General features: G+C 42.2%; 1 protein-coding gene across 1 annotated transcript; it reads left to right on the top strand.

Annotated features, from left to right (window-relative positions):
- The first annotated feature begins 68,776 nt into the window (after nt 1-68,776).
- On the top strand, nt 68,777-123,876 carry KIT (KIT proto-oncogene, receptor tyrosine kinase). Its single transcript, XM_065633738.1, has 21 exons — nt 68,777-68,843; nt 88,882-89,121; nt 92,863-93,141; nt 96,264-96,400; nt 99,084-99,243; nt 102,086-102,275; nt 103,006-103,121; nt 108,389-108,503; nt 110,077-110,270; nt 111,401-111,507; nt 111,600-111,726; nt 111,983-112,087; nt 112,175-112,285; nt 113,906-114,056; nt 115,838-115,926; nt 116,273-116,400; nt 118,576-118,698; nt 121,369-121,480; nt 121,578-121,677; nt 122,333-122,438; nt 123,576-123,876. The coding sequence occupies exons 1-21, from the start codon at nt 68,777-68,779 to the stop codon at nt 123,699-123,701; spliced, it is 2,883 nt and encodes a 960-aa protein (XP_065489810.1). The 3' UTR covers nt 123,702-123,876.
- The last annotated feature ends 491 nt before the right edge of the window (nt 123,877-124,367 follow it).

Genomic DNA, 124,367 nt, shown 5'->3' with positions numbered 1-124,367 from the left:
GGCAGTTCTCAGAGTCTATTTCTGTTCACAAGGAACAAAAAGGCATGCATCAGAACCAAAAATTCTGCAAATCCATTTCCTTTTATTTTACCACTGCAAGGTTCATGAACTGAAAGAAGAGTTTGAGAAATGTGACTCAGTTTCCAAGTGGAATTATACTCTTTATACTCAGACCTATTGTTTTTTCAATTGATTTTTCCCTCTATGCAACAATAGTTAAACCTTATACTCAGTTGCTTGGCTAAGACACTAATAGGATTAAAATCTACAAATACAAAAGATACAAACCAGATTGTGTTATCTAAAATATACATCCTCTCCTGTCATGCTAGCAACTTAAGTTCACACAGTGTAAACAGAGAACTAACAAGCTCTGGTATTGTCGTTTGGGCTATTTTTTTTTTTTTTAACATAAACTAGCTCCAAGCAGCTCACAGAGTTCTCTGAGAGAATCAGGTACATAGATTTCAACACGACTTCAGTCCACAAGCATTTGATTGATATAGTACAGTACTCCTGTTCATATAAATATTTGAAGTAGGAAAAACCTTCTGGTTTTAGTTCTGTTAAAAAAAGCCAGTTTAAGCTAACTTCCCATAGCAGAACAGTTCTCTCTCTCACACACGAATATCTGTGTGCAGCTCTGCTTCTCATACGTAGAACCTCCCCAGAAATGATGGGGTTTGTGTAGCCACTTGGCCCTTCTTGTTTCTTACAACCCAGCAGGAAGGTAGCAGGGACCTGATCCAAAGCCAAGTGATTTTGCAAAGCCCCAATTGACTTTGGAGGACACTGGATAAACAGGTTGTAGAACCACTCACTTTCTGTGTTTCACGTTTTTCTAGAGAATTCAGTCATTCTCCGCATCCATCAAGCGATTTGCAGATGCAGTGCAGCTGTACTGCCATCACGCTGAAGGGCTTGGAGACCTCATGGGGTCTATCAGCCTGTATGATCAATTCATATGGAAGCCTTTTTGTTGCATCCATTGCTTTCTGAAAGCATAATGCTACATTTTTGTCTTGTTGTTCTGAAAAAATATTGTTTCCAACTAGAGAGACTCTTCATAAACAAATATCTGAGAGAATGGATCTGGAGAGACTGCAGATTCCTGTCATCCTGAGTAAGGAAACCTAGAAGAGAATTGCCAGCAAAGTAGGAATTGCAGCTGACATTAAAAAAGATTTCTGGGATGCTTGGCTTGACAAATTCAGAACTGGAAACCATGTGTAAGAAGCTGCAGACAAAGAAAACAAAATCTAAATGTCAGAAAAATCAAGAGGCTGATTCTGTAATCAGCGACGGCAGAAGATGCAGTAAAGTCGAAGGCATGAGACAAAAAAAGGCTCTCCTGCTTTGGGATATGCCTCTTCTCAGGTTTTTATTTTCTCTTCTAACCTCTCAGGTTCTCTTATAGAACTTTTCCTTGCCTCCAGTTTAAGCAATGAAAATACCACCTTCCTGGTTACCAGCAGCACCGACCACGGTGCTGATGAGCTCAGTTATCACAGATGGGGAGGAGACGTCTGAGGGACTCCAGTCTCAGTCATTTAAAGACCTTCAATTCAAGACTAATAAATCCAAGCACCAGCAGAAGTCAGAAGTGATTTATCAGATGCAGCTCATGTGCCAGCAGTAACAGGATGTCTGCAGGAGCCAATGACAAGTCTGACTCACCAACCATGATGCTGGTCCCAGCGTGGTAGGGAAAGGCTCGGAGATGCCACCACCACTGATACATGTGTTGGGAGTCACAGCCCGGCTCCCAGTGAGGAGGAAGTTTCAAGGGCTTTGCCACTTTGCCAGCCTAGTTCATCCATGGGTTGATGTATCAGAGCATCATAGAATGTCCTGAGTTGGAAGGGACCCACAAGGATCAACGAGTCCAACTCCTGTCTTTGGATATGACAACCCCACAGTTCACACCATGTGTCTGAGGGTGTTGTCCAGTCTCTTCTTGAGCACTGTCAGGCTTGGGGCTGTGACACCTCCCTGGGGAGCCTGTTCCAGTGCTCCAGCACCCTCTGGGTAAAGAACCTTTTCCTAATGTCCAACCTAAATCTCTGCTGGCACATCTTCCTGCCATGCCCTCAGGTTCTGTCATTGGTCACCAGAGAGAAGAGATCAGCACCTGCCCCTCCTCCTCCCCTTGTGAGGAAGCCATAGACCACGATGAGGTCTCCTCTCAGTCTCCTCTTCTCCAGGCTGAACAAACCAAGTGACTTCAGTCGCTCCTCATACGGCTTCCTCTCCAAACCCTTCACCAACTTCGTAGCTCTCTTCTGGACACTTTCTAGTAGCTTTATATCTTTTTTATCCTGTGGCGCCCAGGACTGCACACAGGGTCCTGGTGAGGCCGCACCAGTGCAGAGCAGAGCGGGACAATCACCTCCCTGCCCGGCTGGCAATGCTGGGCTTGATGCACCCAGGACACGGTTGGCCCTCTTGGCTGCCAGGGACACTGTTGGCTCATGTTCAACGTGTCATCGACCAGAACCCCCAGATCCCTCTCTGTGGAACTGCTTTCCAGCATCTCATCCCCCAGTCTGTATGTACAGCCAGGGTTGCCGTGTCCCAGGTGCAAAATCCGGCACTTGCTCTTGTTGAACTTCATGTGGTTGGTGATTGCCCTGTTCTCCAGTTTGTCCAGATCCCTCTGCAGGGCCTCTCTGCCCTCGAGAGTGTCGACAGCTCCCCCCAATTTTGTGTCGTTAGCAGACTTACAAAGTAATCCCTCAAGTCCTGAGTCTAAGTCATTTATAAAGACATTGAAGAGTCCTGGCCCTAAGATGGATCCCTGTGGCAGCCCGCTAGTGACTGGTCACCAGCCCAACATAACCCCATTTACTAGAACCCTTTGAGACCGGCCCGTCAGCCAATTGCTCACCCACTGCATTGTGTGTTTACCCAGCTGAATGCTGGACGTCTTGTCCAGGAGGATACTGTGAGAGACAGTACTGAAGGCTTTACTGAAATACAAAAAGATCGCGTCAACAGGCTTCCCTTGGTCAACTAGGTGGGTAACTTTGTTGTAGAACGAAATTAAGTTGGTCAGGCAAGGCTTTCCCCTCATGAACCCGTGTTGGCTGTGACCAATGACTGTGTTGTCATTCAGATAATTTGCAATAACTCCCAGAACAATCTTCTCCATGATTTTGCCAGGAACAGAAGTGAGGCTGATAGGCCTGTAGTTGCCAGGGTGGCTTTGTCCACAGCTTTTCCAGAAATTGCTTCAAAGTGGCAGTAATTTCTTTACTTTTTCTTTCAGGCAGGATTGTTAACGTTTTTTGCACTATCTACCCAGCTGGGAGGAAGGAGCCTCCCAGCACAGCCAGGATGGTGAGAGCCATCTCCACTGATTTCACTGGCAGAGTTGACCTTGTCCTTCATCCTGCAAAGAACCACAGAAACATAGAATGGTTTGCATTGGAAAGGACTGCCAATCATCCTCTGGTCCAACCCCCAGCCATGGGCAGGGACATCTTTCACCAGACCAGGCTGCTCAAAGCCCTGCCCAGCTTGCCCTTGAACCCTTCCAGGGATGGGGCATCCACAGCTTCTCTGGGCAGCCTGTTCCAGTGCCTCACCACCCTCATAGTAAAAATTTTCTTCCTTACATCTGAACTAAACTTTTAGTTTAGTTTAAAGCTGTTGCCCCTTTTCCTGTCGGTACAGACCCCAGTAAAAAATCTTTGTTGCCTGTCCCTGCCCACACAAAACTGGTGATGCACAGTGGAGGTCACAAATGCGCACCAGCAATGGAAGAGGCAAAGCCACCTTCCTGTGTGAGCTGAAGTGAAGCAAAGGCACTTGCAGTGTTCATTCAAAGCTGGCAAGACCAGGTTGGTCCTATATCCCTGCGTGTTTCTTCCCCGGAGCAGCCATTTGGTACAACATGATTTGCAGCTTCCCTTGGTCCCACACCCTGTGCCAGACGTTTCTTTTCCATGAATCACAGAATCATAAGATTGGAAGGTACCTCAAGGATTACCTGGTCCAATCTTTCTTGGCAAAAGTACGAAATTATTTCAGGGTCAGGAAACCTGTGGCTACTTCTAGCGAGGAGTGAACTTGAAAGCCTACAGAGTGTATGGTTTTGTGCTTCCTGACACATGGAAGTTAATATAACGTCAAAGTTTAAGAAGGGAGACTGTCTGCTTTTACTTCACGTTTATGATTTTTTCTTTGTTTGCTGTTGTTTTTTTAAATTCTGGCTTATACAGGTGGAGCCAGCCTATGCATTAGCTTCTTCCTGTCTGCCTGTGGCTTAGCTTTATATTTTAAGATCATTTTCATTTACAGGAAATGGGAAGCCGTGGAATGCAAAATATCATTTTAGTAAAAATAATACTGCCTAACAAATCCCAAATGATTTAGTGTATATGTAAAGAAGCAGATACACCAGAGAGACTCACTTGGAAACAGCATTTGGTGAATAACTTTTTTTCCACACTGCATTATTTAAAGTTAGGTGGATACATCCAGAGAGGCTGACTTGAGTAGACGGTTTGTCACTTATTTCTCAGCCATTGGTCCAAGCATATACAAAATACAAATTCATTCTGCCCCAGTGTCCCCAGCAACCCTTCTGCTTCTGAAAGAGTCAGCCTGAAGCCATTAGTCTATATAATAAAGGATTGTCATGGACAGCATGAAGTCCAAGAAAAGTATGCAGCTACTTATCCTTTGGAGCAGGTTACAGGTAATCAGAAAGGAAATCTAATATATCAGATGTTCCTTATTCACTGGTGAGAGATCTTTCTTCTTAAAATGGTAGGAAGCTACTTCTTTTAGTAACATACCGAGGACCAAGAACCTAATAGAGAAAGTGATACAGAGTGTTTCTAATTACCTAGAAAGCGGGTTAGTGCTGAGGCAGGCGCTGCCCTGCAGTACATGACCGTGATCTCCCCATGGCAGCACAGAGTTTTGCAGGGACCCATTTGCTCTCATTTAGTTTTACCCCCTCAGTGATCTGCCTGCTGTCCCTTCCCTCCCTGCATCCCCTCACAAGCACAGGAGAAGCAGCACAGCTAATCTAATAGAAAATGAGCCAATTTATGAATATTTTCCATGGGCAGAGGTGAAAATCGCCACACTACGATGTTTGGAGAGCAGACCCTTCAGTTTGGGTTGGGCGTGTGACACGGTTACGACCCCTGAATGCAAGTGCTGGAGGTGGATGATGATGAGACCGGTTTGCTGTTTGCAGGTTTCACATCAGCTTGACTCCCTCATCCCATCAGGTCCCAGGATAAGAAGTGCTGGTGACTTGGCACAGCTGATGGGGTGGTGGAAGGTGCCCACCAGCCCAGCAGCTGCCTCCAGCAAATCCTTAAGTGGCGTGAAAAGTTCAAGAAAAGCAGGCAGTTTCTTTGCAAACTATTTGTTCATTTAAGTTGGAATGAATTGCTCACGGCAAATCTATTTTTACTGAATAATCCCACCCTCAGCAGTGAATAGTTAGTTTTGTTTGTGTGTGGACCGCAGGAATTAATAAAGAATTTCCAGTATCTGTGACTGAGTTTTGGCCATGCAGAGTAATTAGACGAAGTGTATTAAATAAAGTACACTTCAGTTGGTGTCTTCCAGAGCCTTCCCTGGCAGATACAATTACTTCCAAATGGAGTGGTAAGGTGAGATTATTCTGGCAGAAACTCTCCACAGTAACATTATCAGAGTGACTTTAAGCCAGCATAGAGGGGCAAGAAAGTCAGCCCAGGTTCCATAGGGCTGGGACCATCCCTATGAGACCTAAAGTCCTGTTTTGCTTGCCAGGGAAATGAAAGGACATGCATGGTGCCGCAGCAGAAAAGGAATTAAAAAGAAGTAGTGAATCCACTGACAAGAAAGGTAACCATACCGAGCATATCTCTGTGATGCAGCTGTGTCAGTTTGGGGGAAATATTTACATACAATCCATGTCAAAAATATAAAGCACACTTCTGTGTTTTTATTAGAAAAAGAGAATATTTTTAATAGTATAGGTAAGAGATACAACCCCTTGTTTTATTAAAAATTTATCTACAAATGTTTTTCTTCTTTTATATGACTGTCTATGATAAAATATCAGTGGGAAAAATATAGGTCATTATTATAGCAAATCACCTGTCATGCTGACCACAGCATCAGACAAGTACGGCTTCCTGAGAGAGCGTTTGGCATCACGATTTTGTTTTGCCTGGACATCATCTTTATGTTTTGAAAGAAGGGAAAAAACCCAAACCATTTGCCTGCTGTTGTCTCATGGATGCCTCATGCCTATTCATTTCATTTTGTTGTTTTTCATATTCCAAAGCGAATGCTTTCTTCCTGACAGTGCTTGGTCCTTGTCGTGCGCTGCAAAAAAATTACTGCTGGCTGGTACCTTGTCTTCTGTTGAAAAGGAGCCCAAAACAGCAAAGCTTTGCACCTGTGATTAGTACTTTCTCAAATAAATTGGACACTGCACAGAAATTACTAACTTGAGTAAAGATTTGAAAGCTGGTTTTGCCCTTATGAAAACACTTTTGTGCCTGAACAGGAAAACGCAAAAATGCAAGTTGAAAGAAGAAAAGACTAGGAAAGAGAAAAATCTGACTGCCAGATTTTCATATCCTAGAATCTACCTCCCGCACAGAATTTGCAGGTAAGCCAATTGCAGGCATAAATGTTATGCCACAACTAAGTGGTGGAGAGCTAATTCCATTTAGTTACTTAGATGCTTGATATATGGGTACCACAAGACGACTGATGGTTACTTTATATCAATCACACCTGGTCAGAAACACTGTCTGTGAAAATTACACTTCAGTGCTTAAATACAAAAAGCAAAAGAGGTGCTGACATCAGGGTGTCCCCAATAGCATGTCACAGTTATTTCAGAGTTACAAGTAAAAAACACCCCATCAGTGCCAGTTTCTTGCTTCAGTGGACTTGGGTCAAACTGTCGCCAAGTAGAGGACACCCAAGTATGAGCAGGACTTTCAAAGTGATATCTGCTGCCAGAAGCGTCATATAGAGCCTGCTGCTTCCACTGACATATGGTTAAAACTCACAATATGTTCACTAAGGGAAGGATGGGATTCAAAAATCATGGTCACAGGTAAAGATAGCAATTTGAATGTTGTAAGAGTCAGCTCTTACATCTAGGGATGGTTTCCAGATCCCTAAAGTGCTCCTCACTCGGAGCTGCGAGTGCTACCCTTGTTCAGACAGAGCTACCTCTGATCTTTCTAAATGATTATCAGATATGCTTCTGTTCATCTACTGGACTAGCCACACTTTCATAAGAGTGCCTATGGAATACCAGTTTGGATAACCAGCCTTTTCATTTTACTCACAACAAAATGAGGCTTCTTTAAAACCAAAACCACAAGTGTAGATATAGGCTTTCCAGTAGCCTGCATTTAGTACTGCCAAACTGTTCAGATTTGCTTTCCATCCATTTGCAATGTCCTTTCAACTATTAAATGCAAAGCCTTTGTTTAAGGCAAAGTGAGAAAACAAAAATTGGCTTTTGCCCCCGGCTAATGGAAATGATGGAGGATCCCGCAGGGGTTTTTTGTTTGGGATCTCTTCTCTTCTCTTCTCTTCTCTTCTCTTCTCTTCTCTTCTCTTCTCTTCTCTTCTCTTCTCTTCTCTTCTCTTCTCTTCTCTTCTCTTCTCTTCTCTTCTCTTCCCTTCCCTTCCCTTCCCTTCCCTTCCCTTCCCTTCCCTTCCCTTCCCTTCCCTTCCCTTCCCTTCCCTTCCCTTCCCTTCCCTTCCTTTCCCCTAGTGCCGCTGCTTGAAGGCCACAGTTAAAAACAGGAAAATCACCACAATCCCACTTTGACCTGATGTTCCTCAGCTATTAGGCTAAGGTACCGCTTTGGAAGTTCAGTATGAATACCCCAAGGGTGGAAATGAGGTCATTCCCAGAGTAAGTCTGACTCCCCTCCACCCCCTGCTACCATGGTGAGAGGCTGGTAAAAAGCCTTTTGCTAAGTTGCCTTGGGTCCGGCAGCTGAAACCCTGCATTAAGATGTATTTCTGAGTTGTGGTCTTGGGTCCAGCTGTCTCCAGGACACAGAGAACTGAGAATGCTTTTTTTTGAATGTAGAAAAGGCAAACTGAAATTTTATTCAGTGTAAATCAATTTCCCAGAAAAAAAAGCTTTGACACACTAATTGCAGTGACTTTTTATCACAAAATGTATTTCTTTCATATGAATTTTCATACTTGCAGTTGGTGTTTCCTATTCTTACTCTTAAAGGGACATATTTGTTGCTCCATTTGTGCAATTCAATTGTGACAACGTAGTACTAAGATTATAGTGCAAGGGTATAGAATTTTTCCTCATCCGTGTTCAGTTTTGCTTCTTGATATGGAAGTCTCTACACCTAATATGTATGTATGAAAAGCGCTGCTATGGAAGATTCAATTTGTTGAAAAGCGTAGCCATTGATTTGTGACTCTTTTCTTCTGCCGTAGTCTCATCCATTGTATTAATGCAAATCAAATCACTTTCTTTGTGAAACAATAGCTTTTATACACGTGTACGGCATTTTTATTATAGCTCCGTTTCATAAAAGGTATAGATTTACTTTAGAAATCCAATTTCCACACCTGTTTTTTTGAGTAATGAAGAGTTTAGCCCCAAACAAATATTTTTCAGATTAACTTTTTTTAACCCTGAATAGTCCTGCCTGCTTTGTGTTAGATTATACAAAATTTCAGTTAATGGGAGCACTTTTACTGACACTGGTAACATGTGGTCCAGGTCTCCATCGCCCCAAAACTCTGAGGGAAGATGTCAGTATATGAACATGTAAGCTGGGCATTGCTTAAGAGAGGTTTGTTTCTGTATCTTCATGTAAGTCCTAAATTTCAAGACCTTTATTTTCAGAAAATATGCTGCTTGCTATTTAATAACTACCAGCCTCTGAATTGCTTTCCTTTCAGCTGACTCCAAAGTTTCCATGACACCAGATTATGGTACCATAAGAAGTACGTCTTGCAGACTCAATTACAGCCCAAGAGAAGAAAGGTGAATAAGACAGAAACTTGCAGCCGTGGAGAGAAAAGCTTCTGTGTTTAAAGAGAATCCAGATTAATATACTTAGAAAAGGAGGAATTTTACCTTAAATACTGTGAAAAAAATAGAACAGCAGTTGCCTGAAAATAAAATGAGGCTGCTGTGTATTCCCTTGTGTGTGTCATTTTTATAGAATGTATCTTTTTCAGAGGCTGGTTAGAGCTGAGATGATAATTTGCATGTCAAGCAAATTGCCTTAATTTCGTTGTTCTTGCTTCCTTCCAAGGATGTCTCTGCCTGGTATGTGTTCTAACAAACATGTTTGTCAACAAAGAAATCACATCAAACGCTCAAGTTACTGACAGTGTTAGCTGTTTGGCATCCTGCTCTGACTGCATTGGCAGATCTGTCTGTAAAGATAGCCAGCAACATGCGAACTACGAACACATAGGCAGGCTCAGGGAATCCATGTGGTACGCTGTGGTGCAATATTCCTCCTCACAGTAAAATTAAATTTGAATTTAAAGTGTTTTAATACTAGCAGTTCTGATGGGGGCTCTGTACCTGCATGCACTCCTGGTCTGAAATGCATACAAAACCCAGTCACATAGCTCTAATTTAAACCAACTTTGTCCTTTGTAGCATTAGCCATAATTCTGTGAAATCTTAAATGCGTTGTAATTATAATCAATCCATTGGGTTTTCTAGCCCATTAAAAATACAAAAGAGAAAAAAGAAATTCCTCCCTTCTCTCTCCCCAGAGGGCAAAGTTTTTGAACTGGGAGATAAATGGATATTTCAGGAAGTCCAGGTGGTTATGTTAAGGTCTTTATCACTTCTGCTCAAAAGCACCCTATCATAGCAAGTATAAAAATATTAATGAAGACTGATTTATAATCAATAATACCACATTGATAAGAAAATACATTTGCAATGAACAGTTTTAATTACTGACAGAATGTAATTGTTTAAATGAGGAAAACCTGAGGGGTTAAAAGAAGAAAAAAACAAAATTCAAAAAGAGAGGGGAAGAGTTACAAGGGAAAATCACACTACTGTCTCAGAAAGAGGTTGTAAACTAGGTAATATCTTCTCATTTCAGGGTTCACTGGAGTTAATAATCTTCAATGTTCTGCTCATTCCTGTATCTTCATGGTCAAGTAGCAAACACCTAACCAAGGCTCTTTGATGTGAAGCAACATTAAAAGGTACTCTGCACGCCATCATTAACACCTCTTCTCACTTATGGCTCCAAAGTCTCAGTCACGTTTTCATGCTGGACACTGTATAAGAGTCTTTGTCCAACAAGAGGCCAGAAGACTGGCTGATCTTCTTCTCTCTTTCTGCACAAAGCTCCTAGCTGTATCAGGAGACGCCCCTCACAGATGGGCTTTCAGTTTAATTAAAACAGATGCAGCAGATTCTTTGTGAATTTTGAGTGTTTGTCCTGACAATGTCAGTCTTCTGATGTGCCTCTGTGTCAACATAACTCAGATTTGAAAAAGTAGCAAGGGTGAGAGTACACCCTTGGGTACAACTCCAGCTCCATTTGTTTCCAGCCTTAAACTTTTCTGGGTTATGGAAACTTGGTTTTTATAGAGCATGATGCTTGCATCAACAAAGGTAGGTTTTTCAAGATGATATATATGAGCTGTTTCCAGTAAGACTTCACCAAATTGGACTAAAACAACCGAAGCCCATCTTGGCCACCTGCAGCCCAAATGAGAATCTGGCTCTCTGTGTACATTTTGTAGGCTTCCTTGGGCTTATAGAAGTATGGAAGTCTTTAAGAGCTTATTCGGAAATCTGCTTGATCTATATAACTTTGTCTTTTCTGCACAAAATTCAGATACTTCTTGAATCCTACTTTGAAGTACATCTAGCTCACCTTAAGTAGCATCCCTCGGACACCACCCTGACTTGGAGCTTGAGGCAGTATCTGTACTCTTGGGGAGAGAAGCTTTCATTCACTTCCACTCAGCTTAAAAGTTAGGAGTGTATTGCAGCAGGCTTATTGCAGCCAAGAAATTTTGGTTTGTTTTGTTTTGTGTGGGGGCTTTGTTTTTGTTTTGTTTTGGTTATTTCCAGTTTCAGAAGACAGCCACATGATTTATGGCAAATGCTTCTGCTTTTAGATTGTCTGAGCTGCTTCTCCACCTCCCATCCAACTATGTGAGTTCTTACCACTAACTTTCCACTGACTCGATACAGGTAGCAACGAGAGGCAAGGAGGGCTGGTGGTGGCCACAGCTCAGCGGTGGGATGTCCCTTTTATTGGTTGCAAACCTCTCTCCTGTGTCCCTGGGCAGGAAAAACACCAGGTCCTTGCAGAGCCCCAGGGACTGTGAGGGCAAGAGGGCCAGGGCTGCTGCTTTGCAGTGGCTTGACGGGGCTGGGGAAGCACCACGAGAAATGATTCAGTAGCAGTGTGCCATCTCCCTTCTGAGCTGCACCAGGAGGCACCTCTCTGCAGGCTTACACCATAGGGCAAGGTCTACCATAAAGCTGTTGACAGTGACATCCCTGATGACTCACACAGAAACCCCCTCCTGACAAAGCTTTCCCTTTGGGAGCGGAAGCCAATGGATTTTGGATGTTGTGCCATGTTGCACATGGTAAATGTCCCAATGTAACCACTGACCCTGTTACATGGGGTCCTAGCTTCATTAAGCATCTACTAGAATATACCAAATACTCAATTAAGAGTCAATGACATTGAAAAGATGGGTGTACCTCCAGTGGCTTTTGAGGCAGAGTTTGAAAAGACCAAACTTCTATAGAAAAAAAGGCAAAAGGCTGGCCTTCAAATATAGATAGCCTACACATGTAGTTTCAAGTAATTCTTGTACTTGTTAATCTAATCCCTGCTTCCATGAAAATCCCCCTGCTAAACTAAACATCTAGTTCTTCTACAGATGATGCTTCTCAAAACTGAAATGCACTGGAGGAATTCATTATAGATGAAAAGGATGTATCTCATCTATAAAAGTATTGGGTGTTAAGCAAACAGGCCACATTTTTATTTATTTAAAATAGCAAGATCCTATGTCCCTGAGTATGATGATAAATATTTTACCGCACAGACTTTAGGTAAAATTGAAATGCTGTAATTGAAAGTCACTGAGGACACACATACTGAAAATTCACCTTCCAAGAGCGTAGCATGGCTTTTCATGGCATCAAAGTGCAATTTTCTAATTTCCTAATCCCAAATGATACCTATAAACAAAAACCTGTCCTGTAGTCAGCCACCACTTCAACCTTTCTTTCAAAACCTTAATTTGCTACAGAACTGTGTTGGTGCAGAGGTACATTAGCAATTATAGTCGCTTGCAGATGTGTGTTTTATAGTGTGTTGTAAAGACTTTTTTCCTAAACATCCTTTTGCTCTGCAACATGTGTCAACTGAACGGAATGAATTTCTCCGTGTCTTACTGGGCTCAGCCATTGAAAGTAAAGGCTCTTCCTCTGTCTTTGCTGATGCTTGTGCATTGAGTATTGTTGCCGCATTTCTTTCACAGATGGATTTCTAGGAAATGTGTGAAACTGCCTTGGGCACCAAGAAAACAGGGGCATCAAGCCAGGATGTTAAAAGACTACTTCCAACAACTGCAGCTGCAACGTGCCTTTTTCCACACTGAGCTCCACTCTCCTACCCTGACTGGCTCGCTTCTCCTTTATATAAGAAAGAAGGCATGTTTCAAGTACAAGCAAGTTGGGAAATTACAGGAAAAATGCAAAATGCAGTCTCCTTTAAAGCATATGCAGATTCTTTGCTCAGCACTGAAAATCTATGTATTCCCACACGTGAGATGAGCCATGAAAGTGTTTAGACCTGAGCACCTTTCATCAGATCACTCCCTGTTCATGCAGAAGTGCAGAGAAGGCAAAGACCAGTACATAAATACCAAAATTGAACAGTGACTGGATTTCTAATTTTTTTTAAACACTAGTTTTCATTTTTTACTTCTCATAATTTGACTGGAGTGATGGTCTTCAAAACAATTTGAGAGGAGAAATCAGGAGAAGGAGAGCAGATGAGCCAGCTCAGCACCAAGCTGTAAGGAAAAGACAGGAATTACCATGTCATCTCAATGCCCAGCAGACCCGAGGCACCTCACTTGTAGAAGCAAGCAGTCCAAATTTGGCTGTAAATGAGAAGTATGGGAGGCTGCAAAACTAGCTAATTACAGGCTCTAAGACGTGTGCCTGTCCCTGGAGAAACACAGAATGAGGGCTTAAAAGAAATCTTTCAAAATTGCAGATAAATGACAAAATTGCAAATACTACTTGAGCTTTTAAGGAATTCTTCAGAAAACAATAAAGGAAATATCTGATGCCAATAGAAATGGCCTAAATGCAAGCTGTATCAGCGTAAATTATACTGTAGCAAGTCCAGGGCATCATTTGTCTGTCTTATAGCATCATCATCACTGTATTCTCTGCATACAGCAATTCATGTGATCATTCTGCATCTGGAATGCAAAAATCAAGGATACCAAAAACCAGATGGTATTCTCTCCACCTAGATTAATATTTACATTTCTACCCACTTAATCTCAAAGAAGCACAGCAGAAACAGAATGGCCATAGAGAAGTGACAAAAATGAGAAGTGTATAGGGAAAACTGCCCTGGTAAGAAATCTCGGTTGTAAAGGAGAGAAAAAATATGGAAAATAAACTGGTAAATCCTGTTTCATATTACAAGGACAAGAGAGGGAGCCAATGGAACTGAAAATCAGTAATCAGAAAACTAATTAAATCACGATGCTTTGTCTTTACACAATGCATAATTAATCTATGTCACAGATGTTCTAGAGTCAAGAGAGATTAGGCGATTATATACATAATAGGAACATCTGCAGCCATGTGATATAGGATGGAATCTCTCGTGTTGTACAATATCAGCCAGGTACTCACTGCTGGAGTTTTGGACCAAACTTCTCTTAGTAACAGGTTATTTTCTATCTACTCTGCACTGAGTTTGCAGTATCTTTAAAGCAGCTGGCAGACAGCTGTCATACCGAGTTCCTGATGTGCTAAAATATTTGGCCTTTTCTGACCTGTGTAATTTATTCCACCTTGATTTAAAGACAAATATATATATATATCTAAACGTTGCATAATAAAATAGTCCCCTGAAAGAAAAATAACTGTGACTTATTTCTTTGCATGGCTTAAAGCAAAGATTGCATCTTAAAGACTTTGATTAAAAAATATATATTAATTCGGCAGATATTATACAGAATTAATCATACGGATGCAGATTGCTTCCCTCAGAAGGCTGGTTGCCTTTAAGCAGCTTTTCACTTTGAAAACCCTGAACTCTGGATGTGACAAAATAATTAGTTTGTATTTTAAAAGAATTACAATGAATGCTAAAGGGACACCCCCACTTCCCACATAAAAACTTTCTAGTGATAAAGAGCCTTTTCAGACTGTATAATCCCATTTACTGTTCCTAATTGCAGAGCTGTGTGTGTCAAAAAGTACAGAAGTCTTCAGTTGTTTGGAAGTGAGTCTGGCTCATCAGCTCCCAAGGGAAGAAAAGAACTATTTATTTTAACCGTTAAGCCTAAATGCAAACTGCACAATAAATCTGTCTATCCAAATACTGACCTATTTCATGTAATGTCAGGATGAGGCTACCCTTGCTGTATAGGGCTATTGTTGCTAATATAAAAAAAAGCAAACCCTATTACGGAGCCCTGGAACCAGCTTCTAGGAGGTGGCCGGGTGAACGACCGCCAGCCCCACCGACTCCCTGAGCATCTCTGCGACCCACAGCCTGCAGGGAGGCTGGAAATGAACCTCAATTACCCAGCTCCACCTAGTGTTTGGGAAACAAATCACTCTGCAAAAAACACCCTGCCTGTTGATATTAAATGCCACCTGTTTTCCTTTTTCATGAGGAAAAAGAGATTTGCAGCGTGGGTCGCAAATTGTGGTGTGGAGATGGGTACAGGTGCCCACGCATGGGTGAGTGTGGCCAAAATCACAGTCTCTCCTGTCTGGTAAATCCAAACTGACTGCATTTCTCTGCTGAGGAGCTTACTCTGTGGCAGTGGAGCTTTGCTCCAGCCTGTGGACCCCTGGGTATCAGAAAAATCTTTCCAAGGTGAGTAACCAAAGCCAGGTCATCCAAGGAACTTATCCATCTGGACATGCTTGGGTTGTTAAGGGCTATGCATTTCCACAGGAAAATTTACCGGGGTCAGCAACAGAAAATCACTGTTTCACATCTAAAGATAGTGGTCACGAGGTTTTAAAGCTCCTTGGAAATGCCCTAAAGTATGGTCTCCAAGAGGAAAATACCTCTGGATTTCTAGACAAAAGACAAAAAGGTCCAGCCCAGTCTTATCTCCCTTTAATTTCACAAACCCAAGGCTGACATGTAGAAAGCAGAATACAAAGAAATCACAAGAGAAAAATGCCTTCTTAGGGTTCTCCTAAGCCCAAAGATTTCATTCTGAAACTGCTGGTAGTTCCCCTCTGCCCCTTTCCCTGGCTCACAGGTGATTTCACTTTGACAGCCACTAACAGAGCTCCCAGAACATGTACAACAGCTGAGCTGCCAGTCACATTTCTCTCTTTTGACATGTTTTAACTGTATTTCTTTAAGAAGAGACAACTTAGGGAAAAGAAAATCATTGTACAACCCTGTCAGCTCTCCAGTCTGAGCATTTTGAACAGTGCTGGGATAGAGCAGTTTAAATAAACAACACAACACCGTTTCCAAGATAGAACCAATGGTAAGGAGTTTCCAGCAAATACTTGTAAAACGTCATTAAAAATCTCAATTTGAAGCCAGGTCATTTTCTTTCTGGTCAGCTCAGAAATAATTTTGTTGCTTTTTTCTCTGCTTTTTTTTTCTTTTTTTCTTATTTTGGCAATGCACTCCTGCCAGATCTCCTGGAGGATCCACAGTATGGTCCAGTGGAAGCAGGACTATCCCTGCTCCACCTCTCCAAACCTGCTGGGCATCAAGCTGACCTTTTTCTGTATCAGATGCGAATGCTTCCATCAAATCTTGCCTTCGTACTGCACTGGGGTTACTTCGTTGGATGCAGGGGTGGCTTTTTTCCTGAGTCATAACTCCACAACAGCAGTTGCGTACTCTTTGCTTCAGGGTATCCAATTTGTATAATAACTAGAGAGAGGGTTATTGTGGAAAAAAAAATGGGCTGTATGCAAATCCTCATACTATGGGAGGCCAGCAGCCTTGGGAACCAATTACAGAGGAGGGATTTGAGTAACTGCTGCACATATTTTTTTTAGAGGTGTGTTACCTATGAGTTGTTTTAAGGTGGCACAGCTGCAGGCCACCAGCTCTCTAGCCTTCTTCTGCCTTCCCAGGCTCTCTTCCCAGCCCTAGCCCTCATGTTGTTTAGGAAAGCCCAAGGAAGCCCGGGTTGCTCCCCAAGGCACAGCTGTCTCATGCTCTGAGCCCAGGTGCCTCCTTGCTGCACGGACTAGCCTCTTAGCTCCAATTCTCAAACCCTAATAGTTGTCGAGCCCCCCAAACCCACCTCTGGGTCTTCCAGGCAGTATTGCACAAGCCTTTTGCCACAGCAATGTGTTGCTCAGATCTCCTGAAGCTCGGCTGGATCTGCAGCACCTCCTCCTTTACCCCACACTGTTCCCTGTAGCCTCCTTCTCTATAGTCTCCTTTAATCAGCCTGCAGCTAATCCCATCCATGCCTAAATAAACGTAAGGTAGTATAAGCTGCTTAGGTTTACTTAATAGCCCATACCTCCTCACACCGCCTTCCTTCAAACTCTATTAGCTAAAAGATAATTCTCTTCAGAGTGATCCATAAAACATTCATAGTTCTTTAGTAGTCCATTTTTGCAGATTTACAGAGTTCACATTTTGTCTCTAAAAAATGAAAATCAAAAGGGAAGGTTCTTTAAAACTGTGATTTTTCACTCATTTTCTGCTTCTCTCTAGGATTAAGCTAGCAGACAATATTTAGTCTGGTGAGACAGTAGCATGGGACATTTCAGAAAGGATTTTCTTGGCAGAGAATATAGAATGAATTGCAGATACTGGCAGCTGGACTTGCATTTAGCTTTAAACTGACCTGCCATAAGCTTAAGCAATGCACAACTGAGGGACAGTCAGCATTACTAAGCTTTTGTAACTATTATATCTTTCTGCAGAGATAAGCATCAATACATTTCTTTATCTAACAAGCTACTGTAGGTATCATGAGACCTATTGACTCATGATCATTAATAAAGTCACAAACCCACGGTCACATTTATCTACAGTAAAACATTTTGCCATCTGTGCTATCAAAACATAGCAGAAGTCAAAAGAAAATATGTAAATCATCACCAGAATCTAAAATGTGTGGTAGTAATTACTGTTCAGTGAAAACCAGATTGGAAAAAGTCTCACACATCCTTAGGTTGTTGGAAGCTTCTTACACAGAAGATGTCAGAGCATCATTTTAACAATTAATATGATTTCAAGTCTAAGTTTTCTTCAGAATAAGGTTCCGCAGATTTATAAATGATAGCAAAAACTGAAATGAAGGAATATGTCTGAACCTTTGACCACAACGTACACGAATAATTTCACTTTTCACTGTCCCCACACTGCAATTTTCTCATTTCTACACTTCCCAGTTTTGACTAGCAATTGCAAAGGCATACTGAGAGGGAAGAGAAGTGGCTTTGCTGGTATTTTGCTCAGAACAGACCAGGAAGTGTCAGAAATCTAGATAAAAAATAAAGTCTGAATGTAAGAGATTTCCAGACAGATTTCTCAAGCTCAAAGTTTCAGATCAGTGTGGCTAACCTTAAGATAAGTATTTCATCTTGCTATAGAAGATAAGGTCTCTAACCTGTACTCATTAAAGCTGAATGGAGTGTTTTAGTGTGCTTTGGACTGGGCTCTAGACTGGAGAATAACCGCTGGAAAAAATCTCTTCATTGTATTAATCAGCATGAAGGGTATGTTTGTTGCTATTTTAATAACGTTTCACACAGAATCACAGAATCACAGAATGTTAGGGATTGGAAGGGACCTCAAAAGATCATCTAGTCCAATCCCCCTGCCAGAGCAGGAAAACTTAGGTGAGGTTACACAGGAAGGCGTCCAGGCGGGTTTTGAATGTCTCCAGAGAAGGAGAATCCACAACCCCCCTGGGCAGCCTGTTCCAGTGTTCTGTCACCCTCACTGAGAAGAAGTTTCTTCTCACATTTAAGTGGAACCTCTTGTGTTCCAGCTTGGACCCATTACCCCTTGTCTTACTGTTGGTTGTCACCGAGAAGAGCCTAGCTCCATCCTCGTGACACCCACCCTTTATATATTTATAAACATTAATGAGGTCACCCCTCAGTCTCCTCTTCTCCAAGCTAAAGAGACCCAGCTCCCTCAGCCTTTCCTCATAAGGGAGATGCTCCACTCCCTTAATCATCTTTGTGGCCCTGCGCTGGACTCTCTCCAGCAGTTCCCTGTCCTTCTTGAACTGAGGGGCCCAGAACTGGACACAATATTCCAGATGAGGTCTCACCAGGGCAGAGTAGAGGGGAAGGAGAACCTCTCTGGACCTACTAACCACCCCCCTTCTAATACACCCCAGGATGCCATTGGCCTTCTTGGCCACAAGGGCACAGTGCTGGCTCATGGTCATCCTGCTGTCCACCAGGACCCCCAGGTCTCTTTCCCCTACACTGCTCTCTAATAGGTCATTCCCCAACCTGTACTGGAACCTGGGGTTGTTCCTGCCCAGATGCAAGACTCTACATTTCCCCTTGTTATATTTCATTAAATTTTTCCCCGCCCAACTCTCTAGCCTGTCCAGGTCTCGCTGGATGGCAGCACAGCCTTCTGGCGTGTCAGCCACTCCTCCCAGCTTGGTGTCATCAGCAAACTTGCTGATAGTACACTCAATTCCCTCATCCAAGTCATTGATGAATATATTGAACAGTATTGGTCCCAGAATTGGTCCCAGTATTGGTCCCAGTATTGGTCCCCCGTCTGCATAACAGAGTGTTGAGATAATGCATCAACTGTAATTCTTAAACAGAACATAATATTAGCCTGTTAATGGGAAAAGTGAGGTACTATGGCGGCTGCCCGCACATCAGGGCTGTCTGGGAGGGCTGCTGGCTCTCCTGGGTGTCCATGCCATCCTCTGAGCTGGGGGCACAACATCGCTGCTGGAGCCTCAACCCCGGGGCTACCTGTGAGCCCCAAGCACAGTACTCAACGTACAGAAGCTTTTGCAACATTTAAAAGAAAATCAGGGTGTTTCTAGACACCCTGAGGGGCTTAGTCACACTCCCAGCATGCTCCAGGCAAATCCTTCGAATTGTGACATATGGCCCCATTTCCCAGGATGTTTCTCTAAGCAGAAAGGAGGGGAGTGCTTGGCTCTGCTTCTCTCCTTGGCAAGAAGGCTCATAGCTGGAGATGAGGAAAAGCATCTCCAAGGCAGTGAACCATCTCCGAGGCAGTAAACCAGTAACATCTGGGGAGCACCACCTTGAAGGAAAGAGCAGTTGAACTCACGCAAGAAGTAAGGGGCAACCACTGGATGGTATTTTACTTCTGATGACCAAAAACTCTGGCTGTAGGTCGTATGACTGACTTTCCCTGGGTTGAGTACCAGAACCAGTTGATGGAGTGAAGTTTTCTGCCATGTCAGTGGGAAGGATCAGTGGCTGATGCCAGAAGGCAGGAAGAGATTTTACCAGATTTCCAGAGTGCTCAGCCCCTGACTTTGTGGTGTTGTACCCTCCTTCCCCCATTCTCTTGTCTACTCAAGGAAATTATTGAAGCAGCACATGGCTCGGAAGTCACTGGTGAGTGCTATGTTGGCATCATGCAGCAGCAAAAGCATGGGAGCTTCAACTGCCACCACTACTAAGCTCTGTCAGAATGAAACTCTCAGTGACAACTGCAGGTAGACTCAGAGTTTCTGCATCACCAGCAAGTCTAGGAGTATATGGGCAAGAAAAAGATACTATTTGGCACATTCCAGACTTCCTAATGCAAAGCTGAATTCCATTGAAAGGCTGAACTGCACTGACCATGATAAGATGTTTTTCTATTAACAATCCTTCCAACTCTTGCAGGGCTCCTGTGATTTCTCCTCTGATGCAGATGCCAAAGGATCGAAATAAACACTCGTGCACTTGAGGATCAGCAGAAGTTGTCCATTGTGGTATCATAGCATGATAGCATTTGTCCTGGTTCATTGTACCCACACCAAGATGCTGACTCCACAAAATACTCGAGGTTCAGAATGGCAGCAGAATGTGACTTTGGGAGGCTACAAGGAAATTAGAGGTGTCTGCTCAGTGACTAATGTGTTGATTATGATATCTGCCTGCTGAATTTTGCATAATACATGGGAGAGAACTGCAGAAAAGGAAGTCAACAGACTTGGATCAATTTGTATGCAAACAGCTAGGTGATCTGTTGCTGTCGAACTTACACAGATTTGGACAAGAAGAGGCCATCATGGTGCTAAGCTGGGCTTGTTCCCTACATGTATTTTCAGATCAGTGCCAAGAAACTGGAGATATAGGAGTGAAATTAATGTTACATTTGGTTTAAATGTGAAAAAAAAAAAGATAAGAACTAATTATATGTTGCTGGCTTGATCTGTGCTTTACAAATTTGCGTTTATGAATTTTTTTCTTACGATTAGCAATTTCTATTTGAAAGGGTGAGGAAGTACTTGGAAGACTGAATTACTGCTCACCACTGCTGCCAAGTCTCATATTTTAATTTCAAGTTTCATGATTTTTGATGCATTTCTTTAAACTTACATTCTTGGAATAAAGATTCTATAACATTTCCAGCTTTTTAAAAACATAAAATATGAAGCAATTTCACTTAGCACATCAGATCAGATCTAAAAGACAAATAAAAAGAATGCAAAATGTGTGATTTTAAGCATACTTCATGATTTTAGGTCATTCTGGAGGGATTTGGGAGGCCTGATTCCTGAGGGTTTAAGGAAATTCTAAGCTTTATTCATATGAAAAATAATACGCCAATTATACTGGTAATTTTCAAAACCACTTGCAGTAGCCAAATGAAGAAAAACATTTGCAATGACATGTACAACAGAGATGTTGTTTGTTTTATATTTTCATACAATGCGTTTTAGTCGGCTCTCAATTTTCTTCCTCTTTCATATGGGCGCCTGTCAGAAGGAAAGGACCTGAGATGGTTAGAGACCAGCTGTTTGAGAAGCACAGTTCTGTACCTGTTTTAGCCTTGGGCAGGTGATGTAGCACCAGTTGGGCAGACAAGATTTATTTTCCATTTGAGAAATCTTTGGAAATCTCAAAGTTTTCATTCTGGAAGCATTTCTCAGCTGGTTCCTTCTTTTCTGTCTCAAGCTCTGTGTTCCTGCAAAAGTGGCTTATTCAGAGAAATGCTTTTGATCCAAGCTCAGGTCCATCCTGTCAATGCATAGATAGGAATTAGGCTATTTTCCTTGGATTTGAGATTTCTTTTCTCCTTCTGCTGCAGATCCAATTTACCTTCTCAAACCAAGTCTATTTGTCAGTGATTACTACAATGCATCAGCTGTTACCGTGTAACGGAAGAAATTAATGCAGATTAAAGACTACACTGATGTAGGAATATTCCATTCAGACCATGAAAGACTAAATGAGTGTAATATTATAGAAACAGCACCCTCAGGCCAGTCTCAGTTTTTTGCAGCTCCCTTTCCCGTTTCATTAAAAGTATTATAGAAGTGCATTTAGTGTGGAATACACAAGAATCCTAGAGAGGTTTGCAAAAAGTAAGATGAAAGGAATGAATTAAAGGGAAGAAATAAGACTGGGGAGATTTTCCTCTCATCTGGGCCAATTGTGTGCACACAGTGTGGTGCGTTAAGACTGTTGGTGTTGCAAATTGCTCCACTGTGTGTCAGACTGAGGTCAAACCCTCAGTTCCTAACACAAGATTTGCTCTAGATTGGTGTTGATTCTTCATGCAAACAAACTCAGATATTTTTTTCTTCTTTTTTTATTCTTAAAAGTCAAATACAGATAATGTAAGCTTTACTTCCCTATGTCCTAAGTATAAAAATAGGCTCTTCTGCAAGCTTTTCCTCTTAACTTCCTAACACTTTTTTTTTCTATAAGCAATAGTGTTAGCCCTCAAGCTGGATGCAGTGCAAGCATATGATATAACATGTTCCTTGTTCCCAAGAGCTTACAGTGTAGGTAAAGCAGAATTATGATACAATAAACACAGTTGGAGAGCAGTTATATAAAAGCAAAGTTCAAGTTCTCCTTCAGTGAGGGATGACTGAAGTAAAAAAGATGGTATGTGGGCAGATTTGACCCCTGAAATATGTCTGTCACTTTTTGCTGGTTCTGTTCTGAAGGCACTAAAGGGAGGTCGCTTACTGTTAACAGGGATGTATTTTGCCGTGTGACCAGGCATGACCTGGAGGCTACAGGTTTCAAGATTTTCTTAAGAAAAAATAGCTGTGATCTTTAAAATTTGGGACTTGAAAGAAAGGAGATATAGGTGTGGTAACAAAACGTGATCAAATATTGTAGATATTTAGGTTAGGAAACGTAAGGTTCATGATCACACAAAGAGAAAGATGGCTCCACTCGAACCACACACAACAGTTTCTGCCCTTTTTACAGTGAGTCACCAAATCCAAGCTTTTGGAACAAAAAAGTCACGGAGCCTATGGTTATATTAAGACCTATGTCATGAAAGCAGTAGGGAGATTAAAACAAACCGATTTTAAGCTTGTTGGCTTCTCGCCTCCTTTTGAACTCCTCAAATTATGAGGCTCGGCTTTTTCCTCTCTTTAAAGCCTTTTTTCAGCTCCTTTTTTGTTGTGTAAAAGACCCACACAGAGCAACAGGGGGAAAGCACACCAGATAACGGATATACAAATAACACTATCTGATGTAGATATAAAAAATTATCTTTTTATGTCTTTTCTCAGAATAACCTAAGTTGCATGCAGCAGAGTGAGGGTTCTTAGAAGTTGCAGGAGGTCCTGTGAGGGTGGCCAGAGCAGAGCTGTTTCTCCTGACGTCCTCCCACCATCTGGAGTAGGAACAAGGCTGATGGGGCTCCTAAGTTTTTCCCCTGATTTCTGAGCTCCAGCAGCAACCCTACAATGACAGTCAAGGGAAGGAGAACTAACATGGTTTGATATTCTTAATGAAGAGCTTATACAACTAGTGTAAAAACATATCATGGAACAAAGGGATAAAAAGGAATTAAATCTTCCCACCTATGTCTTTGGGCACTGTGTTCTGTGACCTTGGGATGCTGTCTTTTTCATCTGCAGCATAACTTTGCAGACTATAACTTACCTTGTTAAGTGTATAATTACCATGGCAACGACAAAAAATTTTAATGGAACTAGTTTAGAACGGAGCATTTTTTTCTTTTTCAGCCTACGTATGCTGGGGTATACATTGTACTTTTGAGACATGGAAGAGATCACAGTTCCTACACAGAAGGCTTGCCTGTTGTGTTTACACTGCTGATATTCTTGTCTGTGGTTTGCTTTATGTGGGGACGTAATAGTAACGACTAAACTTAAAGGTCACCCTGCACAAAAAAAAACCACAAGAGAAGATCGATCCTACTTGGAGGATCCCATGGTTTAAATGCCAGCCACGACATGGGAGGAAGAAAACATCATCGTTACTCACAACATGTAAGCATATTTATAGAAAACATATTTTTAAAGCAGTGAACTGTCAGAATGTGGTAATTCTTGCTCTAAGATATACTTGACCCATATTTCACCAAGTGGTTGGAAGCGTGGGGTGTCTCTCCTTTGCAGTATCCACACAGAGAGACCTTAAAAAAACCTGATTTTCACAACGTAGCGATAGTGAGAGTAGCTTCATCATGTCTCCAGGTAAGCATCTAGAATAGCTCAGCTTGTCTTACCACCTTTCTGATGTCTACCCACAGCGAAAACATTTCTCTCATACCTGTTGCTACTGATGGTATTCACACTTTACTGAGCTGAGCAAAGTTCACCTCGTTTGGTCTAAGTTACACTTACAAGCTGTTGTGTTCATGGATATCAGGTAGCAATGTGGGAAAAAAATCATATGGTAATATAAGAATAGCACTGAAAACTTTACTGTAAATATAAGCCCACAATTGCTAGTGCAATTTATTCTGATTGGTGAAATAACATGCCCTGGACTGACACAAAGCCTTTTCTGAAGATAAACTCACCCACAGCAAGGAAAATGTACTGCTCTTATGAAACAATATTAAACATTTTCTAATATAAACAAGGTCTGAAGGCCAAATGCAGAAAGATGTCCGGGTACTTAAATCCTTTTAAATTAGGTGGGAAAAATTGTTTAGCATAGCTTCTGTTTGAAAAATCTCACGTTAGCTAAAGAAGGCACGTCAAAGTTTATTTCTGCAACAAAAAATACTGTTAAAATAGAGATTGCAGAACACATACAAGCTTCAGCAAATTCATTAGGAGATCTTCAGTCTTCTGACAATATGTATTTTTTGAGGTTGCAATACTCTTGCAGTATCCTTATAAGCTTCTTCACACCCTATTGAAGCCAGCATCACAGACTGGATTTGCCAGATGGGAATAATATCACAGGTACCTGAGTGACCTTGGCATAGTCCTGTCATCTCTGCTGCCTGTTCCCATTCCTGCTCTAAGACTGCAGAAACACTTTCCCTTCTCTATCACTGCAATAACTTGCATAACTGCCTCCATCAGGGATGAATTTCTGGCAAAACCCCCCGATCTCCAAACCAGCATGAGCCAGCAAACAGCGTGACAAGAGGCAGCACTTGCTTACTTATAACTTTAACCCCCTGCCACAGGAGGCTTAGTGGGCTGAGTGGAAATGCCACGTCTGCCGGTTTCTGCACGCAGACAAGCATTTCCTCGGACTGCGCTTCTGCAGCCGCTTCTGATTTGTCAGCCATTTCGCCAAAATTGCCTGGAGACCCTGAGAGGCACTAAACTCAAAACTAAACTGGAATGACTGAAACAGAGAAATGCGACTAATCATGCACTGTGGCTAGGAAATCCTGGCTGAAGTTATATCTGAGTTTATCCGATGACTCTCTGTTTTCAGTGATCAAATGTAATTTAATGGGGAAATTCAGGTACCTAAACATAATGCTTTTGGAGATGTCGGCAGTTGCTGGAGTCATCTAAATGTGTTGGCAGCTTTGACACAGGATTTATGGCAGGATTTGTGCCCTGCTGGAGCAGCAGCTGCAAGCCAGATGGGCTTCTCAGAGCATCTAAAATGACATTAGACAGCTCTTCTTATATTTAGGCACCTGGATCTCTCTAAATGTTCCTTTCTTGGAAATAAGTGGCTTTGAATCCATTCAAGGCTACTTCTAAGTTACAGGAACAGTGAAGTTGTGTAATCAAATACAGAACAGAAAATGACTGAAAGACGGTGCCCCAGGCAGTCTCAACATTTCTTCTTGCAAGTATGCATCTTGACACAGACCTTAAGATATGAGATAGTTTTTCCTGTGAAACCCATATTGCATTCAGTCTTAAAAACATAGATACTTATTCAAACCTTTCCATCTTTTAATTACCGTGTACCTTCCAGACTCTGCAGTGAATATGAAATTAGTAATTTCCTCATGGAAAATTATTAATGAATACTAATGAACACAACTTTACCGTGCCTCTCCCTAAAAAAAAAAAAATACCTCAATTCCCAATTTACTGTGGTAGTTGTGATGTCAAAATCTTTAAAGTGAAAACAGGCACAGGTAGCATGGACAAAACACCTTGATGCTACACCTGTGTTGTGTCCATATGGGTCTAGCTGAGAAAACACTGGAGTTCATAGATTAACAGAAGGCTTGTCCAGTTAATATGTTTCACAGTTGCATGCTGCATGTTATCGCAACTTAATAAAGGTTTCAAACGGTGTGTTATGTCACCTTATCCTGGAGAGATGTACTAATAAAAGGGGATGATAAAGTTCAAGTCATTAAGTTTACATTTGCAGTGTAAGCAAATCAGGAGCAAGAAGACAAAATAGTGTAATATAAGAGCTAGGACAGAGATAAATGATTTGGGCAAGAGGAGATGGGTAGGGAGAGGGGAGGACAGGAGATGGATGGCTGTGGGAACACTCACTTCCCATCTCTGCAATCTGGACACACTGGAGGACGTAGCAGTGAGACACACCAAACTGGCAGTGTTTTTAAGTGCAGAACAGTACTGTGTTTTACCTCTGACTTGATCCTGGAATCTCTGTTTCTAATATTGAAATGATTAGTCCTAAAAAGCCTAGCCTCAGGTCCAAAATGTGTGTTATACTGAAACATCAGGGTGAACCTGAGGGGTGCAGTGTCTCAGCACCAGCAATGAATCAGCAGAGAGGTGGAAGCTGGAGTGCCTGCTTCTGGTAAAGCAGGAGATCCTGCCTAAGATGATGACCCTGTGTTGTCTCTGCTGCCACCAGTATGGGGCACTGAGATGTTCTGCAAGGCTCTGAGAGAACCCTGAGGTGCCACAAACTTCAGGTCCAGGGGGGATGGACAGGGTTAGTATGCAAAAGGCTTGAGTCCTTTGCAGACTCAGTCCCTGGTTCTCTAGGGTGACATTCAACTGCCTCAACTATGAGCCTGTCCTTTTTGCCTGTAAACTACTATCTTCTTCAAAATATCTCTTTCCAGTGTCTTCAATGAATGAAATGGGTCCCATGGGGTGAAAAGAAAGTGTTGTAGAGACCAAGCTATAAAGCATGTGCATAAGGGGAGTCATATAAAGGATGTAAGGAACTCTTAATTTTCCCATTTCCTAATTTCTTCACTTAAAATGTTTGTATTGTGGTATTTGAAAGAAAAAAGCCATTTCCTAATTTTGCTCAAAAAAAATCCAGACAAACCACAGAAAATAATTCCATTATGTGACTCTGTCTTGACACTTACCAGTGGGGTTGGAACCTCTTTAGATCCATAGCTAATCCTCTATCCTCTTTCTGTTTCTACATTAAGGTGAAGGATTTTGTCTGCCATCTGTACACCTCTGAGGCAGGAACATATTCAGTTCCATCTTCAGGAGGGCAATATGGTCCGATGGCTACAGGATCCCTGTATCTTTCCTCGTCCCCCGTCTCCTCTACCATTCCTGCACATCTTGCACAGTTCTGGCCAGTGTATGCCCACTCTCTTGCTGTTTTGATTAAATTGCTCGAATAATTTTTATTGGATATGTGAAGAAAGATTTTTTGACACATGTTGAGAAAAGACTATTTGTTAGTTTTGTGTTTTCTTCTATGCTGTCGGCTTGGTGAAAGGCAGGCAGTGTTTGCTCCAGAAGCACTTTTTTCCTGTGGCAAATTTAATATTGAATTAACAGTGGGCTAAATCCATACAGAGACTGAAGCTTCCCAATGCTCAGTGTTGTAATGACTGACCAAATCCCAGCCTTTTCCCGAGACCCAAAACAAGGGTCCAAACTGTTTCCACAGCCCATCTTGTTCTTAGACTCCGATGGCAGCCCTGCAGTGGTCCCCCAGACCCTTGCAAGGAAGGGCCTTCTTTTCTGCCTGATGTTAGTACACTGGGGTGTGGGAGGGCTGGAGGCTTTGCAGAGTGTCAGGGCCATTTACGCCACCTGCAAGCGTGCATTAACAAGAAGCAGACAGATGTGTCACAGACTGATCCTGGGAAAGTTCATGCTGCTTCTTGCTTTTAAAACATGACAGTGCTGGAGATATATTTCCTTGTGGCTTTTATCAGACTCCCTTTTAGGAGCTTAAAGAGGAACTCAGCTCTTTAAAGCTACTGTACATGGGTGTTTGGTACCTTCCTTTTGTTCTTCTGCCTTAGCAATTTTTCACTTGGTCATGTATTTCAGTGGTTGCTGGGGCCCTCCAGGACTACTGCCGAGAGGACGTATGAGCTAAACCACCTCTCAGTGCTTGTCTCAGTGTCACAATCTGTGCTAAATGATGGCTGCAGCTGCAAGGTTTGGCATGCATGTGCCTGGGCTGTTGCAGGAACTGCACTTATTGCATCCTTGAGGTTAGGACCTGAGCCAGCTTCCTGGCCAGGGGTTGCACCCTCACCACAGGGCTGCATGTCCCTCTGGGTCAAATCACAGTCTTTTCAATGGACAAAGTTGAGCAAAGCCTGCTCCAGCTGCCTTTTGCTTGTGGTTAGTGTGGGAGGTGTGGACAGGTGTCTCTCACCCAAACCAGAGTGGGATTTGAAGCTGTTGTCTCACTGCCTCAGTGCTGCAGATAAATTTATGTTCCTTGTTGTCATTTATGAGTCACTTAAACCTATCAAGACAAGGCAGGAGAGGTTCTGCAGAAAGTCTTGTTGGGACTTCGCTGTGACCTAGAGCCGATTCTGGGCAATTTGTACATGGCAACTGGGAAACATGGCATTAGCAAAATCTGAATATGGCTTTCAACATACATCAGCAGGCTTCAAACTACTAGATAAGTACATATTATATTAAGAACCGGTGGCACGAAATCAATGGTCAACTTGATAAGTCTTGAAATATGCAGATTTTTAAAGGCAAAAGTGATTAACCACTAGAAAACCTTGTCAGAGGATCTGGTGAAACCAATCATGAGTTTTTTATTTTTAATCAAGTGAACCTATTTTCTGAAAGGGATGCTCTAGTTCAAACAAGAACTGACTTGAAAATGTCTGGTAATTTGGTCTGGTAGGTTCCACAAGACACCAGGCCAGATGATCACAACTGATCCTTGTTACTCTATGATCATTTGAGAAAAAGGCACTGGATACTTAGATATCTCTGGTGGGTTAGTCTAGTTCTTCTTTGCAACTTAAATGCTGTTGTGTGAACTGAGAGAGTGATTTGAATGTAAGTACGTAATGTTGTGCTTGTATCTTCCTAGAAATTCTTCAGCACTTCCTTTTGAATGTCCTTCCCTTAAGGCAGATGGCTATCAGCTACCACCAGTTACATCTAAAATTTATTCAGTTCTTGCTAGTTGAAGTCCATCTCAATTAAGAACGATACACAAGAATTTCTCCTCTTGCCCCAACTCATTTGGCTTGTTTCCTCAAGTCCATTTCTGGCTTACTCAAACTCTGTTCTATAACACCCTTCTTCCTCCAAAAGGAAGTCACAAAAATTAATATTGAAGAGCTCATGACTTTTCTTCAGGCAAAAAAATGCAGACAGATTTCTAAATCTGATATACTGCCCACCTTTGTATTTCTTCCCTTAGACTGTAAAACTGAAATATCTCTGTGAGTAGAGGTGAATGTGTTACAGACCAACTGATCAGGCATCCATGTGCCATCATGCAAACCCATGAGGAATTTCCTGAGTATGAAAGATACCATATCAACCCACATTTATTATATTGGTGAAATATAAGAGCGATATTTTTAGATGCCTCTTTTCAGTGATACAGGCCAGAAGTTTATTACATGAAATGTCATTTTTATTTGCAAGTGGATAGGCAAAATATGTTTTATTTTCCTTTTCTCTTTCTCCTTCAGTTTAAGTAATCTGTTATTTCACGTGCACAATTTGTGCTACTTAGCAAAATTATACTGTATAATATTTGCAGTTCCATCTATAGAGTTAAAACAAAAAAACCTGAGATCTTTGTGAGACCTTTTTCATGGCACTTATGGATAGCTGAGACATATTTGTTAAACTCCTGTTAAATTCCACAGACAACACCCTACCTCACATTAGAAACTGTCCTACCTGGTTTTGACATCAGTCAGCCAGTTTTTCTTATCTACATGCAGTACAGTTCCAGGACATTGGATAATTTCGGTAGAGACCTATGCAACACCTTTTCTCCATAGGAATGCTATTTTCTTGAACCAAATAGTTAAAAACCAAATTATAGCACATGTTAAAGCACAGTTTAGGAACTAGATTAAACCTGCTGTCCATCTAGTCCAATCCACTGGCTTAATAAATGGTCATCATGTCTTCTTTAAAAACAGTGAAAATCTCCAGCAGGAAGCAATGGTGTAATCACCTGCTCACAGTAGTTCTCACTATTTGGTGTTGGTATATATCGCAATGCAGGACATGGAACAGGAAGGAATGCCTGAACCATTTAATTAGTTTTCTTGCAATCATGCAATCACATTCAGAAATGTACAAAGTTCCATCTCAAAACCAGTTTCCTCTTTCCCATCAATGCGGTTGCTGATGGAGGTTGTTGGAGAACCTCTCTCTGCCAAGGATCAGCTTTCCTCACCTCTTTCAGCACCTCCACTGGCCATGTCTGCCTTAGTGAGTCGGTCTGAAATGATAGTACAGTTTGACATGAATACTCTGACTGTTCTCATTTACTTTGTGTTACTTTGGTTCCTAAAGGGAACCAAAAGCATAAGAAAGAAGTGATGCATGAGAAGGAACTTAAATGACAAACTCTGTTACAAATGTATTCTAACACCTTTGCATCATTGCTCCGAGGCACACATACTAACTACAACATCATGAGATCATCTAGGAGGTAAGTCCTTGAGAGTTCCTGTGACAGCTGATGGCATGTGCTACAGCACAAGGACCAAAAGACCCACGTGCTTTACTTGCTGCTGACTGCCAGAAATCAACTCTTTATTGCCTTTGGGCTTTCTCTGACACATATTCCAACCAGACACTGAACCTAAGAGAATATCTAGTCCACATCATGCCATATTGCTACGTGGGGTAAATTGGCATGTAGGCACGCTTTAAATCAACACACTCCTGTTGGTTGTCCAGTGATGGGGCAGGCTGGAGAGGCAGCCAGTTGTGTACAGTGCGACACGGCATGGATGAGATGCACAGCAAACACTAGTAGGATGTCCCTGCTGTGCTCAGAGGCTCCATTCACCACCTTGCAGCACTGGAAGAAACAGGGGATTCTTGACTTCTTCATCAGTGCAGACTGTAAATAAAAGGCATTTCTCTGACCTCGTTATGTAGACCCAGATCTCCACCTCCTCTGCTTCCCTGGACAACTTCAAACAACCCTTCCCTCCATGTCCCACCCTGATTTCCCTGCCATGCAGAAGATGTTGCAGAAGACAGTTTTGTCAGCCGTGGCATAGAAGGAACATACCAGTCCCTGGAGTGTTGCCCTCTTCAGAGTTGGGCCTTCCCTCACTCCTCACAAGAAATGGTTTTATCCAAATAACCCATAGAAAACTTCGTCCTTGATCACCTGGGACTGCACTGGGAGTAGCCACTGGCAAGAGCACTGTGCCAAGTATCCTCGCAGGACTGGTGGGTTTGTGCCTCTCTCCTCTATGATGAAGAGAAGGCTGCAAAAAATCTTCTCCTACCTTTCTGTGCCCGGTCCCCATACTGAAGAGGGCACGAGGCAGATACAACTGGGAGTCCATCCTGAAGGGAGCACTGCTGGAGCAGGAGGTGTTTCAGGGGAGGAGAGAGGGAGGCTAGAGAAACCAAGGTGGAAAAGGAGCTGGTTCCTGCAGGGCTGGCAGCAGCTCCTGCCTGCTTGGTGACAGACCAGCAAAAGCCTGGAGAGAAGGTGCAAGGGGCAGCTCTTCCCTGCTTCTCAGTTTATAGCCTACATCGCCCTTCCAGATCCCCTCCGTGACCTCAGGAGCTGTGGGCTACCGTGGCATTCAGGAAATCGAGGTTTTCTCTCTGAGCATTTATATTTGACTCTATGAATTTTCCAATTCAGATTTTCAGGCTTTGCTAAAAGCTGTGTGCTCTCCTTGCTTGTGCATCGTGGCAGGGGTGACCACAGGGAGCCAGGGCAGGTCGTGTGGCCCAGGGGCTGTGTCTGCCAAGAGATGGGAAGGCCGCCCTCACTCCCTGACCATCTTCTATCTTCGCATGTGGGATGTGCACGCAGAGTGTGGTTCATGCAAATTTGGGCAGCTTGTTCTTGATCTTTGCTTTACTGTTACAGTTTTCTTCCTTACCCGTTCCTCTTTTTTTCACGCAGCTGGAGAACCTTTTGCTGTGTCTTTTAATACCCTTCGCAGGCCTGACTCAGCTTGACTTTTGGCAATGCTCCTTTTATTGAACACAGATTTTTTTGCTGATCAAATCCTTTTGCAATACTTCTGAGCTCTCTGCTACTCTTGATATGACTTCTGAGATGCTGACTCAGTTTACTTAGTCTGGAGCCCTTCCTGAGAGATTTTCTTCTGCTTGGGATAAAAGTTGAAGATACTATGGCATCTCTGGCTCAAATGCATTTCTTTTCATTCATGTCTTCTGTTTCTTCAGTTGTTAGAATTCATTTCATTACACAAAAGTATCCTTCAGAAATTAAAAAACTTTTAAGTCTTTCACTGAATTTAAGTTGAATCAGGTTGTAATCATGAATCATTTTATAATCGGAGAATACAGAGGATACTCTAAATTTTCTGACATCTCTATTATCTAAGCACCTTTCCTAAGCAAAACATGAGGATCTCCCTATATTTCCTTTCCTCCCTTCCTTGCCCAATTGCAACTAAGAGGTCCAGGCTCCCCCATTTCAGTCCCCAGAAATGTCCTGTGAGTTCTCTTTGCTTTTCCCAGAAAATCCTGCCCATACACCTGACCATGAAACCTAATGAAAAATCCACTGTCCTTCCCTCTGGCTGTAAACTGGAAGCGTTTGATCTCTCATCTGTACATAGGAAATTAGTGTCTCTCCGTAACATGTTTCCCATTTGCAAGGCACAGCTGCACATACTTGCACACTGACCTGAGCCTGGTCTTGGAGCAATGAGCTACATGAACCATCTTTTTCCTCCCCGCAGGTCTCCAACTCAAACATACACATATGCAGGCTTTTCCTGCTTATTTCCTGAGGTCCAGAATGGCAAGGCATGGCCCTGCCCACCCCCAGGTAGGACTGGAGCTGGGGCTGGGGGTGAGCACTCCAACTGTAAAACAATGCCAAGGGGGGCATGACATTTTAATCTTATTTCCTGATGCATTTACTAAGTCCCGACGGAAGATTGTGATTCTGAGGATGATGTCTCATCATTAGCAAATTAGATGCTGTAATCTGCTTCTAAATGAATCTTCTTAGGGGGCATTACTCAGGGTCAGATTAAAATTAAGTGAGGGGAAGACTGATTAAAATGTAAGGTGAGCTTCCGTTTGCTGCTTCTGGAGGGTGCGACACAAACCCTTTAAAAGGCAGAGGTATTTTTAAACCACTTTTTTTGTGACCTGCCTTGGAACTGCCTCTAAATTACAATGCCTCACAGATACCATGATGTGCATCTCCTCCTCTCCTCTGGGTCCTAGTTCTCAGGTCTGTAGGAGTCCAGATCTAGCCAAGATCATGCCTAGAGCAGGAAAATATCTTCACTGCTGAAGGGGCACTTTAATGGCTGCTGTAGACATTAGTCCTGGGGCTACAATGAGCAGCAAGAGTCCTTCACATGCTTTTCTAGCCATCCTAGCATTATCAAGCAGGGTTGTGGGAACTTGGACTGGTCAAGGATTTTGGCTACACTAGTGGTGTTTCCTTTAAAATACAGGACCCCAAGTTAGATGATACATTGCTGAGGAGGAAAAAAAATAATTCAAGGTCTTCTTGACCTAGTTGTTCATTTGTTCAGTCTTTCTCTGATTTCTGAGAGGGAAATAACCCAAACCAGTAAACAAGAGGCTGTGAGAGGCCAGTTGCACTCTACCAGGGACCCAGCTTACCCAGGGGTGCCTCATGGCCTCTTTTGTGCTCTTCGACCTAGATCAACCTTTATTTACCTTTTGCAATCTCAGATTAATTCTGACTGGATTCAGATGACTGGGATGCCAGATTGATGCCATTAGGGTAATATGGAGCTCTGCACACGGGCCAATAAAAAAATATTTGCTTTTAATTTTGACTGAAATAAACGACTTGGTGAGCCACTGTATTTCAAAGATTTGCTACGGCAGATCAAAACTGCCCTGTTAATTAACTGCCATGTTAATTAATTAGACATGTGTGAGCTAATGCTTAGCTGCAATTGAATAGCAGTGTATTTATTTTTCTCATGCTTTACAAAGGGCATTAGCATTTCTAGTCTCTTGTCTCCTATCTGCTGCCTCACTTCAGGACCGAACACGAAGGGTGTTTGTGACAAATAGTGCTTTAAACTGTTCTGATATGCGCTCCTTTCTGCTCCTTCCCTGTCCACAGGCACCAGGCTTGTGGGCTTCTTCTGCTCCATGGCCACAGTTCATGTTCTGCTCCAGTGCCACCGGGACAGTCTTACTGTGTGTGCCAAGGAGAGCTTCCCCAAATGCCTGAGTACAGCCTTCTTTACCCAGGTTCATGCCCCCAAGGCACCAGTTCCCAAACTCTGCACTTTGGCTTTTGCTTTGCCCATCCCAGCCGCTAAAGCTCCTTGTAGACTTGGCAATGGCAGGAGGAGCTGCCTTTCCTCACGCCGGCCAGCCCGCACGGGGCTCTCCCAGCCGATTACTACTGCCCTACTTAAAGCCCTCCTAATCTAATTAGGTGTCTCTCTTGAACATACTAACAACAAAGGGCGCGCATCCGGAACTATTATTTGACGCACAGAACAAAGCCTGCTTTGTGATTTTTCTGTTCAGGCCTTCTAATAGCCGAGCTCTGCGTTTGCTGGGTGATACATTAGGTTTTCATGCCAGGGAGGCATGATCCAATTCCTCCTACCAGAGCCCATAAAAAGGCCCCTGCTGACATCTGGCTGGGGCTCAAGGCCTACATCTCTATCAGAAAGCTTTGTTCTCTGCCAGGTTTTTTGAGCCTAATGCACAAATTCAAGAAAATGCAGGGAACTGTGAGAAGTGCACTAACAAAATCAGGCAGGTATATCAACAATCCAGCTTCAGTCTTTTTACCTGAATATTTGAGACAACAGGTTTTAGCTTTTTCTCTGAAATCTTTGAAGAAGAGGTTTAAAATCCAGTTAGTTTTCTAGACATCATGATGGTGTAATTATATATCTCCAGTCTAGAGGATGTTTTTGCATTTAAGTAAAGACAAATACTTGAAAAATTCCTGTGTCATCACTTGGTCTGGTAATGAAATGAGGTGTTAGAAAACAAAAGCAAGATATTACCAAGAAACACTTATAGTCGTTCAAGATGCAGTGCTTTCTTCTCAGTTTGCTGGAAGTATAGAATTCCATTGGGAGTGCCCAATAGCTTCTGATTTTTCTGTTGTTTTTCCTTGGAGTGTGGATTCAAAATATACTAAAAGTTTACTGTATCAGAATCATGTCCATATATACATAAAGTACATATTATAAGATGGGATCCAATATATAATTAGTAGATGTAAATGTCATAAATCTCTTTCTAAGTCAATTTGAAGTGGAAAAAAAAAAGCAGGGATATCAACTATCAGGATAGGATGAGGACAGGTTCAAATGAACCTATGCTCACGGAAGTGAGGAATAAACGGAGAGGGACAAAACTGGCTGAACACAATAATTTTAATGGCAAATCAAATGGGCTGCAAACCTGTCCTGCCAGCTATATGGAAAATGGCTACAGCTTTAACAAAAGCCCATTTTGGATTTTTTTTTATCATATGTTTTCGTGGGTATATGGAGGAAGGCAATTGGAGAAAACATGCAGAAAGCTTTCATGATCACTTAATAAATAGTTCAGGATGAATTAATTAACTCTGATAAATGATTGGAAGAAGTTACAGGTTGGTTTGCCTCTGATTTCCACTGATATGAATTAGGAATAACTCCATGAATGTCAGTGGGCTAAACTAGTGATAATGGGAGAAGAATTAATGCATTATTGTTAAAGAAACAATAATGTTTCTCAGTTTCAAAGAAGTCCTACTACATTTCAGCAGTGCTTTGGGATCCAGTGAGATAACATATTCTGTACAAATGTAAATGTGTCTTCTTATTGTCTGCTAATTTTATTCAGGGAAATAACCCTTGCTGGTCTGAGTTCAGCAGCAATTTGCATAATCTCAGGTAAGTGAATTGGAAATGTCTTTTAAGAAGGAGCGTAAACCCTGAAGAATTTAAAACTAGAAAGGACATTAAACTGTTCAAGCCCATCTGAATTGCCAGGTTTTTTCTTTATATTTCATCTTTCCAGGAGCATCTTACTCCAGCTGAGTGAAAGGAATGGAGGAGAGGGGAAGACAGAAAACATAAACAAAACCCAAGCAGAACATTTGAAGGAGAAATGGTATAAATGAAGATTGAAGAACTACAAAGCAAAAAAACACCTCTGAGAAAAAGCATTTCTCACTGAGCATTTCAGTATGTCACAGGGAAATTACGTTTACAGTGTCATGGATAGATGGATAAATTTTTTAAGGTCCCCAAAAAATCCTTGAGATTCATTCTAATGCCATCATTTTTGTTTTGCCATATTTTCTGGTTTTTAGGGCATAAACGCCCCTCGATCATCCTACTGAGTTCTGCCTCTTTCTCTGAGATGTGGTAACTAACAGCAAGCATGAGTGTGTGAGTGTCAGAAACACTGCGGGAAAAAAAAAAAAAAAGCTTTAAATCAAGGACAGTACTCACCTTGACTTCACTGTAGCCAGGATTTCATCCAGGGAGGTTACTGAACACAGCATAACTTTGCATGTACCCTGGCTCCTCCTGCCACCAACTAATTGCTTTAGATTGTTTCCTGCAAATTTTACAAATGGTGGAGTATTTATGAGAAGCCAGAAAGGAACTGCCTGGCTTCAAGTTGTTCTTCAATGGTCTTTGAGAAAACAAACAAACAAACAAACAAACATGTGTGCAGTCTAGGTCAAGAAGGGTGTCACTGTCTCGAGGCTCTAAATATGCATGGCTTCTGTTTTGCCTTACTTTTTCTATTATTAACAAAGACCTTCTTGTCAACAAAATGTTGAGCTTTCCTTTTTGCTTGTATTATTTTAAAAAGCAAATGCAGCATACACTAGGAAACTGTCTACTGTCACTTAGTCACAATAGGCCTATTGTAAAAACCTTAGAAATCTTGCTTCCTTACTGCAACGGGAAATATGTTCTAGGGCATCTGAGGATGAGCTTTTTAATTCCCACTCAAAATTATCCATTGTCATTTCCCTCTCATTTATCCTTGTACCAGTGTTGCCATCTTACTTTAATAATTCTTAATTCTCTAATGACTACCTGGTGATAAGCCATTTAACAGATATATACAGAGCAACTGTAGCTCGATTTTCTAGTCTAAGCCACCCACGCTCTTTTATTCTGTTCTTGTGGGATGATTTGCTCCACCTCTCTCTCCTTTTTAATGACCCTTCTTTGCCCTTCTCCCACCTGGAATTCACATTTTTGACTATGAACTTGTACAGAGTAGTGTATATTGGATTGTATCAGTCACTTGTATAACAGGATGATCACATCTCCAACTGCAAGAAATACTGAGCTGAAGCATCCCACAATTACATCTGTATTTTTCTGGCTGCATCACACAAATTGATCACGTTCATCCTGTGATTGCCTAAATACCCAGGACTTTATTTTCCTCAGTCTCTTCACCCAGACAGTTTTTGTTTTCTGTGCTCCCACATTTCATCAGGGATAACATGAAGTGTGCAATCGTTGACTTACTTCCTGTCATGCAAGTCACGTACCAGTAATCTGGATCTTGAAGGCTGAATCCAGCCTAAGGAGAGGCTGACTGTAATATGGCTTGTTGTTGTTGTTGTTGTGCTGTACCACTCAGAAAGAGTTCCCATTTCCATAGAGAAATCACACACCAGAAGAAAGTATCTGTGCTGGCCACTCCAGTCCTCCAGCCAGCCAGCACAGAGGTCTCTCCCAATGCTTTTCCCGGGTTTGCACAGCAAGTGCTGCCCACAGGGCTTCTTTGCGATTCTTCCTTGATTATTTTGGCTCCTGCTGTGTTAGACATGTAGCTCCACCAGAATAATATCCACCTCCAGTGCTCCCATGCATCCTTCTGAAATGAAAACCTCCTGTAGTAGTCTTATCTGAGTAGTCTTGTTCCTGGCCTGTGTTTGTGGCCTTGGGTCTTCATGTAATTCAAAGAGAAGGTTTGTTATTCTGACTGAAAAGGTCTGTTATGGGAAACCATGGAGGCTTCATTTAACTTCCACAAGGGCAAGCTTGCAAACTTGGAGGGAGAACTGCAGTCCCTTTACTCAAAATGCTACTACCGAGCCACATGTACCTGGAGAGGAACTCATGCAAGACCATGAAGAACTCAGTGCATTACAGCATCAGGCTCTATTGATTGTTTGAGAAGTTGTACTGGCATTCAAGCTGCCAATGTAGAAGTCTGGGACTCCAAGGATAAGAGTTGTCTATAGACTAAGACATAGGAAGAGGTCCTTGACTGTAAGACACTAGCAATGAGAAGTTTGCTTGTACAGCTGTGTCTAAATCCTGCTGCCTGATATAATTCTCACAAAGATTGGCAAATGCCTCATTTACGTTGCCAGTGTTCACATGGTTAAAAACTCTGTGCATGCAGAGGCTGCACGCTAACCCTGTTAAAATTGCAAGGCAGTGTGCCCCTGGAACTGCAAGTGATAGATACCTGGTAGTTCAAATATGTTTGAGAAGATTTCCTGTTATCATCCTCGCTTGGTCCTGTGGTTCTGCTACCAAGATTTTACAACACAAGAGGTTTGGGTTCTTAAAAAATAAGGAGACAGTTATTATACTTTGGAAAATGTCCAGCATTACTTCTAGGAGTGTTATTTAGAGTGAGCCTTAGGAGTCTAGTCCGATGCTAGTGGCAGTCAAGGGAAAGTCAGATCTAGCTGATGTACCAATGCAAAATCAGGTTGGTAACTTGCAGTTACCACACAATCTGAAATTTTCATGAAGAAGATAAGCTTAAGTTTCTTCAGCATAAATCACAGCAAATGATAGCCTAAGCAGGCCACAGCCACAGTCCAAAGTGCAAATCTCAAAGGAATAGCTGCTATTTGTTTTGTATAATGCCTTATTTACCCAGTCATTATAAAGTCAGTAATGATAAAACGGAAATGACAATGCCTTCCATCTGAAGCAATGCCAAGTAGGAGTTTTAGGGAAGATAAAGAGCTTGATGGCAAAGATTCTTTGAAAGTAGCTTAGGGATGGAAAGGCCCATCTGTGGGGTCTAAAGCACCTTCTGGGTCAGAAGTGAGTCCACCAGTGTGAACTTTATCTGATAAAATGTAGGCGGCTATAGTGAAAACTTTTGTATCTGAGCTGGTTGTTAAGCACACTGGAAGAAAAGAAGCACTTGGGATCTGTGATACATTTACTCCTAAACCAGATGTCTATAATGCTTCTGATTAATTACTCCCTAAAAATCTCTGCTTTTCCCTATTGATTCTTAGGAGTTCCTAAACTGGTATCCAGGAGGAACACAACTGTATTACAGACATAAAGATACATGAGGTGAGCTTACTCTGGTGCCTGCAGCTCATCAACAGTTCAGGAAACCTGGAATAGCTATTGCTGTTCAACAGATGATCTCCTGCACTATCTACTTTGTGAATAATACGACCATAGGGCTTGAGTGGGATCTTTCTGCTGTTTCTGCATCTCCTGTGAAGGAATAGATGTGCTACAAGTCATCATGTACCACGACCTAATTTATTAGGGCATTCTACCCAACACACTTTCCTACCCTTCACCCAGATAGTGTAAATTTTACATTGGATCAAAGAAACAGACAATATGGCAACAGCAAAAAGGAGTTTATGCTGCTTAAAATCAAACCAGATCAAATGTATTTTGCTCATAAGACATCATATGCACTCTTTCAAAGGATCTCACGCTTCTTTAAAACAGCAAATTAAGTGTAATTTCAGGTAGGGAAACTGAAGTTAAAGACGTGACATCCATACCAAGTTGTCAGCATGAGTACTGCATAGGGTCACAAAAGCATAACCCTCAGTTGTTGTGCCAGTGTGAACCTACCATAAACTTCCAGGAAAAGATCAAGTTACTTTCCTGCAGCAGAAATCACAGGAAGAGTTATGCCCTTCATCAGACCACAGTCAAACTATTACACTGCAGTCCAAAACCCCATCTTTCACAAGTATTGCAACTGCTTGGGATTTGCAGTGCCCCTCTGTGCAGGAAATAGCAAAGGGGAAAAAATACACATCTCCAGCAAAGAACAATGTCATTGAGGCATCACGGGAAAGGTAACCCACTGCAAGAGAAATCTGTACTGAAGAATACTGCCTATAGCTGAATGAGGGACCAAATGGTGTATACACATGCTTTTATCATGGGGAAAAGGAAGCTGCTACTGTGAAAAAAGCAGAGCTTAAGGGAAAACAAAATGGTATGTTTTCCTGTCTTCCATTTCTTATGGATGCAGCAGGTAATGAAAGACATTTGTCTTTGAGCAAGAATGTTGTTTCCTTTCCTTCCTGCCTACTTTTCCTTTCCCTTGGATTTCCATCGCATTTTAGGGTATTTTTCTTCAAAACATACTGTTACTGGGGAATTGCTTATTGAATCTCTAAGTGTAGAAATGGAAGTGCTTGTTGTTTTGTTTTATTTTGTTTTGGTTTATTTTGTTTTTCTACAGGTAAAATGGCACCACCTGAAAGCAATGCCACCAACTAACAGCGAGATGATGCCCTTGCAAGAATAAAATTGCAAGGGAGTCTTGATATAACAGCTTCACCTCAGAGGAGATGTGGTGAGCAAACAGCTCTCCTATCAGCTGAACACCACTTAGCTGTCAGGGGTGGACCACCAGCAGAAGCAGGTGCTTGCAGACAGTGTGTACGGTGCCAAATATTACCACAAAAAATAATCCACACCCAGAGGGCCAGAGAGAAAAAAAATTACTCTAAGGAAAAAGATGTATCGAGAGGATGTTAGTGCCGAGTCCCTTGTACCAGCAAAGCAGTGGCATATGCTCATTACTAACAGTGTGCTAGATTGCATGGGAACAAAATTTGCCTTTCCCAAGCACTGAGAAGTGAAGAGCCAAACCGATTCCATCAGCCTCAGCCTCAGGAGAAGGGGTCCATACCCACAAGTCTAAAGGCAGGACCAAGATCCCACCATGGAGATCTCTCCAACTCCTCCGTCAGCCCCAGATGGTGAGAACGGCTGTGTCGTCTATGCTGTACATAGTGAGAAAGCAACCCCCAAAACGGAGGCTTCACAAATAATCAACTAAAAATGGACTAATAAGCACTGATCTACCAGCAGCTATAAAAACACAGGGTTCCTGTTATTTGTTATCCTCGTTTTTCTCTGCTCTTTGAGGCTTACAGTATATGCATGGCACATATTTCAGCTTTTATCTCTGGCCATTAAGACTGGGACTTTTCTTTTTTAAATGAATGCTGAGATTCTCACATAATGACAAGAGCTGGGGAAAACATCAAATATCATGAGACATGCGAAAAACATCATAAATTGGCAGCACTGCACATAAAAAGAGACAGCACTTGCCTTGAAGAGCTACAGTCCAAACATGAGACAGAGAGTGGTAGAAAGTAGCATTACCACAATATTACAGGTACAGCAAGATTAAGGAAAAACTTGTCAAAGGTGAAACCAAGCACAAATCTGCTGCAGTTGTTTAGAGCCCTAGCTATAGGGATACATTTCTTCTTCATTATACAGCCTTAATTGTCATAGGGAAAATAAAGTACTCTGCATGTTGCCAGAGGATTATGTTTTCCTTCCTAAAACAGGCAAATTAGGCTATTGTTCTGACAAATCATACTAACATATTGCTCCAGTGGGCCATAAGCTTCACAAATAGAATTTGTTGTGTTATGTGATATTAGTATTTTTCAGTGAAACCAGCAAAAACGATGGTATAGCACCCAGCAAAAGTAATTTTGAAATAGATTCAATGAGTATTTCTCAGGTTATTTTTGTCGGTGTATGTATATGTGCAAAACCAAACAAAATCCCATGACATGCAATTCCTCAAAGCATCGGGAAGGTGAGACTGTGACCCTTTTTCTTGCATTGCTCTGTGGAGTTTTATCTAAGCGCTGACCAGGACATCGCACACAATAAGCCACTTTGACCTGTTGAAATGACTGCATCATTTTCGCTATGGGGTTAATTTGCTCCAGTTTTCCAGATTATTTTAATCAGAAACCTAGCCAGTTCTGTAGCTTATTTTGACAGTCAATGACAACAGAGTGTTCCTTCAAGTTGTGGGAACATTGATTATGGTAGTTACAGAGATGAGATAAAGCTATATGTACTTGTTCTCTATTATTTAATGAGTCATTGAAATTAATAACTGTCATGTTCTTATCTTGCATTACAGTTGAGAAACACATTGGTTGTAGCCAACAGTAAGTTGAAAAGCTGGTTGTTTTGTTAAAGGATCTGTTGCACTTGCGAGCTGTACAGTCATCACTCAGTCCCCAGAATTTTCCTGTCTTTGTGTTCTTTAAAAAATCTCCCAATACCCAGAGGCTATTTTTTAATTACTTGATTATACTCTGTTTCAAGTTAATGGAAGTGCATGCATCTGTGTTAGTATTAACATAATTCAATTAATTATATTTAAATTTATTTGCTGGTATTTTCATGGAATAATGAATTGATTAGCCTGGCAGCATATGTCAATGATTGGCTTAAAAAATAAACCCAATACTGAAGTGAGACTTTGAAGCTTTAGTTCACATAAAATCTCTGAACGGTTTCTTGATCAACATTACAATAAAACTACTGAATTGAATACAACCTAACACTAATTATACTGTAGCCCTTCACAGCACTTATCACTGTGGCTTTTGTTGCAGCCTGACCCTCTTCCATTTAAGCTTTTATTTTAAGCATCAGATGATGAGTGTGTGAAGCAAAACTACGTAATAATTCCTTCTTGCTGCTTTTTCTTTGTTAATGTTGAAAAATTGCTTCTGAGAGTTTGGGGCTGACTGTGCAACAGCTTGTGCTGGTAAGACACGATGTGTGAAGAGCAGAGGACCTCCACTCCAACAGAAGCTTCCTCCGCTTGACACTGAGTCTGCTTTGCTGGCTCCGTTCAGGGGAATTCAATCTTTTGAAACACACCATTACCATATCTTGCCTCCACGCACCGTCTTGCATGAGCAGGACTCACGGCTCCATGCTAGAGTCCCTGATAAAAGCAAGTGGGGAAAGACTTTTCAAGATGCTGGAGCACTTTTCAATCTTTTCTGAGGTTGGGTTTATCTTTCTTTTTAGACTAAGTACACCTGAAAATTGTTTCTTCATTTGCCACAGAAAAGTACCACAACAAATCCCCCATAGGTAAATAGATATTTTCACATCAGTGATCAGTTGGCCTCCTAATTGGCACAGCCCAAAGCTATTCCTGCCTGCTCGTCCCCTGCACACAGAGCAATACTTTGGTCAGTCAGGAAATCTCATTGCTACCAAGTAGGCTAAAGAATCTGCTTCCCTCAAGAAGTCAATCTGATTGATTTTTCTTTCTCTGCTTATTGATTACAAACCTTAAAGAACATTGCTATTGTCATGGTTGCCTCAATAAGCAAAGATGGAAGGGAGACATAACAGTCTTCTGACGTGTAAGAAGTAGCTGAAAGCAGGACAGAGCAAGTTCTTCCTCTCATCCCTGGTGGACAGGGCAAGATGTTTAGGGGCTTAAACTGCAGCAAGAATGATTTACATTAGGCAATAAGAAAATGGCTCTCAGTGATGAAACGTGAGTAGACATTGCTAAACAAGCCAAGGGATCCCTAGCAATGTGCCGGAACAACCTTCTGTGATTAATTGTTCAGGGAAAGCTAGAAGTGCCTTAGGACAGTGGGGTGGTGTAAATGACCTCTCAGGTTTCTTTCCAAGCCCTGGTGTCCAGTGGGAGTCAGGCTCTGTCCCTGAACTCTTCTGAGGTTCCACTACAAGCTAATGTCAAAATGGACATGGCTTTCTTTCATCACCTGTGGCCAGATTTATTTCATTAAGGTGTCACTACGGGTGGCTACAGCAAGCAGCAGCACTGGCAGCAGCCAGGCAGCACAGCTCACAGGCAAGGGGGTGGCTGCAAGAATTTCTACCCTTCCTTTTCCCTTCCCAGGGACAAACTGCTCCTTCCACAGCACCCATCCTTTCACTGTGTATTCTACCTCCCACAAACTCAAACCCAAGTTTGTGGCTCCTGCCATCCCTCTAGAGTGGCAGTCACAGAATAGAATCATAGAATCATTTTGGTTGGAAGAGACCCTCAAGATCATCAAGTCCAATCACTAATGGCCCTGCCTAGCTTCCCGTCACTGCGGGCACCCTGCCACACTCTCATACCCCTGCACATATGCATCCTGCCACATCCCTCACTGCTGGGGGCCCCTGACTTTTTGATATACTAGTACCAAGCATGCTACAGTAGCAGGAAACTGTACCGCACCAGTCAATATTACAGGTTAAGAAAAAAGTAACACCACTAGACAATTCAGTGTACTCCAGATGAATACTATGGGTTAATGAAGCAATAAAAATTAATTAAGTAGTACTAGTCAGCACAACTTTTTGCAAAAGAGAGTTCTGCCCCCAGCGTAAAACTCTAAAGATCATCCTACCATGTGGCATTTTGTCATCGACTTGCATGATGCAGAACAAGGAATCTAGTGGAAGTCATTACCTCTGTGGTCTGAGGGACAGAGAAACCTTGCTTTCCACACTGGACCATCCTGGCCTTTTGAGGTAGTATGTGCTGTATCAGAACCCTCTCTGAATTTTTCACTCCACATCACAGCTGAGAAGACCTTGGGACCTACACGCTTGGTGGCATCGGTGCAGTTTCATGGACAATGTTATCTGTCAGCCAAGTGCCTGCTCCTTTGCTGACCGAGTGTGGTGCTTTCCCACACCTGCGGCATCTGGACTAATATTTTTCTGTGTTAGACCATGGGTTGGATGTTTTCATATTCAAGGTGTCCTGGTTCTGGCAGCAAAAGTAACTCAAACTGGGACGGTGTAGTGGCTGTTGTTAGACATCTCAATGCTGTGTGTTGAAGTGACAGCTCGTCATCACATGCAGACAGGAAGCAGCAAGTAGGCGAGAGAGAAAATATAACAAAAAGGATTTATCTGTCTGCCAAGTGAACAGTCCATGCACAAAATCCTGGCTGCTAAAAAGGTAGACAGCAGTGTCAGAAACGACAGCTTTGGATTTTTAGTGCTGTTTTCTTACCTAAATGTTCATTACATATCTATTAACTAATAACGTGTAGCTGAATGAAAACATCACTTGAATATTTTAATAGATTTCCACCAATTAGCTTTTTCTAAATAGTATAGTATTTCTACATCTGCTGCTGCATTTATGCATCTAATTTTTAGTTACCTGTGTCACACTGGAAGCGCATAATATTTTCTCTCTGTTTTTCAGTGGTTAAGTTTTTGAAAAACTAGGTATGTTAAAAATGTGAATTAAAATCACTCCTTTTTTACTTTACAAGTGGAATAAAAATTGCCGACATGCTCCTCCATTTCCGTTTCACCTCTGGATCAAAATTCACACATTTCTCTTTTGCTCTAAAAAAAATTCCATAAATTTACTTTGTGGCAGTTGTAGTAAACTGTAGCACTTTAGAGAAGACCGTCTGTGTTTTCTTTGAACACAGATCCTGTTCCCAGTAAGATTTATGCATAAGCAAAAAAGAAAATCGCACTAGGTTTTTTAGTTAAAATTTCCCGCAGATTTTAAGCACTAAACTGATCCCAGCCCGAAAACTTCTGAAAAATGAAAATCTCATGAGTCTTATCCAACTTACAGCCTTCCAAAAAATGTTGGCATTTCTTGAAGGAGTCACTTTTGCAAAAAAAAAAAAAATCCTATGTAAAACTCCATTTACCTGATGAAAAAAGATTTGGACGCTGTGCTTGTCACCTGCTTCCTCAGTTCCTCAGGCACATTAGAAAACTGTTCCCTTTAGTCAGACATACTGAGGGTTTTGGAGAGGAAAAAGCAAGCCCATTGCAGAAAACATTCCATGGGCTGGGACTCAAGATTTGTTTCTGAGGAAGGCTTTCTGGTGTTCTGTTGCTCTCTTCTGTATCTCTACTCTGTACCTCCTTCATTTTATTTTAAGATTTGTTTGCAGAGTGGTTTCTGTCCCAGTCAAAGACTTTTTCCATACAGAATTGTTTGTGTGGGTACACAGCTCTTTCGGTTACAGCTGGAAGATAGAAACTGTAAATTTTTTTTCACAGAGACAGCCAGACACGATGAACACACCAGGCTGGTGTGGGGCCATGGACAATATCTGCAGCAGTATCAGTGCAGTGCACTAAAGGTGAACTGCGAAGTAAATCAGTTCTGGTGCAGAGGACCTGATGTTCGTGGTGTCACAGAATCACAGAATCACAGAACTTTAGGGATTGGAAGCGACCTTAAAAGATCATCTAGTCCAATCCCCCCACTGGAGCAGGAACACCTAGATGTTTTACTTCAGACTAGCTCTAGTCTGGTCCATCACCCATTTTGTATGGTAGGACCTCATGGGCATGTTCCTGATCTGCACTGTTTGGTTTAGGTTGATCCCAGAAGAACCCAGCTTGTGCTTTCTAACACTGCTTCACAAAGTATGTTAAACAGTTCAAAAGCACCCTCACCCTTCTGATCTGAGTGGAAACACTAGTGTGGCTACACCTGAGTTGCCTTGAGGTACACCTCAACACATGAGTAACAGTGCCACCAGAAAAGTCCATTGGCGAGTACAGGTTATTTCATTCATTTAAGCTATCCTGGCAGAAGTTCTCTTTCTTCCAAAACAAGCAGTGATTCTGTTACTACTGTTCACTAGTACATCTGTCCTGGATATTATAGTACAGCTGTGTTAGTGACCCCTTTCTTACATAGGTAAGGAGAACCACTCAGTGAAGTCTGGTTCGACTCCATCTCCAGTCTCCAGAGACACCCGTGGGCAGTGGATATGAGGTAGGTGCCCAAGTACCTTTGTAGATCTCACACATGGACCGTTTGGCTGGTATTAGGTGGTGGCAGGCAGTGGTTAGATAATTGGAGATGCGACCACCCTAAATCTGGGCTTCCAGACCAATGAAAAGTGAAATAAACTCCATCAGCTCCCATGTTCGTGGTGGCAACTGTCAGCCAAGGGGCAGCAAGTTTTTACATTGTGATTGGACTAGATGATCTTTCGAGGTCCCTTCCAATCCCTAACATTCTGTGATTCTGTGATTACTTGATCTATCATGTTCATTGGACTGTGGCTGCATTTCATGGGGTCATCCACAATGGGAAACATTGGCATCAGCTAGTGAAAACACCCAGCTGAGATGGAGGGGCGATTGTTCCATACACCAGTGAATTAAATCAAAACACAGTAAGACCATTTTCATTCCACATGAGAATGTCTACAAGGGATTCTTACAAGGATTCATTCTCCTTTTCTCAATTTAAAGGTCTGGTGAGTTTGACCAACATAAACCAAACACCCCTATGAATCTAGACACACAGGCTTGTTCCCATCCTCTTCTGTAAGAGTGTAACTGTACTAATTTCCTCCACTTGCTCCAGCAGCAGGGCAATGCAGCCATTCTGCCACAAATTAAATGAATCCTTCATAGATAAGGCAGTCATTGCAGCTTCCTGCACAAAGCCCAAATTTTTCATCCTATTTAATAATCAGACACTGTAAAATGGCATTTTAAATGTACTCACAGCTTTCAAACATCTGGTGCATACTGCCGATGTGCAGCAGATGACTAACTTGTATTTATTTTGGTGCATAATGCCACAATCTGACTATTTAAGAGAGAATATATGAGAAAGAACATCCCAAACAAAGGCTTATTGGCGAACTTACCTGCCACTGCCCTTTACTCGTCTGTTGAAACAGTATGTGTATATTTACATAACTTGATCTGCTCGGCAGCAGTCAAAGCCATCACTACCCTGCTATCATTAGGTTTTGCCTCATTTATGCAAAAATCCATTTACATGGGTGAGCAATATGGGTCTTACCTTCTCCTGTGTTTCAAAAGGAGAGAAGGTTTTGTCAGAAGTGTTTAGTCATTTTGGAACACAACATCTATTTCTATAAGTTTTGGCTACGCCATTTAAATATTTCATTATCTTTTTCAGCCTCAGCCTAAACATGAAATTTCTGATGCTTTAGAGTTTCTGCAAAAACAGTAGTACCATGATTTTCCCCTTTATTTGAATGACTTTTGTAACTGATTGTTTGAATGTGTATTTTAAATACATACTTCAGTCTGAACAGGAATCTTAGGAAGCAGGTACCAGGTTTGTGGAAGTTTGCATTTGGGGGTTAACAAGAAATGGTCTGCTCCTATCAGTGAAATGCAATCCTTGCATTCCTGCCATACACAATGGTGAACACAGTTTCCATGACAATAAGAAACCTGGAACTTATCATTCACACCTTCACTGTTAACAAGAAGCTCAAGAAAAACCCCCCAAACACCCAAAAAGTGGTTCTGTGGTAACTGAGTTCATAAGAACAATCATAGAGTTTGAGACCAAAAATCTTGTCTCCAGTAATGGTCAGTCTCATTACAAAATATATTATTTTAGTTTGACAAGATTTGTTTTCCATAAAGCAATTTTGATTTGAAACAGTTTTATTCCTGTCCTTAAAATCAAGTCCTATATTCACAATTCAACATTTTGTTTTGCTTCCAAATAGTTGTGATACGCTCGTAATATCCAAGCTTCCTGCTACACGTTTTTAAAATACTGACATGCCATTGACTTGCTTCCAGTCTTCTGGAAACTGCTGGAAGTTTTCCAGTATGCTGAAAATCACTATTTCTGCTCCTCAGTTCTCTTCAGTTAGCTGTCTTAAAAATCACAGGTGCAGGTTATCCAGACCTGCTGGTTTTAAATGTTTAATCTTTGTAGCTGCTGTTTAATATCTTCTGGCTCCATGCTTGGAATGACAATGTGCACAGAGAGATGTGATATCACCAGATTTAAAGTAGCACAAATTTGCACGCACACTGGACCAAAATGCTTTATCAGACGTAGCCCAGTTTCGAGACACAAGGCTTAGCACTATTTCTGAGAGCTTAGACTGGGCTGGTACACTGATCTACAGTGTATACACACATCTCAAGATCTAGCTTGTCTTTCATTTCTGTAAATAAATAAGCCTTTTACTGTGAGAGCTGAAAGAAAATCATGTGAATGTGAGATGGATGTGTTGCCTGAAGCTGAAAGAAACCTTGGACAACTGCTTGGACAAGCCAGAGGTGTTTTGGTCTGTCGCAGTAAGATGTGAACTGTGATGGTGAGGGACACTAATCTTTATCTTGGCGCGAATAATTAACTTGCTCTGGAAGAGGAGAACCCACTTGATTTTCGCCAGAGTGTCAGTTTAAGTATCCTGGTAGTACTCTCCACGAAGATAAGCCATATAAGAGTTAAGTCCCCAACATATCTGATGCAAAGGATTGTGACCCAAATACTTTCTCCTCTGGCACCATCTCCAGCCACCTACTACCAGAGCTCTAACTTTGGGCAGACATAGCTGGACAATTTCAAATGTCTCGATCCGGAGAGGCTATCTCACTGTCATATACCCTTTTTGATGGTGGTGTTCTTCCACATTCTCTTCCTGCTTGCCTTGGCAGGTATATTTTCCTCTAAGACATGGTGATGCCACGGGTAACATTGCACATGGCCATCTTTACTTCCCAAGTCAGAGTGGCCATGTCTCTACTTGCGACATGATGTGTCAGCACATGGCCAGAAAAAGAACTATATCCAGGTTTCTAGGCAGAGCCAAATATCTTCTGTACTTCCCCTACCCAGACAAACAAACTGACAATCCAGAATGCCAACAGTTAATGCCTGCTGTCCCCATCACACACACTATTTTATTATATTTGCAAGCAAATAAGTGGAGTTTAGTAAGTATATGGGTTTAAGCATTATTCTAGACAGTCATCACTTTCTTGACATCATAATTTATGATGAGAAAAAAAAAAATAAGATGGCCCTGGGTCACAGTTCAGGCAGCACTAGACGTTACATACTGTTCATGTTATTCTAGTTTAATGTGGTTTACCTCAAATACTTACTGCTGGGTATTATGTGTTGTGTAAAAAAAAAAAAACAAACAACAACAAAACAAACAAAAAATACCTTCTTTTAACATTCAAGACCAGACATCTGACTTAAGAATCTCCCAGCATGCAGGTCTTGCCATAGCATTTGTCTTTGAAGTGAAACAAAACTGCAGCTGATAGGGAATATTTTGATGAAGAAATTTCTCATGAGAAAATACAGATTCATAAACACAGAAAATTTTCATGGAAATACATGGGGCAAGAAGAAAATTTAGGGCCAGGATAGTAATTCTGGGTCAGAGGGAGACCCTCACAAGTGGTTGAAGTCTTGGCTGGGATGGGAGGGATGTGTATCTTTCAGATAGTATCCTCAAGTGTGTCTCAGCTAAGGAAATACACTCAGGAAGAGCGAGCATAGTCAAGTGCTCATTCAGTGCTTGAAAATTGCAGTTAAAGTACTAGATGAAAAGTTTTTCAGCACAGAACTGGCTTTAGTTGTTGCTGTTCATCCGTGGGTAAGTTTCTGGGTCTGACAGCTGAATTTTTGGAATAGTGAGTATTATTGAGCGTTTCCCATGAATAAGTTGTTGGCCCTATCCTGGCTAGGGAAACTCACCACGTCAAGTAATGTTTGCCACCTACAACAAAGCAGTAATGCATTTCTCGTCCATGTTTGCAAGTCATTCAACCACACAGCATATCAAAGAGGCTGTATATTATGGAGCTGAAGACCATCAGCTGGAGTCAGCAGAGTGTGACTGGAGGTATTTGCGGAGAGACCTAAAAAATAACATCATCAAAGACGCTGTGGGAAGTGGGGTGGGAAGAAGAGTCTTACAATTTTGTCTCAATACACCTCATCAAAGCAAGCTTCTCCTCCAGCCAGGCTCCCATCATGCAGACTGGTTCAGGCCATGAGCCGCTCACTTGTAGCCACAGATGCAGCTGAGCCCCAGAGACATAGCCAGTACTGCACCAGGGAAAATTAGTCCATCTGAGGGACTAACAGATGCCTGAATGACCTCTGTAGCTGAGCTTGGTTCTGTCCTGCCAGCTCTGGGTGCAGACACAGCTAATGTGTGACTGTGCCCTCACCAAGCTGGCAAGCCCACAGATTTTCACCAAAGGGCACCTGTGTAAAGAGTTTCTTCTTATAAAGGCTTGAGCTGTGGAAAAATCCACCTTCAAAGCTTCCCTCCAACCCTTGTATCAAAGACAGTTGGAATAAGAAGAACCCAAGGCTGCACATTTGTGAGATCTTGATTCAAACAAGTTTCAGAGTCCATAAAAACAGTGATAAAGCATATTGGTAACTTTTCCCACAGTTGGTTCTTAGCCACGTGGGATCTCATTGCTGAACAAATTTCAAACAGGAGTACCAATAAATGTCTGTCCACGTTCAAAAACCCCTCAGTCACAGCAAACTCTTGTTTCCTGAGACATCTCTAATCCCTAGAACGTTCTTGACCATCACTCCTAATCTGAGCGGCATGAGTTGGCTCACAGTGAGGTCTCCAAGTGGGCAGAGGGGTTGGTGCAGCTCCATGTTCAGCACTGCCAAACTTGTCCTGTATCTGAATGACGGGCCCTCATGTGAGCTTAAAACACTGAACTGCTTCTGGAGGTCAAAAAGTCAGTCTCCAGGTTCAGGAAGAGTTGGGTCCTTTGGTCTCTGGGCCTTACAACACAAGAGCAAAGGTACTGTCTTGGTGACAGCTTCCCTTTGTCTTTTTTTTTTTTTTTTCCTTTTTTTCTAGAAGGATACTTGTCTAGGCACACAATGTTTGTTTCTCACCTCTCCAGACAAATCAGTCAGCCTTTTCCTCCAGGTAAAATCTCTCTAATTGCAAGCAGTTAACATCAATCATTACAACTCTGTTAGAAGTAACCTGCCCTTTACCTGGCATTGAGAAGACCTGTCCTGTTGTACCCTGTACCAGGTTGGGGTGTTGACTATCCATATAACCTCTTGCCTTGTTTATTTATGTTACAGAAGGGAGTGAGTAATTCTGCAAATATTTCAAAGGTGAGGAATATCTCTATTATTTGCTTAAGTCATGATTACTAACTACACTGCAATATATCACTGTCCAGAACAACTACACCTGAAAATACGTGTCTAAGTTCATATATGTTCATAATAAAGTGTATTTAACTACAAAGATATACATGTCTGAAGGTATAATTGCTACTAGAAGAACATCTGAGCCTTATTGCCACAGGTTCTGGGAATGTAGAAAATGCTCAGCAGTCCAGTGACATAATAGTGATACCTGCATTTCTAAAGTATCTCTAACATACTTCAAAGGGGAGTTGCTGTGAAAGATCTTCCTTTGAAAATTAGGGCTCTTCCTCAGGCATGCAGATGGGAACAGAGAACAGCATGTCTAAAAACTTGACAACCTGTGTATGAAATGTATTTATGTACACTATTAATAAATGACATCAAGAATAATTCTATTAAATTCACACAGGATCATGTAGAGGAATCTGATGTAGGGGATTTTGAAACAGCAAGAAAAATGAATGAGAATAAGCTGTATGTCTGTCAGAGACCTGAAGGTGTTCCAAATAACAGAATCCTGGCAAATCTAGAACTCCCAAGGGGTCAGGCAATATTGATTTGGCTGAATTATCAGTATAGGGAACCATACTGTGACAGCACGTCTAGAACAGTTACAGAGTCTATAACTTTTCTAAAAAGTGTTGACTTCTCGTGTCCAGACCACATCTCTAAAACCAAAGAATTACTGTGTTTTGAAAGTTTTTCCCATGGAGAAGGAAAGGCTTTTTTTTGTTGTTGTTGTTGTGAAAACATTATAGATGTCCAGTTTGGTTATGCTTAAGGCTTGCAGTTTTCAATTTGCACAGCAATTTTTATGCTCAAGCTATTCTGAATTAATTTTGAGAGTAAGACTTTGTAAGGTGCTGTATCAAATGTTGCTGGTTTTAATTCAAATTACAACTACCATGTTTTCTTCAGTTGCTAATTTACCAAAATAATTAAGAGCCGGCGAAGAAAAGCTATCAAGTTTCCCAAGCGAGATTTAATCTTTATGAGAAAATGCATGCATAAGTTTCATTCTTTTTAAACACTGCTGAGCATCCAAAGATAATGAAAATTAGGCTATGTCTTCCTGATTTCAAAGGTGTAACTTGGAGGCGAAGGGCGCTTTGAGGACGTATCACACAGACACTGGATCTGTGAGCTTGACATTAATGGTATTTTTTATGTCATGCTTCACGTTATAGCTACATTATTTGCATTATGAACTAAGCCTCAGTCATAAGCAAACATATCTGAAAATCTGTATTGTGAAGGCTCAAGAACTGCTTGAAGACATAATTCATATGGCAACACTTTGATGCGTTGGAAAACTGCTAGTAATTGCTGGAAACATTTTGAACTTTGCAGCAATTTCACTTTTCTCCCACCTTTTTCTTCATAATCACTTCCCTTTGACTGAAACTCTTCTTATTTTAGACATGCCCGCAAAAGGCATTCTGCAAAACCATATCATAAAGTTTTCCTCCAAAACTCGGTCTTCTGGAGACACAGCAACATACGTAGAGGGGAAGTTAATAAATTACAGTGTATCTGAATCCAAATACGACAGACAGTGCCTGAAGAAGATGTGAATGCCCAGAGGATGTTCCCCAGCATGTTATGATGCTGGACAGGTTTGAATAAGAAGTTCAGAGCCTTTTCCAAACAAGTGGAGGAGAAAGGTCACTTCAAGTTTCTTTACAGAAATTTCTGCAGGAAATAGATGCTGCAAAATCAAGCTGCCCCAGATGTATGACAGCTTAATAGGCAGGAAAATGTAGGAATTTGGAAGCTAACCAAGCTTTTTTCAGGTCCTGTGTTGGAACAAATGCTGGACCCAGGCCTTGCTCCCTTACTGTCAAGACTGAAAGGGCGAGAGTCCAGCCTTGTGTAGCATCACATTGATCGACCTGTGCTGAAGCTCCAACAAGGGCTTTTTGAAAGAGTCTCTCCTCATTAGTTTCCACCTAGGAATTACAAAAAGTCTTTCAAAGCATGGCCATTCTGATGCAAGAGTTAAGAGAAAAATGAGGAAAGACACTAAGTGGCTCACACGTACAAAGTAATTACTGCCACCATTCCACATATGCATCTAGGTTCCTGGCAGCAACCACTGGCCCTACTCATTAGAAATATCCCATAAAATTCTAATCAATTTGAGCAAATGAGATTCAAGCACTATGCCTGCCCACAGGCTCCACCATCACATCTGGAGGAATAGATGTAATTATTAGCCTCCTTGATTCCAACCTTGCACCAGGGGTAGGAAAGGCCAGGACAAACGATCAGCGAGTCATTGACAGGGCAGCACTGCTTTCCAAGCTCCAGTGAGCTTGTGGCAGCTCTTTGCAGGGTCACCAAACCTGGCAGAAACTCAGCTGTTTATGCTCATATTTGAGGTTGCAGCAGGATTCCCATGGGGAAGCTCCTGCAACTCTGTCCTATGATATTCACAATGGAACAATGCTGCCAAAGTGCATCAGCGAGAAGAGTATCTGCTAGAATAATTATTTCTATAATCTGACATCAGTTTGGGTCAACTTTGTCTGTCTAACATGCTCAGTGGGATTTTACAGAGGTTAGATCCTTCTCACACACAACTGCGGCCTTAGGTTTTGTTTGCAATTTAGAAAAATGGGACTAATATCTCAGTTCGTCAACTAACAGACTCCTCAAAACGGGAACAGGAATTGCACCAGATACAGATCTATATTAATATGATCATAATTTATATTATGTTACTAAATTATTTTTTGTTCTTTTCATCTGATTTGTGTGTTACCGCTTTAAAAAGTGTGCAGTGTGTTATTAGTATGCTACTTAATCTTTAGCACATTATCTGTAAGATTTAAACACAATGCACGCTCTCTTAATTTTGGTTATAGCTTCTGTGACATTTATGCTTACTTTCCTTTTTTCCTATGCTGATAAGTTAAAAACGCCCCCCAGGCATTTTGCAGTTATGTCTGTGTGTTTGTTTCCATGGAATTACACATCTTATGTTGGAAGGAAATATATTTATCAGAAGACTTAATAGCTTTTTTTTTAATTATCTTGCAGATATTAATAAAACCAAATCTCTCTGTTTCCCTCTTACATTAAAAAAAAAAAGTAATTCTCTTGCTGTTAATGAACACTACTAGTGGTGTTTTCAGTCCCTAAATTTAATAGTCATCTCCTGTGTTTACAACTCTTTCTTCACAGAACAAGGGTACAAAGTATCTCATATAGGGAGAGCCTATGACAGATTGCCCATTCAGTAAGAGGGGCCCCAGATATACGACCGAAACATTTACATCAGAAATAGATTGCCTAGACCTAAATTTTTCCCACTTCAAAGCCTGAAAATATATCACAAATATATCTTCCTTCTTTCATTTCCTTAATGTGTCATCATCACATGAAACTTTTAAAGGGTCAGATCAGAAATAATTAGGAAATTCTTATTTATAATGGAGTACATAAGCCAAAAAAAAAAAAAAAAAAGAAGAAAAGAAAAATGAAAGAAACCGGGGGAAGTCCCCTCTGCTTAACAGGTAGGAAACAGGTCAGACGAAGGCAATTCTTGTGTGTCTGGGAGAGATCTCCTAGAGTTAGCAGAGATGCTGATCTGCTAGGCGTACTGGAATAGAGGGATTTATTTTCTCCTACTTGCATGTACACTCCAGGTCATGATGGGGAACAGTGTCTCACATTCAGCTCACAGCAGCATCCCACCCTGAATGCCTACAGAGATGTTCATATTTATCAGGAATTGAAATAACCTGGGAAAATTCCTCACCACTTCCAGCTTTTGAAAGTTATTATTGTCAGTGGGGCAGTGTGACAGGAGAAGAGGCTGGAGAGGTGGATGGGAGGCTGGGAATGAGAAAGGAGAGGCTGGAAAGAAGAAAAATCATAATATAGTGAGCAGGCAGAGGAGAGAAATGGGTAGGTCCTGGCCATCAGCAATGTGAAAGACTGAGCTCAGGTCTCGTCCCATCACCGAGCATGACTGTCCGAGACAGACCCGGCAAGAGGCACCTTCCTGCAGCAGAAGCTGTGGAGACCCAAAGTCATGCAAGAGAAACCTGAATGACCCTGTGAGCCTCCCCATGAACCATGGGCAGTACTGAAGATACGCTATGGACTAAGACTATAATTTTAGACTTTGAATATCTGACTCTTTCTACAGCTAACCAAGCACAATCATGTCCCTCTCATTTAGCTCATATCCAGTCTTTAATCAACACTGATCGGTGCCAGAGACATCGAAATCTTAGATACTATAGCCTTCCCCTGGGTCGCTAGTAATGCTTCAATTCCTTGATACCATCCAATGGAAGAATTCAACATTTAATTTTTTGGGGGGCCCTGGGGTCTTAGCATCATGCTAAAGACAATACTTCCACAGAGGCTAAATTTTTGACCTAGGTCACCAACGGCTGAGAAATCTGCACAATTAATTTTTGGAGGATTTTGGCTAAATGTAGTTTAACCTCTCTGTGCTAGCTGAATGTGAAAACTGCAGCACTGGTTACAGCAAAAGACACTGGTCATACACCGTTTCTTTGTCTAGCAAACCCCAAAAGAAAGTTGCGTTTCAAAACTTTGTATTTTGTCATGGGCTGTATTCTCAGAGAACAAAGATGTTTGAAGAAGTAGTAAAATTATATATAATATAACAGAAATATATTGCACATATATATATGTGCAATATGTGGCCCTTTAAAGGCATACTGCAGTGGAATTTAGGCGCAGCATGTAGTTTTGTAAAAACAAATGAAACACTGGTGTACTTACAAACTTAATATTCTACAAGGAAAAAATACTTGTTGCACATTTTCTACATACTTTTTCCATGTGTAAAATGTCGCTTCTGCACTAATGCTGTTGGTTTAAGCTCCTACTTGCAGTGTGAGCTGGATCCAAAATTTTTGCTGGAATAATGATATCAAGGAGGAGTCAATAATACACAGTTGTCAGCAACACAATCATGCTCACAAATGCTGCTGGGCTGGCTAAATTGTTCTTGGTATTGCTGCTTCTGTTCAGAAAACTGGAACAAGCTCTAGTGGGAAATCACTTTATTTTGGTGAAAGCAAGTGGTTCTTCATGAGGGTTTGCAGCACTTCTCTACCAAAAAAAACCCCACTTCTACTGTAGACAAGGACTTTGCAGTCAATTCATTTTTTTTTGCAGAGATTTCTTACAATTCCGCATTGTACTTGCATGCCTTGACTCTATTGACATTCTAGTTAAGAGTAAAAACATTCCCCACTGCCTGGTTTGATTTAGCACAGAAATTATATACAGTTTGTTTAAAAAAGAACTTTTAATTGTAGCTCAAAATAGAGTGAAATGGCATAAAAACTGATGTCACGGTCCAAAAATACAATTCTATTTTGAACATCTAAACAATATCTTCTTATAAATGTTCAGATTATCATAAAAGTAAAAGAGAATCAGAAGAACAGTGAAACTGCTCTTTTATAGATTGGGCAAAATCTGTAATAATTTGCTTAACAAAAAGATGTCTTCTAAAGATACGCTTGCTGTTAAAATCAAGATACGATTGCACACTTGGCTAAAAAGGAGTTAGCAAACATTTTCTTTTTATCCAGCTGCAGTCAATCAAATAGCACAAGAAGGCAATGAATGAATATGAATTAAAGTTGTCTGTGGAAAACATAAGTTGAGCCTTTTCAGAATTATCATACCTGAGAACGTACAAATATCTATCAGCAATTTGTGCACAAACTGTTCGTTTCCATGGTCCTTCCAAGACAGATTGACTTATGATGATGCTATTTAATGTAGTGACATCAGTATAAATAGGTCACCCAACCCAGGGTAACAGCTTTCTGGTAATACCCCCTGCAAAGGGGATCATGGGGACAAGGCACAAGTAGCTCTAAGGCTCTGGTGGCACATTCTATGATTCTATGGTCCCAGCCCACCAGTGAGCTGATACAGATGCGAGAGCTTTGGGTGTATGTTGGAGCCGTGCTAGGAGGAAATCCCTTTTCAAAACATGGAATGCTGCCTGTCTGTTGTGCAGAGCATCCTGAGGCCAAACCCTTGGTGCAGCAGTGGGGAAGGTAATCCCACACCATTTTTGACTGCTTGGGGAGTCACCTCCAACCTCTCTCCTTCTCCTGCCCCAAAGTGGACATCCTGCTTGATGATGCCCTGCACCTGCTGGGATTAGGAGATTCAGTGCAGATGAGCTGAAAAGAGCACTCCCTGTGTCTCCTTTAGTATGTCTGTGAAAAATGACCTGCAATTTATCTCAAACATCTTTGGCAGAAAAAAAATCTATGTGGAACTACAGTCTGGCTGAAGAACCGAAAACTTTATCAGAGGCAGCAGACAGAAGCTGTCAGCTCTAGGAGACAACAAAGACCCAGAAAGCAAATGCATGGGCTGCAGTCCACTATGCATCTCATTGACCATGGTGTTAATTTAAGCAACCTTGTTCTCCACCTCCTTTTTTTGTAATGTAGCAATACTTCAGCTAGGCTTCTTCCCTGCCTGGATCCATGATGTGGCCACACACACACAACCTTTTCCTAGCACAATGGAAGGGACAGAGCTGAGTAGGAGTAAGTCACAGACAGGGTAGCACAAGCACTTTGAGGATACATGGTGTTGGGGCATCACAGTAATGCAGGGATGCAGACAGCTCTGGTACCTACTACTGCTGCTGGTCCAGCATATCAACACCCAGCTACACCCTGTCTCACTGGGTCACAAGTACTCTTAAGGGGATTAAGCATGGCAGTGTGCACCAGTAGAAGATTTCACCTACAAATGCAGTTACTGAGCTTGTTGACTCCATGAGGAAATACTCTTTGCTCCACACCACCATTAATCACAGAATCACAGAACCTGGCTCATGGTCATCCTGCTGTCTACCAGGACCCCCAGGTCCCTTTCTCCTACACTGCTCTCTGGAAGGATGGCAGTTCAGGCAAGGTATTAGTGGGAAACTGAGAGGGCAACTACAACCTCCAGCCTCTGGTATGTTGGTTTTGATGCAAAGAAAGGAGAGCAGCTTCAAGGAGGAATACATATCAGCCAGCTAACGAGGCCCACGGGCATACTGGAAACAAATGCAGCATGCACTGGAGATGCTTGGTAACTGCTTAAGGAGGCTAATACCTATCTCTTACATTGCCCTCATTAGCCACAGAGCACAAAGCATTTTGCAAAACAGGTCAGTGCACTTTACAGCTGAAAACACTGTGGCACAGAGAAATTTTAGTAAAGTTCAGTTCTCCAGTGGAGCAGTGCAAAGGGGTTCCCAAATCCCAGCATCATATGGCAGCTGCAGGGTCGTTTGTTTTTTTTTTTTTTTTCCTGCTGTGCAGGACAACCAACCTGCACACATATTTAAAGCTGTGCCATTCACAGCTGAAAACCGTTAAGAGATATAAGATGCAGCTGGCAGTGATGTAAGATCTAAACAGAGCTGTGCTTGTGACCAAGTCTCCATGTCCAAATATTTTGTTTGTATTTCTTTGGATTTATTTACAGAGGAAACTCCTCATTGATTGCATTCATCCACCTTATTGTTTTTAAAGCATCTAACGGAAACGACTGTTAACCTTTGAGGCTAAACAGCATCTGCAACTTTCACGTAATTCCAGCCACCTAAAAGTGAGATATTTGTCTAAAGCAGTTGTCTAGACTCCCTCTGAGGAGGATAAAGACACCTTCAGATGGTGACTCCGCCGACCTGCTTCAGGCTGGATGACTGTCACTCCAGAGGTGCCTGCATTTCTGCACTGGATATAGACAGCACCTAATCACCCAGCTTAGACACAGGTGAATCTCAGCCTCTGCTGGCTCATTTCAAAGGGATCCTGTCTTTGTTAAAGAACTAAGAGAAGCAAAGTTAAATGAGCTGTCAGTCCATAATATTTTATCCAACGTATCTGGCCACACAACAATATGAAACAAATATGAATGAATGGGTATTTGACATGATGATCCAGGACCCTGTTATCACTTCAAACATCAGCTGTAGTATTCTGTTTTGTCAGTGGCTGATTGTATCAGCCAAACATTAACCCAAGGGCTGTGATGTGTTGCTAGTTCTGGATAACTCCTGTGCTTGTTTGCAGAAGGATTTCTGAAGTGTTTGGAAAGGAACTTGAGATGCTAATATTCTCCCAGGCTTTCAAGGGTCAAAATGACACATTTCATCATATGATCATGTTAGAAAAACTGAAAAATCAACTGTGAAAGATGAAAGGAGAATTCTAAATACTATTTACAACATTTGCTGCATATTTCTGCTTATCAGCTGTATGGTGGTTATGCAGTGAGAATTATTAACATGGCATCAAGGTTCTACAGATAATAATGTCCCAGGATTTAACCACAGGTTGAGACTCTGACTCAGATTCAGCAAACAGCACCTGTTAAATTTGCCTTTGAAAGGAGCTAACCTACCGTGTTATTTTGACTTCCTGTCACTGTCATAAATCTAGCACACATTGTCATAGACTAACGAGTGGACATTTTCCACAGCCACATCCTAATTGCTATACTAATTTCATCCCCAAAGCCCCAAACAAATGATCCACTTCTGACACATGAACTGGAGCAGAAGCTGGGAGGGAAGAGCTGCCGGCTCTCTGAGATGTAGCGAGATGAGCTGCTCCCGGGCTGACATCTGTGCTCACAATGGGCCATATGTGGACTGCACGGAGAGGGCTGGTAACGCAGCAGAGATCATGCATTTAACAGATTGCACCTACAACCGACACCTTGTATAACATTTAATATAAGGATAAATAAAGGTGGCGGCAGCAGCAGCCCAGACTGGGTACAGAACAATCGACCAGCTGACATGAAGCAGGGGAAATAGCTCTGAGATAACCAAGATATCCCCTCCTAGGAGGAGCCTGCTGCTGCCTCACATTGTTTAAACCTCCTTGGCTATTTAGGTGTCCTTCTACAGTGAGGAAATCACCCGCAAGTACCTTTACACCTGGCTTCAGATAGAGGCATCATGGCATTTACTTTGGCATTTAAAGGCCAGCTCCTTCAGAACAAAAGGATTTGCTCTTGCGAGGTGCTGGCTTTGGCAGCAATCCAGCCTAAGTTCCTTCTCACTGCTCCTTCTCATCGCTTTTCCTCCCCCAGTTCAGCAGTAGGCCTATTTGCAAAGCCACACAGTAAACCAGATCATGGACTAGATTAGGGGTGAAAAATTACCTTTTCTGTGGTTCCTCAAGATAGATGTAGTAGCAAAACAAAGAGGTAGCAAGTTAAAGTGCCACAGCAGGGGACAGAATTAGGGAGAGAAGGGTCAGGACCTTCCTAAGCCTGTTTCACAGCCCGTGTCTTGCAGACCAATGTGGCAAACACAGGCTTGAATGACATGGGAGTACTTCAGGACGGAGGCACAACGCTATCAGCTGTGAAAGTCGAGTCCCAGTGGGTGCACGTCCCCTCAGTGAGAAAGGCTGTATGCCTGGAGGGGTGATGGGCTCGTAAGCTGAAAAACTGACATCTACATTTGCATTATTTCCAACAAGGAGCAGATGGCAAAGGGACACTCCATACTTTCTTATGCGAACCTCAAAGAATCTCATATCTCAGTTTTAGTTGGACATTTTCCTGTCCCAAACTCGTCCTGTGTGCTGCCAGGTGACAACAGCTCCCTGCCCAAAGGCAGCTGCCTATCAGTGAGGATGGCTCTATATGCAGTTTATGAAGGAACATGGGGCAAGGAAGGGAGGCTTTGAGATATAAACGTCTGCAAGGTTTAAGACAGGCAGAAGTGAAGGTAGGGCTTTGCCACCGCAGGTGGAAAGAGCTGGTGAGCTCTGAGAAGGCACCTTGGTGCAGCTGGTGGGGGTCACCCCCTAATAGCAGAGTATGCTGGGCATGGGAAGCTGTACACAAGCCAAAGCCTGGCCTTATGCAGGGGCGGCAGCTGGGATTAGGGGTTTGCCCTCGGTGCTCTTGAATTTGGGATGAGAAACAACACAAAAGGAGGATTCAGCTGAACATTTAAGGACAAAACTAGATATGGTCTTTAGAATATATTTTTTACACTAATGCCATTGTTTATCTTGCACATCAGACAGATATGTACAGGAAAATGTGCAGAAACATCTAGATAAACATTGCACACCTGGGTAATCCATCATTTCAATATAAACTGCCTAAAAGAACTGAGATAAAGTGGGAAAAAGGTTCCAGAAAACATATCCTGAAACTCATCTTACTGAATTTGAGCTAGCTGAACTGATATGGCCCTACCAAATCCGCTTAAATTCTGAACACGAGGAGAAAAAAGGAGAAGTGGTCACCACATTTAATAGAACATTGCCTCTTAAGGTCCAAATTCACGAGCCTTCTAAAGCTAGATTATTTCATTAATATCAGTGGACTTTACAGCACCTGTCTCACAAGGGCATATATCATTTTTATTCCTGGGCATCCTCATGAACTGATTTTTTTTCTTTCTGTTTGTCCAGACTGGAAAAACTAAGTAATCAAAATGCAAATTCATCAAGGTGCAATTCCAGGCCTTCCCAGGATGCCAGGCAGTCAGCATCCATTGGGAAGGTGGTCTGTAATAGCTCACTTATGCTATGTAACAGGCTACCTACGGAAATTTCCAAAGGTGACCGCACCACCTCAGTTTGAAAACTCTTATCAAAAAGACCGAAAAAAAACTTCTACAGGTGAAAAATTAAGTAGATTGGATGATAAATGTGATGGGCATGACCTTCCTAAGGGCGGGGGTGGGGGGGGCGCCTTTGACTGCCTTTTACTCTCCCCGTGGTGTATATGTTTTTCCTGCCGTCCACCAGCACTGGGTTTAGGGATTATAATACACACTGCATTTGCAAATATACAGCGTTGAAAAAAAAAAAAAAGCCCCACAGGCCTCTGGCAGTACAAGATAGCTGTACAAAAATGGAATAAGACTGATAGGAAAATAATCTCTTAGAGACTTTTGGTTACCAAGAACTGTGAAGATAGATTGTAATGAAAATGTAAATATGTACATACCTGCTGTGTGGTATGGTCCCCTAAGACACTGCAGCATTGCCTTGGTAATGGTTACCTACCCCATACAGAAGGGCAACAACACCTACAGCATTTTAATTCAGTAGGGGTTACTCAAAAAGTTGCAGGGGCAGAAATGAGAGGCGATGGAGCAGCTGTTAGCCCTGTGGATACTTCATCTATCTGCAGCAAACTACAAACCTTGCTTTACCAAAGCTGAGAGTTACCTGCTCACAGACAGAGATGCTAACTAAAAAGTGCCTTGGTCTCTAGGAAGTTCAGCTGTCCAAGGCCGTCCTGGGAACTGAATAACACTGAGCAGAAAATGAGACAAACTTCGCGGAGCAGTAGCTGGGGAAACCAGACTTCTTGATCTTTCTATGAAAAACAGTGAATGGGTCACATGTGCAGCCTGTTTACAAGTTTAAGAACTGTCTTCTGTGAAATGCTTTGACTCTAATAAATAACAGTTGTTTTTGTGGCTGGCCACTGATATCCTCATTGCAGACAAGGTGATGGGGTTATGACAAATCCGCCTTGCTCTGCACAAGGAAATGAGCAGAGTGGGCTCTGAGGATGGGACTGGGAGACAGCGGGAGGCTCATATGATGCTCCCCTGACAAAGGCTGAGTGCTCCAGGCCAGACATGTGAGAGGAGCGCTGGCAGGAGGAGTCAAGAGAGGCCGCTTGCCCATAAAGTACAACCCCAGGTTAGCAACGAGTTTTAAAGCCGAATAAAGGGGAACTGACGCATTTCTGCAAACGACACAAATGGGACCTAAAGGACTTTGAAGATGCCTTGCAAAACTAAAAAGGATCCAAGCAATTTCTGACAGAGCTAAATAATGATAATTTAAAATAGGTTAAAGAGAGATATTTGAGGGGTGATGCGACAAGCAAGATGTGATAAAACAAACAAGCTTTTCCGTTTGTCTTCTCAGGCAACACAGATAAGACAAGCACCCTGTTCTCCACATCACACTCTTGACATATATAATCTCAGTCAAGGGGGTTCTTTTGTTTTTATTTTTGTTTTCTTCTTATTTGATCCCCAAATTCATCTGCAAAATAGTGTGGTTTGACAAAAATGCCAAAGGAGTCAACTGGATCTCATGTGGCTTTAATCACTGCAGAAGAGAAATGCCTGACAAACCCCCTCTCTAGCTATTTATTTAGATTTAAGATATGGCAAAGCACTGTGAGAAAGCACAGAAGGACTCTTTATGAACAGCAAAGCAGAGTCAGTTCTTGTCACAAGATGCAGAGCCTGGATATGTTTTCAGCAACCAAGGCATTAATATCCTGTTGGGAGCAGGCAGAGAGGGCAAGGATGAGGCTCTCCAGGTCTGCGGCCCAAAGCTGCCACGTGTGGGAAGGCCAGAGAAGGATGGGAAGAGAAACAAGCTGGGAAAGGGGAACACTTTTGAGCCAGCCACATCAGCTGTTTCTCCACAAGTATTTTGACACGTTAAACTTGTTTGTTTGGTTTTTTTAAAAAAAGAACAGCAATAAAATGAAATAAGACAAGACAAGACTTGAAAAGACCTAAGTTGCTGCATGGAGTCAGCTCTCAACACTGGTCTGTGCAAATAAAGCAGTAAGCGATAAAGGCAAGAACCGTACTTGGCAGTTCATAAAGACAAATCTCTTTTCTTAGTAAGATTGCAGGCTATAAACTAACTAAAATGCTATCAAGAAGATTAGAGCCTTTATTTTCCACTTAAGCTCATACTGATAAGACAGTTTTTACAATAGCGTGCTATGCATGTGATAATACAAGTCGTCTTTAAAACCAGCATATATTTCAAGCTTCAGTGACGATTATATCTCAGCTCTTGACATTCGATGCTGGAAAACTCTTTAATTAACTAGGATGGCAATGCTGATTTAAGATCACGGGCACAATGGGATTTAGTGAGTATTTTACGAAACTGGATTAAAAGGGAATAAAAGATACCTCCCATTTTAGTAAGGCTGAATGGATTCAATTTGAAGGCTCATATTCCAGGGGGAATGCGATAAAGGTGTCCATTTTATCCACATTAATTTAAGTGTCACCCCTGCTAAAATACTGGAAGTTTCTGCAGTTAAACCACATGGAAGACTTTATAATCCTGCCATCTACAGATGAAGCCTTAAGGCATATGCCTATCAAACAGTACCAGTTTTCTCCACTCACCCCCCGCTACATGTCAATGTAAGGATGTAGAAGACTGGAAATTAATAAAACTAAATGCAATGAGATGTCCCAACATCCCCAGCCTTCTAAAAAACAGGTCCAGCTGGATTATATCTTGCTGTAACAACAGTTTAGACCAGCAGATTTCACACTTTTTTTTTTTTTTTATTAATAAACAAGAGACTCAGGAAATTCACAGCTATGGTTTTGTCGATTAAAATTAAGAAACAGCAGAGTGCTGAGTATATATTTTTGCAGAGTGGTCATATGACATTACTGACAGCCGCTCTTCAGAAATGCTGTTTTAGATGAATTCACAAGGCAGAAATTTAACCATGTTTCACTTTTAAAAGCTTAACAAACTTTTACGTCAATGATTAGATAGCTTTTAGAACAACATTGGTAAATCGATACATGTTTCAAACTCTCATAATTTCCCAAAGCCTTCAGGAATCACAGAGGAGTTAATGCTGGAGCTGTTTGGTTTGCTGGGGCTGCCAGTTTTATATGCAACAGCAATGTCCCAGACCAAGATCTATAAATCTGCAATTCAGAAAAAGGAAAGCATAACCTTATACAAGAAGTTGTTATCACAGGGTTTACCAGGAGGGATTCTAGCTGGCATTGACCGGCTGTACCAGAAGGGTACTTGCCTCTTTTCTCATTAGATATGTCATGTCATAGATAAAAAAAGATGCCACGGATTATTTATGCTGTAAAGATTTAGAACAAAAAGGCTTTCACAGCCCTGACAAATAAACTGTTTGAAGCCATCAAACTAGCTAATTTCTAAATGCATTTCCATCCAGATACAGAAATGAAGTTGTCTTTCATTAGGGCACCAGTTATTCAATGACATTAGCTTAATCTTACCAATATTATTGATCTATTCAATGTTTACTCTAGTAAGCGGTCCCATGGACATGTAAAAACAACCTTTTGAATTGACTATTCAAAGGAACTCCTCCATAAATGTTAAATCACTTTGAAGATTTTAAACTGAAGTGAGCTTTCCAAATACAGGGTTTCATATTTTTCTCCAAGCTTACCATTTTTATCTCCAAATTGGTATCTATTGTCTCCAAAGTCTGTGGATCTCTCTCTTTTCCCCCCTACCCCCGAATGTCAACCTACTGCAAGTTGGTTCTGGCAGACGATGAGGAGAGATGGCATTACCTGTCCTAACACACTGCCACAGCACCACAGTGACGACTGAAGAGAGGAACATGTGAAGCTGGTTGCAGATGCAGAGAAGATCCTTTTCGGCTTAAGTTCACATATTTTGGGCAAAGGTAGAAAAAAGACCTAAAAGAACCCTTCACTGCTTCAGAAACCTTCTTTTCTTCTATAATGCAAACAGAATATGGATGAGAGAACTTATAGCATTCAGTGCAATACATTGGACAGAGGTGGAAAGGGTAACTGCATTTATCATTATGATTATTAAAAATAAATGAAGTGGCAAGGTTAAAACCAATTCACCTTTGTTTCCCACTTACTGTAGCTATAGCCAGGCAAAGTACACAGAGAATGTTGTTGCCACTCTGATTTTGAGATGTCTAACATTCAGTTAATGCTTGTGAAAATGAGGCACATGATGCAGGGCCATGCGGAGTTCGGCTTCATGTGATCAGGGATGTGCAGAACATAAAAGGCAGGCCACTAACTGAAAGAGCACTAATCAAGAAGAACAGGGAGAAACCTGTCACAATAACAACATCATACGTTCCTTGATAATGATTCAGTGTAAACCTCTTGTAGCATATTGTGTGCTGTCTTTGCATCTTTAAGAAATTAAACTGTAAATACTCCAAGCATTTATATAAAAAAATTCCAACTCTCTTTTTTTCTCCTACAAAAACAAACCCAAAGACACTTGGAAAATCTGGAGTGCACTAAAAGTTTAAGTATTTCAGCTATTTTTTTCTTCTACTTAGAACTAATTTGATGAGGTTAGCACCTACTTAGAAATATGACTTTAAAATGATGTTTTATTTTGAAATTGTTGGTGTGCTAACAAAAATGTATTCCATTTTGCAGGAGAGGAAGGATTCACTCATCAAAAGAGACTGGCTGTCAGAGATGAAAGAGAGTAAAGAAATGGAGAGAGCCATTTTAAACATATAAGACAAGACTTTCATCTAATGCTGGACCATATGGGACAGTGCTATTAACCTGGGAAAAAATTTGACAGTACTGCAAAAGAAAAGAAGATGAAGAAAAAAAAAGGAATAATTTATCTTCGATAACTTTTCTGATCTGTACTGACATATTTCAATAAGTCTACATTTATGTTTTTCCAAGGGTGAAGGTTTTGCCATGTGTCCCCTACATCTTTCTGTACATCCCGAAGTGCTGGGATGGGTTTTCTGACAATGTATGTGTCCTTCCCCCTGCCTGTGGATACCCGGGCAGAGCACAGCTGGTGAATGCATGGATGACTCCTTTGCCTGGGTCACCTATATACTTTTCTTTCACCTCAGGAGCATGTGACACTGACTGACAAAGCAACGTTAAAGACAGACATTTTTGTAGCTTGTATTATTTCTGCCTGAAGAGCAGCTCCATGCTGGCTCTGTAGCTACAGAAGCAAGTGCTCACAGATCATCCTTGTCAATCGTCTCATCGGTGCTTAAAAACCTCCCTCTGTGGGATTCCAGCACGTTTTCTCCAAAATGCATTTGTAGACTAAATTCTCCTTACTCTTTGCAAGTGCTAACATTTAAGCTATTTCTTTTTTTGCTGAGACCTAAAAGGATGACTTTTTATCTGGCCCTTGAGGGACATGAAAAACAATTGCTCACAATCCTCTTCGTAAGAATCTTTACCGTGTCTAAGCTTGCTGTCAGCTTTCTCTTTTCCATACCAAACCAGCTAGTTCTTTCAGTCCTTCCTTTTGTGTCACAGTGTATACTTTTAAGTCTCACTTCTGGTGCTCCGACTGACCCTTAACAGGTGACAGCCCAAGGCGGGCACAGTTTGAGATCTCAGCGGTGCAAGCTGGGGCAGAAGCGTTACCTTCGGTGCGTATAGAATCTGCTGTGACACCTCCAAGGAGCTCTAAGTGAGAATTTTAGTGGAGGCAAATGTCTTTGTACCTGCCACTTGAGGGATGTTCCCTCTGTTTCCAAGCCCCGTGCCCGGCCCGGCTGCCCCCCACACCCCGGCCCACGCTGCCTCCAGGGCGTGCCCGGCCCCACAGCCCCGACCCTTCCTCGCAGCACTTGCCGATGCCGGCACGGCTGAGGCGCTGCCCCGTTCGGAGACCGATCTCTCCCCCGCGGCAGCGCTGTGTGCATATTCAGCAACCGGGCTTTTCCTTTTAACAATTATTTTATTTTGGGGGTCTTTGTGGCAAGCTCCACCGAGGCAGCCTAGGACGCTCCCCCTGCCCAGGGCGGGCGGAGGGGAGTTTCTCACCTGCGCCCATCCCCGTGGCAGCGGGGCGGGGGCGCGGAGGGCGCTGGGGGGGCCGCGCAGCGCGGCGCGGGGCGGGCGGCGGAGGCGGAGCCGACGGCGGAGCGGCGGGGCCGGTTGTACTCCGCAGCCCTCCCGCGGGGGCTCGGGCATCTCTGCGCGCCGGGAGGTGCGAGCGGCAGCCGCGCCGCGCCGGGCTCGGGGGGTGGCGGCGGCATGGAGGGCGCGTACCTCGCCTGGGAGCTGGCGCACGCCGTGCTGCTGCTGAGCCTCTTCCCCGCAGGTGGGAGCCGCGGGCGCGGGCGGGCGCGGAGCCCCGCGGGGCGGCGGGGCCGGGGCTAACGCGGGCGGCTAAGGGGAAAACTTCACCGCCGGCGGCCGATTCCGCGGGGGCGGCAGAGGGCAGCGCCGTGCCGGGGGTCGCGGCGGCAGCCCGCGGTTTGCCCTGCCATCGCCCCTCGCCGCCGTTACGGGACGCCCCGCCGGCGGCAAAAAAAAAGTCCTTTGTTTGCAGTGCGCGGTTATCCGGGGCTGGGAGAGGGGCCGGCAGGGAGCTCCCCCACCACCATCTCCCCGGACCGGGCTGTTTTGACAATAAACTATCTGGTAATCAGTACAAAATGTCCCCGCAGTTAAGTGCTCGTGGAACAATAGGCACGGAGCGAGCCGCCGCCGTCAGGTGTCCAGCGCTCCCCAGCAGAGGTGAAGCGTCCCCCGGGGGGGCTGGTGGGCTCGGTGCCGCGCTGCGCCTCGCCGGCGGGTCGGTGCCCCGCGGTCCGGAGGGGCCGGGCAGGCGGCTCACGGCGGGACGAGGCATCAGAGCCGGGCTGCTCTGGCACTGCCGCTTCGCCGCGTTGAAGAAGAGGACAAGCGGTGCCGCTCAGGCCTTTCGGGAGGTCTGTCAGTGCTAAAACTTTGGTGTGCCGGGTGATAAATTCAAAGATTCCTCTCCACTTCCTTGATAAAAGGGGGTTTCCTTGCCACCTTTCAGAGCCTTGCGCGCAGGGCTAGTGATTTTAAATACAGCATCTGTATGCAGCGCTGGGCAACTTTGCATGTGACTTTCAGAGTTGCCGTGCAGCTCCTTGCACGCTCTGTAGGTTTAAGGGGCAGTTGGAGGTCTACGGGGGAAGGTGCTGTAAGGAGGTTGCCGCTACTGTTCGAGGAGTTGCATCCAGGGAGGAATTTGACCCTGCACACCACAGTCTGAAAGCGGACAGCATGAAAGATTATTTTGTCACATATCTAAGAACAAGCTGAGGATATGGTGAGGAAGTGATGCTCTGTGCAAGGTGTTTAACGTCTGCTGCCACCATCAGAGGGGAGCCCTGCAGAGCACCCTGTATGAGAGCAGCCGGGGAGTGCTCCCCAAGTCTCTGCCCGTGATGCTGGGAGCAAATAAAATACCAACAACTATCTAGTGGCAATTTACAGTGCTTGATTGTAAGCACTTTATTTTGGGATGTGAGAGAGGGCAGTAGTTGATTTACAAACATTTTTGTTAATAGTTTTGTTTGGGTTTGCTCCCCTTTGTTTATTTGTTTAGTGATATCTGACAACTTGGACTTTCCTATTTGGAAATACTCATACGTTTGCAAAATGCTAGTGCTGTGGCCACAGGGATAGGGAAGTCTCCTAGCAATGGGTTATTCCTCAAAAAAAAAAAAAAAGTTTAAATGTCTAATACACACCAAATTTATTTACTTCATGTATTTCTTGCCTGCACTTGAAGGTCATCCTTCATCGTATGGTTAGACTGTCCTTAAGGAAAGCTTGGGAAACAGGTCAGACTGGCAACGTCTCCTGGAAGTCATGAGATGCAGGCTCCAGAGTACTGGAGAGGCAAGGAGGGATTCTTTCTCATGATCCTTCCTCTGGTTCTGAGTTCAGACACTTACTTGTGGGAGACATTTCACCTCAGGGGCATATCAGACAAACTTGTATAGACAAAAATACACTGTGTAGTAGGCATGAATGACTTGTTGCAAAAGACAACTGTCTTTGGGTATGTATGTGCATCATCTGTGTATCACACAGATGCAGGAATATTCAGGGCAAGTTTTGTGCTGGAGGAGGTATCCGAGTGATGGCTCGTGTCCTGGCAGGGGCACAGTGGACATCAGAAGTGACATGCAGTACAGAGCTGATCTGCTGTGCTGGATTGCTCTGGAACTAGCATGACCCTGGGTTACTTTTCAGTTTGCCTCAGTGCAGATGCTTGGACTGGATGATCTCCCACAGTCCCTATTCAGACCTATCCTATTGTTTATCGGTATACAGATTTATATTAAGTATCTTACTTTGGCTGTTAGTCAAAAGCTTCTTCCTTTGGTTGCAAATAGGAAAGGAGGATGTAGAAAACAGAACTTAATGTAGCTTCTTGGAGGGTAAGCCATTAATCTTCTCTGTCCACAGCCCCTTCCTACTTTTTGTTTTTCTTGCATCCTAACATATACTTCCACTCTCCCTTCCATTTGGGGGTTGCCTAGTCCTCCTTTCATGCAATATTCTGGATCTTTTCTCTGTGCCTCTCCTGTCCTCCCTCATGGTTCGCCCTGTCCCCTATGCCCTGGTACTCTGCCAGAGTCCCAGTGGCATTTCCATCCCGCAGTCATGGAAGACTGGACATGGTTCCTTTCAGCATCCATCAATATAACCTTTTTTTTTTCAGTCAGCTGCAGAGTAATAGAAGGCTCTCCCTGTGCCCAGAGGGAAGAATATCTGTTTTCATAATGCTTCCTGCTACCTGTCAGCTGACAGAGAGGAGGCTTGAAGGAGGAAGATTGAACTTGATGAGGATTCTGACTGCTGTCACTCAGTCGTTGCCCTGATCCCCACAAACTGTCTGAGTGTCCTGTCCTCCCTACTGTCCTGTTTACATCTCTGCTCTCTCCCTCCTCTGTGGTAGTGCAGGTTCTCCTGTGCTGGAACATGGCCCAAGGCCACTGCCAGGAGCAGAATGGCAATATCCAAGATTGCTCAACACTTGACTCTTTTTCCTTCCGTTACAACTGGGAACCCTTTCCCAGCAAGTGTGTAAGTGATTTTTCTTCAGGCTTAATAGTAAAGAATGTGATAACTTTGGCAAGAAGTGAGATTCCCGTTTGCATCCCGTTTAAGTACCATTCATACAAACTGGAGGCATTTCCATGTGCTCATTTTGCAAGGGAGAGCCTTTTGTCGACAGGTGACTGCAGATGTAGTACCACTGGGTTATACTGGCTCTCTGTGGGCTTTCCACCTCGCTTCAGCCCTTCCAGAAACCTTTCGTTGATTGTCCAAACAGTAACGCTGCTTTGCAGGTGCCTGGATTGATCAAAGGATCCTGAGTCACCTCCAGAAGGGACATGTTGCAGCAGGACACAGGTGGAATCAGAAAAGATATGTCTTTAGCACATGTAAACACGAGCTAAGATGGGTCTTAAAGGGAGGAACATCTGAGTCATGTTCCAATCAGTAGGAGTTTCTTGTAGTGAAACTTGTCCTTTTCTCTCTGGTTTGTTGTGAGAGTCTCAAATGATACATCTATATTCTTTAGATTTCTGTCTGAGCTATAATTTGTTGTTAGTGCAAGCTATTTGAAAGATTTTTAAGGCATATCTGGAGCTGTCAAGCTAAATACCAAGTATTACACATTTGTAGTTTAAAGGAAAGCTACTTTCTAGCCTGAACTTTCAGTAAACACCCCGGTGTCATCTGAAGGTAAGGAATAACGAATTCTGGATGAAACAACAATCGCACAGCATCAGAGTTTCAACAACATATATGTTTATCTACAATACACAACAACCTATCTAATCTTATATAAATCTTGTAAAAGAGAGGCAGTAATTGCTCAAGGTTAAGCCACTTTTCAGCTTTTTCTCTCTGCCCATGAAGATGAATGCCGTTGCAGAGATCAAGCGTTGCACATTGTCTTGCTCTATGTGTGTGACACATGATTTTACAGATGTTGTTTTCTTTTTCATCTAGTACAAACATCTTCCAGGATTTTGAGTCATTTCCTTAAGTCTCTTTCAGCTGTTCAGAGAATGGCTAGAGGAAATGAGGTCTAATATCCTAATGCATGGCATTTACTGTAAGTACCCTCTCACTTGGAGGATAAAACTTTGCCTTTTTGTAATTTCTGAATATTCCCCTGCACAAGAAACAACCCCTGCTTGAGCCTCTTTAGCCTTAATAGAGCTTAAGGTGTTCATGGTAACCTTAGGCAAGAGAGGAGAGCTGATGCTAAAGGTATCTGATGAAAGCAGTAACGCAAATTTTAGTGTGTTACATCTTTAGGACATTTATTATAAAAAATCTGAAGAGAATGTACATAAAAATTACTAGGACTTGACATAAAAGAAATTTTAAAATAATTATTACTTTTCTGTATTATTTTACTGCAGGAGTATTGTGCTTGGCTTTTTCAGTGACATTTAGGAAACTAGAAGGGCTTTTTCCGAAAGGACCCTCTTTAACAATGAATCCTGCAAACAGTCATAAAGGAACGTAATTTTACGCATGTGAGTAGTCTCCTTGGCTGGTTGCCAAACCTAATGGCAACTGAAGTGTATTGTTTGTCCACCATCCAAGATTGCTGCTGTTAGTGATAAAAGCCTAAGGGGAGTGTAAACATCTGTGTGTGAAGGGAGAAGGCGACTCCTGTTTTCTAGGGTATACCAATTAGAAGGCACAGTAAATGTTAATCTCTCAGCGGATTTACTCTTGGGGATTATATTGATTTATTCTGAAAACATAGGTTTTCGGATATACCTTTAAATGGATTTTTAATGATCTTTTTCGTGTCACAACAGATTTTTTTTTTGTGCACCACGGAAGGCTCTTAATTAAAATATATTATCTCTTACAGGCATGTAAATAACAGAAAAGTTTGTAATGTTGCTACCATGCTATGCAACTCCTGGGTTGCTCCATGCAGATCACTCCTTGAAACTGTAACTAAAAAGAGGCATAATTTAGTGAAATTACCAGCTACAGGGGGTTTTGTCGTCAGGGGGTCTGACAGTGTTAAATGTCTATGATTTTAAATGTCATCTGACAGCTGAGTCCTTAATCATGTAACATAATCATTAAATATCTGATATGGAGAAGAATTCACTGGTCAACTAGGCACTGACAGCTTTAAATCTAAGTGATAAAGAGAATGCACGGGCTGATTTACATTAAGAAGAGATGAAAGCCGTGGCAGGGAAATTTGGAAGTCGGAGAGATGCATCTCTTACAAGTTCTTTGGAAGCCTGGCAATGCCAGGTTAGTCCTTCATCTCCTTTCTTTTCCCATCAATAATTGTCTTCAGCTAAGTAGTGTTCCTGCACTCATGCTGGGTGAACGTGCTCCTCATGACATGGAGTGGACTTCTTCTACAGAAAGGTTTTGTGCAAAAGCCACACTGGAAAAAGAAATAAAACTTTTTGATTATAACCTGTCATTCAGAGCCTGCATGTTTCAGAGGAGGAGAAAGGTCCCAATGAACTGTGTGATAGGAGTGTTTTAGCTACTCACATACACAGGCCATTCAGAACTAACTAGGTTCCTGCCAAAGGGTATCATGAGATTAAAAACTTGCACTTGGCTCTCTTAGTCTGTTTTTTGTTCAGGAGTTAATGGCTGTACTGACGTCATGTGTTGAAGGTTTTGTCTGCATCCCTCAGGACTGGAAACTTCATTCTTTGCTGAATGAAATCTGACTTTATATGCATTCACCTGCCTCCCACAGCTGGGTTTCTAAAAGGCACAGTAAGACTTTGGAAGCTCCCGGAGAACTGTTAAGAGTACGGCTGGAGGAGACCTTCAGAGTTCATCTGGTCTGTGCCCTGCTCTCCGCCGGGGTCAGACCAAGCAGGTCTTCCCTGGCAGACTTTTGTCTAACCTGCTCTAAGGCAGACTTGTGGTGCAGTCTACCACCCATTTTTCCTAGTACATAACTAATTGTTTAAGGTCAAAAGCTTCTTCTGATACCTAACTGCATCTCCCTTGCTGGTTGCTTATTTCCATCCTTGGTTTTTTTTTCCCTGCTCTGGTGGATATAGTGAACTGCTGATCCCATTCTCTTTATAATAACATTTTACATGTTGACAGTTAATATAACGTCTTTGACTTCTCTTTTCTGTGATGAACCTTTTTTAGCATTTTCTTTTGGTGCATCTTTCGTAACTCCCCCTCCTCTTTTTCTTCTCAGTCCTCTGTAACTTGTTTACATTTCCTCCAGATACCATGTGTAAAATTGGAGGCTGACTCCAGATAAGAAATCTAGCACTCCCAGGTTTAACAAAGTAGTTACCTCCTCATGTACTGTGTGCTTCAATTTGATCCAAAGCATTGTAAATCTTATTTTAATCATGATTTAAATCAGCCAACAGTAAGCCTCATTTTAACTGTTTTGCATTTGTACTTAATCATTTTGTAAAGAAAGGTTTAACCTCCTTTATTACCATTGAGTTTTAATTAAATATAGCCTTTGCACTTAAGTGTTATACTTACTTTGATTAATCACTGTGCCTGTATTTAAGCACTTATGTAGCTTGTTATATATACACTTACTCTGATTCTTCATGTGTATGTTTTAGTATGAAAATATAAAGTGTTGACATTTCTTGTATTAGATAATTGATATTTTACTGATTATTTGCATCGATTACAATGGAGGAAATGAGAGTTCTGAAACGTTCTTCCGTTAGACAAATAGCACCACATAGAAGCCAGCCAATTCAGAAGAAAAAACTCATTGAGAAATCTTTTGAAATAAAGAATTAATGTCTGAAAGGCCTATCTGTAGTCAAAACTGGTGGTTTCTAATCACTGTGCTGTAAATATTTTAGAACTAGGCAATCTCATCCTCTTTTTATTCTTAGAATGGCAATGGAAAGAAACATTCATGGTTTTTCAACTCCTGATCAGTAGCTCCTCTTTGAATGGACTAGTTGCTTAATTCAGTAGTACTAAAATAAAGAAAATATTTTGCCTGCACCTGCTAGGAAACTCCAGATGCCAAAGGCTGGTTTATTGCTGCAGCACAACCTGCCTAGAGGTGCTCTGCGACTGACTTCCTTGAATTCAATAGTTTTATTATCTTTAAAATGTTGGCAGCGAATGTATGGCTTGAATAATTTTTTTTGCCTTTTTTTTTTAATGATTAGAGGAGTTGTAAATTTAAATTTGTGTTGCTGTATTTTCAAAATTACTGTTGAATATTTTTAATTTTTTAAAAGGAAAATGTGCATTATGAAAATGCTACATTTTAATTTAATGTAATACTCTATTAGACTGCATATTTAATTTAATATTTTTACCTGAAGTGGTTATGTTCATATGCCTTAGGTGCTGTTCTGCACTAGGACTTGGTACTGAGGCATTCATTTTGTGCTGCTCAGTGACTGCCTGATTATTTTCTTTATTTTTGCTGCCTAACTCTTTGTTTGCTCTTTTACATGGCATTCAAGTGCTTTCTGTGCCTGGATGGGCATGACTTTTTAACTTTGAAAAGAAATTATGTTATCTTCAAGAAAATAAAAGCTTCCTCCCAGTAGTGTTCACTGTAACACAAGCTGTTGAAGTTTCCTATTCCATAGCACGTCTGACTTCCAGGTATTATACATAAAATTGCTGACTTTGCAGTAATGCTAATATCATCATACCTAGGATTTAAGGTATGCAGCACAATAAAATAGCTCGAATGGAAGAAGCAGAAGTAAACCCTGTATTTCTGGTCTCCTCCCATAACCCAGCTACCATCAGAAGTGATGCTGAAATGGGATTCGCTGCTTAGGCAGGTACTCGGACTCCCCTGCCCTCTTGTGTATATCTTCTGGGGTAGGAAAGGACCACTTTTTCAATAAGCAGCTACCTATGTATATGCCGTGTATATGCAATTTATGATAGTGTTTATTTGTAAACTAGGAAATACAGTACCATTTGCCAACAAAACATTTAAGTGGGACTTATGCTGACATTGGAGGTTAAGTTCAATGACCGAGTAATGAATCTCCTTGCCAGGAGAAGACTGGAAAAATAAAACTGGACTGTCAGAAAGATGTCTAGGACTCTGTATTCAAGGTACTTCCAAGACAACATCAGTGGCAGATCTTGCTGGGTGTTAGCATGATTACCTGAGGCAAAATTCGTGCACCCCAGGAGGTTCTGAAGAACCTGCTGATGAATCCTCCACAAGTTGTCCTAGTCATAGTTTCAGAAGGCATATGCGAAATTACTTTTCTAACATGAACACATTAAAAATGCATTTACGAGATTCAGGATTGTCTGTAAGGCAATGCTTTTACAATAATTTTTTAACATCCTAATTAGCAGCAAAGTTTGTGCAGTAGTTAGACAAAGGAAATTGAACTTATTGCAGGCTTATTAAAAATCACTGAATAGGTAAAGTTAATTTATATGGACAAATATGGAAATACTCCAAAACCTGCTTCTTAAATGGATCTGTGTGCCATGTAGTTGCATGACGTGTGATGCAACGACTTGTATTTCAGTAAAAGAGCTATATAAATACTTCAGCTATCTTATTGCTTAAACCCAGCAATTTTCTCATGAATCTATCAGAGAATACAAAATAATATGGACATAAAAAATAGCTGTATCTTTTCTGCAAATTTTGGTGAACAGGTTTATTATTCTAAAAGTCTTGTTTATTGCTATACTCTTCTAGGAAAAAGTACTGGACTGAATATCTAGAGAAGGTAAAATGCAGCGCTTCTCTTTGTGGTATTTAATGTGGTCCATCATAAGAGCAATGATAACATAATTATGCAATTATTGGTATATTTTCCCCTCTGGAGGCCAGTGCACCTTTTAATGAAATTGCTACTATTTGATAAAATTACTGCCAAGATTTGGAATAATTAGAATTTGCATTGCCAAAAGTCTTACGTCTCCTTCCTCAGTTGAGCCTTTTCCAAATAGGCATTAATTCAGATTGCCAAACGATTCACTGTTCTCCAGTTTTCTCATTTCTCTTCATTAAAACTATCTTTTCACTGCATTTCAGAAAACACGCTTTCAAGCCCAGGTTGCTCATTACAAGGAACACTCGTTCAGAACGGCAGTTGAAAGATACTGCACCTTTTAATGTAAATGTCAGCAAAGAGAAGTGAGAAGAAAAAGCCATTAAAGGAATACACTGGATGAATGACAGCTGAATTTGAATACAGTATGCATTACTGTGCTTTCTCATTCCTTCTAATCATTCTGCATACTTTATAATTTGTTTGTTTATATGTCTAACAGCTGATAAAACAAACTGTGGGAGCAACTGGTTAATAAGTAATTTTGGAAATTAGAGGGAAGGAGGAGTACTCACTTCAGTAGGAGTATCAGTCTAAATGTATAAATCTCAACGCTGACAAGTGTTGTGGCAGACAATTGCTCTTTTTTGCAAATCCTACTTATGTGTGTGTACATACATATATATTTATCTTCCCCTTGTATTTTCCTTTGAATAAGAATGAGCAGGTAGTAATTTTAAGCTTAGATCATTCTAGCTTAAAAAAACCCCAAACCTGCTAGGTCAGTCATGCTTTGTGTTTGGTTTTGTTCATTAGCCCATTGCCTGTAGATTGCTTCTGTGGTTGGAAGATTAGGTATAAAATCATAGTGCGTCAAAGTGCTGTAATAAAATGAATTAATCACCCAGAATAGGTTGTTGTACATAGTGTTTCAAGATGAGTGACTGGACTGCTATAATGCATATGGTGCTCCTTCAAAAAAACAAACCCCAAACCCCCAAAACAACAGAAAAAACCCCAAAGCCATTACTTCCCAGCAAAGATGATCCAGAAAGCTATCGTACCCAGACGTGGCAAGCAGCATGGTGTTTGATCCTGCTGTGGCCATTTAGTATGTGTGCTAAACTAGAGTTATATTCAGCTGCATGTCTGGCTTTGATAAATGCCTCTATTAGCTGTGTTAGCAGAGGAGGGCATGCCAGTCAGAAAGGGCAGGCTGCTTGGGAGGCAGGAAAAGTGGCCTGTTTGCGTGGCTGGAGTTTCCTCAGCCCAGCAAGGGAAAACAAGGCAGCTGGGGAAGAGGAAGGTGCGTCTCTGTCTCTGGAAGGTGCAGTTACTTCTCCCAACCCCCTGCCTTGAGGGAATGTTGCACTTGCGTGTTTAGAGCAGCTCTCACACCTTTGTTGTGGAGGTCATGTGCAGAACCTGCCCTGCTAAGCCTGCTTCTGAAATAAGGAAGCAAAGTACGATTAGCTGCATTTCTAATTGCTGCGACAAGACTCTCTGCAGGAGGACCTGCTGGCTTCTGCCCACAGGCAGGGGAGCAGCCCAGGTGCTCGTGCTTGTCCTGCCTGAAGATCCTGTGAATGTCTCGGAGAGTGGGATGTGTGGGGGCTAGAAGGCTGGCTGGATTTGTCTTCTTGCCACCTGCCTCTGATGCTGGCTGTTTCTGATTAACCACTTCTTGTTCAGAGGTGTGCATGGCTTCTTTTCAGGTGTAGCTGAGGTGTCTCCTCAGTCATCTGAGCAGTTTTCTCTGCAAGGGGTAAGCACCAAGTGCCTTTTACTTGTCCTGTGGAGTGCCCTCCCAGGGCGTGAGGTGTTTAGTGAGGTGGGTCCATGTAGGAGCAATCTCAAACCATGGAGCTGAAAACTTCCTGTGGGGCATCACTGCAAAGGGAGGTGTCTCACAGCCAAGTTGCAGCTGCCTCTGTGGTTCCCCATGCTCATGCCTCCACAGATGATAAAGACAACCTTTGTTCCACTTCCTTTCTTGGGTTTGCCATGGGTGGGAATCAGCTGGCTGGCTCCACACTTGCTCTTTGTGTTGGGAGATTCCCCTTTCTCCTTTACGCTGCCTGCAGATGGAGTCGGTTTGGCTGCGCCTTTGAGTGCCGAGCTGGCGAGCTCCTGCATTCTGCCCTCCACAGTGCCCTTCCTCTGCCCCTGTCCCGTTTAGGGTGAAGGGTCTCTGGCGAGGGAAGGCTGGGTGAGAAGACAGTGGTTTCCCTCATGCAGCTGGATAAATCTCAAAGCCCCCACTCATCCCCTCCCCTCCTCTCCGCCGGTTTTCTGCTTAGTAACGTAGAGCCTCTGAGGATCCAAAAACTTCAGAGCAAGCACAGGAGCTTTGCATTTCTGCTTGAGAAACACACGGCATTGAAGAGTCTGTTGGTCAGCAGATGGCACTGACTCTGTTAGATGGGTTAGAAACAAACCACTTAGTTTGGTGGGGAAGCCTAATCAGTCTAGACCTTTCAATACATGCCTGGTGACAGTTAAGTTATTTTTCAGCCTCCAAGATGAAGCTGGGGCAGAGGAGCTGGTCAGAGTCTCTTATCAGCGAGGGTTTGTGGTGTTCCTATATATATGCCGAGAGTCCGTGATGCTTGCAGGGGACAATCGAGTCTCTGGTCATTTTTGGTCTATGTCTTTGAGAAAGACACTAACGTGGGTGTTGGCGTGGATGGTTTATTTTGCGAAGTGAGAGGCTACACTGCTAGCCTTCTTTTCCCCTGCAGCATAGCTGAAATGGGATCTGATGCAGCTTTCAGATCAGATAATTTAAAATTGACATTTGCCATTGCTAAACTTTTCATCTAACATGAGAGTGTCTGTTCAGTGAAGTGGAACAAAACAAGAAAGCATATGATAGCATCTTTCTGTTGAAAAATCTGGGAGGTTTTATACATCAGAGTAAATAAGTTGTTTCAGTGTGATTAACATGCAAGTTTGACACTTTGTTTCCTTGGGCCATGAAATGGCAGGACAAAGAAAATATAATTGAAAAGGTCTTAAATTCATCTCCATCATAGCATATGTTGTGTCATAGTGACTTTAACAAATAAGAGACAGAGTTGGAAAAGAGATACCCTTCAATGGAGGAGTCTGCCTCAGTTGATGAGGACTGGGTTAGGGAGCAATTAAGCAATCTGGACATCCATAAATCCATGGGTCCAGATGGGATGCACCCGCGGGTGCTGAGGGAGCTGGCTGAAGTCATTGCTGGACCGCTCTCCATCATCTTTGCCAAGTCTTGGGAAACGGGAGAGGTGCCTGAGGACTGGAGGAAAGCAAATGTCACTCCGGTCTTCAAAAAGGGCAAGAAGGAGGACCCGGGCAGCTATAGACCGGTCAGCCTCACCTCCATCCCTGGGAAAGTGATGGAACACCTTATCCTTGGTGCCATCTTAAGACATATCAAGGATAAGAGGGTCATCAGGGACAGTCAGCATGGCTTCACCAAGGGGAAGTCGTGTTTGACCAACCTCATAGCCTTTTATGAAGACGTAACAAGGTGGATTGACGATGGCAGAGCAGTGGATGTGGTCTACCTTGACTTCAGCAAAGCATTTGACACCGTCTCCCACAGCATCCTCACGGCAAAACTGAGGAAGTGTGGACTGGATGGTCGGGTAGTGAGGTGGACTGCAAACTGGCTGAAGGAGAGAAGCCAGAGAGTTGTGATCAATGGGGCGGAGTCTGGTTGGAGGCCTGTATCTAGTGGAGTGCCTCAAGGGTCAGTTCTGGGACCAATACTGTTCAATATATTCATCAATGACTTGGATGAGGGAATTGAGTGTACTATCAGCAAGTTTGCTGATGACACCAAGCTGGGAGGAGTGGCTGACACGCCAGAAGGCTGTGCTGCCATCCAGCGAGATCTGGACAGGCTAGAGAGTTGGGCGGGGAAAAATTTAATGAAATATAACAAGGGGAAATGTAGAGTCTTGCATCTGGGCAGGAACAACCCCAGGTTCCAGTACAGGTTGGGGAATGACCTATTAGAGAGCAGTGTAGGGGAAAGGGACCTGGGGGTCCTGGTGGACAGCAGGATGACCATGAGCCAGCACTGTGCCCTTGTGGCCAAGAAGGCCAATGGCATCCTGGGGTGTATTAGAAGGGGGGTGGTTAGTAGGTCCAGAGAGGTTCTCCTTCCCCTCTACTCTGCCCTGGTGAGACCTCATCTGGAATATTGTGTCCAGTTCTGGGCCCCTCAGTTCAAGAAGGACAGGGAACTGCTGGAGAGAGTCCAGCGCAGGGCCACAAAGATGATTAAGGGAGTGGAGCATCTCCCTTATGAGGAAAGGCTGAGGGAGCTGGGTCTCTTTAGCTTGGAGAAGAGGAGACTGAGGGGTGACCTCATTAATGTTTATAAATATATAAAGGGTGGGTGTCACGAGGATGGAGCTAGGCTCTTCTCAGTGACAACCAACAGTAAGACAAGGGGTAATGGGTTCAAGCTGGAACACAAGAGGTTCCACTTAAATGTGAGAAGAAACTTCTTCTCAGTGAGGGTGACAGAACACTGGAACAGGCTGCCCAGGGGGGTTGTGGATTCTCCTTCTCTGGAGACATTCAAAACCCGCCTGGACGCCTTCCTGTGTAACCTCACCTAAGTTTTCCTGCTCTGGCAGGGGGATTGGACTAGATGATCTTTTGAGGTCCCTTCCAATCCCTAACATTCTGTGATTCTGTGATTCTGTGTAATTAGACCAACTAATACTGTAAGGAAGACTGAGCAGGCTTCTGGCTAGGACTTCTGCACTTGTGTAAAAGAGATGGTTTTGCTTCTGCTTTTCTTTCAGACCTGCAGAAGACTTGTGTGTCTGAAAACATGTTCATTTTTCCCGCAGTGCTGGGTTTGCTGAAAGAGGATATTACCTCCCTGCAAGCCATGTCTTGCTGATATCCTCAGACCATTGCGTCTACAACAGTGTCACTACTTTAACAGATAAAGCATATCTCTCGTTTCTGCTCTCTTATGTTGTTGTAGATGAGAAACTGAAAACTGCGGTGAGTAAGGTCTGTGTGATAGCCCTTGAAATGAACCCAGTGCCCAGCATGAATAGGCACTGAAAAGAAAGTAGTCTCTTGAATTGTATCCAGTCACTGCAATCTTACGTGAAAGTCACGGACACTTTGTCCCTTTAAGTGTAGCTCCTCCGTGCGTTTGTCATAGAAAACGTTAACTGGTTTAGAAATCATGGTCAGGATCAGGTCACGGTCAGGTCATTGTTTTTGTTGTGCAGTGTTTGTACAGCTCACATGGGGACTGCTGATGGCTATGAAGGTTATGGACAACCACAATGGGAAGAGGCAGAAGCTCAGAAGAACCTGCCATGTCCTAACTGTGTGTCCCAGCCCTGGGAGAGGCAGGGAGGGGAAATTGCTCTTGCCAGGTAGCAGTGAACCTGCTGGCAGGTCCGTGCCAGTCCCTTGGGCTTGGCAGAAGGGCTGGTGCTGGGTGTGAGCAGGTTGTGGCTGTACTGCGAAGCCGTGTTGTGCCTCTGTCTTGGGAGATGTTTGAAATAAGTTTAATGTGAAAGGGAGTGGGATGAGGCACAGGGGGTTTTGTTTTGTTTTGTTTCCTCTGAAAGCAGTCTGTTGTGCTATAGGGCTGCCACAAACTTCTTGTTCCTTTTAATGTTTAAATAAGACTTGAGAGAGGAAACGGTCACAGAGGGACTAACCTGTTGGTCTAAGGTTGTGTGGGAAGTCTGGCAGAGCTGGGAATAAAATCAACACTGCTTGATTCTTCGTCTTATTCCATGGCAATCTCATGTCCTTTGTTTGCTTGATAGCTGGGGACGGTCTCCAGTTGCTTGTGAACGTGATGTGGACTTGCACCTGACATGCTTTTCAGTGCTACAGCAGCGCTGTGGCTGGGGCTGAAAAGCTGCCGCATAAAACATTTTTTTTCCAGGATGATACACTCCTTAGCCAAAGCTCTTTTTGTTTGCACATCCCTTAATTGTTACAGGAACATTCTGCTGTCCTTAATCATATCCCTGCAATTTGACCTGCATTTCCTATCAGTATTATCTAGAGCTGTTTAATTTTCTAATTCCTCCAGCCCAGTTTTCCAGATGTGCCTTCTGCATGCAGAAGTCACAACTGCTGTACTCCCCCTCTTTCCTCCTTCTCCCTTCATTTATGGGGCGTAGGAACCTGCTTGTAATATATTCATGTATTCTGCTTCTCTTTTCAGTTACACAGCCTGGTTCACAAGTGATCCCAGCATTGTGTTTTTTTTACTTAGATTTGTTATATCTTAAGGAGAAGCTAGGAAAGTGGAAGTGACTATTTTCAGCTGTGAGACACAAATTTAGAAAATCCAAAATGGGTCTTGGGCTGTCCAAATCTGAGCTTTGCAATTTATTTTATATTTTTTTAAAAAAAACCTTTATTGTTAATAATTAAATATTTGGCATTATCAACATATTTTTTTAGCATGAATAATTACCTGCTAGTTGTCCTAGAGAACAACTCTAGAGGGTCATCCGGGACTCCAGCGTGCTACTCTGTCTATACAGTGTATGGATAATGTTGGATGTTTCACAGTGGGATCCACAGCCCTTGACCAACAGTGGGATCATCTGCCCCCACTAGCCTTCAGGAGCCACGCGGGCAGAGGATGGATTTTCTCTCTTCCCCTTGTCCTGTGGGGTCCCTGTGATCAGATGGGCTTCACGGAGGTGGTGACACTCAGTTGAACAATGAGGTAGTGGTCCATCTCCTTTTCCAAGGTGTAAGCAGGTAGAGAGAGGGTGGAGGCATGCTCAGGTGTGAGTCAGATAACAGAGTAGGAATGCACACCTACACCTGGAGATCTTAAGTGGAGACATAGCCGTGGATTCCTCCATCCTGTCACTGTTTACAATCCCACTGGTGACTGGTAAAGTCATGGTCCTGCCTGGGGTGGACATGGAGCTCTGGGAGGAGACAGCAGGCTCCATATACCTTGAAGTTCAGCATCTGAAGGTCTCTTACCATCCCTGGCATATATCCTGCCAACACAACTGATTCCGAAATTATTAGTGTTACTGTCATGGTTAAATGCTCACGATCTGTGTTACTGGAGTGTACAGGAGCAGCAGCAGGCTGGGAGGAGCTCCATCCTGCCTCAGGTGTGGTACAAATGGAGCAGGCTTGGACCTGAGGCATCAGCAGTTTGAGGAAAGATCAAGAGATACCAGATGGACATGTGCTGTGGGGACTAGTTGTTGGTTAAACTCTCAGATTTCTGTTACTGAATTATTCCTTCAAAAAGGAGATACAAAGTCATTCCCATCTTTCTAAGCACCATTTAAATTCTTATCTTTTAAAGACAGGTGATATTTAGGTGCTTAATGCTAAGCACATCTGATAGTTCTTGTGTTTACAACCTATTCTTACGCTGCTATATATTTCTTGAAGATACATTGTTTCCAGAAGGCAACAGAAAAAACCCTTCAGATTGTGGGAATCCTTTACACAAGGCATTAACTCAATTTGTCAGCTGTCTTGCTGAGAACTTGTAGCCTGCGTAAGGGAACCATAACAAGATTGTCTCAAAATATGAGTGATGGTTTCAACTAGAATATCGTGGCTTTTGCTGTGGAGTGCCTCAGTGTGCTTGTTCCTTCTATGCCTTTCTTTGCCCAGCTCCAGTATGTAACATATTTCTCGTGTCTCTGGATGGAGACATGCTCTGCTATGTTTTTTACCACCTTTAAAAACTTTCCACCAACTTGCTACATAGTCCTGATAATAAGTGTTACAAAATTTTGAACTCCTAAACTGAATGGGTATGATGAGTGCTAAGAGAGAGAGTACGTAAAAGTCATAAACGTTGCATAAAAATATGAAAATATGTTTTTCTTAATCTGTCTGGCAATTATTATTTCTAGGATGCTTGTTTATATGTTCAGTCATGAGTTTGTGTAGAGGATTAGTGGACCTCACATGGAAAATTTCTGGTGGCTCTGGAAAAACAGGCGCTGATGAACTGTCTGTTGGGTTTAGCACTGATAAATAAATCTTCATCCGGGGCAGATGAGGAGAGAACAAGGGCTCTCTCCAAAACTCAGACCACAAACCAAGTAATTAGACCCTGCAGGTGGTCTGACTGTCCTTTGCTTCCTACTCTGTGGTGGATTTGTGAGAAAAAGGAGCAGTTACCTGACCTGGTCTTAATCCAGTATATACCTTAAGAACAACTAAAGCTGCAAGATGAGTGAATTAAGTCTGAGTATATGACCTCATGCCAACTAATTATCCAATTGTTTTGCTTGAACGTCTGTTGTTATCTGTGTGGATAGGGAAATTCAGCCAGGACATGCAGAGTGTGTTTTTGTATGCAAGTCGTGTTGGTTTTTGAGAAATGTTCCCCCTCAGCTCAGGCATGGCTATTATACATCCAGTCCAACTGTGCAATACTGTGCTATGCATTAGAGGGCAATGGGGTGATGGTTCTTTGTAGGACTGAAGAGTCAGTCTTCAGAAGAGGAAAGGTTTGTGCTGCAGCACCCATCAGAGTTTGCAGACATCACAGCCATGTGTATGGTTTGACAGATCCACACTCATTTAGTAGATCAGTTATGACTTTAATCTATGCACCACTACCTCTGATCTGTTCCTTTCCTCTGCAAACCTGTTGATGATGCCGTACCTTTGACCTTCATGCATCCTGTTGCCCGAGGCCTGGGTGGTTAAGCAGGTTTGGGAAGGAGGAGGAGTGCAGTACATTACAGGCTGGTTTTGTCTGGGCATTTTGGAGCCTATGGTTACCCTGTGTGTCGTTAATCCGCTGTATAAATACCCAGGAGAGAAGTGGAGGGAGCGGTTCAGCAAGCCAGGCTGTCTCGGTGTTCCCTCAGGGGCAGGTAAATCAGTTTATTCTCCGTGTAGCTCTGGGGCTTTGCATGAAGTAGCCCCTGGCTGCAGCTGAGAGCATCTCTGCCAAGGCCTGGGCGCGATACAGAGGCTGCAGTGAGGTGCGAGGAGGGGACGTCCCTAGTCCCTGCACAGGCGTGGGTTGTGCACCAGGAGCTTCTGTTGGCTGCAAGTGCATTTCTGTTCCCATGGCCGAGGTGTCCCATTGAGTTATTTTGTTGCTGAAAGCAGAGGGTCGGGTAGGGGCTGTGTTGGTTGGCTTTGCGCTTTCAGAGGCATCCAGCTGTGTGCGATGCCGTGCTGGTCGTGCAGCCGGGGCTGGTGCTGGAGACGGGGCGCACAGCTCAGGCCCGGCTTCCCCTCACTGCCCATTTTGTGCCAGGTGTCAGGAGCCGAGGCCAAGCCACCACCAGCACCACCCCTTGTGCTGGTGGAGGAGGGCTGTCCCATGGAGTGGTGAGGGGACACATTGGTGTTCGCTCCATGGCGGGGGCTGTGTGCCCTGCCTGGTGCCGTGCTCCTCGGTGGTGGGGCTGGGAGTGGACTGTAGGGGCCATCCCAGCCCGACCATACATGCGCCTCCTCTGGCAGAGCTTAGGCTGATACCTGGCTGCAGGCAGGGAATGATGCCAGTGGAGGTAGTACTGATCTTCTCCTTTCACAGCCTTCCCTGGCTCATCAGAGGACCTAGCGCCATAAAGGGTTATACAGCATTGCGCATCTATTTTGTGCAGCCCGCATTGTCTCTTGAAGCACCCCATGGCTTGTGGGAAGCAGCAGAGGCGGCTTCCGAAGACATCCCCGTGAAGGACCTGTATGGTCTTTCATGAGACATTCTCAGAGGTCTTTGCTCTCTGCCTTCTTGGGTGCTGAATTTGCTTTCTCCAATCTGAGATCTCCTTTGCAAATCAGAGGTCTCCTTGCCTCTCCTTACCCTACTGTCAGGCCCCTTTCTGTCCCAGGCAAAGGGTTTTCCCAGCTCTCCTGTCTGCAGAGCCACTGCTGGCTGGGACCTGTGCTCCTCAGACCTTGGACTTTCGTTCTCCTTGATTGAGCTGCTGTGTCTCTGCTCAGGCTCACACCTGCACTTTGAGGTAGCAGATTTGAAAATTAAGGGGTTTTTTTCTGCCCTTTTCTGGCATTTATTATTTCTAGGATGGTTGTTTATATGTTCAGTCACGGAAGCATATATGCAGGGTTAGTGGACCTCATGTGAAAAATTTCTGGTGGCACTCTAAAGTGCTCTCTCCGAAACCCAGGCCACAAACAAAATAATTAGACTCAGCAGGTGGTCTGACCATCCTTTGCTTCCTACTCTGTGGTGGATTTGTCAGGAAGAGGAGCAGTTACCCGACCTGGTCTTAATCCAGTATATACCTTAAGAACAACTAGAGCTGTGAGACGTGTGAGTTAAGTCTGGAGTATATAATCTCACCCCAAGTAATTATCTGATTGTTTTGCTTGAGTGTCTGTTGTTATGTGTGTGGGTAGGGAAATTCGGCTCTGAAAGGAGCCACAGAGTGTGTTTTTGAATGCAAGTAGTATTTTCGGTGGCATGACTCCGCTACTACATATGGATGTTATACAGTCTTGTACAACTGTACTTCACATGAAAGGGACATTAGCTAACAGAACAGTTATTGTAAACTAGGGGTTACTTATAGGACTAAAGAGCTACTCTGAAAGGGGAAGAGTTTGCTGCTGCAAGACCATCTCAATATTTGGATATGTTCTTCTGATGTTCAAGTAGATCCATAGTAGTGAGAATTTATGTACATTTTCTTTATTAACTCAGTTTTGTAGGTTCACTAAGACTTTCACGTTAGGGGTGTGCTAACTCAGCAACCCCCTGCTTGACTTGTCTTCACAGGGGCCAGAGAAGCCTGAATGTGCTTCTTTCCCCAAGGACGCAGCGTAAGGCGGGTAGTAGTTGGGAATTGTTAATTGAGGCTGCTAATTTTACCCTGCTTTTTTTTCTGAGAACTTTAAAAAAGTTGTGTTATGGCATGTTCACTGAAAGATTAGCTGAGAGGTCATTTAGAGCAGCTTTGGTGACTAGGGGATTGGTACCTCAGTAAAAATAATTTGGTAGCATTGGGATAGAAGCTTGAAGAATATTTTGTATAAGATTTTTTTGGAGGTAAGAGATGACGAATTAGGACTTCAACGACAGAAATAAGTGTGGAAAACATGCACTGATCCTTTCATTAAACTGGACACTTATAATTTAAGAGTGTGAGTGGAGCTTCTGAATACATGAGAGAGCAGTTAAAAAAAGATAACTGTTGAGCAAGGAAACTTTAGTTCTTGGCAACACACTGAGTAAATGACAAAGAATGATTAAAAGTGCTGCCATGTAGAATCAGGCTCATATGTTCTTGAATTTAATTTTTAAATAGCTTGGGTCTGTTCCCATTCAAAAGCCAAACCATTTCAGAAACTGGTGCATCTGAAACTAGTTTCAGAAGGTTTTTTAAAGGCCAGTTTCCATCTGCAGTGGTTATTTGCTCTGTGTGCCAAAGGTCTTACAAGCCAAAAGGTGTCTGTAGAATTGCACAGTGACATTGAAGCTTAGTATTTTTAAGAAATAACTCCCAAAATATTGACTACACATCTACAACTATAAATAACAATTTTGCTGCAGAAAAGAAGAGTGCGTTGTACTGACAGATATTGTATTTTGTGCTTTTTCTTTTTTTCCAGGTGGTTCACTTCCCCATGAAGAATCTTCACTGGTTGTGAATAAAGGGGAGGAATTAAGGCTGAAGTGCAACGAGGATGGACCCGTGACTTGGAATTTCCAGAACTCAGACCCATCGGCAAAAGCAAGGAGTTCCAATGAGAAAGAGTGGTACACCAAAAATGCAACAGTCAGAGACATAGGCAGATATGTATGCAAAAGCAAAGGGAGTATTGTCACCTCTTTTTATGTTTTTGTTAAAGGTAAATATCAATGAAGTCATTATTTTTGCTTCCCTGCTTCCCTTCTCCCTCCCAACATAATAGGACAGTAAATGCTGGAGGAGGGAATGAATTTGAGGTATAGAGGGAGAACACAGTCTGATAGAAAAAAATCTTCTTTCTTGTTCAATAGAAACAAAACTCACTCCCAACTTTGCTTGCAATGGCCTTTGCCACCTGAGCAAAGCTCTGAACAAGTTTCTCTTTACATTGCTGTTGTTCTGTGGTGAAATGTACCTGAGCTCTCTTTCCAGGAGTCACCTGAATCAGTTGTATGAGTCAGTTGTTCTGTGAAGAAACAAGTAGTATGTAGAAATGTCTTTTTAATTCGATGCCAGCCATCAGTATTGAGTCATACAAGGTTTGGCCCCAAGCTCTTGATTTACTGAGGCAGTTAGCTGAAGGATTTGGCTTTATGAGGCCATGCTCTCAGGCTTAAGCTGGCAGGCAGCAATGATTCCTCTGCCTCAAGCTCCTGATGTGCCTCGTGACTGATCAGAAATGCCTCAAGTGGGGAAAAAGTGCCTCTGTTCTGATGCATTTTCCCAATAATTTATTACCCTTCTTCTTTGCCCAGTGTTTTCTTCTCTTCTTCTGTTGACTTCTGATCTGTGGCTTCATCAGCTGTCCTCAAGCTGACAGTTTACCATGCCTGGCATTCCCTTTTCCTTTCCAAGGAAGACAGTTATTTTGCTTCACATAGCTCTAGAGGTCTTTCTTCCCTGTTTATGGAAGAAAGTCCTACAGCATTCACTTTCTTGGAGACTGCATTCATCGTTCTCCAAGACAGGGAGATGCCAGCACAGCACAGCGAAGAGTGTTTTCCAGAGGGAAGATACCTGACATAGTGGCCACACAATTTAAAGCGTGCTCCTTTAACTTCTCCTGAGCTGTCCAAACAGCCGGGTAGCTACCATGGATGAGTTTTCTTGACCTTTGTTTCTCTGAGACTATGACTAAAGAAAATCTGGCATTTATTTTACCTATATGTGACAAACATTGTTGACTTTATCTGCCACGACTGTTTTGCTGAAGGTCATGGTAATTATCTCAGATGGCTGTGATCATAGACATGTTTGTGCCTTCCATTACGTGAAAGACTCTTTCGCCTCAGGATAGCAGGCAACCCTCCCACTGAGCATGATTACCAAAGCAGCAGAGAAGTTTTGTGGCCCTCATGCAACATGTTGTTAATTTCTTTGCCTTAATTGTGTGAAAAATGTGCAAGCTTCACTTTGTCAAGTTTCTGGCAGTAAAATAAGTATATTTGTGAGGTTGGCCATAATTTTGCAATAGGCTGTCACTTAATGGCATCTTCCATCAACTTGAAGATGCTACCATGAGCTCAGCTGCTTGTGGGGTTGCCACAAGTACCCCATATGCCCTTTGCTTGTAGAGGTGGGAATGAAGAGAGAACAGGGCCAAGAACTTCAGTCCTGCACAGTCCCAAATGGCACATAAAATGGTGGCAGCTGTTTATCTCTTATGTCCATCTGGATTTACTAAAAATAAATTTTCTCTTCTCTGTGACCAAGGATGACACAGTGCTGACAGACTGTAGGTGCTTACCTCTTTCACCTTTCTGCTTTGGCAGCAAGTGCCTGTGTTGTGTCTATAGAAGCAGTTAATGTCCCTATCCAAGAAAGTTTAGTGAAGATCAAGCTAGTTTAGACACCTACATAAGGGAGAAAAATCTCTCAGTTTTTCATCTCAAGTCTTTTCAGAAGCCAGCAATGATAAGCACCACCACATCTTGTCTTAGAAACCTGAGGTATGCCCAGAAAGCAAGTGCTACCCAAGATGTTGCTTGGATGGAAAGCCGTGAAGGGAAGAACATGAGCATGAGCAGCCTTGTTTGTGCCTGGTTTCCCTACAGCAAATCCTTTCATGTCTTCTCACCATGATGTCTCCCTTCCAAAGGGGCATGGAAGATGGGAGGGCAGCACCCCAGCAATTCTATTTACCCCAGCCAAAGCCCTCCCTGCAGTTTCAGCTGTTAGTGAAACAGGTCTTTGTTCCTTTCTTCTGTTTACAAAACTTTTTTTTTTTTTTTCCTGGGGAGCCATAATTTCTATAAAGTGGAGATATCTTGGCTCTGTCCATATTGGAGAAAAAGTGGACTGAGAGGAAAGCAATCAGTTAAGTTTCAGTCAGCAGGGACATTTAGATGATCTTTTCTAGCCCATGCACTTCCAGCTCAGGCGTGACAGCTATTCATAGCATTTTTCTATCTCTGTGTGCAAAATATCACACTTTGGTTCTGTTCAGACATGCTTTACTCTTTCGTTTGTTAGTAGTCTCCATCCTCTAGTTCTAGGCTGATGCTTCAAAGCTTTTAGTTTGAGGGGGCTTCTTGGGCAGCAGTATCAAATGAAGTTAAAACCACACCCTCACTCTAAGGTAGAAACCAGCCAGTAACTTCTCTGTTCAGTGATGACCAACCTTCAACTTAGCATTTCCTAATTGCTTACGTAAATGTCCCATGCTTCATTTTCAGCCTGGTACTTCTTGTCTTAAACCGAAGGCACGTTGTCCATCACCTGTACCCAATTATCTCAGTCTTCTGTGTTATGTCGTGGTTTGTTGATCTCTGATCATTCAAGTTGCATGAAGCTAGTTTGCAAAACAGAAAGCAAGCTTCTCCCTCTGTTTCTACATTTCTAATTCATGCTACTCTACAGGGAGGGCAGATGGGAGCTGAAATAAGCTTTTATAGAGTGTTTGTCACTACACCATCCATTTATTTTTGTGTTTGCTGTTAGTTTTGAGGTTCTTAGCATTTCAAGGTCATCTGCTATTATGGGCTTCAACTTTGGTCGTAAAAGTGTTTAAAGTACAGGGGGTTCCGAAAAGATGGACCCAGTTTCAAAGCAGTACATTGGCAAATTTGGTCCATCTTTTGGAAACACCCTGTACTGTATGTTTGTGCGCTGTGTTTGGCTGAGATGAAACGCTTTAGAAAAGTTACCTTGTCAAAGATTACATGATGATTACATGATGACATATTCCTGTGCAATCTGCTCTAGGTGAATGTGCTTTAGCAGGTGGGTTGGACTAGATGATCTCCAGAGGTCCCTTCCAACCCCAACCATTCTGTGATTCTGTGATTTTTCAATCAGATATGCTGTTTATATGCCCAGTTTTTTTTCTAAGGAGGCTAAAAATAACCCCTGTTTTCAGGGAAGGGAGAGAGAGAAGTTGTTTGGTGCTTCCTCTGGTAGCAATGTGTGTTCATTTAGATTATGTATTTTACAGAAGTGAAAACCATAATTTAGGTGCTTTTCAACTTCCATTTGCTCATAAATTTCTTCAAAATCCTCCTGTGGGCATGAAACCTTAGAGCCTTGCCACTAGCTAAAAGCAAATTACTTTTAATGGTCTGTGAAAATCTGTTTACTGTTGTTGGGGGTGGAGAGTGGAGGTTTTGGAGCTAAACAAGGCAAAAAAAAAATCCATCTCCAGATGAAAAAGCAGTAAGATTATTTTTAGTGCACGTGATTCTTTAGCACGTGTGATAGTGAATGCTACTGCACATCTCCTGTTGTGCTGCTCATCTAAGACAAAATTTAATGTCTCTTGGTAAACATGAATTGGGTAATACTTGGTTTTACTGGCTGAATGTAAAACTTTCTTTGATCTGAGTGCCCAGTTGCAGAGTGAGGGTCATCAGAAGTTCTCTGTGCAATGTCAGCTTTTCTGACAGGTCTTTGTGTTTCTTCACAGATCCAAACGTGCTCTTCCTTGTTGATTCTCTGATCTATGGAAAAGAAGACAGTGACATCCTGCTAGTGTGCCCACTAACAGATCCAGATGTTTCAAATTTCACGCTGAAAAAATGTGATGGCAAACCTCTCCCCAAAAATATGATGTTTATTCCCAATCCCCAGAAAGGCATCATTATAAAGAATGTACAGAGGTCATTTAAGGGCTGCTACCAGTGCTTGGCCAAGCACAACGGAGTTGAGAAAGTATCGGAGAACATTTTCCTGAATGTGAGGCCAGGTAACACAGAATTTTCACCTCCTTGTAGAGCACCTGATATTCCCCTATTATCTCTCAGGAGCTGATGGGAAGTGCTGTGAAGCTTCACCTTGTGTCTTGACCTTGTCATGGGGCAGCTGGGGGCTGGGTGGCTCTGGAAGCTTTTTGAAGTCTTCTCCTACTCAAAGCCAGATGTGCTTGCATAGCAGGGAATTGCTCTGTGATGCTTGTGACTGCTGCACATGGTCCAGAGGAAGGTGGTGGGCTTGGAAACCTTGTTCTGGGCAAGTTGTGTGAGGGCACAAGTTGATCTCGTAACATTTGGCTTGTGGCTGTACTGAGCAGATTTGGCCATGATCACTTTTATTTACTGTTCCTGGTGATTTCCAGATTCTAAGAAATGTGATTTGTGCTGTTAACCTTTGAAAACAAACCAGTGCCCTGAGGTTTGGACAGGTTTGTGCAGGCAAGGTGGATATCTGAGTGGCTGACTCACAAGTCTGATACCCAAAAGTAACAGCAGAGGAACTGGCTGGTGGCATTGAAGAGAGATTCAGTGGAGAGGAGGAACCTGGGGGAGCAGAGGGCCCTGATTTGTCTCCATCTTCATGACTGCAGATGGTCACAACAGCAACCATGTGCCCAGATCATGACGAGGATTGCATTGTGGCTGAGCTGCGAGATGCACCACTTGGCTCTGCAAACCTGTTGATGATGCCGTACCTTTGACCTTCATGCATCCTGTTGCCCGAGGCCTGGGTGGTTAAGCAGGTTTGGGAAGGAGGAGGAGCCCAATGCCTGGCTGTGCAGTACATTACAGGCTGGTTTTGTCTGGGCATTTTGGAGCCTATGGTTACCCTGTGTGTCGTTAATCCGCTGTATAAATACCCAGGAGAGAAGTGGAGGGAGCAGTTCAGCAAGCCAGACTGTCTCGGTGTTCCCTCAGGGGCAGGTAAATCAGTTTATTCTCCGTGTAGCTCTGGGGCTTTGCATGAAGTAGCCCCTGGCTGCAGCTGAGAGCGTCTCTGCCAAGGCCTGGGCGCGATGCAGAGGCTGCAGTGAGGTGCGAGGAGAGGACGTCCCTGGTCCCTGCACAGGCATGGGTTGTGCACCAGGAGCTTCTGTTGGCTGCAAGTGCATTTCTGTTCCCATGGCCGAGGTGTCCCATTGAGTTATTTTGTTGTTGAAAGCAGAGGGTCGGGTAGGGGCTGTGTTGGTTGGCTTTGCGCTTTCAGAGGCATCCAGCTGTGTGCGATGCCGTGCTGGTCGTGCAGCCGGGGCTGGTGCTGGAGACGGGGCGCACAGCTCAGGCCCGGCTTCCCCTCACTGCCCATTTTGTGCCAGGTGTCAAGAGCCGAGGCCAAGCCACCACCAGCACCACCCCTTGTGCTGGTGGAGGAGGGCTGTCCCATGGAGTGCTGAGGGGACACATTGGTGTTCGCTCCATGGCGGGGGCTGTGTGCCCTGCCTGGTGGCAGAGCAGCGAATGGGCAGCGGGGACCATTTCAAGTGTGTAGTTTGCTGTGGCAAATTGAAGAAGTCTTTTTCTTAGTGACTTGGGAACTCTGGTATAATGAATTTTGTTGAATACTTAGTGAGAAGAGAACAAAAGTACAGGCATCTCTGGCATTCTCCTTAGATGACCAAAATCAAGTTGGTTCTTGCTGTCTTTGTTCTGTAACAAGTTTTTTTTTTCAACTTTTTTCAGTGGTGGCCAAAGAAAGCAGTTGATTGCCATAACTGACATTTCTCTGACATAGGAGAATGTAAGCTGTAGTATTGGGTTCTTTCATTGTTTTATGGGATGGAAGTCTGTACTTGCTCACTACAGCAGTGACTTCAGATGGAAGGGTGCTGACCTGGCATCCATCACCAGTGGACCACAGATGGTGGGCAGCTGTAGGTAGCCAGTGGGACCTGGGCACTCTGCCCACATTCTCCAGCTAGGGGGAAGCCTACAGTAAGTGGAAGCCTCTGCTGAAGGTCATCAGCAGCAAAGCAGTATTTTGATCCTCAGTGTTGTAATTACTGTGATGTACTGTTAAATCCTTGTCAAGTTCACCATGTAAAACTCCTACCTTCTTCTTGGCTGAAGACTTACGTGTGTTGGAGACCCTTTGGTGGGCATCGTTTTTGTAATGACAGCTGTGGTGTTCAGACCCTCAGGCTTGAGCTTCTGGTGCAGAAAGACAGAGAGGCATCCATGAAATAGGGAGCTGTGCAGGCGTCCTCAGACATCCACCAGCCCTGCTACGATAGCACAGGGAGTGTTCATTTCCACCCTTCTCAAAACAATGAGGGGCTTTATGGCCTTACAGCTTTTTTTAGATTGTCCGTAGATGTTACTGGCGGGTGAGAACACAGCACGCCTTCTGCACCAGCTTCCTCCTGTCTCTTGTGTACTACTGAATGCCGGAGGGAAATTTTTACGTGAGCCTTTATCACTGAAGAGAGCAAACATGTTTCTTTGTTCTCTTCTGTAGAACATGAGGAAAACATTATTGTTAAAGTATGAATGGCTGAAAAGCATGGCATTTTCCTAAGTTTCGCATAATTTACCTAAGAAGACTACAAAGCCTGTGTCAGAGGCAGGAAGAGAGTCTGGAAGGCCTTATCTGATGTGTGTTGCATTTATAGTTTGAAAGTGAGTCTTCCTGCATGAAAGCCCTAATGGGAAGTTCACTGGAGTCTTGTAATGAGGAAAATTTGAAGAAATGATGAAGAAAACGTAAAAAGAAACTGTAGAGGCAACAGAGGAAGAGCTGAAGACCTTCGTGGAGATAAGAGACACATAATCCTCAAATATACTTGACTGTTGAGAAAAGACACCCTGAAGCAGAACAAGGGTACAGCTAGCCTGTTGTGGAATGAATCATCTCATTGATGGTTCAACATTGTTCAGGTTTCTTTACACGAGCTGCTAAGCTCTAACAAGTATTATCTACCTTTAAGTATAATTTGAAGGGAGATTGAAGCAGAAACGTGCTTGTCGTAAAGGAACAACTATGTAATATGTTAAAGAAATTTGAATAGCTCTCAAAGGCCTGAAATCTTATTGGAAAGTTAATGACTGTTGATTTTTTATTCCCCCTTGGAAGCTCTGAAACTAATGAAAAGTAACCCACTTCTAAATTGTTTTCTAGTTCACAAAACTCTTCCTGTCATCACCTTATCCAAAAGCTATGAGCTTCTCAAAGAAGGGGAAGAATTTGAAGTTACATGCGTAATCACAGATGTGGATAGCAGCGTACAAGCCAGCTGGATTTCTCACAAAAGTGGGGTGAGTTCCTTTAATGGTATCACGTATGCCTCAGCACAGTGCACGAACTGTCTGTAGACATTCGCGTGCTTGTCTTGGGGCACCTGATGCTATAATATTATCGGTCTGGATTTGTTGCGTTTCCAAGGTCCCACATCCCACAGACTGGTGAGGGGGTAGCAACAACTGTCCCGTGCTCATGCAGAGGGCTATGAGGAAAAGCAGCCACACAGGCTTCTCTTCCCAAACAGAAATTAAAGTTAGGCTCTTCAATGTGAAGTTTAGGTGACCTCTGTTGGGCTGCCTAAATACGGAAGCACCGAGTGCCTACACATCACATTGCAATCAATGGGAGCTGCAAATATCAACACATGGACTGCAAATTACATATTCTAGTCGTTATCATTAACAGTAAAATACCTGCTAATTAGCGTGGGATTGTATGTGACAGGAATAGTAGTAAGCATTCGCAGGAATGATTAATTCATTTAAATTACATGATGTGCCTCACTAACTGGGAAACTTCTGAGAAATGAACCAGTGAACTGGCTTCTGTCTGTAGTGATCGATGAAGTTACTGCCTGGCATCACCAAATTAAATTATTGGCATGCTGAGTGCTCCAGGAGAGTTGGCTACCGGCAGCACAGCTGTTCTGCAGATGCGGGGCAGAGAGATCCTGTCCTCTGGTCAGCCACCGTGCAGCCAGCTCTGCCTTTGAAATGAGCAGCAGGCTCTGGGTTGTTTTTAAGGATGTTTCTTGGTCTTCTGGGTATACCCCGAAATGTAAATGAATTAAAAGCCCTTGTGAAGACCTGTTAGTAACTCCTGCAGTTTACGTTCCCATGCTAATTGGCTGGTCTTTTACTGCTAATGGTAGTGACCAGAATACGTAATTCATGTGTGTATGGAAAAAAAGGCTTTTGTGATGCTGTGATGTTTGGATAAATCACATCTCCCCAGGCATATCACGAACAGGAGGCCTGTTCCCTGGAGCCAAGTATGCCATGCTTAGCTAATCCACCAGCCCTGGCAGAGCTGCTCTCACTAAGTGCTCACTCCTCCAGAAATCTCACCTCGCAGCTCCAAGGGTTGAGGAGGTCTAAATGACATGGGACATGCAGATGGGGCTTTTGGTCCTGTGCCAAGGCCAACTACAAGTCCTTCATCTGAGAATTTAATTTATTCTATTGTTCCTCCCCTTTTCTTTGTTACAGTGTGAAGAAATTGGGGTCTTCCATTAAGGTTTTGTGCTTTATCACTTTTCATTTTATGAGTAAATCCACAAGGAAAATATTTCAGCCCAAATAATTTTGACCTTTCTGTCCTTCTGGTAAATAGCATGGGATGCTATCTTTTAAATATTGACTGTCAAATTAAAGTTTGTGCTGAAACAAAATACATGAAATTCGTGTTTATATAGATGAAGAATTACATTTTGTCCTGAACAGGTCAAAGCAAAAAAACCAAACCAAAACAATCCACTTTCCTTGTATGATTGAAGTTATCACCACTTCTGAAAATGAGGAGTCTTGTTATAAGCAAGCACATCCATACAAACCAAACTGCTATTTGTGATTATTATAGTTCAGGAGGAACCAGAATGACTCGAGAAAATTAAATTTATCTAGAACCTCTTGGCACCTCCAAGAATCGAAATCATTCTACTAGACAATCACAAATCCAGGTCTGTGTTTGGATTAATCAGTATAAATTTATCAGTCTTTCCACACCAAGCATTCTCAGAGAAACTAATGTCAACACCTCAAAGGATTTTTTCTTTCTTTAGTTCCAGCACGCATACATAGGCATGGAGTCATGATATACTCAATGCTTTGGAAGGAAAATGGAGTTTCCAGTTGCCTGTAAGATTAATAAATCTGGATTGCTATGGACCAAGAAGCAGAGTGGGTTCCAGAGCAAGGATGCCATGCAAAGCATGCTGTGAGCGGGTCTCTCTGCAGTGTGTCTGCAATGAAGAGGTGCCACAGAATCGGGACATAGAGAGACCCCATTTAGAACAAAGCTCCAGCACCTTAAATTCTCTCTTGTCATGCGCTGGAAAGCATTGCAACCCTTAGAGAGTTCAGTGACTTTTAGGCACCACTTGAGTGGTGAACCACACGTCAGAGTTGCGATGACTTTTTACAATTGCTGCAGCTTCTGAGCATTAGGAAGGACAAGACCTGGTGTTCATTTTGCATCAAGCCCTACAGCTAGGAGTGTTATTATTGCAAATAAAACCTTCTGTTGGTTCCTCACCTTCGTCAGCATTAGAAATTTAACCAGAGTAAGGTGGGTCTGGCCTTGGGCCCAACACATTTTTCTCCATAGGATTGAAATATTTGAAAAAAATTAGAGTTTCAGCTTTGTGGCTTGGGCTGGTCTCTCCCATTTGGCACTCCCTCTCTCTCCCTCTTCTCCCTTCCCCTGCCCACCCTGTGATATTCTTGTGGAAGAAAAAAAGCTAAAGAATGAGAGGAGGGGACAGGACTTAGGAGAGGACATTATCTCCCAAAGACAGCTGATCACACACTTGTTTTTCATGGAGAGATTCTAGTGACAGGTTTGTCGTGCTGGCTTATTATTCCGGTTTAAAGTTATGAATATTAATATAGCAAAGTTATAATTACTTCTATTTTTAATTTATCTAGGAAAGATGCCGCATACACAGTGTTTTAGATGTTAATTGTTTTTTACCGACAGATTGTTACAAGCAAAAGCAGAAATTTGGGTGATTATGGATACGAAAGGAAATTAACATTGAACATCCGTTCAGTGGGAGTTAATGATTCTGGAGAATTCACATGCCAAGCAGAAAACCCTTTCGGAAAAACCAATGCCACAGTAACCTTGAAAGCACTAGGTAAATAGTTCTTGTAGAAATCTCAACATTTCTAAGAGCAGGAGGTGGAAAATGAGAACACTGGGGAGCCCTCCCTTCCATCTCTCTCCTTTCCCCCAAACCTCAGTGGGTGAAGTTGCTTTATTAAAAGGTTATTGCTGACTGGTGCCATATGGGGTGGCTCAGGAAGTGTTGTGATGTGTATGACTACTTTAATTTCTATAACCCTTTGCATGCTATTGAAATGTGATATTAGAACAACCACCCAACAGTGTTTCCATCTCTCTGGTTTGTCTTATCCTTCCTGGTTTAATTTTAAATTTAATCCAGTCTTAATGAAGCAGCTAATATACCTTTGCCTGGTACTATCCCTATGCTTAAGTAATTTGACAGCACAAGCATGAAGCATATCTTTCATACCTGCCTTCCAAGCATGGGAAATTTCACTGACATTGCCTTATCAAGGTTTTTTACATAGTAAAAACTATATATGTACCTCTATTTAAAACAACGCAGTGAAGAACATTGCAGTGCGCGTAGGCAGCACGAAGTTGTTCCAAGTTCACCCCTGTGGCAGACCCACTATCACACGCTTCCATGGATTTTGGATCGTGTCTTTTAACAGTGAGAAAACTCCGTCCCTCCTCTTGTTTAATAACAGACTTGTTTAGAGTCTGCTATGTATTAACTTGGGTGACACACAGTGCCTTTCGAATTTTAAAGCTGCTGCAACCTGTTTATTTGATCAGTTAAGGACAAGTCGGTATAGTTAATAAATTCATTCTGAAGAAGTCTGTGTGGTTGGCTATAACCATTTCAGTTCTTTACCATTCAAGGGTATAGTAACTTGGGTAACAAGGGTGTAGCCTTGGATCCATTTTCCTTTCCAAATCTGTTTTTCTGTTGCAGAGATACTGTTGCAACTTTGCTTGTTTGGCTTTCCCCAGTAACTTAAAGAAAACAGAAATATTTGACCTATGCGGGTCAGATCTTTATGAGAGTAGCAGAGGTTTGAGTGCCCTTAACCTTGTTCTGCCATTCGAGAGGGTAGGGCTCATAAATGATGGGGATGTTTTCCTTGTCTTTTTACAGGAGAGACTAAATTCATATGTAAAAGAGTGAAACAGTGTGAAGTATGAAAGAAAATCTTTTACCCAAGGGGAACAATATGAAAGCTTTTATTGTAAGAGGAGGGAAGTTCTTAACTACAGAAATTCTTAGGACTGCTATATATGCAAATGCGGCTTTAAAAGTGATTGACTTTGAAAGGTCTGGGAACTAAAATAAAGCACAGCATTATAAAAAGTAGAAAATAAAATACCAAGTTTGTATTTAGTAAAATGCAAACTTTGTATATAATAAAAAATAGCAGAGAAAAGCCGAAGTCTGTCATTTTCGAGATACTTCGCTTTCCCCACCCTCTCAAATGTGACTTAAAATAAAAAAATCTGTCTCCTGGATGCCTTTCACTATTCATTTCAAACTGACTACATTTATCTGAACCGTGCCAGCTCCCAGGGTCCTGGGAAGTGGAGTATGGCATGTACCAGGGTGATCCTGGGATTGTATCAGTTTTTAAATTGCAGTGGCTTTGATATTAGCCAAAAGGTTTACAAGAAACAATGGGTATTTTTGGTAAATTTCCTAATTACTTTTTTAACAGTTGATTTATCTGATCATAAACAGTTTCTAGAACTGTTTTGGGGATTGATAGCACAATCATAAAATTTTATTTGCAAGCTCTTGAGTCCAATTTTGAATCTCAGTTGCATAGGGGATCCTGTGTTTATAAAGAAAATAGAAAAAAAAACCCTGTGAAGGAACTAAAAATCTTCAGTTTCCAGATTTAAAACCTTTTTTGCTTTTCTAATGATGGAGAGCATTTTAGAGCATACCTGCCAGCTGTGTATTTAGTTAATCTTCCTTCTCTGAAGCATCTGTTAAGTGCTTTGGCAGCTCCATATGCTTACATCAAGCCCCACAGGCTTGTTTTCCCAAGCTCAGGTGCCCAGCTGGCCACGGCAGTTTGATTACTAGAAAGTGGGAAGAAGCAGGCATCTGAGATTGACTTTTGGTCTAAATTCAAGCTCCCCCAGTAAATTGTAATTGCAATCTGCCTGTCAAACTGATAATTCCTGTATGAATTTGTGTAATATGACTGAAAAATTTGTCTTTACAAAGTGAGTAATCCTGAAGCTGATGAGTTTATTAATGAAATTAAAACCACTGTAGTAAGGATGCTGCTCCACATGATATGTTGGAACTGAATTGCACAATGATAAATGGTATCTGCCAAATAAAAGATTAAGCAGCAGTAGATGAACAGAAATGCCTTAGTTTAAGACAATTGCTATCCAGGCCTGTGGTCTTAGCACATTTTTCTCTAATTACAGTTTTCAATAGCTTAATTTGTAATGTCATTCTTAATTACACTTGACAAAGAAACCTTAAATACTCTGGTACATTGTCACAAATGATCAATTTATCTTGCTCTTTTCTTAGCATTTCCTTTGTACCATACAGTTAGTGACTCTGATTTTTGGAAAAATGTAAATACTTGAGTAGAATCAAACATGGGCTTGCATTTTCCTGAAAGCAAATAGAGGGTATTTATCACCAGAAGATGGAATTATTTCTGCTAAGGCACTCAAGACTGCTTTAAGTCCTGTGCCTCATTGCTATATATAGCTAGTCATCTTGGTTTGGGCAGATGAGGGTTCAAGTTCTGCTTTGTAGAAAAGGTTTCCTGTTTCACAGTTGGATGTTTGATCACTGATCTTGAAAGTAGTCTAAGTGTGGTTAGAGTACTGACAGTCTTCTAAATGGCCTGAAATTGTTTTTCTTCTCCTCTTGTGGCCATCAGCTAAAGGATTTGTCCGTTTGTTTGCAACAATGAATACCACAATAGATATAAATGCAGGACAGAATGGAAATTTAACAGTTGAATATGAGGCATATCCAAAACCAAAGGAAGAAGTCTGGATGTACATGAACGAAACATTACAGAATTCATCAGACCATTACGTCAAGTTCAAGACTGTGGGCAATAACAGGTAACATGAATGACTGTAAGTGCTATTGATTTCACTTTGGAACAGCAAACTAGAGTCTGTTCTGGAAAGATGGAAGTGGAGGTGGCAAGAAAATTGTGATTATAAAAGATCTTGTAGTCCGTGTGGTTTACCACAGTAACTGGTGCAAAGTCTGCTAACCTAGATTTGGAATAGCATTGAGCTAACCACAGCAGCTGAGGACCACAAACTCATGACTCACCTACAAGATCTCTTTCCTACCCGTTAAGCAAAAATAAGAATTAAAGAATAAAGCATTAAATAAGAATTAAAGTTGTTTGTGTTCAGAGACTCCCTCTGCCACACAGCAGAGCCCAATGCTCTGGACAAAAGCTTATGCTTTTATTTCTGCTGTGTGCTCTTCTCTCCTGAGCCCTTGTCCTCCAAAAATCCAGCGTAGCGCAGCGCCCAGCGTGTGGGGTCTGGGTTGTGTATCTGGGTTCCCTCCTCAGTGAGAGCAGGAGCAGGTGGTGGTGCCCGTGCGGGGTCTGAGCCTGGTGCTGAGCTGTCATGTGGGCAGACATTTGGGAACAGCAAAACTTTTGGATGCTGCAGTGCAAAGGCAGTCATAATGCAAGATAAGAGTGTCTGCATGGACGGCGTCTGCAGAAGAAGCTGGCATGCTAACCATTCCTTCCCTAGCTTCCATGCAACAATTCCCTGTTCACTGCAAGTTATGAGCATCAGTAATGCTTAATATTTTTCTTTACAGTTATACAAGTGAACTTCACCTTACCCGATTAAAAGGAACAGAAGGAGGCATTTACACATTTTTCGTGTCCAATTCTGATGCCAGCTCCTCTGTAACATTTAATGTCTATGTGAAAAGTAAGTAAAGTGAACAGTCTGAAATATTTCATTATCACAGTCGTATTTTATACAACATAATGTATGGACAAGATGTCACAGTGTGGTTCAGCATATGAGAGGGTTTCTGAAGTCAAGTACATGCTGGAAAACTATTGAAATGTCAAGATATAAAAGTGCATAGTACTTACACAAATCCACCTACTACCCAGCGTGACCTTACCTTCTAGCGAGTGTATTCCAGAGCTTACTGGAGAACAGCTAGATAGTTTATACAGGCCAAAAAACATGTGTGCACCTGGAAACATGATCTCGAAAATAAGCACGTGTCATAAACCTTTGATAATTTAAGGTGGAGCAGGATATACAGGAATTATAATTTGCATTTTTGGCAACCAAGTTAAGCTATTGAATGTATTTAATGTGTTTGAGTTGGACGCATAATTTGAAAGCTTGTAAAGGGATTTATTCACTTGTGCCCCTTGGCATCTAAATACTTCTGTATAATTATATATAACTCTCCATTGTTTTAAAGAAATGTGCATAGCTTTACAAATGCATGTGCTGTCATCTTTGGGACACGCTTGTTAAAAAAGTGTCGGTGTCAGTTGCAAACAGTGTTCTTCAAGACAAAAGCTAAACTTTGAAATGAATCCAATGAAACCTTCAGGAAACTCTGTCCTTCTTAGCAGAGCCATCCTTTTAGAGAATTTAATGCTGCCAGCAAACAAATATTGGCAGACGCTAAAGGCCAGGCTTAAGCAAAATTAAGCCAGGGGGGACTACAGGCAGACTGGAGAAACTAAGGCAAGGTAGACAATGATGCCTTCAAGCCCAGCAGGAGGAACTGTATAGAAAATGAGCGCATGTGCTGCAAATACAGTTCTGTGTTGCTGCTGTGCTTCAGCAGCAATGTGTCCTTCTCTGGGCATAGGCTAATGCAGAGGGCTGTTGACACTTCCACAGATGCACAAAATCCTAGATATTAATTTCTGAATTCTTCTCATTTATCACTGAAAGTCAATATTTGTAGCATCACTATTAGCAGTGCCATATTTTGGGTCTAGAAATATCACTTGGACTCCTTTCAGAACCCAGCATTTCTTCCTTCATCTGTGGATGTTGTCACTTGTATTCGTATGCCTTTTCCGTATGACTGTGGTTTACAGTCACGACGGGTAATTCTGCTATTTTACAGATAAGTGGAGCAAATTTTTGAGTCAAAAGTTTAATTTTTGGGAAGCAATGGGAGAAATTGCAGGTTACCCATGGCGCCCTCAGTTCAGATGATGCTGGCTGGTGTTTTCTAACTTGGAGCATCATATGTGTGCTTGGAGCAAGGGGCTGTTCGTGAGCCTCCCAGCTCTGCCAGGCTCTGCAGTTTTGTCATCACCAGGTGTCAGTTCTCAGTGCAGAGCTTTCTGTTGTTGCTTTTGAGAATCTGCTACTTGATAAAAGCTGAAAACCCCTGTGGGTCGTGGTTAGGAAACCAGAATAAGAAGAGCATGGTGAAGCAGTATGGCCAAGGTAGGAGGGGGCATGGATGGCTTAGTTCTTCAGAATGGCTTGTCTGTGCAACCAGCAGCATTCAAGTCTTCTTCCCTCTTGCTTCAACTATGGGTCTTATAAGTAGTAAGATCAGTCTAGGGATGCAGTGAGGACTTTTAAGCTGTCTCAGTAGAGCCCAGGTTACCATGCACAGCAGCCGTGGGTGGACTGCAGACGTTGCTGAAGCAGATGGATTTGACACACTTGATTCAAAAAAAGTTTCTTGTGGCACTTTAACTAAGCTCCTGCAAATATTTTTTTTTCATTTTGAAAAGAGTTGAAATCAATTGATCCTTCTAGGGGTTTATTTTTAAGAAAAATAACCTGTTTTCAGTGGCTTGTAAAATGCTCATCGTTTAGGTATGAAACACAAACTGAATGACAACATACCATATTATTTGACATAGCAGAGTAAGGAGAGGGAGGAGGAGGAGGTGTCAAAGGAGAGTCATGTGTGAGTGGGTCAGATCCTGAACTAATGGTGCGTGCTGACCTTGCATTATTGTCAGCAGGGATTTCACATAAATTGCTGAGATGTAGCTCGTGATGTTTACACGTGTGGCTCGAGTGAGTAATCAGCAGAAAGTAATCAAACAGGTAAAACAGGATTCATAATCAGGAGAATGTCTTCACGTAAACAAAAATCGATGCTGAAGCATTTGCTGAAAGGTGTGAAAAAACCTGTGCAGAAATACTTGCCTTGGATTTAAACACATTTAGTAATTGCAAATGCTAATCTGAAACAATATGAATTGCTTAAAAAAATAATGTAGTCAGTCATAGCAAATGTGACATAAAGTAAGGAAGGAAGGAGCTATGAAATTAAGACCCAAAAAGAAAATTACAGCTTGACAAGCAGCATACTCAACTGAGTTACAATTAAGAATTTGTAGAAATCTCCAGAGTGGCAAGGTACGGTACCTCTAGCAATTAGTGGAGGAATCTTCCAACTGGTGTCTGAGATTAGTGCAGAATAAAATCTGTGCTTAATTATAGTCAACAAAATATTACCTATGCAATTGGGGCTCATGCTGCAAAGAGAAAACTGGTCACTGTGTTATAGATGAAGCTCGGTGGTTTTCCTGTCATTGGAATAGGCAGTGAACAAACAAGAATTCACTGTGCTATTATAAAAAGATTCATTCTGATCCAGAAAATGTGGCTCTAGGAGGAAAGCCCTCTCTCTTTGACTGTGATGACAGACAATACCTATTAAGTGTTACTTTTTAGACATTTACTTTGTTAATGATGAAGAAAAGGAAATCTGTAATAGAAAGCAATTAAGTGCACAATGTTATTTTACAGAGCATTGAGATGAAATAGGAGTAACCTCCTATTAAATAGGATAAACCATCTTCACTATGTTCAAAATCAATATTAATGAAAGCTGAAAAGAAGTTAATAAATTTAGTGAAATTAGAAGTTTAAGACGCCTAATGACTGACTATGGAAGGCAACATGCATATATGCCAAGCAATGTAATGAAACATTAAATATTTAAAGGGTTCAAGCCAAAACACTAAGCAAGATCTAGTCATTAAGAGCCTGTCTGATACCAGGGGTGATTAGGCAGTGAAAGTCATAAAATCTAGCACATTAAAATCTCTTTTAAAGGAGATACTTGGCAGCAGCTTGGCATCTGTTTGCCAAAGCCAGTCCATCTTTGCTTCCACGTCCCCTGGAGCACCAACGCTGGTGGATGAGGAAAAAGCTCCAGCTCCCAGAAAGGGGTGGAGGTGCTGGGGCACACAGCTGGGGTGACAGTGGTGGCAGCCACCTCTGTCCCCTTGGGTCCGGAGCTATGGGGGGCTCTATGGTGCCACAAGTGAAACACACCCTTTAATTTCTCTGAGCCAGGAAGGCTTGGGAGTGCTCTGTGCTGGTGGAGAGAGGCTGATCATGCCCGTCGCCACATCGAAGCGCTTCACCAGGGATGTCACAGCTATTCCGAGGCTGCTGCGTCCAGTGGCACCAGGGCTGCACCACTCTGCCCGGGCTGCTGGAGGCCTTAACCCTTCGTGGCCTCTCATCTCCCTCTGCTGCTGCAGGAGGAGTCCACGTGGACATGCTTGTATTGCACTAGGTTTTTATAATGGAAAAAGCCTGTCTGATGGGGCATTTTCATTTCCCTCACTCAAAGTGTTAGATGCAGCCCAAATCTGGCACAATATTTTTTGAGAGGCATTAATGTTCATTTTCCTCTTGTATTTGACTTTTCACCTCATTTCTTGAATTATACATTCTGTTGTAATGTTGCCTAGAACATAGCATAGCCTAAACAAATTGCTTGCACATGGGTAGTAGATTAGCTATTTAAAATTTCACAATCCAACCATTTTGACAGGAGTTTTGGAAATGTGGATTACGTGTATTCCATGAGCACTGAAATGGATGAACGAGATGCTCTGCACTCTCAAAAAGTTCCTCACCAAATGAGTAATGCTGAAAATCCGTCTCAACATTTGCAACAATGTTTAGTCCTTGGTGGTTTGCATAAAACACAACATGTGGCTTTAGGAGTGAAAGAACATTTGGTTCCTGTAACATGAGTCATGAGGAGATGCTATGTGATTGAGAATATACGTGTGCTTTGTTGCCTCTAATTTAATCAGCAAGTAGAATATTCATTAAATCTAACACCGTACAGTCTTTGACATGAATTTTGTGTGAAATAAATTGGATTTTTCCCACTGTAGTCTATATATTTTCACAACTTTCTAGAGTATTAGAAGTTCATCTTACATTTCTGTAAGGTTGTATTAACCAATAATGGAGTCCTAACTTGTACCTGTCAGGTGAGCAGCTTCACTGCAATATAGTTGGTTTTTTTCTGTTAACTTTTTTGGGGATGATTTTGCAAGGAAGCTAAGGTAGTTGTGGGAAGTAAGGCCTCTAATTCAAATTTCTTGCTAGTATTTGCCAGAACTGTGTTGGCAGTGCCCTTGGCTGAAGCCAATGACATTTGACTAACGACTGTAAAGTCCATCCGCTCGCTCTGGTTTCCTGCCATACTCGAATCGGCAGCCCCTGAACTGTGCGCAGGACCAGCTCCGGTGCAGGATGTGGCAGGAGGCATCGTCTGGCCAGACTGTTTTCTAGACTATCAAAGCAATCACAAATTATTGTTTAGAAAGCTGATATGTTCAGCAAAATGTTGGCTTCCTCTGTGTGCAATGTTTCAGAGAGTTAGGCAGTAGGGCGTTTCGGTAGCGGTATCTTAGAGGGATGTATGTCCTCTGTGGGGACTCTGTCTGCACCAGTTGCCTTGCACTGTAGTTCCTTTTCTGGCTGCAGTGGTAATACACAGGGCAGATGTAAGGGAGATGTGGTTTGACAGATTTAGTACGCTTATAACTGTGAAGAAACTGCCCTTTGTACAGGCGGGTAAAGTCATGCTGTGCAGGAATGGGAACTGCACTGTTGTTCCAAGCGCACACTTCTTTGGGCTGTTTAAGCTCTAGGCTCTGCTGGTTTAGGATCATCAAACCAAATACTCAGTGGAGGTAAGGGATTCTTCTGAAATCCAGCCCCAAGCATTCAGTGTAAGAATTGATGTTTTCACAGGTGGTCAGTGCTTGCAGGACACCAAGTCAGAACTGGACACGCTTGAACATGCAGAGCTCTGTTCACCTCAGTAACCCCACAGACAATGATACAAACAAGTTGCCAAAGTGAAGAGCAAATGGCAATGCAAATTCTGCGTTCTCCTGATGTATGACTCTCATTTTTGTTTATTGCAGCAAAACCGGAGATTCTCACTCTGGATATACTTAGCAATGGTATTCTCCAGTGCGTTGCAGCTGGATTCCCAGCCCCTACCATATACTGGTATTTTTGCCCGGGAACTGAGCAGAGGTGAGTTTAGTAAACCGGAGTCTCCAAAGGTTATTCTAGATGTGACACAACCAATTTATAATGAAAAATAAAGAACATAAAATGACTCGGTAACAGTTATGTTCAAAGATTGCATCACTGTTTTCATCATTTTCGACATTGCATTATTTGCAGTGGTTTAGGGGGAAGGCAGGGGTACATTTCATTATTCCTCTTTGCATTCCATCCTTGATAAGGGAATAACCTTAATTTTCTGCTGCAGAAAAGTAACAGTCAAACTTTCCCTCTGCTGCAGGCTAGCTAAGGTTTCTATCAGTTTGGCCCAAATGACACACATTCTGTACGCAATTTCATAGAATGACAATCACAGAATCACTTGTGAATATGGCTGTTATCTTTCGTTTTATTGTGTAATGCTAAAATTTTTCAAGACATAAAGTAATTAGATTTCTATTCACATGAAGCATATGACAAGTAAACAAGTCCAGAGTTATTATGAATAAAAGCTTGTGTCTAGTTACCATGTTTCTAAAAGGATTGTAAAGTTTCACTGTGAAATGAGAGATGACCTCATTAATGTTCATAAATACGTAAAGGGTGAGTGCCACGAGGATGGAGCCAGGCTCTTCTCAGTGACAACCAATGATAGGATAAGGGGCAATGGGTACAGACTGGAACACAGGAGGTTCCACTTAAATATGAGAAGAAACTTCTTCTCAGTGAGGGTGACAGAACACTGGAACAGGCTGCCCAGGGAGGCTGTGGAGTCTCCTTCTCTGGAGACATTCAAAACCCGCCTGGACACCTTCCTGTGTAACCTCACCTAGGTGTTCCTGCTCCGGCAGGGGGATTGGACTAGATGATCTTTCGAGGTCCCTTCCAATCCCTGACATTCTGTGATTCTGTGAAGTGGGCATCTGTGAAGTGTGTTTTAAGGTTTTGGTTGACTTCCACCATGGTTGTACATCTCATACTAGCACGTCATGAGTCTCACCTGTATAATTTGTTTTATGCCTAAAATAATTGTTATTTCCCTAATTTTTTTAAATAGTACTTTTTAAAATTTTAACTGTGTGTTCATGTAGTAAATATGTGACATACGAAGAAGAGGCAGCATCTCGAGGGAACAGAACTGGCTGTTTTCTGGCTACATATAAGCTTCATGGTGTTGTACGTACATCACGGAATTTTTCTGTGTTGTAGTACAACGGTGCTTGGGCAAAGTTTTCAAGAGTAGGTTATAGACCACAGCTGCTCGAAGCTAAAGTTGGAGGTGCACGTTGAACAGTACAAAGCCCACAGAGGACTTACAGACCTGTACGTATCTCTAGCCAAAAGCGAATGCCAAGACCTCATGGTGTCCATTTGGGTCAGTCTTGATGTTTTTATCCACTTCACTCACTACATACAAGACAATGAGACATCATGAGTAGGCTAAGTATCGAGGATAAGATCTTCAACTGAATTCCTCTGTAAAGCAGTGTTGTTTAGTTATCTGGTGGTCTGGCAGTGGCTGTCTGCCTCTACAGCAGGACCTGTCATCTATTCCAAGTAGCGTTTCACGGCACGTAACTGTCAGTATTGTTTCTCCCAGGTGTTTTGATTCACCGACAATATCCCCCATGGATGTCAAAGTCAGTTATGCAAACTCGTCAGTGCCGTCATTTGAACGAATCCTGGTGGAAAGCACCATTAACGCCAGCATGTTCAGGAGCACCGGCACTGTGTGCTGCGAGGCCTCCAGCAATGGGGACAGGAGCTCTGCTTTCTTCAACTTTGCTATTAAAGGTAACAGCTGGAGCGAATGAGATGATAAAACGTGGGTGCCGTTCAGCTCTTCCCTTCACAAGGGGACTCATATTTTAAGCGTGTTACCTTCGCCATAAGAAAGTTTATGTGATTGAGCGTACGATAACGTATTATACTGCGTGTTCTGCCTGTCAAAGCATCGCTTTAATTTTTCAATGGGTGCTGCAATATAATCTTTTTTACAGCTCCTGATCTGAAAGACAGTAGTTAGCTGGTTTTCTTCTGTCTCTGCAGCACAGGGGCAAAACACCTACAGCATTACACTGGCTTTCCTTCTTTCTCTCCCTGTTTCTTTTCCTGTCTTTGTCTGTTTTGACTATTTAGGCCATCTTTTTTTGAGGAAAAACGGCATTTTTAAATGTTTTTACAGTATCTCAGGAAAATGCAGTCCTGAACTTGACTGGAGCCTGAGGGACCTGGTGTTATAAAAGAAGTAACAACAATATACTGCAAAAGGGCTTGTGAGTTTTGTAGCAGTATTTGTGAGGGAAAAAAAGCTCTAGAACATAGATGACTCGAAATGTGTTTGTACATTTGTGCTCTTCTTTGCAAAATCAAATGTTCTGCTGCTTCTTTTTTTCTGTGTTACACCCAGCTATAACATATAAACAAATAAGCCAGATTTGGGGCAGATGGGTTTTACTGGAATGGTATTCCTTCGCTACTCGGCGCAATCTCTACTTGTAAAGGCTGTGCTGTAGAGATCATACTGGAGTTGCGGGGTGGAAAAGAGAAGAAATTGGGACTTCAGAAAAAAGCTTCTTTCTTTAACGTAACTTGACTGAGAATTATCTCAAATTCATTAATTCAATTCAAATTATCTCAAAATTAATGCAAACCTCGTGCATTAATTCTTCTTGGTGTCACACCTCCTGAACTGATGAAGCTGAGACTCCTGAGGCAACAAATTGGATGGTTACTGTACCAACTCTGTCCCGCACAGCTCATTTGGAATCACCCCTTCTGATGTACCTGAAGCACATCTGGGAAAATCAAAACCCCAAACCGTGTTTGACAAGGAAGGACAAAGAAAAGATTTTCACCTGAATCTTTTTAATACAGTCTTTCTTGTTCAATATTTAAGCAGAATTTTCTCTGTTTCTTTCCAGAACAAATCCGTACCCATACCCTCTTCACCCCTTTACTAATCGCGTTTGGAGTCGCTGCAGGACTGATGTGCATCATAGTCATGATCCTGGTGTACATATATTTGCAGGTAAAATCAGAAGCCCCTCTGCCTGAGTTATGAAAGTGTGTGAGTTGCCTGTGGAGGTTTTGGTAGTGACAGCCGTTCTCTTTCCCTTCCAGAAACCCAAATACGAAGTTCAGTGGAAAGTTGTTGAAGAAATAAATGGAAACAACTATGTTTACATAGACCCAACGCAACTTCCTTATGATCACAAATGGGAATTTCCTAGAAACCGGTTGAGTTTTGGTTAGTTTAGATTTATTTAACTTCATCTGCAAGGTGAAACCTTCAGGTCTCATATGAGACTTTGCTCAAACACAGCAAGATTTTGTCAAAAAGTCATGCGATAATGCAAATAGTGGTAATTGCTCATATGTACCTTGGGACAAAAAGCAAGCTGGTGTATCTAGAATAGCTTCCTTGATATCATAAAATGAATTGTTGAAGCATTCAGGAAGAAGTACTTCAAGTCATTACAGAATACTTTGTTTTGCTTTATTAGGTAAAACCCTTGGTGCTGGAGCTTTTGGAAAAGTTGTTGAAGCCACTGCTTATGGCCTATTTAAATCTGATGCTGCTATGACAGTAGCAGTAAAGATGTTGAAACGTAAGTTGCTGTAATATATTGTACAATTTTTTCTCACTTCCTTCTGGTTGATGTGCTACCTACTGAACATCGTGCTTTGCCTTGCAGCAAGTGCCCATTTAACAGAAAGAGAAGCCTTGATGTCAGAGCTTAAAGTGCTGAGTTACCTTGGAAACCACATTAATATCGTGAATCTACTTGGAGCTTGCACTATTGGAGGTGGGATTATCAACAGATTATTGATTGTTTGTGTTCCTTTTTAGTGCGAGAAGGAGGAACCTTGTGAAGAAGAATCCAGTGCTGCTAAGCGTAGAAATCCTAAAGACGTTTCTTGCTTAGGCAGGTTGCAGATCATCATGACTATCACCGGTGAATTACTGAATCTAGATTTTAGGCTCATCCTAATAGTAGTTATGAGACCACTGTAGCTGCAGCTAAAAAGGAAAGTTGGTGTTATTCTCTTTCATGTGAGCCATTGTGCACTTTCTTGTTGAGACACGACAAAATGTACGGCATAAGTTTTTTCCTCAACTACACTTACTCACAAATTGTTGGTATCCAAGGTGAAGTCAACAAGCCTGTCTTGTGTAGTCTTCCAGCCTTCTGTTTAAGCTGTAAATGTATCTGTTAAGGCACCACTGAAGTTACAAATGCTAAACAGCAGAAAGTTGAGAAAAAGAATTTGCCAAATAAACTATTGCACAGCCCAAATGTTTCACATTTAATATTAACTTAATGAGTTTGTTTTCATACGTAGTAAAAGCTACAAAACAGCTGAATCATCAATATAGAGTGATACAGTCCTGTATTTGTAATTTATGTGCATTTTAACAAATATTTGCTTTTTGAATTTTCGCTTCATTTCTCAAAAAAAGGAGCTTGTAAAAATTCATAGTTTTAGATGGAGGCAATAAATTTCTCACTTTCACATTTAATGATTTAAAAATAGGATGAAGCATTTTTGTTTAAGCAGTCAACAAAGCAGACTCACTGGTCTGAGTGCATATCTGTCTCAGCTGAAAAAATGTGGTGTCTGTAAGAAAATTCTGCCACAAACACTACCTTTGCTATTACAAAAGCTAAAATTTTTAACTGCAAAATAATGAAATAAACTAGTGAGTGAGGTTAGGGAATGATGGTACAGAATAACCTTACAGATGAAATAATATGCAGCGCAATTACATATTCAAGGGCTGTAGCTGGAGTCGTTCACTCAGAAAACATATATTTGATCTGTAAACATCCATGCTGGAGATGACTTGATTCTCCTTTCCGATTTCATTTTAATATTCTAAAACCTCGTGCAATGTGGTTTTGTATCGCAGCAGGCTGTTCTGTTTGAATGATTTTTCCTATTATACTGCAGAATATAACACTACATCATTTCCAAAACATTACTGAAGGAGTGTGAAGCTCTACTGTAAACAGAAGTGAATCAAAAGGATTAATGTTTGAAGCTTGAATTACTCTAACATTTGGAACAAATAACTTCCTTCAGGAAGTGAGCAAAATCAAACAGATGTGTCTGGCCAGAAACATTATCACATGAAGAAAGAGAAAAAGACTTATTTGTTTAATTTTCATACAATGCAATGCTATTGAGGTGGGGGGGCTGGAAATTAATTGGGAGCAGCACAGCTTTAGCTGGACAATAGTTGCTGATCTGTGAAAGAAAAGATGCTGGGTTACTTTTCTATAACTTTTCAAGTCTAGACAGTGCTAGGCAGTGTTATTTTTAATAGCTGGCCTGTGTGCTTGGCTGAATGCTGTCTTTATGGTAAGGTTTTCTCCTGTGAAAACAATACTCACTGGCTTTCTAAACCTCATGTACATCTACAGGTCCCACTCTGGTAATTACAGAATATTGCTGCTATGGTGATCTTTTAAATTTTCTGAGACGTAAACGAGATTCATTTATTTGTCCAAAACATGAAGAACACGCAGAAACAGCAGTTTACGAGAACCTTGTGCATCAGGCAGAGCATGCGGCGTAAGTATGACATGCTGAAATGTATTTGTGGTTTTAGAAGATTGGGAAGGAGGAGATATCAAAGTTTATTAGGAATAAGAAATGTGAAGAATCCTTTCATGCAGCAGGCTTTGAAGGTTCTTTGCTGTGAAAGGAAACAATTTAATTAAAGACACAATTTGTACAGTGAGTGGTTTATTCTAACAGAGAGCAATTGATTGTATACACTCACTGTTTTACTTCTTTATCAAATTTCCTGTAGTTATTTCATGCAACTCCTTGGCTCTAGTCTATGTACGTATTTGTGTTTATCGTTCCTGTTAAACATTGGCAGTGCTCATTTAGCCGCTTGAATGACAATTCCCCCAGTGTTGCAATGTTAATACTCTGAGCTCTCTTAAGTTCCTGCCTTCAGAAATGACTTCTTGCTGCAGACCAGCACCTTACAGTATCAGAGGCAAGCTGCCACCAATGGTTTGCTAGATTTTGTGGTGACACGACCCATGTCACGACTCTGAGATTGCTCTTGTACTTTTTTTTAGTTACTTCATCTGTATATTTTTAACCGCTCTGTTTTAGATACAAGCCCAGAGCTCTTTCCAAGTACATTTCCAAGCAGATGTCCTACTCACTCCTTCCTTTTGCAAAGTGAGGGAAACATAACTTACCAAAACCTAGGGGCTGTAACAATACCTGCCCATTTTTATTTTTAGTCTGTTTATTGCCCCAGAGGGCCCATTACTTTGTGTTGGCAAACACCAAAGAGCGAAGCAGACCCTTAGGAGGTGGTAAAGTCCTTTGTTCCATCAAGACGTAGTACTGGTGAAGCTGTTTGGCAATATATGGTTATCTGGTGATGCCCAGGGAGGTCGGGACCACCAAGGTGATGAGCACTAATCTGTGATTTGCCATTGGAGGTGTGCCCTCTTTTCAGTGCCGGAATCTTGCTGCTGGAGCACATTTTGTAAATTGAGGTATTAACAGCGGAGTATTTACCAAATTCTCATATTAGTATTTACTGTAAGGTTGCAGCTGCTAAATGTGTCAGATGTCTTTGTGGTGGTGACTGAAGCTATTGGTGATCTCATTGCTACTTTCCATGTTAGCTCTGTGGCTGCGTTTATTGTTCATAAACTAAACAGATATTTCAGACTAAGGAAGGGCTGTGTATATGAGTTCTAACGGCGATGAAGTGAAAAACACCAAAGTACACCCACCGTTCCTAAAGGTGCCTGACCGTATATTTATAAACCATATAGTATGAAAATCTGTACATTTGAATTATATATAGCAATAAGAAAACTTAAAAAATGTAGCAGATGGCTGTCCCAAGCCTCGGCTGATTCTTTGAAATATGTACAAATCCCCTTTAGAACTTGGGAATCTCTGAATTCAACATTTTTTTACCATTTGTCTTCTGCGTTTCATTTGCCACTTGAGTTGCTGAAATATTCTGGTAGAAGTTGGCCTAAGCAGAAGAAGGAAGCACCAGCAGATCCTGTGAAACACCTGGATGTTAATTTATAGAGAGTGAAGTCTGTATAAACAGTATACGTATAAAGGTTTTGCTTGCTCACCTGAGCAAACTCCAAACTTTGTGATGTATCATTAGCTGTACTGACAAACTTCTCTTTCTGTATAGGCCTTTCCTCATCTTTTTTACACACCTATAAGTTTTCAATCTACTGATAATTTGTAAAGCATTACGTTCAGAAGGTTGGCATAACTTGGGCTCTTTCTTTGGATGGCTTTTGAGACCTTTTTCACTAAACTATATTTCATTTCATCTGCTCTCTCTACAGTGATGTTGCCAATGAGTACATGGACATGAAACCAGGAGTGTCATATGCAGTCCCACCAAAAGCTGATAAAAAACGACCAGCAAAGTCTGGTGAGTGCAATGACAAGGAATTCTGTTTGCTGGTGGAAGTGCAGAGAGAGGGGCTTCCTGGATTTTTTCAGTTTTATCATACTTTTTTCTCATGGGTGGGGACAATTAAAACTCATTAGTTGATATGAGAAGGCTTGACAAAGAACAATATGCTATATTAAGCTGTCTTGTATTTCTCCACACTTAAGTGGAGTATCAGGATTAATTTTTGCTTTTTGGCAATGGGCTGTTTATGTGACCCCAGTCTGGTACTTATTCAGATCACTGTTCTGTTTAGCATTAAGACAACTCTGTTTCTAAATGAATACACTTTCTCCACTTTAAAGCTGTTGTCTATATTGCATAGGATCCTACACTGATCAGGATGTTACCCTTTCTATGTTGGAAGATGATGAACTTGCTCTAGATGTTGAAGATCTACTAAGCTTTTCTTACCAGGTGGCAAAGGGCATGAGCTTCCTTGCCTCCAAAAATGTAAGTTAAGAATTTTTCAGAGCTGGAAAGGATCAGATTTCTGATTTCCTTTAGCATCACTTTCAGTGTTTTAATGTGATCCCCATCTTTAAATGTTGAATATTTTTGTCTTCTTTTCAACAAGCACTGCAAACTCATATGCACCTTCTTGTACCTGAAGCATTGGCTAGTGTTGGAGTTCTGTACTGTGCTCTTTGGCCAAAAGTGGTGTTGTATATCCCATAAAACAGGATACAGGGTGTACAGTAGTCAAGGTGAAGCAGTGCTGTCGCCTGTCTACAGTTCAGCATGGTAGAATCAGTGGCCTTGCTCATGAGCAGAAACTAGTCACAGAACAGTCAGGAGAAGAGACAGAGGAGAGGAACTGCAGCAAAGTATGTTTGTGGCACCCCGAGGCTCCACTGGTGAATGATGTCATGTGTTGGGAGACGGCAGGTGCAGCTGCCTCTCTTGGGTGGTGCTTCTTACAGGTTTGATCTTCAGCCCTTCTTTTGTTTCCTGGAGCATCCAAATAGTTTCATGAGAGCTCCTGATGGCTTTGAAGGCACCAAAACTCATAGGAACCCTGAGGAGTTATTTCTTCAGGCTTCTCTGGCATATAGGAATTAAGAGGAATTCATGAAAGGATCACAGAATTGAGTTGCACTACACTAACACATAACTGTGCTTGGTCCTCTTTGGTCATAGTGTACATACACGCTCTTAACTGTAACTAGTAAAGGCAGAGTAGTGTGGGCTGATGAATAAGATGCTTCTCCACACAGACCAGCAGTGCAGAAGACCAAGCTGCTCTTCTGTAACTTCTGTGTCAAGGCTCAGAGGCATAAAAGTGCCTCTATGCAGGAGTTGGGATAGGAACCTCTCCTGGGGGGATAATTCCCGTATTAAGCACATGGTGCCTTAATCACAAGACAGGGCTTCCTCGAATGGACAAAGTCTTTAATTCACTGCAAACTGTACTGCTTCTGAAGGAGCAAGGCAAAGACATGCTGGATGCTTGGCCATTCCTTTACTGCTTCAGTGCAGTTATGCTGTCAGCTTTACGTAGGCAAACTGAAGAATATGTTGGACTGGGAGGTGAATGAGAGTCCCCTGAGACAGTAATTGTCGTTAAAAATAGTTCCTAGTGTAAGCATGCAAAAGGGACAGAGATGAAGTTGCTTATGCAACCTGCAGTTATTTTCTGAGTTTGGTTTGCATAACTCTTGATATTTTAAGTCTTTTTTTCATAAGAAATTCCTAAAGTTTTGTATTTCAAGGAAAAAAGCAAAAATTGAACCACCTTCAGATATTTTTAGGCAGCTGTGGCCTGCATACTGCATACTATCAGTAAAGCAGGAGCTTAACACTCTCCTTTCCAGATGGAAAAAAAGATTATTTTGTTAGAAAACTACCTCTGTTCTATAACAAAGGCACATGGCCTCAACAGTTGCATGCAAAGAAATGCGACTGCTGGGAAACTCAGACACCCATCTGTAGCTGCAGTTACAAACACATGCACACTTCTCCAGTGAAAACTGGGATATAAGCTGTCTGGGTCATTGAACATGTGACTGTTCATTGGAAGATACTGGCATGTGAAAATTCCCAGTATTTTCAAATCCTTAGGTCTGCTTATAAAGCTCTCCTAGGTACTTAATAACTCAGGTCTTCCAGAGGAGTATTTCTGAAATGGGATTCAGTTTCCAGACTTGTATGCTTTGAGGTTTTACCATATTTTTCACTATTTTCAGCTTTTCAGCACTTTTTCTTTAACCACAATAGTTATTTAATAGAAGACTGGAATTATTCTAGAAACAAGCGACATTTCCCGCTTATTTTTCCTGTGTTAGGAAACAAGCCAGTGATTTTTTTGATAAAAAGTCAGAGAAAAAGTACATTAAACTTCAGCTTCAAACATGAAACACTAGAAAATTCAATGTGACTGCGAGTGGTCTTTTATAAAATAAATGCAAAGACAACCTTAACCATGTGGATCAATGTCATGACAGTAGAGATACTACACCAGAATGTTTAATCATCTGAGTAAGCTCATTAACACATGGCTTCATTATGACTTTCAGCTTGCCTTAAAATGCATAATCCACTAAGTTATATAGCTAAGTAAACATGTAACCAAGCAACAGCCTGTTAAGGATATTATAAAATAGCTTTGTTTGTTTGGTTGTTGTTTAGTGCATTCATAGGGATCTGGCTGCAAGAAATATTCTTCTAACTCATGGTCGAATAACAAAAATCTGTGACTTTGGCCTGGCAAGAGATATAAGGAATGACTCAAATTATGTGGTCAAAGGAAACGTAAGTATATATGATACTTTATCCACCTGTTTTGAGTTACAGGAATTCCTGTTGTCTTGACTTGTAAAGTCTTTCTTAAGTGGAAATCTAGATTTCCCAGTTCTGATATAATACATATCCATACTGGTCAGGAATGTTAGGAGAGGCAATTCCTAACATAGATGCATGTGCTGACAGACCCCTTGGTATATACATGTTGTTATACTGGAAAAAAAGTGCTGGTGTCTAAATGTATGTTGTACTGGATGAGATTTTTTTGCTGTACCAATATAATGCCCAGTCTTTCTGTTATGTCTGAATATACTAAAAGCTACGGCTCTGTGAGTAATTGCAAGTTTTGCCATTGGAATATTCTGGTAGCCTAATCCTGAATATAATTATTTTGAAACTTTTTCTCTGGGAATTGCTATATTTGCCCATTACTGAAATAGTTTATTTTTAAAATATCTAAATAATCAGGGGTTTGCATCACGTTCTTTGCTATAAAGCATCACCTGGACAAAAGAAACTGAATTCTGAAGTGTAAATTTATTGATTATGGCATAGTGGGAGCCAGAAAAGCCTTGGTTTTATCTGATGCCATATACGGATTTTAACTTCGTGTGTGTAACATGCAACTTTAACTTGCATCTGTAATTAAAACCCTGTAACAAGGCTGGAACAAGACAGTGTATTTTGATGAGAAACTTTAAAACCTCCCATGTAGAAGAGTACACTGGTGTGTACTAGGCCTCTCCAGAGGTACAAAAACACTTCGAAGTGATGCAGATTACCTTGGCAGTACTCGAAGTGCCCTTGAAAGTTCTAGTGCAGTAAAAGGAGCCCTACTACAAAAGAAAATCGAGTCTGTCTGTGATTAGGTTTGACAGATGTGTTATGAAGTGTAGGTATTTTGCTTCTCAAACCGATTTGCAGTGCCTGGATTAATGTTGTAAGTCTGCATCAGATACATGCAGCCATCCACTGCCTTCTGAGTACGCAGGTTTTCACTGGTACCATTTTTCAAAGGAGAGAAGATCCAGGTTTGCCAAGGCAGCCCTCCTCCCCAGCCCCACTGGGTGCTCCAGCAGCTGGTCATTAGTGAGGGACATGACAACACACAAGCTGAAGGTTGTCCACCTAGGCAATCCAACACCTGAGCATGTCTCACCACAGTGGTTTGCCATGCTCGGTTAACCCGTCAGTCCATGGCACCTCAGGTATCTGAGATATCTCTGCTGCTTTGCTGTCACACGGTGGTCCCTCATGTTCCAGATACCTACAGCATTCCCTATTTCAGGCTACAGGAGAGATGGGTTTATTTGTTGTCTTCAAAACCAATGTTGGTACCAGCCACCAAGTGCCTAGAAGTTGAGGTTAGGCAACAACAGGAGGAGAAATGATTCAGGAATGGCTGTCCTGGCAAAATATTGAGTGGCCTTTGGTGTAAGAAAGCTGCTTTCAGGGTCAGGTCAGGAGCTGCTTGATCAGTCAAGGTTCCTGGGAGTGGGAAGTGCAGGCCAGCAGCTTAGGAGGGAAGTGGGCAGTAAGTAATTACATTTTACATGTCTAGGATACCCTTTAAGTTTCCTGAGTTGCCTGAGAACAGGATTTTATGTAGCCTGGAAGGGTCATAGGAGGATAGGCTGCAGCTGCCTGGGGAGAGAGGAAGCAGCGGCTGCAGGAGGCGTCTGGTTGCATCTGGCCTGATGTTAAAGGAGATGAGGAGCGCTGGGGCATCACTGGCTGTGGACGCTGCTGGGAGGCAGCGCTGCTGACAGCAGCTGGAGGCTCAGCCAAGAAGAGAGTTTGCTGTCTGTGGTGTTCAGGAAATAAACAACTCGGGTTGTCTCTCTGGTCAGCCAGCCCATGGCAAATGCTGCCTTTCCTCCCCCTCATTTAAATCTTTTCCTTTCCATTTACCTCCTTTTCTGTTTCTTCTCCTTTCCTTACAAGACATCAAGGTTTTTTTTGGTTGAAATATATCTTTGGACCCATCATTGCAAGACCATTTAAAAGGAAGAGGTCTGGTTTCTCCCACAGCAGGACAAATGCAAAGGACAGAAGCCTGACCAGCTACTGTAGTCAGAGAAGGAAAGGGCAAAGCAGGGAGAGGAAGGTGGAGGCATATCCAAAGGCTTTCTGTTAGTTAGCATGCTACAAACTTATGAAAAATGTCAATATATGCTTCATTTGTGTAAATTTTCTTTTTTTTTTTTTTTTTTTCCTGGTACACTGAGAAGCTAATGCAGATGTCTTAACTGGTGATTAAAGCCTTAAAGCATCTATGTGAATCACATCTGTGTTCCTATGGTAGCCAGTCCATGGAATAAGACTTGCATGTTTGCATAAGAAACAATGCCATGGTCATATATATTATTTTGCTCTGGATTCTTGCAATCCCTTATAAGTAAGACAGAAGGAATCACACAGTATACAGAAAATAAGAGTGCAAGGAACTGCACGAGTTTGGTAGACCCACTAAAAGATAGGTCAATAACCATGCAGCACTTGAAGACTCTAAAATGCTGAGATTTCCATTTTTTGGTTGGATACTTCTATTTCTTGATATAACAAGTATTTGAAGCACGTAAGAAGTAGAAAAGGTTTATTTTATCTCATAAGTTTTCTCTCGTAAATTTTGTGTGCTGTATATCCATTGTCCTAATTTATTCCTTTTCCCCTGGAAAGGCTCGTCTTCCTGTGAAGTGGATGGCACCTGAAAGTATTTTCAATTGTGTCTACACCTTTGAGAGTGATGTCTGGTCTTACGGGATATTGCTTTGGGAGCTCTTTTCTTTAGGTAAGCTCCTTCAAGACCTGTACTTCAGGTGACTTCTGTTTCATCTTGGTTTTACCGCAGATGCAGAAATCACATTGCTCCTGTGCTCTCTCAACAGGAAGCAGCCCATATCCAGGGATGCCTGTGGACTCCAAGTTCTATAAAATGATCAAGGAAGGATACAGGATGTTCAGCCCTGAGTGTGCACCACCTGAAATGTAAGCGAGCACCCAGCACCTCTAATCACCAAACATCAGCAATGATGCAAAGGAAGAGAAGCTTCCATTATTGTGTGAAGGCTCATTGCACTGCCCTGTTGTATTCTTTTTTTAAGTTCTTTTCACTTTTTAAGTAATTCATGTTAATCTAACTAGCGGAATACATGCCTGTGTTGTTACAAGCAATGAAATGCACTCATGCCGTGTGCCATCTGATTACTTTGTCATGACATCTGCTCTGTGTCAATAAATTATTGACAGGTCACAGAACATAATTAAACATTTTTAATTCAGGTCAAGCAGTCAGTGAGATCTGTCACCAGACTCTACAGCACCTGCATTTGTGCTGTACTTCCTGACAGCAGGAGGACCGGCTACTGATCTTCTTTATGAGCCATCCCTAATTCCCTGTTTTGTAAATGGATCAGCACTTAGCAAGCTGTCAAGGAAAACTGCCCCCAGAGACTCCCATTAGTATTGAGTCCTTTGTTGTCACAAGCACAGGTGTTACCGGCACTATTTCTATTCTTAAAAGTCATTTAAAGAAGGTAAACTGCGAGACTAGGTCACACTTTCCTGTGAAATAATAATGGAGGTGAGATGAGAACTCTCAGGATTTCTTCTTCAGCAGTACTTAATTTCAGTGTCTTTGCAGGTATGACATAATGAAGAGTTGCTGGGATGCTGATCCTTTACAGAGACCCACATTTAAACAAATCGTACAGCTGATAGAGCAGCAACTTTCTGATAATGCCCCCCGGGTAAGTTATGGATCATCATATTTTTGGAGTCAAAGCAGTTTCAAGTAAGACGTTAGACTAGAGCTATGTGGAGCAAAGAGCCTGGGAGTTTCATTAATTTTCCATTATTAATTATGTAGCTTTGCACTGTAAGTTTGGGTGGTAGGAATGATGCCTGGGCTACCTGCTTCTGCTTTGTTGTGCCATTAGACAGTAACTGTCTAGGCCCATGCCTGAAACAGGTACCAGCTGACTCTGGATGGTTGATGTTTCTCATTCAAAATAGACCTGACACAACAATTTTGGTGTTATAAAATGCAGTGGTACAGCATAAATTCACCTTATCTTAAACGATGAAAAATTCTATTCCAATGGGAAAAAGCTGAGAAGTGAAGTATATTTAGCTTTTATTAGAAGAGCTTTCTGGATGAAGGGGTTGAGCTTTCAGTGCCCTTCTGCCTCTTCTCACTTGCTTCCCCTAGCTCTATTTATGTAACTTTGGAGGTATGTCATGGCAAACTATATTCACTGCTCTTTTGACCAAAGCTTTTTCTCAAGGAGTAACTGGACAAAACAGTCCAAAGAAAAAGTGGAGGCACATCAGAGACTTGGATTTTCTCCTGCAATAACATAGTGTGTTATTGGGGTTTGAAAAAGTTTAAAACCTGGTTTAAAAATAAAGCTTCCTTTTACCTTCTGGATGCCTTGTTTGGGCACTGAGTAGATGGCTTCCTGGTGGTTTGAGAAAAGAGCAAACTAAAAGCTGCTGGCATTTGATTGCATCCTGTAGTGTATTTTGGCAGGTGCAGGCATTACTAAAACAAAAGCAAGAATGCAAAGGAAATATTAGTGAGGTTTCTGGGGGAGTATGTTAATAATCTGAGCTGTGTTTTTTCAAGCTCAGTTGAAATTTGGTGTGCAGTTGGAAGCTGTGGTGTTCTTAATAACTGAGTTTGAGATCCTTGACTCTTTTTTAAAAAGAGGAGTTAAGCCCAAGACCCTTTGAATGTCTTTAGATTTGCAAAGAAACACCTGAGTTGGTCTGTGCTGTGCTGGTGTGTAGGACCCAGTGGGAAAAGGCTGGGAAAGGAGAGCTCTCCGACTGGGCGGGCAGGGAGCGTTCTGCACAGCTTTGATGCCGGTCTTTGGCTTCTGCAGGTTTATGCGAACTTTTCAAGTCCACGTTCCAGTCAAGGAAACGCTCCAGATCACTCAGTGAGGATTAACTCAGTGGGTAGCAGCGCTTCATCTACTCAGCCTCTCCTGGTACGTGAAGATGTTTGAGTGGCATCTGGAAGAAGAGGACCCCAGGTGTCTTAGCTGTTTGTATTGTGCAGGGGGTGAGAGAGGGATGACTTCAATAATTTCTCTTACTTTTACTCACTACTACCACTGTGTAGCTGAAATGTTGTTGTAATGCTGTCCTTTACCACACACTGTTACACATAAACTTAATCTGCTGAGCACGGTTACAGGCATCATTGCAATGTTAACTGAAGCTGTATATATTTTGCTGTATTGTGTGTATTTGCAGTAGAGAGCCAGATCAGAAGGAAAAAAAACCACAAAACAACCAACAAAAAAAGTCCTGAGCCAGGGCGTGGAGTGAGATGACTACAGATCAAACCAAATCTGCAGTGATTCTTGTCTGGATCTGTGCTTGGGAAGCGTACAGTCATTTTCTAGTTAATCTTGTTTTGCTGAATTTAAGAAATAAATTAATATGAAGCTAATGGCTTTGCAAACCCCTTTCCATGTCCAGCCAAGCCTGAGAAGCTTTCCCAGGCAGGCATTGTATGTTGGAGACCAGGAAGGGTGCCGGGTGTACCTGGGCAAGAGAGGTGAGGGGACTGAGACCCTTCCAAAGTTGGTCTGCACAGCAGCAAACACTCCTGGGAGCTCTGGGGTTTGACCCAGCAGAGGGGAGAAGAACGTGAATCTTCATCGTTA

Source organism: Caloenas nicobarica, chromosome 4, assembly GCF_036013445.1.
Source record: "Caloenas nicobarica isolate bCalNic1 chromosome 4, bCalNic1.hap1, whole genome shotgun sequence".
NCBI lineage: Eukaryota > Metazoa > Chordata > Aves > Columbiformes > Columbidae > Caloenas > Caloenas nicobarica.
This window is presented reverse-complemented; position numbering and strand designations above follow the sequence as displayed.

Excerpts from the sequence above, each read along its gene's own strand:
- KIT (XM_065633738.1), top strand. The coding sequence starts at position 68,777 with ATGGAGGGCGCGTACCTCGCCTGGGAGCTGGCGCACGCCGTGCTGCTG. Across the intron at positions 108,504-110,076 it reads TGCCCGGGAACTGAGCAGAG|GTGTTTTGATTCACCGACAA; the intron begins GTGAGTTTAGTA and ends TGTTTCTCCCAG. Across the intron at positions 111,508-111,599 it reads TGGTGTACATATATTTGCAG|AAACCCAAATACGAAGTTCA; the intron begins GTAAAATCAGAA and ends TTTCCCTTCCAG.